At 43.3% G+C, this 144,179-nt stretch overlaps 3 protein-coding genes and 1 long non-coding RNA gene across 4 annotated transcripts in view; 1 reads left to right on the plus strand and 3 right to left on the minus strand.

The window, feature by feature from the left end:
- HDHD2 (haloacid dehalogenase like hydrolase domain containing 2) overlaps positions 1-4,536 on the minus strand; it is a 16,989-nt gene extending 12,453 nt beyond the window's left edge. The window contains exons 1-2 of the mRNA XM_060690758.2: positions 4,279-4,536; positions 1,943-2,044 (exon numbers count right to left, since the gene is read on the minus strand). Of these exons, the coding sequence (XP_060546741.2) occupies positions 1,943-2,043 (101 nt within the window). The 5' untranslated portion in view covers position 2,044; positions 4,279-4,536. The remainder of the gene's footprint in view (positions 1-1,942; positions 2,045-4,278) is intronic.
- A 3,395-nt stretch (positions 4,537-7,931) lies between these two features.
- On the minus strand, positions 7,932-16,089 carry IER3IP1 (immediate early response 3 interacting protein 1). Its single transcript, XM_034403864.3, has 3 exons — positions 15,930-16,089; positions 11,596-11,697; positions 7,932-8,167 (listed from the first exon to the last, which is right to left on the minus strand). Exons 1-3 carry the CDS (start codon positions 16,018-16,020, stop codon positions 8,112-8,114), a joined length of 249 nt encoding a protein of 82 aa, XP_034259755.1. The 5' UTR covers positions 16,021-16,089; the 3' UTR covers positions 7,932-8,111.
- On the plus strand, positions 12,903-57,122 carry LOC148115029 (uncharacterized). Its single transcript, XR_015732043.1, has 3 exons — positions 12,903-12,974; positions 47,418-47,561; positions 57,007-57,122. It is a non-coding gene; the product is annotated as an uncharacterized LOC148115029 (long non-coding RNA).
- Positions 38,361-81,151, minus strand: SKOR2 (SKI family transcriptional corepressor 2). The gene is made up of 8 exons (XM_034403906.3): positions 78,820-81,151; positions 69,052-69,115; positions 65,979-66,050; positions 53,766-53,831; positions 53,241-53,339; positions 45,865-45,932; positions 41,288-41,353; positions 38,361-39,166 (listed from the first exon to the last, which is right to left on the minus strand). Exons 1-7 carry the CDS (start codon positions 81,133-81,135, stop codon positions 41,291-41,293), a joined length of 2,748 nt encoding a protein of 915 aa, XP_034259797.2. The 5' UTR covers positions 81,136-81,151; the 3' UTR covers positions 38,361-39,166; positions 41,288-41,290.
- Between the last annotated feature and the right edge of the window lie 63,028 nt (positions 81,152-144,179).

Here is a 144,179-nt window from a genome sequence, read left to right on the forward strand (position 1 = left end):
TCTTGCCTTCTGGCAGCTCTTCGCATGCACGCACTAGGAACAGGCTCCTCCTGTTCCTCTGCCTCTCTGCTATCCGCCTCTGGAGCAGGGGTGAAATGCTCCCGGTTTGGACCGGATCGCTCGATCCGGTAGCGATGGAGACAGGTAGCAAAAATCCTTGCCCTCCCCCCCCCATGCCCAGCTGAGCTGCACAATCATCAGAGGCTTTTTTTTTACTTTTAAAAGCATTTTTTCTACAACCTCTTCGGACGAAAAAATGCTTTTAAAAGTTAAAAAAAAGCCTCTGATGATCGCGCGGCTCAGCTGGGATCGTCAAAGGCTTTTGAAAGCATTTTTTTACAACCTCTTCGCTGAAGAGGTTGTAGAAAAAATGGTTTAAAAAAAAAATTGGCCACGCCCACCCAGTCACATTACCCCCTCCACCAAGCCACGCCCACAGAACTGGTAGTAACAAATTTTAGATGTCACCACTGCTCTGGAGGCTCCAGAGTCCGCGCATCGCTCCCAGATGGCCCTGGCCCCATCTCTGCCTCTGACGCAGAGCCCTTGTCCGGGCCTTCCTCTGACACCAGGACTGGCCCATTGTCCCCCCCAGCCTCCTCACTGTCTGACTCTGCTGCCAGCTCCGCAGGGTGTTGGTGGACCACAACATTCTACCACAGGTAATCCTCGACGTACGACCACAAGGGAGCCCAAAATGTATGCTGCTAATAAATGAGACATTTGTCACCTGAGTTTGGCCCCGTTTTACGATCTCGCAAAAGATCGTATTGCGATCCCCTTTTGCAACCTTTGGACAGGCAAAATCAATGGGGACGCCAGATTCACTTAACAGCCATGTGATTAACTTTTTGATGGTGGTGATTCACTTAACAACGGTGGCAAGAAAGGTTGTAAAATGGGGCAAAACCTATTTAACCAATGTCTCGCATAAGAATAGAAATGTTGGGCTTAATTGTGTTTGTTAAGTCAAGAGCTACCTGTACTTACAATACAGGTGGTCCTTGACCAGGGGTGAAATGCTCCCGGTTCGGACCGGATCGCCCGATCCGGTAGCGATGGCGGCAGGTGGTTCGGAGAACTGGTAGCAAAAATCCCTGCACCCCCCACCCCATGCTCAGCTGAGCCGCACGATCAGAGGTTTTTTTTTTAACTTTTAAAAGCATTTTTTCTACAACTTCTTCCGATGAAAAAATGCTTTTAAAAGTAAAAAAAAAAAAAAAGCCTCTGATGAATCACGCGGCTCAGCTGGGATCATCAGAGGCTTTTCAAAGCATTTTTTTCTGCATCTCTTACCGAAGAGATGGTAAAAAAAATGCTTTGAAAAGTCTCTGACGATCCCAGCTGAGTTCCTGATCGGCAGAGAGGCTTTTCAAAGCATTAGAAAAAATGCTTTGAAAAGTTTTTTTTTAAAAAAAGTTGGCCACGCCCACCCAGTCACATTACCCCTCCCCCATCAAGCCATACCCATAGAACCGGTAGTAACAGATTTTACATTTCACCCCTGTCCTTGACTTACAACTGGTGGCTTAGTGTCAGTTTGAAGTTACGACCTACTTGAAAAAGGGGACTTACAACCCTTAGCCAAAGTTCCCATGATCATCTCCTTCCCACAGTGCCATGACTGCACCCAGGATGCTTGGCAACACACCCACATTATACGACCATTTGCAGCATAATACAGTCATGTGACTGTATTTTACAGTACAAAGGTTTTGCCAAAAACACTTATTTCCAATAGAAGAGAATATTTGTAGCTCAGGGTTGAACTGTGGGGTCCTCGGTGCTTTCTGAGCTTGGTTGGGTTTTTTGGCAGACGTTTTATTACCAAACTAGGTAACATCATCAGAAGCAAAAGTATCTTCTCAGCTAAGAAGTGGAATTTGCAAAATTGTCACTTTCCCGCCACATCCTTCATTGGAACTTGGAGGAAATAACTTGCTTTTTAAGAGCTTCCTGGGCTCCTGGCACAGCTGAGTCTTCTATATGAAGTGTACCGCTCAGATCCACCAAGACTGCTTTTATCACACGCCGAGCTGCCATCCTTCAAGCCAAGGAGAAGATGGAGGTGGTAGAAGGGAAGAAAAAGAGCATAAATGGTTAGGTAACACCAGACGATTAAAACAAGCAGGAGAAATTAAAAAATCCCCATCTCCCTGGTAAATGTCTATGGAGATTCTCAGTCATCTACGTTAGGGATGGCTAACATTTTTGCCGTCGCGTGCCAAAAGCGGGGGGAGAGCGGGGAGGACGCCCACGTGCATCCCCACACCCATAATTCAATGCACCCCGCCCCCGTGTATGTGCTGCGCCTCTTCCTGCACCCCCCTCCCCAGCTTTTAGCACAGAATGACCTGGTGGGCCCAGTAAGCCCGTTTTTCACCCTCCCCAGGCTCCAGAGGCTTTCTAGGAGCCTGAGGAGGGCGAAAATGGCCTTCCCCACCCACCCCAGAGGCCCTCCGGAGGCCGGAAACAGCCCATTTCCCAACTTCCGGTGGGACCGGAAGGCCCAAAAAACAGCTGGCCGGCGCATGCATGCGCGCTGGAACTGAGCTACGGCAACAATTGCATGCCCACTGATATGGCTCCGTGTGCCACCTGTGGCACCCGTGCCATTGGTTCGCCATCACGGATCTAGGTCATGGTTGTCCTGGAAAAAAGCACCTCTGGGACATCTCCCTGCTAAGTAAAAAAGAGGCGGGCAACGTATAAAAATATATCAATAATTGATCAATCGGAACCTTTTCCTCCAATCCCCCAAAACAAAACAAAAAATCATTTTCTGTTAAACAGAAAAAGTTACACACAAAACAAAATCTGGACATTGACATCATGTCCAGCTTTGGTTTCAGAGGATAATGAATTTTATAGTTTATAAATTCTCTTGCTACAATAGAAAGAAGCCGTAACTGTAGCCCTGTTACAGGATTCAACAGCAATTAAGATACCAGGGTTTTTTGGGGGGAAATGTGTGGATTTCAATTCCCAGAATCCACACATCTTAAAAGTGGGTCAGGTTGAAAAACAAGATTATATAAGGAAGAAGCAGGGTGTTCCGTTTGGTTGTGTGCAGCTCCAGGAAGGAGGGATGCAGGCAGCCGAAACTGGTGGAATGCAAAGCCAGAACAGGGACTCATACAGAGACAATTGTGGTTAAGTGGCAGGTGGCATTCCCTTTGGGCATTAGAAGCTACCCCTGTTCAGCAATTGATGCAGCAGGCACCAGACAGAAATGAGCCTGCTCCAAAAAAAGTTTGGAAGGAGCTATGGCAGGGGTGAAATCCAGCAGGTTCTGACAGGTTCTGGAGAACCGGTAGCGGACATTTTGAGCAGTTCGGAGAACCGGTAGCGGAATTTGGAGAACCGGCAAATACCACCCCTGGCTGGCCCCAGAGTGGGGTGGGAATGGAGATTTTGCAATATCCTTCCCACAGGAGTAGAGTGGAAATGGAGATTTTGCAGTATCCTGCCCCTGGAGTGGGGTGGGAATGTAGATTTTGCAATATTCTTCTCCCTGGAGTGGGGAGGGAATGGGGATTTTGCAGTATCCTTCCCCTGGAGTGGGAATGGAGATTTTGCAATATTCTTCCCCTGGAGTGGGGAGGGAATGGGGATTTTGCAATATCCTTCCCCTGGAGTGGAGTGGGAATGGAGATTTTGCAGTATCCTTCCCCTGGAGTGTGGTGGGAATGGAGATTTTGCAATATCCTTCCCCCTGGAGTGGGGAGGGAATGGGAATTTTGCAGTATCTTTCCCCTGGAGTGGGGAGGGAATGAAGATTTTGCAATATCCTTCCCCCTGGAGTGGGAAGGGAATGGGGATTTTGCAGTATCCTTCCCCTGGAGTGGGGAGGGAATGAAGATTTTGCAATATCCTTTCCCCTGGAGTGAGATGGGAATGGAGATTTTACAGTATCCTTCCCCTGGAGTGGAGTGGGAATGGGGATTTTGCAGTAAGGGAATGAAGATTTTGCAGTATCCTTCCCCTGCCACGCCCACCAAGCCACACCACACCACACCCACGCCCACAGAATAGGTAGTTAAAAAAAATTGGATTTCACCACTGAGCTATGGCAAGATCAGAGATGCCTGCAGAGGCACAACATGCACCCTCCCCACCGTTGCTTTCTCTGGTTTTACTGTTTTACCAACTTCACCATTACCCCCATTCAGCCTTACTACACACACACACCTCCCCCATTGAGGAAAGCAGCCCCACACTCCTTGCCAATGTCACAAGGGGAAGGAAAATCGCCCATAGAGCTCCTTCCTTCCGTACCTCCACACCCCAGACAGTCCCTCCTTGCTGCTCAGAAAAGCCCTGCAGAAGGAGCCCTTCGTGAGACCATACGGAGACTGGAGGCAACACTTCCCCCCTCTTTCACACCATTGGTACCGTCCCCGCCATTGGGGACGCCTCCGATTGGACTGTACTATTACGAGATGCAGGAGGAACGAGACAGCCTTCTCTCTCTCTATGACCCGTCATTGGGATTTGACGGAAGGTCCTGTCGCTTAAGGACCTTTAGACTCGTCTAAACAACTGCCTGTATGGGCCTTCGTTTCTTTTTTTTCCCTCGTCAGCAATCGAGATATAATTTTCCTAAATAGCACAAATAAATGTGTCCCTTAGTCGAGATGATAACACTTGCTTTTGTCTCCTGCTCGACGCTAACATTTTTGAACAGGCGGTTAGATAAACACCTTTGTGGTCCCTTTGATAGCTATAAGTTGGAATCTATTTTCTACTACAGTAAAAAAATACATTCCTGTTGAATTTCTGCCTATCTATAGGATCCTAGATCCCAAAGGAGATGGGATACAGGAACCTCTGATGTAAATCAGGGAATAGCAGCAGGTGCTGCTCCACTTTACAACGTTTTACCCCCAAACTCTAGGAATTCATTACTACTGTATTTCTTTAAGAGAACAACTAAAGATACTCTTGTTCACAAAAACAGCCTCTGGATTTGCTATTGTTATATTTTTTTCCTTTTATGGCAGTGGCAGGAAGACTTTTCCCCTTCTCTTGTAAACTGCTCTGAGCTCCTTGGGGAAGAAAAAGCAATGTAGAAACAGTAATTATGATACCAGATCAACATCCAAGTGCTGCTAAACCACGATTCCCTGCGGTCAGTCTGAGAATAATGGCAGAAAGAAGGAAAGAAACATAGCGTATTCTGGTCAGTCAGACTCCCAGTTTTTTTTGTTTTGTTTTTTTAATTTGATTTATATGCCGCCCTTCTCCGGAGACTCAGGGCGGCTTACAATGCGCTAAGCAATAGCCTTCATACTTTTGTATATTTATACAAAGTCAGCTTATTGCCCCCACAAACTGGGTCCTCAATTTACCCACCTTAGAAAGGATGGAAGGCTGAGTCGACCTTGTGCCTGGGGAGAATTGAACTCGCAGTAATTGCAGGCAGCTGAATGTTAATAACAGGCTATTAGTCCGCTGCACCACCAGGCTCTGTGTAATCTCAGTTTTGATGTGAGATTAACTTGGCCCTGAGAGACAAAACAGAGTCACTTTTCAGGGTAGCTTTTTAAAATAAAATTTGTATGGCTTAAAAAAAATAGTAACCCAAAAAGCAAAAACAAAACATATACATTATAAAAATATACAAGTACTTAAAAATAAATGAAAAAAATATGAAAGAATAAGATGCGGAGTATATGTTATTAGATTAGAACAATAAACACAGTCCTATAGGTAATTATCTGGTACAAACCAGGAGTGAAATCAAGCAGGTTCTGACAGGTTCTGGAGAACCGGTAGCAGAAATTTGGAGTAGTTTGGAGAACCAGCAAATACCACCTCTGGCTGGCCCCAGAATGAGGTGGGAATGGAGATTTTGCAATATCCTTCCTCCAGGAGTGGGGTGGGAATGGAGATTTTGCAGTATCCTTCCCCTGCCATACCCACCAAGCCACGCCCACCAAGCCACACCACGCCCACAGAACCAGTAGTAAAAAAATTCGGATTTCACCACTGGTACAAACATTATTCATGCGTGTGCTAGTAGAGTAGGATCCTCTTGTCAACCCTGAGCTACAAATATTCTCCTTTTATTATTACCCATGTGTAATATTTACATGACTATTTTTAATCTATAGTACTTTGAGTCCCATATTTCCCTATATTTATCCATACAAGGTCTACATCTCTACAGCAATCCATTCACAGGCAGCAAATACAATCAGGTTTTCCCATCTGTTGAGTGGAAGGGCTATAGATTTAGCTTTCCAATATAGCGATACGGTATCAATCTTTTAGCTATAATAGCAGCCTGGAGAATCTATTTATGTTGTCCAGTTATCAAATTCCATGTATTAGATAGGTAATTCAACACTTTTCAAGGTTTTTGTTCTTTTAAAGAGTGTTTGAAACTCTGCCAATGTAATTTCTATTTAGACGGGGCATTTCTAAACTGATAGAACTAATTTGTTGACAGTGCATTATCAAACTTCCCAAGACCAACTGTGCCGTGCCTTGCATCTTCCTTCCTAACGCTGCACTAAATTGAATTATTAACCCAACTTATCATGCTGTACATGAGCCTGCTAGGGTCTCTCCTGGAATTGACAAAAGTGTTGTGTGCAAATCCAGGGGTTGTGAGAAAGAACCCCTCAGAGTTCAAGGAATACACAGTGGTTGTAGGAAGAACTCGATTGAGAGGGAAGCTAGATAGTGGAACCCAGGAAGCCAAATTGGGATCCAGGCAAGACCAGTAGGATCCTTAAAGAGTCTATGAAAGATAGGCCTCAATTTACAACAGTTCATTTAGTGACCATTCAAAGTTACAAAGGCACTGAAAAATGTGACTTATGGCTGTTTTTCAGTTACAGGATGCTGCAAACTATTGTAAATGTGTGGAGAAGTTCTCAGTCATCCAGGTCATGGTTGTTTCAAAGGTGCTTTTTCAGGAGGCAACTGGACTTTGTTTTTTTTTATAGCCATTTTGCTTCTCATCCAAGAAGCTTCTTCAGCTCTGACAGTAGGGAATGGAAGGGCTGTCCTGTCAGAGCTGACAAAGCTTCTTGGATGAGAAGCGAAACGTCTTCAAAAGAAAAAGAACAATTAAGTCCAGTTGCCTCTTGAAAAAGCACCTTTGAAACATTGTAAATATTGCCAAGCACCCACAATTTAGTCAAAAGACCGCAAAGGGGACCAAACTATTGGAATTTCGGATCGCCATCACTTCTTACTTCCAATTCTGAGGTACGTAAAACGATCACTTGTCCAGTTATTTAGTTTCCCACTTTTTTTGCCTCAGTGGAAAGTCAGGTGGTGTCAGACGATACTTGGCTTTAATGGGAATTATCCAGAAGCCAATGACTGCATTTTACGATGGCTTTGCCAAATTACTTCCTTCCTTCTGGTTTTTGACAAAGCTGCCTCCTTAGTCAACCACTGGTTTGCTTAACCACTGCAACCTTTACTTAACCATCACCACAAAATAAGTTGTAAAATTGGGTTGGTCATATGACCATCCTGTTTTACAGCTGTCACAAAATACAACTGTAATGTGCAGACTTCATTATGGGCATATGTTTACGGCTACCTGTATGTACCCTGAACTCATGTGTTGACTCTGGGCTCTTCAGTGACTGAATTTTCAGCCCCAAGCTTAAAGGAATAGCAATAGCACTTAGACTTATTTACAGTGTTCTACAGCCCTCTCTAAGATGTTTACAAGAGTCAGCATATTGCCTCCAACAATTTTGGGTCGTCATTTGACTGACCTCGGAAGGATGGAAGGCTGAGTCAACCTTGAGCCTGGTGAGATTCGAACTGCCAAATTGCAGGTGGCCGGCAGTCAGCAGGAGGAGCCTGCAGTACTGCATTCTAACCACTGTGTCACTGCGGCTCATTGCGGGAATGTAAGAATAGCACCTTTGCCACAATACGTAGAGGGGAAGAAAAACTGGTTCAATTTAATTATTGGATTTAATGAAACGGAGTGCATATTAAGCAATACAATAAATATAAATGGCATTTTTATTGAGACAAAATATGCAGCTTCTTCAGCAGCTCAGATTGGATCCCACGTGCAAATCGGTCTGCAGTCTGTTCGCTTTAGACGCTATCCAGATTTTCTGAAGATGATTTCAACCAAATAATAACAACAGCACAATTGTCACTGTGTTCACTCCAATTAATGGCACTGGGGGAAAAAAAAAGGAAAAGAAAGAAAAGCGTCATTTCAAACAACAGCCTATTGTGTTAAACTCAAAAGAAAAGGGGGGGACACCCACAATTTCTCTTTCTCCATTCCTTTTGTGGTTTTGATAATTTTCCAGAAGACGACTTAATAGGACAAGAATGTCACTTTAATGAAACTGTCCACGACAAAGTTCGCTTTAAAAAAAAAATCTTTCTAAATTGCTTTTGACCCTGTGATCAGTGGTGGGATTCAAGTAATTTAACAACCGGTTCTCTGCCCTAATGATTTCTTCCAACCACCAGTTTTCCAAACTGCTCAGGAAGTTAACAACCGGTTCTCCCGAAGTGGTGCGAACTGGCTGAATCCCACCACTGCCTGTGATGCGGCAACCACTGTAAATACATGCTAGTTGCCAAGTGCCTGGATTTTAATCATCTCACTGTGAGGATGTTGCAACAGTCATAAATGTGAAGGTTGGTCATAAGTTACTTTTTCAGTGCTGTTTTAACTGTGAACAGTTGCTAAATGCATGATTGCTAAGTTGAGGATTACCTTTATGGCTTGTCTTCTGAAAATAAATTATCTGCATCTGTGTTTATATTCTTTCTTGCTTTTTAAATATACAGCACCCAGCTTAATGGGAGCTAAATCATGCAAACAACAAAAAATGCAACAGCTGCTAGAAGTACCAAGGATATTGGTTCAAGATTGAAGAATAGTTTTTCTATTTTGAAAAGTTTAGTGCCCAGCTACCGTATTTTTTTGGAGTATAAGACGCACCTTTTCCCCCCCTAAAAGAAGCTGAAAATTTGGGTGCGTTTTATACTCCGAATGTAGCTTTTTCTAAGTTTTTTTCCAGCCCTAACAAGGTGCTAACGAGTGAAGTGATCTCCCATGCTTTGCCTGCTTTTCTCATTGCTGCTTCCTCTCAGCTGTGTCTTAGCCGCTGTTTTTTATCCCCAAGCAGGGGATAAAAAAAACCAGCAAACTACCGTATTTTCCGGCGTATAAGGCGACTGGGCGTATAAGACGACCCCCGACTTTTCCTGTTAAAACATAGGATTTGGGCTATACTCGCTGTATAAGACTACCCCTCTTCCAACGCACACTAAATAAAAATTAAAAAACATCAACTGGCTTACCCACAATGTAAAAGCAGCTGTGCTAGATCCAAAATGGCCCCTGCAACAAGCAGGAGCCTCACACAGCCACAAAAAGCCCAAAAACCCAACTTTCACACTTTACACACACAAAATTCCACATACAGCTTTGTGAGATTTTGTGTGTTTGTGTAGTTAGAGTGAAACACTACAGAAACACACTAAATCTCAGAAAGCTGCACAAATTTTATTTTATTTTATTTTTATATGAAAGCTAAATTTAAAACTTCCTAAACTTTAAATGACTAGGTCTAAAAAAGAACAACTAAAAAAAACCCCAATTAACTATTTTTTTTAAAGCTTCCAAAGGGGAAAAAAACTTACCCAATAGAGCAGGGGTCTCCAACCTTGGCAACTTTAAGACTTGTAGACTTCAACTCCCAGAATTCCTCAGCCAGCTTTGCTTTGCTGGCTGAGGAATTCTGGGAGTTGAAGTCCACAACTCCCTGCCTGCTTGATTACAGGCTGGGAGTTGCTTGCTGATGGAATGGATTCAGGCAAGCAAAGCAAGGCAAGCATTGCGACTAGCAGCTAAGGTAAGCAAGCTGGAGGGGGAAAACTTTTTTTCTTTTACATGGCTCTGGCGATCCCAGCTGAGTTGCCTGATTAGCAGGCAACTCAGCTGGGATGGTCAGAGCCATTTAAGGCTCGTCAGAGCCTTTCGGGCTGGTCTGCCTGGTTACAAGAGAACAACCCCCGACTTTTGAGAAGATTTTCATGTGTTAAAAAGTTGTCTTATACACCGGAAAATACGGTAATGTGCTGAAGCTGACCAAACTAAGGATGCTAGCCAGATGAATACCTGGTAGGCAGATTTTCCTCACCCATTTTCCTCCCCAAAAACTAAGCTGCGTCTTATACTCCGGTGCGTCTTATACTCTGAAAAAATACGGTAAATGTCTATGGAGATTCTCGGTCATCCAAGTTGTGGTTGTCCCAAAGATGTTTCTTCAAGAAGCAACTGGACTTTTTTTTCCTTTCCTTGAAGACATTTCCCTTCTCATCCAAGAAGCTCCTTCAGTTCAGAACTGAGCTTCTTGGTTGAGAAGGGAAACGTCTTCAAGGAAAAACAAAGAAAGTCCAATTGCTTCTTGAAGAAGCATCTTTGGCTTTTGTGCAACATTATACTATTATCGTGGTATGTAGTAATATACACTGCATTATGATATCATGCACTTATCCATGCAAGACATGCTTTCTGAGTGGCAAAGCAAAAGCCGACTAAATACGTTATTATATTTACTGCATGCTGGAATAAGTCATTAAAATAGATTTGGCCATGAAGGATGTAATGGTAAGAGAATCTTTTACTCTTTGGAAAAAGGAGAGCTCTTAGACTAACATTTAAGAGATCTGAAAACAGGGAAGCAATGATGCTCCCCCAAATTTCTTCTAAAAAGCAGAGCTTATGAATAATAACATAAATCTTTGCTAATGACCTGCTCGGTTCTTCGGAATGGAGCAAGTCATTAGATGCAAGTTGTCATAAGATTAGATGCATTAGTGCAATCAAACATGCCATTAATGCATAGCAATGCGAAATTATCCTGGCAAATGTTAGTAGAGTATTAACATTTAGTTAATTGTAAGCCGCCCTGAGTCTCCGGAGAAGGACGGCATATAAATCAAATTTAAAAAAAAACAAAAACCGAATTATTTGGGGAAAGCCAGTTTGGTGTCTCTGTTAAAGTCGCTGGGCTAGAATTAGGAAGACTGTGAGTTCTAGTCCTGCCTTAGGTGTGAAGCCGAACAACCCCACCCCACCTCTCAGCCCAGGAAGAAAGCAAAGGCAGTTTCCAAAAAACATTACCAAGAAAGTTGCATGGATTTGTCCTGGCCCTTCCAAGGAGCCAAGACTGATTCAAAGAAGCAAAAAATGTTACAGCTAGTCCTCGACTTACAACCACAACTGAGCCCCCACATTTCTGCTGCTAAGTGAGATCGTTGTTAAGTGAGTTTTGCCCCCTCTTTCTTGCCACAGTTGTTAAGCGAATCTGGCTTCCAGATTGATTTGTGCTTGTTCAAAAGGTTGCAAAAGGTGATCATGTGACTCCAGGATATTGCAATCGTCATAAATATGAACCATTTGGCCAAACATCCCAATTTTGATCACGTGACCATGGGGATACTGAAAGGGTCATAAATCACTTTTTTCAGGGCTGTTGTAACTTCGAATCGTCACTGAACGAATGGCTGTAAGGCGAGGACCACCTGTACTTGGGAAGGAAATTAATTCCCAACTGTTTTGTACCAATATGTCAATCTTACCTCTCATAACCGTCCGTACAGATCGGATCAGATTCATTAATTGCCCTTTAATTCCAGGTTCTTCTCCAAATCCTCCGATACCCTGATCTGTTCCCCAGCCAACTGTATGGAGAAGTTTTGTTTTTGGTTAAAGCGAACGTCAGTGATACAAATCGATCATTTCTCTTAGAAGGAAAGGCCCGTTTCAAACCCAAACCTAATGAATAGAGAAATTCCTAATTCTTTCTTTAAATGTCAAAGAAATGAACAAAACGAACAGAAATGAACACATAAAATGAAGCAGAACATTCATAATGGCCAAAGAACAGAATTTCCAGGAATCAGAAAAGCAGCAGAAAATTAGTTCTTCATGGAAAACTGATCAGAGAAAATTAAAATACCAAATGATCCCATCATTATCGAGAAGCACCACTGTTTGAATCGGATAAATATCAGAAAGCTCTTAAATCTTGAATGCAGTAGAAGTAATTGCTAGAATACATTTGGCTTTATTTCAGAATTTTAGTGTTCTAAAGAATGCTAAGAGTTTAAAATTCTATACTAAAATACTATTTATTTAATAATAACACTTAACTCCCACAGCACTGTCTCATTTCTAATCTTTTCTCATCTTCTCAGATTTCCTACTATCTTCTCCTATTAGTTTCTTATGATTTATCAATTGTTATTTGTAATTTTATGATTAATGATTGTAACTATGATTATGACCTATGATCTATTACTTGCTGTTTTATGTACGCTGTGAGCTTATGCACTGGAGACAAATTCCTTGTGTGTTCAATCACACCTGGTCAATAAAGAATTCAATTCAGTTCAATTCTCTGTTCTATTCTATTCTATTCTATTCTATTCTCTCTTCTCCATTCTTCTGCATTCTATTCTATTCTCTATTCTCTTCTACATTGTTCTCTATTCTATTCTATTTTCTCTTTACTCTGTATTCTATCTTCTCTTCTACATTGTTCTCTATTCTATTCTATTCTATTCTATTCTATTCTAATTCCATTCCATTCCATTCCATTTTATTTTCTATTCTACTCTGTATTCTATTCTCCATTGTTCTCTACTCTACTCTATTCTGTATTCTCTTCTCTTCTTCTTCTCTTCTCTTTCACACCATTGTTCTGTATTCCATTCCATTCCATTCCACTCCATTCCACTCGTATTTTAGTATTCCTTCAGTAACAAAGGTGGAAAGATCAATAAAGGTTTCTTTATCAGGATAACCTTTTCATGGCTTGGTTCTTCTTGGAGAAGCCTCTGGACTTAAGTCACAGCCATCACCACCAGTCAACATGATCACATGGAATCCAGTTCTACCACATCTCTACAGCATCCGAGAAAATGGATGGGAATTGAGCTTGACTACAAACTTAAAGGTACAGGTAGTCCTGGACTTAAGATCGCAATTAAGCCCAACATTTCTGTTGCTAAGTAAGACATTTGTTAAGTGGGTTTTGCCCCATTTTACGACCTTTCTTGCCACATTTGTTAAGTGAATCACTGCAGTTTGTTTGTTTATTTATTTGTTTATTTATTTATTTATTTATTTATTTAATTTGTATACCGCCCTACTCCCGAAGGACTCAGGGCGGTGAACAGCCAGATAAAATACATATAATACAAATGTTAAAAAGCATTAAAATACAATTAAATAATTTGGCCCGGAAAACAAAATTTAAAACACCTCAAATTCTTAAGACAAATTTAAAATTTAAAATTTTTTAAAAGTTTAAAAGTTTAAAAGAGAGGTTAGGCCAGGCCAGCCTGCTGAAAAAGAAATGTTTTGATGGCACGGCGAAAAGCACGCAGGTCCGGGATCCTCCGTATCTCCGGGAGGAGCTCATTCCAGATGGCGGGTGCCCCCACAGAGAAGGCTCTCCCCCTGGAGGGTTGTTAAGTCGGCAACATAGTTGCTAAGTGAATCTGGCTTCCCCATTGATTTTGTTTGTCAGGAGGTCGGAAAAGGTGTTCCCATGATCCCAAGACAGAGAAACTGTCATAAATATGAATCAAGTGTCTGAATTTTGATCATGTGGCCATGGGGATGCTGCAATGGTCATAAGTATGAAAAACAGTTGTAAGTCACTTTTTTCAGTGTTGTTGTAACTTTGAACGGTCACTGTTATTAATTCGAGGGACTATGTGTTTGTGGGAACTAGCAAATACAAGTATTCCACGACTTACACATTCTTCATTTAGTTACAGCAAAGAAAGTGATTTACAGCTTGTCCTCCCAGAGTCATTACAGAACCCCAGTCACGTGGTCAAAATTTGGTGGCTTGGCAACCTGGAAATTCAGAGAGTGTAGGTGTAGTAGTTAGAGACAGTTACCAAACAGTTCAGCTGTTTGCACAAACATTCAGTTTGCACAACATTGTACCTTGTCGCAACAGAAGAGAATATTTGCAGCTCAGAGTGAAACTGTGACTCTTTGGTTGTTTTCTGGCAGTTGTTTCATTACCCTACTAGGAATCATCTTAAGTGCTAAGACTTCTTACATAATACAGGTATTTAGCTCTCAAAGAATAGAATAGAATAGAATAGAATAGAATAGAATAGAATAGAATAGAATAGAATAGAATAGAATAGAATAGAACAATGTAGAAGAGGAAATAGAATAGAATAGAATAGAATAGAATAGAATAGAGTGGAATGGAATGGAATGGAATGGAATGGAATGGAATGGAATGGAATGGAATAGAATAGAATAGAATAGAATAGAATAGAATAGAATAGAATAGAATAGAATAGAATAGAATAGAATAGAATAGAATAGAATAGAATTTTTATTGGCCAAGTGTGATTGGATACACAAGGAATTTGTCTTGGTGCATACGCTCTCTGAGTACATAAAAGAACAGATACATTCGTCAAGAATCATAAGGTACAACACTTAATGATAGTCATAGGGAACCAATAAGCAATCAGGAAACAATATCAATATAAATCGTAAGGATACAAGCAACAAAATTACAGTCATTCAGTCATAAGTGGAAGGAGATGGGTGGTGGGAACTATAGTAGTGCAGACTCAGTAAATAGTTTGACAGTGTTGAGGGAAAAGGATAACCATCTAGAGCAGTGGGTCTCAACCTTCCTAATGCCGCAACCCTTTAATACAGTTCCTCATGTGGTGGTGACCCCCAACCATAAAATTATTCCTAAAACCATTGAAAATATGTGTTTTCCGATGGTCTTAGGTGACCCCTGTGAAAGGGTCATTCGACCCCCAAAGGGGTCCCAACCCACAGGTTGAGAACCACTGATCTAGAGCCTGGCTAAATGGCTCAGACGCTAAGCTTGTCGATCGGCAGTTTGGTGGTTCGAATCCTTAGCATAGGTCTCCTGCATGAGCAGGAGGTTGGGCTGGATGACCTCCAAGTTCCCTTCCAACTCTTGTTACTGTTTGTTTATTATTCATTTACCCACATACAGTTGTTAAGTCAGTAACAAGGTTCAGTGAATCTGGCTTCCCTACCACCTTTGCTTGTCAGAATGTTGCAAAAGGAGGATCACATGACACCCCCCCAGAATCCCCATGGTCACATGATCCAAATTCAAGAGGCTTGGGCCACTGACTCATATTTACGACTGTTTTCAGTGATCCCCTTTTGCGACCTTCTGACCAGCCAAGTCAATGGGGGAGCCAGACTCACCTATACCAGTGGTGGGTTCCTCCCGGTTCAGTCCGGTTTGGCCGAGCCGGTAGCGGTGACGATATGACATCACCGAACCGGTTCTCCTCCCACCCACCCACGTTATTCTTACCTTTTATTTGGCCCCACCCCCAATCTATTGCTGCCTCCTGAGTCCCAGTTGATGACTAGAGGGAAAAAAACTGTTTAAACTCTTGGGGGGGGGGCTTCAAAGGGCCGTCCTACAGCTGATCAGTGTTAAAAGCAAACAAATAAGTCCGGTCGTAAGTGCGAGGACTGGTCGTAAGTGCGAGGACCTTCCAGAAACGACTGATCAGCTAGCCACGCCCACCTAGTCACATGACCTCCAAGCCACACCCACAAAATAAGCCACGCCCACAGAACCGGTAGTAAAAAAATTTAGAACCCACCCCTGACCTATACCAACCATGTGACTTAACTAAAAAAAAAATCCAATGATTCACTTAACAACGGCGACGAGAAAGGGTCGCAAAATGGAGCAAAAGACTCCCTTCATGCATGTCTCAGCAACATAAACTTGGGGGAGCTCCATCGTGGTCGTAACTCGAGGACTACCTGCATTTCCTCCATCAGCTTAAGCTCCCCCCCGCCCCCACCCAGAGATGGGGACCCCTCCCCTCCCCTCTCCTCCCAGGGGGCTTTGCGGCCGACTCACTCCTGCGGAGGAAGCGCTCCTCGTGCAGCACCGCGATGGCGTTGACGAAGAGCAGCGCGGCCTGCAGCAGCGAGTACACCGTGAACGCCATTCCGGCAGCGCCAGCGCCGCCGCCACCGGCTTAGGCTCTCTGCGCACGCGCGGGGTGCGCCCGGAACGTGGCGGGGGCGGGGCGGGCGGAACGTCACTGAACGGGGAGCGGGCGGCCCGTGGAAGCCACGCCCCCGCCCCATACGCGCCACAGAGAGGGCGGGGCCAACGGGGCGATGGACCATAACCTCGACCTTCCCTCGCTTCTCCAACCTGGCGCCCTCGGGCGACGATGGATTACAATAGCATTTAACACTTATATACCGCTTTGCAGCCGCCTCTAAGGGGTTTACACAGTCAGCATATTGTCGTCGTCGTCCTCAACAACCTGGGTCCTCATTTCTGACGCTTCTGGCGTACTAGGAGGACGCTAGGATGGGTGGAGGCTCGATTTCTACCTCATAAAAACGAGCGAAAAGGCTCGTGGGGGCAAGACTGTGGGGCGGGGGGCGTTAGGACGATTTTATTTTAGACGTTTTATCCTGTCTTTTGAAACTTTGGAATGCTAACCTTGAGGTAAAAAAACACCCAAAATTTCGCTGAAGGAGCTGCCCTGCAATATTATGGGTGGCCACCACGGGGCAGCAGCGCTGGGTTTCTAACTCTCTGAGCTGCCCCTGGTGGCCCCTGGGCGTGTTAGCAGCAGCAGCAGCCTTGCATGTTTGGTTAAAAGGCTCCCTTGCAGCATTAATGCATTTTATCCCACTTTCTGGATTTGCACAAGACAGCCAATCTTAAATGACTCCCAACAGCAGGATGATCTACCCCAAAAAACTTCTATTAACCTGTCCCAAAGGTGCTTTTTTTTCAAGAGACAATTGGACTTTTTTGTTTTTCTTTGAAGATGTTTTGCTTCTCCAATCAAAAAGCTTCTTTGGCTCTGGATGAGAAGCTTCTTTGGATGAGAAGTGAAACGTCTTCAAAGAAAAACCAGAAAGTCCAGCTGCCTCTTGAAAAAAAGCACCTTTGGGACAACCACGACCTGGATGACTGAGAATCTCCATAGACATTGAGCGATTCTACTAACCTGGTTTAGCATTTTATAGAAACATAGAAATGCTTCATTATGTGCCAAGAACTCATTGCTGAGTCTTGTTGACTGACTGGTGCAGATAGATTTTCTCCATCCCTCTTCACCTGGTCCTTCAGATCCTCTAATGATGCACCCATCACTTATGACAATCAACCCACCTTAGGTTGTCTTCTGCTCTTCCTTTCCACCTTTCCCAGCATCATGGACTTCTCAAAGGAAATCGGGTCCTTGTATTACATAGATTCTTCTCCATGATGATCTGTTTAGGTCTTCCAATCTATCTATCTATAAGCGGCCCATCATCTATAACCAAGTCCATCTGCCTTGTTGCTGGTCATCTTTTCTTTTCTTCCACTTTCACAGCAATATAGACCTCTCAAAGGGAGATGGGTCTTTGCATATTGATTGACAGATTACATATGGGCCATTTAAGTCAATGTCAGCTCCTGTAGGTCGCAGATTTTTTCCATGTTGACCTGCTCCTAACCTGGTCCTCAGTTCTTCCAAAGGTGCACCCATCACCATTATAATTGAGTTCATCCACCTTGTTCTGATTGTCCTTTTCTTCTTCCCCACCCCACCTTTCCCAGTGTTCTGGGCTCTTCAAAGGAAGTTGGGTCTTTGCATTGATTGACAGATTAGATATGTGCTATTTAAGTCAGTGTCATCTCCTATAGACCATCTAGATACATTTTCTCCATGACGATCTGTTCCTAACCTCGTCTTTCGGGTATTCCAAGGGTGTACCAGGGGTGAAATGCTCCTGGTTCGGACCAGATCACCCGATCCGGTAGCGATGGCGGTGGGTGGTTCAGAGAACCGGTAACAAAAATCCCTGCGCCCCCCCATGCCCAGCTGAGCCGCGCAATCATCAGAGGCTGTTTTTTTAACTTTTAAAAGCATTTTTTCTACAACCTCTTCGGCCAAAAAAATGCTTTTAAAAGTAAAAAAATAAGCCTCTGATGATTGCGTGGCTCAGCTGGGATCGTCAGAGGCTTTTCAAAGCATTTTTTTCTGCAACCCCTTCGGCCGAAGAGGTTGTAGGAAAAAAAATGCCTTTAAAAGCCTCTGGCGATCCCAGCTGACTTGCCTGATCGTCAGAGGCTTCTAAAAGCATTTTTTTCTGCAACCTCTTTAGCTGTAGAAAAAATGCTTTTAAAAGTAAAAAAAAAAAAAAAGTTGGCCAAGCCCACCCAGTCACATTACCCCCCCACAAGCCATGCCCACAGAACCGGTAGTAACAAATTTTAGATTTCACCCCTGGGGTGTACCCATCACCCCTCTTGTTGGTGGTTGTCCTCTGCTCTTGCCTTCTACCTTTCCTAATGTTATGGCAAGCTGGACTTTAACATCTTGTGTCCAAGTGGAATAATTTGAGCCTTGTCATTTCAGTCTTGAGTGAAAACTCTTATTTATATAATCTAGTTAAACACCCCAACCTAATGTTTAGTTTCTGATGTACAGTATGTATAATATATATATATATACACATATGTGTGTATGTGTATACACATATGCAAATGTGAGTATAGGCTCAGTGGCTAAGATGCTGAGCTTGTCGATTAAAAGGTCGGCAGTTGAGCGGTTCGAATCCCTAGTGCCACGTAACGGGGTGAGCTCCCGTTACTTGTCCCAGCTTCTGCCAACCTAGAAGTTCGAAAGCACGTAAAAAATGCAAGTAGAAAAATTTGGTGGGAAGATAACAGTGTTCCGTGCGCCTTTGGCGTTTAGTCATGCCGGCCACATGACCAGGGAGACGTCTTCGGACAGCGCTGGCTCTTCGGCTTTGAAACAGAAATGAGCACCGCCCCCTAGAGTCGGGAACGACTAGCACATATGTGCAAGGGGAACCTTTACCTTTACACATACACACATATACATATACACATATGCGTTACATATACACATGCTGGCTAGAAATATTCTAGGTTTGCATTGCCATCTGGGAATCCCAAAAGAGTTAGAAAAATGCCCTAGATTACAAGGTTGTCCTCAATTTAAAACCGTTTGTTTAGTGACTGTCCGAAGTTATAACAGCACCGAAAAAAGTGACTCATGACCATTTTTTACACTTAATGACCATTGCAGGATCCCCATGATCACGTGATCAAGATTCAGATGTTTGGCAACTGGTTCATATTTATGACAGTGTGCCGGGGTTATGTGATCCCTTTTTGCGACCTTCAGACCAGCAAAGTCTATTCGCTTAACAACCATGCTATGAACGTAAGAACTGCAGCGATTCACTTAACAACTGTGGCAAGCAAGGTTGTAAAACGGGACAAAACAAATTGCCTTTCTTTTGCAACAGAAATCTTGGACTCAGTTGTGATCATAAGTAAAGGGCTATCTATATGCCAGCTTAGCCTCAGTCGCAAATCTTTCCCCTGTTTAACTGATTGAAAATACAGAAACTATCAATAAAGCCCCAATAAGCTATTTTTATTTTTCAGAGATTCTGGGAAATCTATTTTATGGTGTAGCCTTAAAATAGAAAGCAAAATTATGCTTTAATTAGGGCTTGTGTATCCGTTGCTTTAATGCTTGGGTAGTTTTTAAATATTATTAATCCACTACATTTGCTTTAAGTAGCAGTACTATGATATTTAGCTGATTAATTTCATTACTGCCTCATTTTTATTTTGTTGGCATCGACCATCCTTTCCCTTAAAAGAGCCCAGAGCACAACCATTGAAGCACAGCATCTCTGTTCAACAATTAAAAACATCCAATTAAAAAGCGCAAGGAAAAAAGCACATATACCAAACAACTACTGGTGTAAATAGAGTTTGAAGTCGTAATTAAGAATCTCATCAGGTCCTAATTGTTATTTACCCCAAATGCAGGTGTCAAGATTAATAACTATTTCTAGGCTGAAACAATTATGTCTTGTGCTGTATCAACTCTGTGTGGCTTCTGGGCAGTTCTATAATATAGATAATAACAAAGCAAATCATAAAAGGAGCAGGGAGATATTATGCTGCTAACGATGCATAAAGATACATGTTCTTCTTCTCCTGTCTTGCATTTCGATTGGCGGGTGAGTTCTGATTGCTATCGTCGTGATTTTTATTTTGTAATGATCGCAGAATGTACGTATGCCTTAATTCTGAATGACGGGCAGGTTTTATTACTCAATCAAAGAAAAACGCCAACTGATATTACGCTGTTTGGAGAGGAAGATTTGTTTGACACTGCAAACAAAGCACAGCATTGAGATAGTGGAACATGGGTGTAAGTGCTCCTGCTAGAGTCCAGCTGTGTGGATTAACACAGTACAGATAGATTTATGGCCACAATTGAGCCCAGAATTTCTGTTGCAAAGCGAGAGTTGTTAAGTGAACCTAGCCCCATTTTACAACCCTTCTTTTCATGGTTATTAAGTGAATCACTGTAGTTGTTAAGTTAGTAACAGGGTTGTTAAGTGAATCTTGCTTCCCTATTGGCTTTGCAGACCTCCAAGATCCCTTCCAGCTTATTCTATTCTATTCTATTCTATTCTATTCTATTCTATTCTATTCTATTCTATTCTATTCTATTCTATTCTACTCTACTCTACTCTACTCTACTCTACTCTACTCTACTCTACTCTACTCTACTCTACTCTACTCTACTCTACTCTTTCCACATATGACTCCTTAATATGGATGGGACCTATTTGGGTTTGGCTAGTCTAGAGAAAAGAAGGACTAGGGGAGACATGATAGCAGTATTCCAGTATTGGAGAGGTTGCCACGAAGAAGAGGGGATCAACTTATTTTTCAAAGCACCTGAAGGCAGGACAAGAAACAATGGATGGAAACTAACAAAGGAGAGAAGCAACCTGGAATTAAGGAGAAACTACCTTCTATCGAGAACAATTAACCAGTGGAACAGCTTGCCTCCAGAAGTTGTAGGTCTTTCATCACTGGAGGTTTTTAAGAAGAGTTTGGACAGCCACTTGTCTGAAATGGTGTAGAGTCTCCTGCTTGAGCAAGGGGTTGGACTAGAAGACCTCCAAGGTCCCTTCCAGCTCTATTCTGAATGATTGATTGATTGGTTGATTGATTGATTGATTGATTGTAGACAACTGTAGATCCAAAAACTAATCCTCTCCCTGCACTTAAAAAAAAGAATCCCATTTGTGCCTGCAAGAATTTGGAAGAGGGTGATAACTGGGGAGAGGCAGATTTATGTGCTCAAGAGTTCCTGTTTCCTTTTTCCGGGATCATCAGCACAGAGACTTTCAGAAATTCAGTCTGAGAGCCGTAAAGGATGACAGAGCTGAGTTATATTTTGCTCCCCTCGATACCCATGTGTGAATTCCATTAGTGTAAATGGGATATAAATGTGTCTATCGCGAGGGTAAGATAGACTCGCCAGAAAAGATGAACAGGTATCTGATCTAGCTAGAATATGCAGCATTAGAACATAGTCTTTGCACGCTGAGGCCAGGGCGGGTGGGGAGGAAGAGAAATAGATAATTTTGTGCTTTGGAAGCAAGTTTACTAACACATTGGGTTTACTCCAGATGCTGCCTTTGGCTCAGATGATTATTCATTGTGATTCTGAAATGCGTTGTTTCAGCTCAAAATGAACAGAAATGAGATCTTTTGCAAATGCATTTAATACAGGGACTCCTAAACTTAACGTCTACAATTTCCAGATGCCAGAATTTCCATTGCTAAGCAAGGGATTCAGTGAGTCATGTCCAATTTAATGTCCTTGTTTTTTTTCATTTTTGCCAGTGCGCTTAAGCAAATTACGGCAGTTGTTAAGTGAGTGGCATGGTCGTTAAGCAAATTTGGTTTCCTGCATCGAACTTTGCTTGTCAGAAACTGGCAGAGAAGTTCGCAAATGGTATTCACGTGACTTCAGGATGCTGCAGACACATTGTAAATATGTGCCGGTTGCCAAGGGCCTGAATTTTCATCGCGTGAATGAGGGGTCCTTGGTACTCTCTGAGCTTGCTTGTTTTCTCGCAGATGTTTCATTACCCAAACTATTGACTTATTTATTTAGAAAAATTATATTGCATACGAGGTGACTCAAGGTGGCTTACGGGGACATAAAAACACAATATAAAAGAAATAAAAAGAAAAATAATACAAAGAAAAATAATCAAATAATAACCCTCGCACCATGGCGACAACACACATACATACTAGCCATTTAATGGGCTCCATCCCATTAAATGGGTACCCCAGGGCTGCTGGCAGAACCATGTCTTCAGGGCTTCCTGAAAAAGTGTTAAGAGTGGGGACCAGTCTAATTTCCAGAAGGATGATGTTCTGGAGGGATGGAGCCAGCGGTGGGATTCAGCCGGTTCTGTCTGGATCGCGCGAACCGGTGGTGGCGACTGCGGGAGGCTCCGCCCATCTGCCCAGATGTAATGTACGACTACTGCACATGTGCAGAAGGCCTTGTGCATGCGCAGAGGTGGCCCGTGCGCTCACATTTGCGAACCGGTAGGGAAGGTAAGTGAATTCTATCTCTCGATGGGGCCACCACGGAGAAGGCTCTTCTTCTGGGTCCTGCCAGATGTAATCTCCTTAGGGACGGGACCAGCAACATTCCTTGCCTCCTTGCTCTAGTGCCGTGATGGTGAATCTATGGCACGCATGCCACAGTTGGCACGTGGAGCCATATCGGTGGGCACGCGAGCATTGCCCTAGCTCAGCTCTGGCACGCATGTGCACACCAGCCAGCTGATTTTCGGGCCTTCCGGGCCCACCGGAAGTCGGGAAACAGGCTGTTTCCAGCCTCTGGAGGGCCTCCAGGGCAGGGGAGGGCCCGTTTTTTGCTCTCCCCAGGCTCCAGAGGCTTTCTAGGTCCCAGCGGAAATCAGCAAACAGAGGGCCTCCCGGGGGGGAGTGGGGAAGGCCGTTATCACCCTCCCCGGGCTCCAAGAAAGCCTCTGGAGCCTGGGGAGGGCGAAAAATGGGTCTACCGGGCCCACCGTGCCATCATGTGCTAAAAGTGGGGGAGCTCGGTGGGGTTGTGTGCACATGTGCAGGGGGATGGGGCGCATTGAATTATGGGTGTGGACACATGCGCGCATGACCCCCACATGCCCCCGACGTTTGGCACATGACGGCAAAAAGGTTAGCCATCCTAGAGTTTCCGGGTGTCCACTATTGAGCGGACAGTCCGCTTTTTTCACATTATGTTCACTATTTTTTTTCACAAAATAGTGGACATTTTTTTTATTCAAAAGCTTTATGATGAAATGGTACGTAATCTAAAGCTGTACAGTCTAAGAGAATAAGGATAGGAGAATCGCGTTTTGTCTTTTTTTTCATAAGTTAGAATGAAAGAGCCAGCTCCGAGTTTACTGAAACTGTTCCAGTATTGTGCATCAATTCCGGTATCAAATGCAAACGTTGAATGAATTTTCAGCGTCATGGGAAATTTGTGGACTGACAAACGTAACCGACTGCTTGTATCATCAGTTCGAAGTGAACTTTATATATTTTTTAATATTTCTCAACATTGTACTGAAATTAAAGAATTATTCCTTAAACACAAAGAATTGATCAAAACTGCGCAGTCAAATAAAAAACACACACGACAGCAAAGTAAAATGTAATTTAATATTTTACATATTATTATAATATATTTGATGTTTTGAATTTTAAGTAAAATTTTGAAGTGATTATTTTAATACGTGTTAAAATGTTTGTAAGAAAATATATAATTTAATTGTAATTTTTTTTTATTTTTTTACTACTTAATCCCACCCCCCCACCCCCCGCTTGTCCACTATTTTTTGGAAGCAGACCTGGCAACCCTAGCCATCACTGCTCTAGTGAGTTGGGCAGATGTGACCGGGAACTAGGTAACATAATCAATGCAAGTACTACGTTTCATTACCCAAATTTACCTAGTTTGGGTAATGAAACGTCTGCAAGAAAACCACCAAGCTCAGAGAGCACCTAGGACCCCTCATGTCAACCCTGAGCTACAAATATTTTCCTTTATTAGGATCACGTGAATCAGGGGATGCTGGAACAATCCTAAGTGCGAGGAGCACTTATTTCAGTGCCCTTGTAACTTTGAACAGTTGCTAAATGAATGTTTCTAACTACAGGTAATCCTTAATTTACAACAGTCATAAAGTGACTGTCTAAAGTAGGGGTGGGTTCCATTTACCTTCACTACCGGTTCGCAATGGGAGTGCGCGCACGCTGCTGCGCCTGCGTAGAGCATCCGTGATGATGTCCGACGGGTGGACAGAGCCTCATGCGCCGCTACTACTGATTTCAAGATCTGTAGCGAACCGGTAAGAACCCACCACTGGTCTAAAGTTACAACAGTGCTGAAAAAATCTGACTTATGATCGTTTTTCACTCTTACAACCGTTGCTGCATCTCCGTGGATATAGGATCAAAATTCAGACGCTTGGCAACTGACTCATATTTATGACAGTTGTGGTGTCCTGGGGTCACGCAATCCCCTTTTGCGACCTTCTGACAAGCAAAGTCAACGAGGAAGCCAGATTCACTCAACAACCTTGTGACTTAGCAACTGCAGTGATTCACTTAACAGTGGCCAGAAAGGTCGTAAAATGGGGTGAACTCACTTAACCCAGGTTCTGGATTCCCAAGAGAAATGTTAGGCTCAATTGTGGTCGTAAATCGAGGACTACCATATTTTCAGCAAGAAAATCAGCTTGGCCCGAAGGAGATTTTGCTTTTTTACTCGCAATCCTACCTTCATTTGTATGGGACCTATTGAAACATGTACTTAAGAATTGCACTGGCTTCTGATTCAGATGATTATATGATGTGTATATGATGTTTGGGGCAAAACCAAGTTTGTCCTTTGCTTGTGAGTCTCCTGAATGCATCCATTTAGCCAAGGGGGAAATGCTGGGGTGGGAAGGAGATCAGGGGAGGAAGTCCTTATTGATGCTACAGCTCCCCTCCGTTTCAGGGGTGTGTGAGCTGGCTTTGAACTCCTGGATTGCACTGTAAAAATCTGTAAAACCACAGACATCCAGTACAGTAATGTAATTTTTCCAAGTTTTTGTTTGCACTTAAAAAAATAAAGGAAATAGCTCGTTTAAGCATCCATGGAGAATCTCAGTCATCCAGGTCATGGTTGTCCCAAAGATGCTTTTTTCAAAAGACAACTGGACGTTCTGGTTTTTCTTTGAAGACGTTTCGCTTCTCATCCAGGAAGCTTCTTCAGCTCCATCCATCCATCCATCCATTTATATCGATTATCATCTATCTCTATCATATCCATCCATCCATCATCTATCTGTTCTATTTATCATCTTCCCATCGTTCCCACCACACATCTCCTTCCACTTATGACTGTATTACTGTAACTTTGTTGCTTGTATCCTTATGATTTATATTGATATTGTTCCTGATTGCTTATTTGTACTCTATGACTATCATTAAGTGTTGTACCTTATGATTCTTGATGAACGTATCTTTTCTTTTATGTACACTGAGAGCATATGCACCAAGACAAATTCCTTGTGTGTCCAATCACACTTGGCCAATAAAAAATTCTATTCTATCTATGTTATGTTTATCTATCCATCCGTCCATCCATCCGTTCTATTTATCATCTATCTGTTCTATTTATCATCTATGTCATGTTTATCTGTATCCATCCATCTATCCATCCATTATCTATCTATCTATCTATCTATCTATCTATCTATCTATCTATCTATCTATCTATCTATCTATCTATCTATCTATCTATCTCTCCTCTATCTCTTCATTATCTATCATTTCTCTCTCTCTCTCTCTCATCTATCACGCTTACCGCATCTCCATAAGATCATCCAGCTATCATCATGGTAGTGATAAACAGCCTGTTTTATTACCATTCTCTTAGCGGAATGATCCTTGGATGTCTTTGAATGACAACCTAAGTCCCTAATGTGGACATGAACTATTTTCCTATCTGCACATGGAAACCCACCTTTATCCATCTATTCATCTATTGTGTTATATTTACTTATTGGGGAAAAATAATGCATGCGGCAACAACATCCCCATAAACCATTACAGTGAATAATTTCAGAGGCTGATTCCTTTCTGAGCCCTCCTTAAAGCCACAGGATTTAAAGGCCTTTCTTTCCCGTAAATCCATCCCAAAGCATTTTGGTTTGACATTAGAGTGTTAATATAATGCCTTCCTTATGGCATTTATGCTGTGACCCTAGCTGCCCCTTATTCCAGATTATAAATGAGGTGTGGAATTACAGAGGTTGTGTCTCGATAACACACCTTTAATAAATATGTTAATCAACCATCTGCGACATCTTCCTCCCTTGGTGTCACAGAGTCAATGCTTTGTGTTATGTATGGGTCTCTTTGAATTCTTTTCTCTTTGAAGCAACATCTTTAAGTCAGAAGGGATTCACAGGAAAGAAGAGAAAATCCATTAGCCACAAGTTGTTTATACAAAGAAGCAGGAATTTGGAGGAAAAGCAGGAAGAAGATTCCACTGGGCATTGAATTAAAACTATATATTTGAAATTACTAAAGATTCCAGAAACAGCCTTAGTAGTAGCCCAGGATAGATACATAGAATAACAGAATAACAGAGTTGGAAGGGACCTTGGAGGTCTTCTAGTCCAACCCCCTCCTCAGGCAGGAAGCCCTATACCTTTTCAGACAAATGGTTGTCCAATCTCGTCTTGAAAACCTCAAGTGTTGGAGCACTGGTGGCAAGTCATTCCACTGATTAATTGTTCTCATTGTCAGGAATTTTTTCCTTATTTCTAGGTTGCTTCTCTCCTTGATTAGTTTCCATCCATTGCTTCTTGTCCTGCCTTCAAGTGCTTTGGAGAATAAGTTGACCCCCTCTTCTTTGTGGCAGCCCCTTAGATATATTGGAAGACTGCTATCATGGCATCCTACTTTTTTTCATTAACTAGACCATGGGTCTGCAACCTTAAACACTCAAAGAGCCATTTGGACCCATTTCCCCACAGAAAAGAAAACACCGGGAGCCACAAAACCCTTCCCGTGCCTGACTATTTCTTGAGCGGCCACAAAACTAGCATAGGTAGTTGAATTAAACATTCTGTTTTCTTCTGAAACTTTTCTTTTCTTGGATTTATCCATGGTTAGCCTACCTGGATTTGAAAAGCTCAATAAATTGTGTGCTGGCAGCTGTCGCACATTGGCGGTTGTGACGCATATTTTGAGTGACAGGGAGCTGCAGCAGAGGAGCGAAAGAGCCACAAGCGGCTCCAGAGCTGCAGGTTGCTGACCCCTGAACTAGACATACACAATTCCAGCAGCCGTTCTTTATATGTTTTAGCCTCTGGTCCCCTAATCATCTTCGTTGCTCTTCTCTGCACTCTTTCTAGAGTCTCAACATCTTTTTTATATTGTGGCAACCAAAACTGGATGCAATATTCCAAGTGTGGTCTTATTATTATGAAGTGGTACTAATACTACATGTGATTTGATTCTATGTCTTTGTTTATACAAGCAATGATTGTGTTAGCTTTTTTGACTGCTGCTACAGTACTGGCTCATATTCCACTAGGACTCCAATATCCCTCTTGCAGTTACTACAGTTGAGCCAGGTACCACCTATTCTAGATTATTTGTTGTTGTTAGTTGCGAAGTCGTGTCCGACCCATCGTGACCCCATGGACAACGTTCCTCCAGGCCTTCCTGTCCTCTACCATCCTCTGGAATCCATTTAAGCTCACACCGACTGCTTCAGTGACTCCATCCAGCCACCTCATTCTCTGCCATCCCTTTCTTCTTTTGCCCTCAATGATTCCCAGCATTGGGCTCTTCTCCAGGGAGTCCTTCCTTCTCATTAAGTGTCTTTCCTTCCTTCCTTCCATTCTATATTATATGATCACCCTAATTCATAAATTAATTTCTCAAGATAAGATCTCATGATCATATAACCGTTCAAATAGATCTACAGGTAGTCCTCAACTTATGACCACAATTAAACCCAAAATTTATGTGGCTAAGCAAGACAGTTGTTAAATGAATTTATCATTAAGTCTGCTTAATCCTACAATGGGAAACCCATTTGTAACTGTGGGCAAAATTACAAGTTTAAAAAAAAAATTCAAGAGACGATAATTGTAAATATTTCCATGCTTTTACCCCAAACTTCACATGCATTTCCACATAGTCGACAGGAGTTGAGCGTTTTCTTTTCCAACCATGTTGCTTGGACGATCAAATGCAAATAAAATAGCCCTCAATTTACGACCACAATTGAGCCCAATGTTTATGTTGCTCAGTGAGAAAATTGTTACGTGAGTTTTGCCCCATTTTACAGCCTTTCTTTTCACAGTTGTTAAGTGAATCACTGCCGTTGTTAAGTTAGTAACATGGTTGTTAAATGAATCTGGCTTCCTCATTGACTTTGCTTCTCACAGGGTCACAAAATGTGATCCCATAATCCCGGGACACTGCAAACCATCATAAATATGACTCAGGTGTGAAGCATCCAAATATAATTTGAAGTAAATTTGAAGTATTTGAAGTAAAATTCACATGACCATGGGAATACTGAAATGGTCATAAGTGTGAAAAATGGTCATAGGTCACTTTTTTCAGTGCCATTGTAACTTCGATTGGTCACTAAAAGCAAACTGTTGTAAGTCGAGGACTACCTGTAGACATATATGTCCATTATCCTCTGATGTTTGGTTTACAAAGGTATTCTGCTCCAAAATGAGAGCTGCATTTACTTGATTAAGAAGAACAACAGGTACAGATAGTCCTTGACTTACAACCAGGGGTGAAATCCAGCAGGTTCTGACAGATTCTAGAGAACCGGTAGCGGAAATTTTGAGCAGTTCAGAGAACTGGCAAATGCTACCTCTGGCTGGACCCAGAGTGGGGTGGGAATGGAGATTTTGCAATATCCTTCCCCCAGGAGTGGGGAGGGAGGGAATGTGGATTTTGCAGTATCGTTTCCTTGGAGTGGGGTGGGAATGGAGATTTTGCAGTATCCTTCCCCTGTCACGCCTACCAAGCCACACCACACCCACCAAGCCACGCCCACAGAACTGGTAGTAAAAAAAATTAGATTTCACCACTGCTTACAACCATTCGTTTAGTGACCATTCTAAGTTACAACAGCAATGAAAAGAAATGACATGACTGTTTTTTCACAGTTATAACTGTTGTAGCATCCCCATGGTCACATGAACAAAATTGAGACGCTCGGCAACTGGCTTGTACTTATGACGGTTTCAGTGTTCTGGTGTCACGTGATCATCTTTTGCAAGTGTCAGATGTAAATGCCTTATTCTCTAATGTGTAAATAATGTATATATGGGATATCAGGGGTTAACTTATTCTTTGTTTCTTAATGTATTCATAATTCACCATTCCCACTCTTGGCTCCACCCTTTGTATATATAAGGAGCCACCTTCGCCATTTTTCTTTGCTTCTATCTGTGAATATTCAGTGAATATAGAATGCCTACTATAATTAAAGAGAAATATATTTGAACCTCTAACTCTCATTATTATTATTGAGTCTGATCCTAAAAATATTGCAACAAACTGGTAGCAGAGGATGGTTAATTGACTCAATAAATAACTAAAAATGTCTAAGAAAGATAGGCCCAACACCAGGGCCTACAGCAAAGAAATAGAAACTGAACAAGAAATAATCAACGAATCCACAAACGCGATTTCGAGAGAATCCGAAGAATACACCACTGAAGAAGAAGAACTAATAAATGAAAATGATGACCAGGAGGAAATCGAAATAGAAAATAACGAACTCAGGTCAGAGATACTGAAGCTTTTAAAAAGCCAGAAGAATGATGAAAGCCTCATCGCGAACCTCCAAGAAATGCTGAAGAACAGCGGAGCAGCGAGAGAGAAAAACATCGCTAAAGAGAAACCCAAAGACCAAAAAACTGTGAGTGATATGACTACAGAGAAAGCCGTTATGAAAAAGAAAAGATGTGATCCCGCGCGAAATTTTGAATGGCAGCCATCTTGGTTTCAACAAGCCCCCAAAGTGAGCGAAGCAGAGCCAATCAAAATGCTCAGTTCAAAATTTCTGGCGCGAAAAACGTTATCAGACAACGAAAGTGAAAAGGAGGATTCAAACTCTTCGGAAGAGCCAGAATCAGAAAATGAAAACGACTTAACGAAATCCCAAGTAAAGTCAGCAATGAAGACGCTTTTTGCTGCATTCGGGCCAAAATTAAAAATTTCCAAAGCGCCAACGAAGAAGCAAGCGAACAAGCCGATACTTCAAGACCTGCACGCTCCCATCCTGACTTCGAGAACGACGACGCCCGAGCCCAGAGAGCCATGTCGATTCCGCCCTACACCGCAGACCGAAGCAAGTGCCAACGCACCCAAAAGAAAGAGAAGAACAGTCACTGCCATCAGAACTCCTAAGACCGAGCCAGAGACCGACTCGTCTGAAGAGGAACGGAGCGAGCGAGCTGCAATGGAGAGAACCTTCCACGACGACGTCAAAGAAGAAATGAACAACGCGCATGTGCGAAACTACGTAGACGGTCCGGAAAGACTTGAACTGGCCAGAGAACCGCGCAGACTCGTTGCGAGCATTCCCATGCCGTTTTGCAATTTCCTACACTTGCAAGACCACGGACTGCCTCAGGTTGTAAGTAATGGACAAAATAATGTGGGTAACTTACCCAGTGACTTCCCAAAACTTAGGGTTGATGGCATTAATTTACAAGAATGGTATCAACAGCTCCAGGTTGTCTTTATGAAAGAAAATTTACTATTTTTTATCACTAGTCCCCCAAGAAGACCTTGGACTTTAAAAATAGATTGTTTACACCATAAGGCATTTTTCTTAATAATATCTAGCGTGTCTCCTGCAATGTATCATAGCATCAAACCAAATCTAACTGTTTCAGAAATAATTCAATGCATGTTTAATTTGTTTCACAGCGATAGTGTAGCTACCACCACAAGGATGTCTAAGGACTTCTTTTCTTCCAGAGTAAAACCAGGGGTTTCCATAAGTGAGCATTTAATATCTTTAAACAAAATAAGAGCTGAGCTGCATTTGAGGGGGGAAGTGATTTCAGATCAAACAATGAAAAGTGTTATTATCAACTCACTTGATTCATCATGGGATAGTTTTATGTCACACTTAGACACCATCAATCTAGGATATTTGTCAATAGAAAGTCTGTCTAACAAATTGATAGCAGAAGACAATTCAAGAAAAAATCGTTATAGCAATCACACAGAACACAAACCTTTTAGGAAGGTAGCTTTCCAAGAAAAATATAATGAAACTTTTAAATGCCACAATTGTGGGTCCAGAGAACACAATAGAAGAGATTGCCCCAAAATTTCAAAGGAAAGACATAGGTCAGAATATAGGAATAAATACAATTATAGACAGTCTTCCACAGATAGACATAAATATAGAAGCCCACCAAATTACAGAGAAAGTAGAGGGGGCAGAGAAAATTCAAAAGAGAGAAAATCTGGTTCACTGAATGGACTAAATAAACAAGATAGCACCAAAACGCAACCAAATGAGAACAATAATTGGCTTATAGATTCTGGAGCAACTAATCACACCACTAATAACAAAAATATATTGTCTTCATTTACAGAAGATAAGTTTGTAATAAAGGTAGCTAATCAAGAAAAAGTTCAAGTATTAGGCAGAGGGAATGTGACCTTACCTGGTGTAGGAAAAATAGAGGGGGTATTGTTAATACCAGAAATACCTCATAACATACTAAGTGTCATAAAATTAAGCAGAGATTCTGACATCAATATAGTTTTCTCAAAGGGAAAGGCAACTTTAGAGAAGAATAAAACAAATGTAGGCACTGTGATGATTAAAGGAGGCCTACCCTATCTGATAACAAAAGAAAGATGGTTACATAACATTGATTCAAATATGGAAGATTGCATTGAGGCAGATGATGAAAATATTAGTAACAGTGACAATGATGAATGTAAAATATCTCATGATCACACAGATACACACAATGAGAAGAAACCAAAAATAGGTAAACCAATTCATGACGAGTGTGCTCATATCTTACATAGGAAGTTAGGACATGCAAGTTTTCCTGTAGTACAAAAAATGACTGAACACGCAGAAGGTGTCAAAATAAAAAATTGTGAAAATTATTTGGAATGCTCAGTATGTAAATCTACTAAATTAAAAACTAGTCCCAGGCCAAAAAAATCCACCAGATCAACTAACAAAATTTTTGACTTAGTACACATGGACTTAGTTGATCCATTAACTCCATCAATCACTTATAGAAAACGTTACTTCCTAACAATAGTAGACGATTACAGTCGCTATGGTTTTGTTTACACATTAAAACACAAGGATGAAACCTTTCAAAAATTTAAGGAATTTTACAAACGCATAGAAACACAACATAATATCAGAATAAAACAAATTATGACAGATAGGGGATGTGAATTCATGTCTAAGGAATTCTCCCAATGGTTAAAGGATAGAGGAATGCTACATTACACGTCTAGTCCATTTTCTGCGTTCCAAAACGGGATTGCAGAGAGAAAGAATTCCACATTACAAACCATGATTAGATGCACATTAGAGGATGCTGGTTTAGGCAAACAATTTTGGTCAGAAGCCCTACATTATTCAAATTACACTCAAAATAGAACCTGGTCCAGTATTGTGAATAAGACACCATATGAGGTGATGTATAATAGGAAACCAAAATTAGCACACATGCACATATTTGGGGTCACTGCAGACGTACACATACCCAAACAATTGAGGAGAAAGGGAGAAAACGTATCCAGAAGATTAAGATTTATGGGATATGAAACTGGCACCAAAGGGTACAGATTCATTGATAATAATAATAAATTTATAGTTTCCAGAACAGCTGTGTTCCATGAACAGGCCAACTGGTCTAAATTACATCTTAATGAAATATTTCCGAATAAATGCAAGAATACCAAATCTCGTGAAGAAGGGACGATAGAAAATCAAAATATTAACAAAAGTAAAAGCAAAACCAAAACATGGACAAATAGTCAACACAAAATAAAGACAGACACATTAACAAAAAAGGAAGCAAGATATTTGCATGACTATCATAGCAAACCAGAAAGAGCTATTAGGAACAACAGAAATCAAATACCAAATAAATACAAAGATTACATAATGCATATGGATGGTGAACAAATAACACCTAATACATATGAGGAAGTATTAAAACTACCTCGTGAAGAAAAAGAAAAATGGGAACTAGCTATGAAAAAAGAGATGGAGAGTTTGCAAGGATTAAATGTATTCACACCTGCGATTGCACCCAAAGATAAAACAATTATTGGTACCAGGTGGATTTATAAAATTAAGAATCTAGAAGGAGGCAATACCTTATACAAAGCTAGATTGGTTGCACAAGGTTATGCACAAAAATATCCGGAGGACTATACTGACACATACTCTCCCACAGTGAGAACAGAGAGTGTTAAAACAGCTCTAGTAGTAGCATCCACACTCAATCTTGATGTATTTCAATATGACATACAGACTGCGTACCTACACGCAAAACTAGATAAGGAAATATACGTAAGAGCACCTCACAGTCAATACACTAATAAAAATGAAATTTGGCTATTGAACAAGAGTTTATACGGATTAAAGCAATCTGGCAAAAGATGGTACGATTGCTTGGTAAAAGTACTTAAAACCATGGATTTCAACGCTACCACTGCTGATAACTGTTTCTTTGTCAAAAAGAGTGATGATCACGTTGAGTTTGTATTGATTTATGTAGATGATATTTTATATATAGGAAAACACAGAGAGAGAAGAGAAATTTTTGTAAACAAGTTAAATGAACATTTCTCGTTGAAATCTCTAGGTAAAGTAAACAAATACCTTGGTGTACAAATTAACAAAACTAGAAGGGGCTTCAAACTTACTCAAAAAGATAAGATTATTGAACTTCTAAACAAATGCAATTTAAACAATGCCAAACCCTGTGACACTCCTATGCAAACTGATTTCCTTAGAAATAATAATGAATCTTCCCCTGAATTCAAGGATAATACATTTTATAGATCAGTCATAGGTTCACTTCTTTATATATCTAATTGGACCAGGCCAGATATTGCATTACCACTCAATTTATTATCAAGGCACGTTAGTAAACCAACAATGTATCACTGGGAAGCTGTCAAAAGAATTTTAAGATATCTGAAAAGTACATTAGACTTTTGTCTAGTATTAGAGCCTAGTGATAATAAAGAACCAAGACTTACATGTTACGCAGATGCGGATTGGGCTGGAGATGCATCATGCAGAAAAAGTACTTCTGGTTATATTTTTATGTTAAATGACTGTCCAGTTTACTGGTACACTGGTAAACAAGAACTGGTAGCCACTTCAACCACAGAAGCGGAATATGTTTGTTTATCCAAAGCTGCAAATAACCTTGTATGGTTTAATGATTTAATTTCAGATGTTTGGAAAAAACCTGCTTTGCCTTTTGTCATGCATGAAGACAATAAAGCGGCCATTGAAATATCTAGATCCGATGCCATTGGACAAAGATCCAGGCATATAGATATAAAATTTAAGCATGTGAGACAATTGTCCCAAGATGGATTTATCAAAGCAGTGCATTGTGATACCTCTGAACAATTAGCTGACATATTGACGAAGCCTTTACCTTCTAAACAGCACAAATACTTAACTTCTAAATTGTATGTCTTATATTGTCCTGAATCTGAATGTAATTGGTGTTGTATAGCGAACCGGCATTTAGAGGGGGATTTGTCAGATGTAAATGCCTTATTCTCTAATGTGTAAATAATGTATATATGGGATATCAGGGGTTAACTTATTCTTTGTTTCTTAATGTATTCATAATTCACCACTCCCACTCTTGGCTCCACCCTTTGTATATATAAGGAGCCACCTTCGCCATTTTTCTTTGCTTCTATCTGTGAATATTCAGTGAATATAGAATGCCTACTATAATTAAAGAGAAATATATTTGAACCTCTAACTCTCATTATTATTATTGAGTCTGATCCTAAAAATATTGCAACAGCAAGCAAATTCCATGGGAAACCCAGATTCACTTTACAACCATCTTACTAGCTTATCAACCGAAGTGATTCAGTTAACAACTGTGGCAAGAAAAGTCACAAAATGGGGCAAGACCTCCTTAACAACTGTCTCGCTTAGCAACGGAAGGTTTGGGCTCAATTGTGACGATAACTCAAGGACTACCTACAGTGCATCCTCAAATATTTGAATTTAGTCTGTCCGGCTAAGTAACTCTTGTCAACTGAACTGGACAGATTTGGGTCTCAAGAGGTGGTTCTGGAGCACATTCATAGATCCAGTGAAACAAAAGAGATTTAGCATTCTTTCAAAGGTTACCACCAAATTTTTAATGTGCCAAAGGAGTATAATTATTAAGTACCTCAGAGAAGCATCTTGTTAATTGTATTTAATTAATTTGATTTGATGTAAATTAAATCAAACTTATCACACTTGATTTTTGCAATAACTTGGCTCATTATTTTTTTGTCCTATCTGCCAGAGAGCAGCAATTTCTAGACTTAAAAAACATACACATGTCCAAAACCCTCTGCGCATCCCGTTTTTGCGAAAATAGGCCCCTTTTTAGCAAAAACAGGATGCACAGAGGGTTTGGGAGGCCTGCAGAGTGCTCCTGGGGGCTGGGGAGGGCAAAAACTGTTTTTTCCCCTTGTTTTCCTCTTCAAAATCTTGATGTGTGTTATACTCCCGTGCCTTATAGTCCAAAAAATACGGTACCTGAAAACATTGTAATATCCTTGATTTCCACAGAACTGGAGGAAATGTAGATTCACCTTGAACATAGCTTGCTACTGCAGTCCCTTGAGGAAACGATTAGAATTAGATTGTTTTCCATTAAATCAGGATGCATCCCGTATTGTCTCTTGGGTGGTACTTCATATTCCCTAATTGTATTAAGTATTCTCTCCTTGGATATCCCAAAGGTGCTTTTCAAAAGGCAAATAGACTTTCTTGGATTTTATTTTATTTTATTTTTTTGCCTTGCAAACGTTTTGCTGCTCATCCAAGAAGCTTATTCCGTTCTGAAGAAATGAGAGAACTGAAGAAGCTTCTTGGATGAGAAGCGAAACGTCTTCAAGGGCGGAAAAAAGAAAGTAAGTCCAGTTGCCTTTTGAAAAACAGCTTTGGGACAAGCATGGCCAGGATGATTGAGAATCTTCATAGACATTTTTCCTTCTTGAATGTTTTAGGAAAAGAGGGAGGGAGGGAGAGAGGGAGAGAGATTAATTGTTCTCACTGTCAGGAAATTTCTTCTTAGTTCTAGGTTGCTTCTCTCCTTGATTCGTTTCCATCCGTTGCTTCTTGCCCTGCCCTCAGGTGCTTTGGAGAATCGCTTGTCTCCCCTAGTCCTTCTTTTCATTAGACTAGATATACCCAATTCCTGCAACTATTCTTCATATGTTTTATCCTCCAGGCCCCTCATCATCTTTGCTGCTCTTCTCTGCACTCTTTCTAGAGTCACAACAACATCTTTTTTATATGGTGGTGACCAAAACTGGATGCAATATTCAATATTAAGTGTGGTTTTACGAAAGGAATTATAAAGTGATACTCTGAGTCCTCAGATGCTTTTTAAAAGCAAATGTTTTGTGTTAGTCTTCAGATCAGCTCCATTGACAAGTATTAACAATAGAAGCAATATTTATATATGTCAGGTTTCGATGTCATCTCAAATAAATTGCACTCCCAAACAATTAATCTTTGCTGAAATATTCCATTTATTGAGTACGACAGATCTGGCCCCGACTTCGTCGTAGCCGATACTAACCCTCTGACCCCCAAACTCTTCCCTTTCCATTCCCCAATTCTCATCTTCTCATTGGCCATCTTCCAAGTCAGTCTCCCCAGCTTCTGACCTCACCCCACAGGAATGTTCCCCCCTCCCATCCCATCTCCTAGGGGATATTATCTACAGAGAAAATAAGTAGGTGAAAAGTCAAGCCTCGTCTTTTTATGGCAGCATCAGAATGCTGACAATGTAAATATCCCTGGATCCCAAATGAACTCCAAAAGTGTAAGGGAAAGGGCACCACCGAGTGTGGCAATTGATGAAATAATCTGAAAGATCCTTCACGGCGCTGAAGGAACACCTTTGTTGTGATGGCACATGCTGATGGAGCAGAGGTGGAATTCACTTACCTTCCCTAACAGTTCACAAATGTGACCGCACGCACGCACTCGCTCGCTTTGCTCACACACCATTTGGCATTGTAGGAAGTTAGCACCCATCCCATTCCTGGGAAAATGAGATATTTTAGGAAATATCAAAAGGGTAGAATATTTCCCTTAAAAGGGAGGCAGAAATTCAGCCCCCCACCTTTGTCAATGGGCCATTAAGGCCTGAGCCAGTCCATTCTACATAACAAAGGTCTACCTGCTTCAGGTAGAGCCATAGTAGGAATTGCCCAAAGCCCTTTCATGACATCATCATCGTGACCAGCGTGTGTGAAAAATGGTCAGGTCACTTTTTTTCAGTGTTGTTATAACTTTGGGTGGTCACTAAATGAACTGTTGCCAGTCCAGAACGACCTGTGTTCAGTTCAAAGATCAGCCAGTTAACTGAATCACCAAAATTAGGACAGAATTAAATTCCCATATTGGTAACGTATTCAGTATTGTAATGTTGGAAGAAACCTCCTTCTAGGTTCTGCTCCAAGTGGGGAAAACAGACACTGGAAACATGGAGACTGCTTGGAAAGATGGTTTAATGGTGGACAGGATCACATGGCTTGAGTTCCTGAACAGAAAAGGGGCAGATACAGTAAATCCTTGGGTTTTTATGCCCTCTCTGGCTCTGCATTTCTTGGGGCCCCGAAAGAGTATCCTGATTGGTTGTCAGACTCCCCGGAGGTGGGGGCCTTGCTGTCTGATGGTCACATGTGCTTCCCAGGTCACATGTGGTGAGTTTCTGCTGCTATTGTGTAGAGGGCTAATCCTATCTTTGTTGGATCTTTGGCAATTCCTACTATGGCTCTGCCTGAAGGAGGCAGATCTTTGTTATGTAGACGAGACTGGCCCAGGCCTTAATGGCCCATTGACAAAGGGTGGGGGCAGGAAGATGGGAGCTGCTTCAAAACATGCTTATCCCAGGGAAATATAATATTCTGCCTTTTTCATATTTCCCAAAATATTTCACTCCTCTAGAAAAGGGGTGGGTGCTAACTTCCTACAGTAACCAATAGAATTTCCCCCAGTTGTGACACACAGGAAGGTAAGAAGTTCATCAAACAAGGCAGGAACTGAAGTGCGAGAAAAGAACAAGCCGTCCCCTCATATAATTTTCAGTTTTTATTATAGACTTTGTTTTAATCGACATGAATGTTAAAGAAACTACAACAGAGTTAAATATCTTTGTTTGGTTTTGTTTTTTTTAGTCTGAGTGGTTATAATTTTTTTTTTTAATTACACTCAATCGTACATTGTAAAATATTTCCGGAAGGATTATCATCTTCATTTGTACAGCAAGCAAAGTATCAGGGGAAAACTTGGAAAAGGAAGAGAGAAGTTGTGAGCGCTCTTGTGTAATGCAGTCTCCTTCCAGAAAGAGCCGGATATGGCTAATGCATTTCCATCAATATGTCCAGGGATGACTCTTCCCCCATGTTCGTTTAGACCTCATTCTGTAGAAGGATCGTTCTGCCGAAGGAGAAGAGCTAACATCCCAAATGTGTTTCATAGCATTGGAATCGGAAGCACCATGAGATCCTATGCCCGTGGGTCAGTCTGGATGGCCACAGCCTTTCCACAGTTCCTATCACATTCCAGAGTCCTTCTAAAAATCACCGAACCAACCTTTGGTACCATCAAAAAAATTTTTAAAAAATCCAAAATGTCTTTCCAGTTGTTGTTGTTTTTTTTAAAATTTCCCTTTTGGTTCTTAAATTAATAAATGGCTGCTACTTTCTAATGTCTATGGTTGTCCATAAAGCTTTGAGTCGAGGCCATTTGTCATTAGAAGAGCCATTTTTATTTCTTCCGTATTGTTTTTCTGAAATGCCCAGAGTCCTTCCATTTTCAGTCTTTAGATACATCCAAACTCAGAGTGATGAGTAGTATCTTACAAGAGGGTCTTGTGGTCCTGCTAGAAAGACAGAGAAAAAGGAAACATCAGAAAGGTTTGAGCCCACTGAATGGATCTCACTATACAGCTAAAGTCCAGCTAGGTTAGCCAAGTATTCTCTCTTCCAGTGTTGGAAGAGATCTTGAAGGCCTTCTAATTTAACCCATGCTCAAGAAGGAGACTCTATGCCATGCTGGACAAATAGCTGTCCAATCTCTTCTCGAACACCTGTAGTGATGGAGCATCCACAACTTCTGAAGCAAGATGTTCCATTAATTAAATGTTCCCACGGTCAGGAAATTTATCCTTAGTTCTAGCTTGATTCTCTCCTTGATTAGTTTCCATCCATTGCTTCTTGTTCTGCCTTCGGGTGCTATGAAAAACAGGTTGACCCCTCTTCTTTGTGACAGCCGTTCATAGATTGGGAGACTGCTATCATGTTACCCCTAGAATGTGGTACTGCAGGCTACTTTTGCTGCCTCCTGGCTGCTTGCAGTTCGGCGGTTTGATTTTCATCGGCTCAAGGTTGACTTAGCCTTCCATCCTTCCAAGGTCAGTAAAATGAAGACCCAGATTGATGGGGCCAATATGCTGACTCTGTAAACCACTTAGAGAGGGCTGTAAAGCACTGTGAAGTGGTATATAAATCTAGATACTACTACTACTACTACTACTACTACAACTATTACTACTACTACTACTACTACTACTACTATCTTTATCCATTAAATATGAAACTCAGTCAACTGAACATTCAAAAATGCATCACAAATACCATTGACTGGTGCTAATGGTTGATACGGGTTGCTGCCAGCGTCCTAGGTATCAACCAAGTACCTTCTTAAGATGTTCCAAGTAGTGCAGTTTTTTGCAGTTCCCCTGGTATTATTGCAGAAAGCTGCAATTTGCTGATGTATTTTATAAAATTCTTGGACATGGTACCAAGTGCCCCGATGACAATGGGTATCACTGTTACATGTTTTATTCATTAATAAATTATTATTATTATTATTATTATTATTATTATTATTATTATTATTATTATTATTATTATTATTATTATTATTATTATCTTATATCTAATCTTTGTTGCTATTCTCTGCATTCTTTCTAGAGTCTCAAACATATTTTTTATATGGTGGTGACCAAAACTGGATGCAGTATTCCAAGTGGGATGATACACTAATATCAAGATAGTATTTAGACATGAGGCCACCAGAAGATCCCGTGGCCATAGATTGGGGGGGGCTTAAGCAAAACTTGAGAAGGAGCAATGGCAACCTAATTCCATATTATAGCAATGAAAGATTCATGGATACGTCCAAGGTACATCATCAAGAGTCAAGTCTGACCTGATAAAATCTTTGTTTGGTCCGGCTAGTGCAGGGCTTTTTAAAAAAAAATCTCCAGGGACAGGATAGTGAGTGAATGGCTTTCTTTGCTATTTGTTCTCAGCATTTCTGAGTCAGCAAAACAGAAAGTGACTGCAGGTCAAATTCAAATGTTTCTGGAGAGATTGAGGGCTGAAAATCGCAGCATTGTGACAGTGCCTTTAATTTCAGCTCTCGGGCAGAAGAGCGATGGGCTTCATCGTGATTGTTCAGCAGTGCCACTCAAAACAGTGAATTTATTCACCTAATTCCTCACTGTCCTAAACTGCAAGCAATAAGAGGGAAATACAGTCGTGTCAACATCTGAAGCAACTTTTTTTTTCTTGACTCTGCTTAAAACAAATCTTGCAGTATATCAATGAAGACATACTTCAACAGTCAGGCCAAAAGTATTTTTAAAAGGTTAAATCATGGCAACTGGACCAAAATTTGTTAATCTGAGAAGTTTCATTACTCAGCCAAGTTAACTTCACCAGTCAAAATAAAAAAATTAGGTAGAGAGTCAAATAACCAACTGCACAGGGTTCTCCCCAAAATGTATTTCAGTTTTACAACCACAATTGAGCCCAAAATTTTGGTTGCTCAGTGAGACATTTGTTAAGTGAGTTTTGCCTCATTTTACGACCTTTCTTGACACAACTGTTAAATGAATTGCGAAATTCATATCATCAGAGAAGGACATATAGCAAAAACGTAATAGCCACACTGGTAGAAAATATTTGGGGCCCACCCGCTATTCGTGTAAGCTTACCTTTTAGCTTTTGCTAAGATGTGTGCCAAGTTTTTCTTTCCTGATCAAGCTTGCTGCATAGGGGATCTGAAAGAAAACAGAGAAATATCTCACTCAACAGCAATGAGTTAGTGAAGAAAGAAGAGATATCAAAGAAGGCACCTTAAAACCCAAAAATCTAAAAATCCTGGTAGGAATGCAATCGTATCTATTAGGAAGACCATAAGATGGATGTAGATAAGAATAAGGTGTACATATTTCACTTGAAATAAGTAAATATATAATAGAACAAAAGGGATGCTCCGGTAGAAAATGATCCTCTATTGAAGTAAAAACTGCAGGGGGCAAAATGCCATTGAATGCCTGGGTTACAATATTGTACTATGACTATGGGGTCAGCAACTTTACACCCTGTGGACTTCAACTCCGAGAATTCCTGACCCAGTCATGTTGAGTACCATGAATTCTGGGAGTTGAAGTCCACAAGGCGTAAAGGAGCCATAGATGCTCAACCCTGTAGTATAATATAGTACTTCAATCAAGTTTTAATTTTTAGATGATTTTGAAGGGTATCAAGAACCTTTTCACACCAACATGTTTCATCTCCCCACCCTCACAAATCAGGTTAAAGATGACTTATACTTCTCTTTTCATCTGCCAGTCTCAAAGTTCAGATAACACACACTACCAGTTTCTCCACCTCAGTGAGTTTAAGGAGTGTGGACTTTAACTCCCAGAATTCCCCAGCCAGCCAGCTGGCTGGGGAATTCTGGGAGTTGAAGTCCATATCTGGGAGTTGAAATCCACATCATAAAAGCTACAAATACCATCCCACTCCACACTTCTTCTTTTTCTCCCTGTGCCATATCCATCATCGGACATTGGCGATCATTATTGGTGATCCTATTTTTATCAACAGCTGCACAAAAAAGTGCTGCTGAGTTTTGTCCAAACCAGTCCCTTAGATTTTGAAGCCATGATGTTCTTCTTCTGCCTGGACCTTGTTTGCCTTCAATTTTGCCCTGGAGGATTAAGTGAAGCATGCCATATTTTTTCGGGTGTCACATCACATGTTTTAAATATTCTAACTTTCACTTTTTAATTGTTTTGATGATTTCCCTTGGCTTTCCCAGGCAGCTTATCACCTCCTCATTTCTAATTTTGTCAACACATTTTATTCGTAACCCAGTTTATAGGTAACCCACTCCACACACACCACAGCAATTAAATCTAGGCTGCATGTCTCTGTATCGCCACTAGATGGCAGCAGCGCATCTGAGTTCCCAATTTTTGTTGCCCTCTACTGTAACATTTGGATTTCTGCAGCCGCCTTGTGATACGTTCTGCTAGCTCCGAGAGGAAATAAAATAAATTGCAATCACTCTTCCACCTTTTTACAACCAACTGACTTTGTCCTTACAATCTGCCTAACTGGTTTAATGAGGGGGTTAATGTGCTGGGAGAACCCTGATAGGATCAGCTGGCCCAATCAATTAATTCTCAGGATGTTGTTGCACTCAGCCCCAAACAGGCTCAGTCATGCACGGGGGTTAAGCTAACTTAACCAGTGGGAATGTTGCAGAGATGGCCGGGTTCTGTGCATGACTCTCTTCATTGAAAAAGCAAATATATGCGCAATGACTACAAAGGGTCATTGCACAAAGCACCGTTCCAACACGGCAACCCTTTGTTGGGAGAATAAAAACATGACAAGCCCCATCTGTGCTTGCTTGAACTCCTAGGGATACAGCAACCTACGCAGGCAGGAATAAAACACAATGCTCTCTTAGTGGAGATGGCGAAGGCCTAACGTACAGCAGTGGGCAAGAAGACTTTCTGTTGACGTGCTTTCTCACAATCTGTGCTCACATCATTATTTGCAGCCCCAGCTCACAGGTGCTGGCTCTCTGTTGGCAAGGGAAGAGCAGTCAAGGAGAAAGGCCCTGTGACCCATTTCCCATTCATCTACAAAAGGTCAATGTTTTGGGATATCAATGAGCCTTGTAGTACAGTGGTCTAAGGCACCCTGTTATTAAGCTGATTATTAAGACCAGCTGCCTGCAATTACTGCAGGTTCGAATCTCGCCAAGGCTCAAGGTTGACTCAGCCTTCCATCCTTTCTAAGGTAGGTAAATTGAGGACCCAGTTTGTGGGGGCAATAAACTGACTTTGTATAAATATACAAAAGGATGAAGGCTATTGCTGAGCACATTGTAAGCCGCCCTGAGTCTCCGGAGAAGGGCGGCATATAAATCAAATTAAAATTAAAAAAAAAAAAAAATGAGAGCCAGTTTAGTCTAGTGATTAGTGCACCAAGCTAGAAACTAGAAGACTGGGAGTTCTAGTCCCATTTGGCAGGAAAACTGGCAGGGTGACTTTGGGCCAATCATCAGGAGACAGTGACTACTAGTCCCGCCTTAGGCACGAAACTTGGCAAGGTGACTTTGAGCCCATCATCAGGAGATGGTGAGTTCTAGACCCATTTTAGGCATGAAAGTTGGCAAGGTAATTTTGGGCCAATCACCAAGAGACAGTGAGTTCTAGTCCCACTTTAGGCATGAAAGTTGGCAAGTGACTTTGAGCCAATCATCAGGAGATAGTGAGTACTAGTTCCGCCTTAGGCACGAAACTTGGCAAGGTGACTTTGGGCCAATTATCAGGAGATGGTGAGTTCTAGTCCCACCATAGGCACGAAACTTGGCAAGGTGACTTTGGGCCAATCACCAGGAGACAGTGAGTTCTAGTCCCACCCTAGGCATGAAAACCATCTGGCTGACTTTGGGCCAGTCACTCTCTCTCTCAGCCAACCCACCTCATAGGGGTGTTATTGCTGTGGGGAAAATAGGAGGAGGAAAGAGTAGTCTGTATGTTTGCCGCCTTGAGTTATTTATAAAATAATAAATAAATCATAAAAATCAAATAAATAAATAAAACCAAGGAGGTCAATCCACCAGAAACAACAAGATTCTTTACAAACCCACCAATGGAGAAAAACTGAAAAAGATCCCTCCTGATTGAGGTTTATTGTAACTGCAGGTACTAATGGCTTTCCCTGCTGAGCTGCTGGGTGTGTGTGTGTCTGTGTGTGTGTTTGTGTGTGTGTGTGTATGTGTGTGCAGTAATAAAAGAAAGCAGCAGAGGGCACTGGGAGACTGGGTTGCCTTAAAAAGCCTATTCTAATTTGAAACCCTTCCATCACCTTGGCAAGAAAAGTACATGGATGTGTGAGTGTGCAATCAAGCTCCTCTTAAAGGCAATTTTGTCTTGTTAGGTTTTTGTGGGCATTCATAGAACGCCACAGAAACTGAAGAAAGTTGGTGGGGCAGGAGGCAGGGGTGCTATTCAGCAGGTTCTGGAGAACCGGTAGCAGAAATTTTGAGTAGTTCGGAGAACCAGCAAATACCACCTCTGGCTGGCCCCAAAGTGGGGTGGGAGTGGAGATTTTGCAATATCCTCCCCCCAGGAGTGGGGAGGGAATGGGGATTTTGCAGTATCCTTCCCCTGGAGTGGGGTGGGAATGGAGATTTTGCAGTATCCTTCCCCTGCCACGCCCATCAAGCCATGCCCACAGAACCAGTAGTAAACAAAATTGGATTCCACCACTGGCAGGAGGCATCTCCCATGGCTGGCCAAACGGATCTACTTCTCATATGTTTGATGACTAAGAAAAAGCCCAGCTGATTTCTGGATTTTTGATAGTAAGCTGGCCAAACCATCAGCCGAGCTCTTCTTGGGAGTAACATTTATTTATCTTGGATTTTTTAAAAAAATCCCACCATGATTATTTTTATAGGTAACTCAGGGTGGCGAACATACCTAATACTCCTTCCTTCTCCTATTTTGTCCACAACAACAACAACCCTGTGAGGTGGGCTGGGCTGAGAGAGAGAAGGACCGGCCCAAAGTCACCCAGCCAGCTTTCATGCCTAAGGTGGGACTAGAACTCACTGTCTCCAGGTTTTTAGCCTGCTGCTTTAATCACTAGACTGAACTAGCTCTACCTTGATTCATGAAAGGAAGAGCGATGGAATGTTTGACTAGTTTCCAGGATTTTCGGGCAGTTTCTGCAAAAAAATCTCCATAGGAATGAATGGACTTGCTTTGTGATTGCCATGTTCGCTTTACGACTGCCTCATTTGCTTAATGACCACCACAAAAAAAAGGTCATAAAATTGGATTGGTTAAGTGAGTCACCATGACATAAGATGGAAATTGTGGACCTCATTAAGGTCATAGGTTGAGGGCTAAATATAGTGGTTACAGCACCAAGATAGCTCCCAGCATTGGGAGACAGTGAGTTCTAGTCCCACTTTATGCATGAAGCCAGCTGGATGACTTTAGGCCAATCCCTCTTTCCCTAAAAAGCAGGCAATGGCAAACTACTTCTGACAAGATGGACAAGAAAAATTGCAGGCAGTTGCGGAGAGTCAAGACTGTCTCAAAGACAGAAAATAATTAAAGAAGCCCTAATGCTCTGCATGAAAAGAAAATCCCAAACTCCTTTGTCCCAGCCAAGGCAAATATTCATAGACATCTGTGCTAAGCTATCAGATGAGTGCATTTTTAATCCAAAGCCACTCAGCAGAGGAGAATCTTACAATTTGTAATTGTTGAACCATTTCTTCTCTGTAGGCCAACTCCCGCTTCATCTGATCTTGAAAATTATCTGTGCAAAAAGGGGGAAAAAAGGACAAAAAAAGAGAAAAAGTACATGAATAATTTTCTTGTTAGACACTGCTAATTCAATTTCCCCCCCTAAAAGCCGCAGTTTGTTATTCTCTGGTAATTTTGTACTGGAAAAAAAATTGGTTACTGAAAAAAAAGAGCAGACCTGGATGTGCAGAGTTGTTAGATCATAGGAAGTCTGTTAAATGAAATGAAGTATTTAAGCAATTATCCTCAGTCTGTATACAGATGGTCCTCAGTTAATGACGGTAATTGGGAGTGGAATTTCTATCACTAAAGAAGTATGGCTATAAAGCGTGATGTCACATGACTGCATTGCTTAGCAGTGGCAATCCAAGCTCTCCCCATTACCATTATTAAGCGAGAATCATGGTTCCTTAAACAAAGGCCCTCCTTGCAACTTTCTGCCAGCTTCTAATGAGCAAAGTCACTGGGGAAGCCGGCAGGAAGTTGTAAGTCACATGGGGTTCACAAGATGATCCACAGGGAGTTAAGTAACTGCTGCTGGGAAGATGCACAGGTGGCTGCAGATGCATGGTGAGCGAGTTTGGGCCTGGGGTAGTTGTTACCATGTGGGGGAGACTTACTTGAGTGACTTGAAACATTCCCTGCTGGCTTCCCCATTGATTTTGCTTGTCGGAAGTGGGAAGATAGATCGCAAATGCCAATCACAAGATCAAGGGAAGCTGCAGTGCAACCATTGTTAAGTGCCAATAATGTGGATCGTGATCATGTGAACACAGGGGTGCTGCAATGGTTGCACATTTGCGGACCAGTTGTAAGTCTCACTTGTTCAGCACCATTGCAATTTTGAATGGGCGCTGAAGGAGTAAGCGAGGACTACCTGTTTTATATTCGCAGTATTGTACTGTCAGTTGGGAGTAACAGGAATTATAATTCCATCTCTCAGAGACATCACATGTAAAGCTACCAAATGTGGGCTTCAAAATTAAAGTTGATTATGATATATCACTTCTAGCTGTGTTCTGGTAGTTATCCAGATGTTTGCAGCTGATTTGGTAGCCTAACATTTTCTAAAATCTGCTTTTCATGGATCTTACATTATAAATACAATTTGATAATCCCATATCAACCCAGAATTTTCTCTCAAGCATAAACAGCCAGGCTCAAACCGTCCCAAAGGTGCTTTTCCAAAAGGCAACTTCACTTTGTTTTTCCTTGAAGATGTTTCGCTTCTCATCCAAGAGGCTTCCTTCAGTTCTGAAGAACAGTTCTGAAGAACTGAAGAAGCTTCTTGGATGAGAAGCAAAATGTCTTCAAGGAAAAACAAAGTCCCAGATGCTTTTTGGAAAAGCACCTTTAGGACAACCATGACTGAGAATCTCAGACATTTAGCCAGGCGCAAATTATCCTACTTTGTACACATTATATGAAGGCCTAGTTATCTAATGTACACATTATATGAAGGCCTAGTTATTCTTCTTCCTTCCACCTTTCCTAGCAGGAGAGCCTTCTCAAGAGGAAGTGAATGAACTCAATTACAGAGGTGATGAACGCACCATTGGAAGACTTGAAGGAATAGGTTTTAAGGATAAATCTTTATGGAGACGAACTATCTATGTGATTGCTAGAAGTCGGCGCCCTGATGGTACGTACAGGTAGTCCTTGAGATACACCCAATTGTTTAATGACCGTTCACAGTTACAAAAAGTGACTTATGACCAGTTTTCACACTTATGACTGTTGCAACAGCCTCACAGTTATCTCATCAAAATGTGGGTGTTTGGAAATCACCATGCATTTATGTCAGGGAATCGCGCAGCAGGTATCCAAATGAAGTTAGAGACTTGTAGTTTTATATAAAGAAATATATTTTATATCAAACTACCCTGCTTCCCCGAAAATAAGACATCCCCTGATAATAAGCCCAATTGGGGTTTTGAGTGCATGTGCTAAAATAAGCCCCCCCTGAAAATAAACCGTCCCTGAAAATATTTAAACACTCAGGTAAGACGGCAAGAGGAGCCCCATCTTAGCTCCACCCGTCCCAAAATAATAAGACCTCCCTGAAAAGAAGGCCAAGTGCTTATTTCGGGGTTAAAAAAAAATGTAAGACAGGGTCTTATTTTTGGGGAAACGTGGTAGATAGTCAGGCAAACAGGAGTGTCATGAGGTAAATCTCAGAGCCCACAGAGGACACAGAAGAAAAAGGCGGGAAAAAAGGGAACCTCCCCCTCCACATCCATAGCAACCAATCACAGTGCGGATTGCCTCACGCAGGAGCCAGCCCTCTCCAGTCAATCAACTGTAACTGTGTGTTCTGGCTCATTGTACAAGACCACAGCTCCAGCTACTAAATTTTAAAATCTTAACAATTTACAATGGTTATATAGCATCCCGGGGTTTTGGGATTGTCGTTTGCAACCTTCCTAGGGAGCTTCTGACAAGCAAAGTCAAATGGGGGGAAGCCAGATTTGCTTAACGACCACTCGATTCACTTAACAACTGCAGTGATTCACTTAACAATCATGGCAAAAAAAAAGGTGTAAAATCAGGCCTGCCTCATTTAATAACCTCTGTGCTTAGCAAAGTAACTTCTTTTTTTTAAAATATATAAATTGATTGTTCTGTCATAGAGAATAAAATACAGAACAAACCAACCAAATGAAGCAAAACAAAAACATACATCCAACCCTAACAACAACAAAAATAGTGTACAAAAAAGAAGGAAAAAATGGTCAATTAAATTTAACATCTAAATATGTAGGATCCACCTTGGCTGAGTGCTGAAAGAAGAGAAAAAGCAATAAATTCTCCTCCTATTTTACATATATATTACATATATTTCTTCCCATTTTACATCTATCTATCTGTCTGTCTGTCTGTCTGTCTGTCTGTCTGTCTATCTATCTATCTATCTATCTATGATCTATCTATCTATCTATGATCACTCTATCTACTATCTATCTATCATCTATCTATCTATCTATCTATCTATCTATCTATGATCAATCTATCTATGATCATTCTATGATCTATCAATGATCTCTCTCTCTCTATCATCTATCATCTATCTATATGATCGATCTATCTATGATTGATCTATCTATGATCTATCTATCTATCTATCTATGATCGATCTATCATCTATCTATCTATGTATCTATCTATGATCAAACTGTGATTGATCTATTTATGATCGATCTATCTATGACCTATATCTATCTATCTATCTATCTATCTATCTATCTATCTATCTATCTATCATCTATCTATGAACTATCTATCTATCTATCCATCCATCCATCCATCCATCCATCCATCCATCCATCCATCCATCCATCCATCTATCTATCTATCTATCTATCTATCTATCTATCTATCTATCTATCTATCTAAATCTAAAAATGAATTATGAATTCCCGGGATGAACTCAACAGGCTGAGGTGTTTTGGTCATGTAGAGAGAATTAAGGTTGAATTGTACCACCGTTACATGAAGGAAGAGTGAAAGAGTTGAGAGGGAGAGGGAGAAAAATCACACTAAGATGAGGTTGAGGAGATCCTCAGAAACGGAAAAATGAGAACATTAAAGGACAAAATGCCACGCATGAAGTGGTAGATCAGGGGTGTCCAACTTTAAGCCAACTTAAAGGCTTGTGAACTTCAACTCCCAGAATTCCCCAGCCAGCCATGTTGGCTGGGGAATTCTGGTTGCTGAAGTCCACAAGCCTTTAAATTACCAAGGCTGGACCATCCCTATGATAGATGAATCTAGAGCCAGGATGATTTGCAAGAATACCGTGTTTCCCCAAAAATAAGACCCTGTCTTATATTTTTTTTGAACCCTGAAATAAGCGCTTGGACTTATTGCCATGTGCTCAAAATCCTGATTGGGCTTATTATCAGGGGATGTCTTATTTTGGGAAACAGGGTAGATAGCTACCGAGAAATACAATGAATGCTCTTGTCTGGGTGTGTGTGTGTGTGTGTGCGTGAAAAAAGTTTTATTTTCTGTTTCATGTCTTATCTTTCTTTGACTTTTTCTTCTTTTCTGCACTATGCATCACATTCCTTTCCCTGGAAGGAGACCGTATGATGGGCATGTATGTGTATACAACCATCTCTATAAAGTTCCTGATATACTGTGGTCAAAGTGGTTAATATGCATTACTCGTCCTAACCTTTACAACAACCTTATGTATCTTGCCTTTTTTTTAAAAAAATGTCTCTTTGGGTTGACCTGTGTGATGCACTGTCTCTTTAAGTCTCTTGACTCAGCAAATGGGAGCCTATAAATTAGTTCCTTGGCTTTTTTTCAGATGATCCAGTGTCCTCTGCTTTCTTTGTGTCCTTGGGTTTCTGATAATAAATGTTTCCTCCCTCGACAACAATGAAAAAGCTTTGGGAGGTGTTTTGTATCTTCCAGATTAACCAGTGGGAGATCCTGGTTGGATTTCTCTTACCTTGGCAGAGATTGAGCACCGTGACTTTGTGACAATGGGGTGGGCAACAGAGCTTGGGAGCTAGGGAGAAGATGCTTCTAATCAACAACAAAACAAGAACATGGAAGAGAAACTCTTCCAAAAATATGTTGAGACTCTGGAAAGAGTGCAGAGAAGAGCAACAAAAATGATGAGGGGACTGGAGGCTAAAACATATGAAGAACGGTTGCAGGAACTGGGTATGTCTAGTTTAATGAAAAGAAGGACTAGGGAAGACATGATAGCAGTGTTCCAATATCTCAGGGGCTGCCACAAAGAAGAGGGAGTCAAGCTATTCTCCAAAGCACCTGAGGGCAGGACAAGAAATAACGAATGGAAACTCATCAAGGAAAGAAGCAACCTGGAATTAAGGAGAAATTTCCTGACAGTGAGAACAACTAATCAGTGGAACAACTTGCCTCCAGAAGTTGTGGGTGCTCCAACACTGAAGGTTTTAAAAAGAGGTTGGACAGCCATTTGTCTGAAATGGTATAGGGCCGTGATGGAGAACCTATGGCACGCGTGTCACAGGTGGCATGCAGAGCCATATTGGTGGGCACACAAGAGTTGCCCTAGCTCAGCTCCAGCATGCTTGCATGCACTGGCCAGCTGATTTTTGGGCCTTCTGGGCCCAACGGAAGTCGGCAAACAGGCTGTTTCCAGCCTACGGAGGGCCTCCGGGGAGGTGGGGAAGGCTGTTTTTGCCCTCCCAAGGCTCCTAGAAAGCCTCTGGAGCCTGGGGAGGGCATAAAATGGGCCTACTGGGCCCACCGTGCCATCACATGCCAAAAGCGAGGGGAACATGGGGGGGGGGGGTCGCACATGCATGCGTGGGGGGGGCAGGGCACATAGAATTATGGGTGTGGGTATGCACGCGCGCAACCAGCCCGCACTCCCCCAGATTTGGCACACGATGTTAAAAAGGTTAGCCATCGCTGGTATAGGGCTTCCTGCTTTAGCAGGGGGTTAGACTAGAGGATCTCCAAGGTCCCTTCCAACTCTGTTATTCTTGGCTGGAGGTTCCGGTAATATCAAATAGGATGTTTTAATACTCTGAACAACCTACTTTCCTAAGGGATTATGGTTTGTCACACAGTCAGCTAGAGGTTTAGACCAGATCTGGCATTTTTATCTACCTATCGAATCCTCCCCAAGAATCTGAGACAGGAAAATATGTATATTTGATGGTATTAAAGGTATTGTTGGAGGATGTAAGCTGTTCCAAGTAAAACTGCCTTTTAAAATTGACCAATGATGATTTTTTTCAATGCCAATGTTGTTCAAGTGCTGTTCCAGGTGTTTTGGGATGGCACCCAAGGCACCTATCGCTATTGGTACTATCTTTGCTTTCTTTTGCCCCAGTTGTTCTACTTCTATTTGCAGATCTTTGTATTTTGATTTTCTCCAGTTCACATTCACTACCATATTATTATCACTGTTATTATAGGGATAGCGTGTTTGAGTATATCCCTTTTTGAAATAATACAAACATTTTAAAGTTCAATTCATTCAGAATAGAGCTGGAAGGGACCTTGGAGGTCTTCTAGTCCAACCCCCTGCTCAGGCAGGAGACTCTACACCATTTCAGACAAGTGGCTATTCAATCTCTTCTTTAAAACCTCCCATGATGAAGCACCCACAACTGCTGAAGGGAAGCTCTTCCACTGGTTAATTGTTCTCATTGTTCGGAAGTTTCTCCTTACTTCCAGGTTGCTTCTCTCCTCGATTAGTTTCCATCCATTGTTTCTTGCCTTTCCTTCTGGTGCTTTAGAAATGTTCTGTCTCCATCCCCCCCCACACACAAACAGCCAGCCGGGGGTTAAAGAAGTACTCGGCACACACAAGGTTCGTTATCAGGAACTTGGCAGCAATACAATAACCGTCTGCCAAGTGCTTTACTACAAGAAGAGGGAGTGTTCCTCCACCAGATAACACCAACGAATACACACAGTTTTCAAAACAGTCCAGCTCAAACATGAAACCTTCAGCTGATTAGGTGTTGTACAAAGTGACTAGCCAGAAGTTAGCTTTGTCCGTCACAGAGTCTAAATGGCCACCACACTCTCTTATATAGCCTGTGGGGTGTGGTCCAGTGACTCAGCTTAATCCCTGGCACGCCTCCTCATCTGCTGCAAACGTTTATCTCGCCTTCGTTGGCGTGGATCCAGGAACGACTTATCACCCTCATCGCTGTCATCGGAAACACCTGGCTCCTGGTCAATTTCCTCTCCCTCGGCAGACACCTGAGGCATTGCCAGAGAGGAGGGGCCTGGAGAGGGAGGCCTGGCCGGCTCCTCTCCTTCATGTTCGGAGCCTTCTCCCTCCGATAAGATGGGCTCGGGGGTCGGAGCCACAACAAGAAAATAAATTGACCCCTTCTTCTTTGTGGCAGCCCCTCAAATACTGCAACACTGCTATCATGTCACCTCTAGTCCTTCTTTTCTCTAGACTAGCCATACCCAATTCATGCAACCGTTCTTCCTATATTTTAGCCTCCAAGGCCTTTATAATCATCTTAGTTGCCCTTCTCTTCACTTCTTCCAAACATCTCAACATCTTTTTTTGTAATGTGGTGACCAAAACTGGATGTAGTATTCCAGGTGCTGCCTTACTAAGGTTTTTATAAAGCAGGACTAGTACTTCACGTGATTTCACATGATTTGTGCCAATACTCCTAGAAATGTGACCTGCGGTACTCAAAATGGTTAGTTTAGATCTATGTCTGATGATCTAAGATCTATATCTGATCATCCCTTTATTGGTCACGTTGGCTGGGGGAGTTTTGGATGTTGCAGTTCAGTGCATTATCTCAAGTTAAACGAATTAAAAGAGATAAAACCTTACTGAAAACTGGGAATGACGTGGTTCCTTTGAGCACTTGGAATTCCTGTTCAAGCCTCCTGCGCCAATCGATCTGTTCAAACAAGACCTTCTGAAGCTCTTCTAAACCAAAGAGGAAAAAGAAAAAAAAATTTTTTTTTGTGAGCATACGGACTCTTAAGACCGAACGTTCACAATTACAAAAGGAAAAAAATATTTTTGGCAGTTTAAGGGTGGCTGCAGCATGCCGTGAGCAGCTTTGGATAGATTTTGTGCAGAAATCCATGAATACAAATCAATGCAATATATTATTTTAAAGTATTATAGCCCAGTGTCGTGTATTGATTGATACATATGCATTAATCTCAATTATAGCCACACAAAAGGTCCATATATTATTCATATGTTGCTTGTCAAGCTTAAAATATGGTTGGGAGTAAAAAACATATATTACCCTTAATTGTCTTGATATTCCGCTAAAACAAAAGTCAGCCTCTAGTAAGAGATTTGCATCTATTTATCTTTATAAAACCCCCCCACCTTTTTTACCTTTTCCCATGTTTTCCATGTCCTTTTTCAGAGAATGGGGTGCGCTGGGTTCTTGGATGGGATCACCTGAATGAAAAGAGAATTATTACTATAAAGGAAATATTGAGTCTGTCATTTGCACCTCTATAAATGTTTGGCTTGGCACAGCAACCAAATAGGACAGACATCGACTTTTAACGGAGCATTAGAACTGCAGAAAAAAACACAATTGCAAACAGCTGCCTTCCATTGAGGATCTGTACACGACATGAACCAGAAAAAGGGCTGAGAAAATATCTACAGACGCCTCATATCTTGGACATAAACTGTTTCAACTTCTCCCCTCAGGATGCTGCTATAGGGCATTGCATGCCAAAACAATTAGACCCAAAGATCGTTTTTTCCCCTCTCGTGCCATCACTCTGCTAAATACTGTACCTAATTCCCACAGCATTGTCTTAGACCTAAAGTTATTTACCCATGTAGTAGGCTGTATTGCTATTATCCTTCTTATCTTCTCAACTTTCCTACTACCTTCTCCTATTGGTATCTTATGATTTATCACTTGTTGTATCTTAAGATCATGTAGCTATGACCTGTTTGTGTGTACACTAAGAGCTTGTGTACCAGAGACAAATTCCTTGTATCTCCAATCACTCTTGGCCAATAAAGAATTCTATTCTATTCTATTCTATTCTATTCTATTCTATTCTATTCTATTCTATTCTATTCTATTCTATTCTATTCTATTCTATTCTATTCTATTCTATTCTATTCCATTCCATCCCATCCCATCCCATCCCATCCCATCCCAATCCCATCCCATCCCATCCTTATTGATTTGCACCATCCACCAGGCTACGTTTGATCAAGTAAAGTGTTTACGGTAGTGTCCTTGGAAAGAGTTCAAAGCAATTAAGACAGTGGCTAAATTTTGATCATGTAATTGTGACCATCAGCTTAAATTTTCTGACCTTTTTCTCCCAATCTATCATATTGCATCGTTGCGAAATAGCAAAACATGCTGAGAAATGTTCCTGTTTAAGCCAACTCTGTATGACTCCAGAGAGCAACATGTCAATCATGCCTTTTTTTTTGCAGAATCCACCTTAAGTGACAAAGATATCCACAGGGGGATTTCAAAATGACCACGATGGCAGCAAGGATAGGCAAATGATTTGCACCCTCCAAAGAGAAACCAAAATATTCTTCGGTGAAATCTCAGGAAAAAAAATCAACAAGAAATATAACAATTTAATGAAATCTACGCTTGTAGCAACAAAAATAAATTTTGCTGAACCTCAGAAGAAAGATTCTATTAATATCGGACGGGAAGCCTAAAGTTGAAGAACAGACAACAACACAAAAACTAACAGTATGACTGCATGATAGAAATTTTAACTTAAAATGTAAGCAAGAATGGTTTACTCTTCATACAATAACATCACACAGCAGGGCAAATACAATCCCAATCAAAGTTCTAATGGTTAGGCTTAAATGTCTAAAATAGGGCAAATTAGTAGTTTGGCAAATTATGTTAGAAACCGAATAATTCCTTTTCTTTTTTCCTTTGTAGCTATTTTGGGTATTTTAATTTTTGCTAAATATAATTTACTGAACTATTTTTCCCATTTTATTAAGAGATCATAGATAGGTACGTATAGATAGATAGATGATAGATAGATAGATAGATAGATAGATAGATAGATAGATAGATAGATGATAGATAGATAGATAGATGATAGATGATAGCAGTGGTGAAATCCAATTTTTTACTACTGGTTCTGTGGGCGTGGCTTGGTGGGCATGGTGTGGCTTGGTGGGCATGGCAGGGGAAGGATACTGCAAAATCTCCATTCCCACCCCACTGCAGGGGAAGGATACTGCAAAATCCCCTCCCCACTCCTGGGGGAAGGATATTGCAAAATCTCCATTCCCACCCCACTCTGGTGCCAGCCAGAGATGGTATTTGCAGGTTCTCTGAATTGCTCAAAATTTCCGCTACTGGTTCTCCAAAAGCTGTCAGAACCTGCTGGATTTCACCCCTGATAGATAGATAGATAGATAGATAGATAGATAGATAGATAGATAGATAGATAGATAGATAGCTTGATAGATATCTGTCTGATCTATTTCTCTCATTTCTTTGTCACTGTCTGTCTGTCTGTCTGTCTCTCTATCTATCTCTACCTCTATCATCTCTCTCCTATCATCCATCCATCCGTCCGTCTGTTCATCCATCTGTCTATTATGCAATAGAGACTTTATTCTAAACAATCAGCTCAAGACTGAAACCTAGTCTGATATAATCTGCAGCAGTTTCTTCTTTCTAACATTATAATATTGTATCCTATTGGATACACGACAGATAGTCCTTAACGTATGACCACAATTGCAACCAGAATTTCTGTTGCTCAGCAAAATGGTTGTTAAATGAGTTGTGGCCAATTTCACATCTTTTTGCCAAGGTTCTTATGCAAATCCCTGCAGTTATTAAGTGAATAATGTGGTCATTAAACGTATCTGGCTTCCCCCATTGACTTTGCTGATCGGATGTTGGCTGGGAAGACCACAAATTGCAATAATTTATCCTGGTTTGCTGTAACCGTTGTAAATACTTGCCAGTTGCCCAGCAGCCAAATTTTGAGGGATGCTGGGATGGTCATAAGGATGAGGACTGGTTCTATACCTTTTTTCAGTGCTGTTGTAACGTTGAATAATCACTGAATGAATGGTTGTAAGTCAAGGACTTCTGGTAGATGTAAGCAGACTGTTTAATACCATACCATATGCTACTATTAATGCTAGAGTCTTTTTTAATTAATTAAATTAGTGGATTAATCCATTAGAGCCTGAATAACTGAGGAAAGTCAATGTTAGTTACTGTTGCTGTGAGTCATAAACATATTTTAGCTCATCAAGAGAAGCTATCTCTAATGTGTTACTAATATAAACAAAAGGAAATGATCAACAATTACTCTGTATTGCTCTCTCTCTCTCTTTTAATAACATATGTCTGTTCTGTTTATTAAATTCTAAAATTATCTTACGTTTCCATCACTTCATGGTACGAAATGGCACTCCTCTTGAAGTTTGGTAACATACTGTATATTTAAATATAATTGATGGAGTAATTAAAAGGAAGATGCTTAATCAACTGGAAGTTGTTAATGGATTGGCAGCTCATATTTCAATGAATACGAAAGATATGAAATTTCCTTCCTGTCTCCCAGAGCCTCAATTAACATCTTCTTTCTTTCAGGTGGAAAATTTACACAAGGGGTTAGAAGAACCACATGTCAAAGGATAACTGTGGAGAAAAATACGACTATCTAATTTTTGAAGCAGCAAGGAACTGTCTATCACACCAAACAATAATCGGTCCGAGGTACCTTCTCCAAAAATTTGCCTTTGGTTGAATGTAAAGTTACTTCTCCACATGCAGCCATTTGTTCAGGGACCGTTCAAAGTTATAATGGCACTGAAAAAGGTGTCTTACGACCATTTTCCCACTTATGACCGTTGCAGCATCCCTATGGTCATGTCATAAAAGCCATTAGCAAGTGGCTCATATATATGACGATTGCAGTGTCCCAGGGTTATGTGTTCACCTTTTGTGACCTTCTGACAAGTCAAAAGATTCACTCAACTGTCAACAACTGTCAACAACTTAACAACTATCCTAAAAGTGCAATGATTCATTTAACAATGGTGCCAAGAAAGGTTGTAAAATGGGACAAAACTCACTTATCAACTATCTTCCTTAGCAACATAAATTTTGAGCTCAATTGTGGTTATAAGTTGAGGACATATACCTGTATTGTAGTCTAATATAAATACTGTGTTGTTATGGCTACTACCAGACGTTCTCAACCAGGTCCTACCAGTCCAGGGACCAGTGTTTCTCAATCTTGGCAACTTTAAGACGGGTAGACTTCAACTCCCAGAATTCCACAGCCAGCCATGGAATTCTGGGAGTTAAAGTCCACCCGTCTGAAAGTTGCCAAAGTTAAGAAAGACTGAGTGGAACTGATTCCAAATTCCAATTATCCCTTGGTGGTGATAGCTAGGAATTCTGGGACCTGCAGCCGTAAGAAATCCAGTGCTTGCTCCTAGGAATAGAAAAATTAATGGTGAAAAAGGGAGGGAATGTCATAAAGAAATACATTTACTTAGTGTTATTTAAGATATGTAGAAGGTCGGAGGACCATAGCTATAGTGCTTACTATAATGTTGCAAAAGGCTGAAAAATTCAGTGTCCCTTCCTAAGTCATAAAGTACATACTATCTGTTTTCCACTCCATTTATGTGGAGTCTATTGTCATGTGAGCTCATACTGTACCGGTATTAGATACGTAAAGCAACATTTAAGATGCTGAATTCTACCAAATCAGTTTTATTAGTCACACAATTCCTAATGTTGCATATTCCATGTTTCTTCAGTCTTATGGTCTCCGGAAATATTGGGACTGCCAGTTTTTCAAGCCAACATGACTAAAAACTAGGAATAGCAATAGCACTTATTTATTTATTATTTATTTATTTATTGGTTCGATTTATATACTGCTCTTCTCCAGAGACTCAGGGTGGCTTACAATGCATTAAGCAATAGCCTTCATACTTTTTGTATATACCTGCTTAGTAGGGCTTTCGCCCCCGCCCCCGCAGCGGTGTTCTTTTTTTATACAAAGTCAGCTTATTGCCCCCAGAAACCAGGTCCTCATTTTACCTACCTCGGAAGGATGGAAGGCTGAGTCAACCTTGAGCCTGGTGAGATTTGAACTTGCAGTAATTGCAGGCAGCTGGTGCTACTTAACAGCACTTTAGTCTGCTGCGCTACCACTTAGACTTATATATCGCTTTACAGTGCTTTACAGGCCTCTCTAAGCGGGTTTTACAGAGTCAGCATATTGCCCCCAACAATTTGGGTCCTCATTTTACCTACCTCAGAAAGATGGGAGGCCTGGTGGGATTTGAATTGCCAAATTGCAGGCAGCCGGCAGTCAGCAGAAGTAGCCTGCAGTACTGCACTCTAACCACTGCGCCACCGAGGTTCCAATAAGGATTTAAAATCTGAGCCGCAAAAAGATACACAACCACTAGGTGGCAGCAAATAATTACAGTAAGGGTCTTGTATATTTGGGCTGCCATCTAGCAGCCATAAGATACTTGCAGCCCAGATCGGATAGCCCTGTAGTGAGAGTGTTCAGGTGATACAAGTAGTTGAGTCCAACATTTCTGTTGCTAAGCAAGACAGTTGTTAAGTGAGCTTTTCCCCATTTTACAACCTTTCTTGCCACAATAGTTAAGTGAATCACTGTTGTTAAGTTAGCAACATGGTTATTAAGTGAATCTGGCTTCCTCATTGAATTTGCTTGTCAGAAGGTCTCAAAAGGTGATCACTGCAACTGTCATAAATATGAGTCAGTTGCCAAGGACCTGAATTTTGATCACATGACCAGGGGGATGCCGCAACGGTTATAAGTGTGAAAAATGGTCAAGTCACTCTTTTCAGCACTGTTGTAACTTTGGTTATTAAATGAACTGTTGTGTAAGTCAAGGGCTACTTGTATTGAGTTGGGATGACCAGCAATAGAGATCCACAGCCTCACTTAAAAGTCCTTTAATCGTCTTACTTGATTCCCTTCTAACTGGATATGCCATAAATTGAACCGGGATCTTCTGTGCGCAAAGGGATTCTACTCTTGAACGTCTAACAGAACTTCAGATTCATACTTCCTGAACAGCATATCTCCCCCAGTTCTATCTGGCAAATCACATCTCAGACCGAGAAAGCCTTAGAAATCAGATAGTAAACCATCAGGCTATTTCAAACAATGCCTAGTACTGTATATAGCCAGGACTACAGTACCACATAGGGACACGGTGGCTCAGTGGCTAAGGTACTGAGCTTGTCGATCGAAAGGTCGGCAGTTCAGCGGTTCGAATCCCTAGCGCCACGTAACGGGGTGAGCTCTCGTTATTTGTCCCAGCTTTTGCCAACATAGCAGTTTGAAAGCACATAAAAAAATGCAAGTAGAAAAATAGGGACCACCTTTGGTGGGAAAGTAACAGCGTTACTTTGGCGTTTAGTCATGCTGGCCACATGACCATGGAGACGTCTTCGGACAGCGCTGGATCCTCAGCTTAGAAACAGAGATGAGCACTGCCCCCTAGAGTCGGGAACGACTAGCACATATGTGCGAGGGGAACCTTTACCTTTACCTTTCAGTACCAGATTTGGACTACAAGATCACACATGACCACAAGATGGCAGCAAAGGGCCTCTTCAGAATCCCATTGCTGCCATCTACTGGCTATTTTCAAGTTTTATAATCCAAATATGGTATTCATAAAACAGTGATAGTGATATGCAAGATACTTATAAAACCCAAGAAGTATTGTTCTGCTTTGAACAATTCAGTCTTAAATTTGACAAAAATAGGCAACAAAGAATAGGAAGGAAGCAGTAGTATTACACGGAAGAATTGTTGCATTCATTTAGTAAGCTTAACCAAGCCATGTAAAAGCCTAGCAGAAATATCCACGCAATGTAAGTTTGCTTAAAATTCTGTGCAAACCCAGATTGTTTGATTTAACACGAGAAACCAGAATATGGGTCAACTGAGAAACCAGGCTAAGTATATTATGTAAAGTATATTAAGTATATTATTCTAAACTTCCAGTTTAGAAAGCTGAGGACAAAGGAATTAATAGAGCAAAAGGTTTCAATATTTGGGTAAGGAAGACGCTAGAAGACAGTTTGAAACAATTAATCACAACTTGGGGCCTTCGCAATAATTTGGAGCGAAACTTCCCAGTCTTCTAAACCAACATAGGTAGGCCTCAACTTACAACCATTTATTTAGTCACTGTTTGAAGTTAAAACAGCACCGAAAAAAGTGGAAGGAGGGATGCTTGGGGGAAAGCAAAAGTAACTTCTGTATCTTCCTGAGACGCTGCTTCAAGATCATCCAGCTGGGAAAAGAAGGCAGCTGCATACCAACCATTTGAAGTGTCTGTTCTGAAAATATTTTGCTTGAACCTGATTGGTCATAGGGAGATCAGCAATGGGGGGCAGTTAAGGGAGGGAAAAGTTGAATTTAAAGATTTTGGCACGCGATTCTCAGTTCTGGCTATGCTTTACTGCAATACATTTGACTTTTAATAAAGTTATACCTTTCTCAATAAATGGAGCCAAGGATTGTTTTTGTTTAGAGGTTTAAGTGCAGGCAACTATCTGTACAGCCAAATCAGTTAGCTAATACTAGGAACTGCTGTTTCAACACATCTGGAAGATACCAACCTAGAGAAGTTTGGTTTAGGAGATAATGGAGATGGTACAGAAAGAAACCACTGTGCCTTAGGAGTGAAATGGAAGGAGAAATAGTTTGATACACCATACTGGGGGCATCTGAGAATCAAAGTGTTACTAGACATTCAGAAAGTTAACAATATTGGTGTAAAATAATTTTACATCTGAGATGAACCTCCTGGGCAGGTCAAGGGGTTTTCTAGTCCCTTGGCCAGCAAGATGATTTGGGAAAGTCTATGGGTATGTTATCTTTTGCAGAGGCGGGTAATTGATTTCGCTTCTCAGAATGTTGTAAAAGGTGATCACATGACCCCGCGACACTGCAACCGTCATAAATATGAGCCAATTGCCAAACGCCCAAATTTTGATCATATATCACAGGAATGCCGCAACAGTCGTAAGTGTGAAAAAATGGTCATAAGTCACTTTTTTCAGTGCTGTTGTAGCTTTGAACTATCACTGGATTAATTATTGTAAGTTGAGGGCTACTATATGTCTCCTTCTATATTCCCCTTGAACGTTGCTGTTATTATTTATTATTACTTAGTACATTTATTATGCTGTGCATCTCAGTGGTGAAATCCAATTTTTTTTACTACTGGTTCTGTGGGCGTGGTTTGGTAGGCGTGGCTTGGTGGGTGTGGATGGGGAAGAATACTGCAAAATCCCCATTCCCTCCCCACTCCAGGGGGAAGAATATTGCAAAATCCCCATTCCCTCCCCATTGCTGGGGGAAGGATATTGCAAAATTCTCCATTCCCACCCCACTCCAGGGAAAAGATACTGCAAAATCCCCATTCCCTCCCCACTGCTGGGGGAAGGATATTGCAAAATCCCCATTCCCTCCCCAGTCCTGGGGGAAGGATATTGCAAAATTCTCCATTCCCACCCCACTCCAGGGGGAAGGATATTGCAAAATCCCCATTCCCTCCCCATTGCTGGGGGAAGGCTATTGCAAAATTCTCCATTCCCACCCCACTCCAGGGAAAAGATACTGCAAAATCCCCATTCCCTCCCCACTCCAGGGGGAAGGATATTGCAAAATCTCCATTCCCACCCCACTCTGGGGCCAGCCAGACGTGGTATTTGCCGGTTCTCCGAAGTGCTTAAAATTTCCGCTACTGGTTCTCCGAAGTGCTCAAAATTTCCGCTACCGGTTCTGCAGAACCTGTCAGAACCTGCTGGATTTCACCCCTGGTCCATCTCACAGTTTGAGGCAACTCTGGGCAACTCACCTCTATGGCACTTTGGTTTTGCAACTCACAATGGATTTTAGCTTATGAGAGTTCATCATGTCATCATAAATGCAGTAGTTGCTCATGTGCTACCAGACTATTTACAAGCTAACATTACTGTCTTGCGGAGAACAGGAATGAGATAACAGGCAGAACGTGCATTCAATCTCCAAAAAACAAATGACCATTTCAGTCTATGATGGCTGCACAAAATATGATTTGGGATGCCTATGGAGATTCTCAGTCACCCAGGTTATAGTTGTCTCAAAAGTGCTTTTCTTCTTCAATGTATTTTATTTATTTATTTATTTATTGGTTCGATTTATATGCCGCCCTTCTCTGGAGACTCAGGGCAGCTTACAATGCGTTAAGCAATAGCCGTCAGACTTTTGTATATACCTGCTTAGTAGGGCTTTCGGCCCCCCCTAAGCGGTGTTCTTTTTTATACAAAGTCAGTTTATTGTCCCCACAATGCAGGTCCTCATTTTACCCTCCTCGGAAGGATGGAAGGCTGAGTCAACCTTGAGCCTGGTGAGATTCGAACTTGCAGTAATTGCAAGGCAGCTGGTGCTACTTAACAGCACTTTAGTCTGCTGCGCCACCAAGGCTCTTTAGGATGAAGAATGAACCAATATGGAAACTAAAAGATAATATGTGTGATAAGAACGGTTAAAAGAGATTGTACGTTTATATATGTTTTATGAGAAATAAAAATAAAAAGCGTTTATTAAAAAGAAAAAGGCAACTAGTCCGTTTTTTTTTTTTACTTTGAGGAAGAAGAAGAAAATGTTTCGCAGATGAACCGATGAAGCTTCTTGGATGAGAAGTGAAACGTTTTCTTCTTCTTCTACCTCAACGGGTGGGGAAAAAAGCAGAAGAAAAAAAAGTGCCTTTGAAATAAAATGGGATGATGATTTTTTAGTTTTTTTAGCTTTTTAGCTTTTTATTTGTCAATGGGTTTTAATTCGAATTGTTTTAAATTTGGGCCAAAGTATGTAATTCTTTTAATAATTTTAAATTTTGTATTGGTATGTGTTTTAGTTCTGGCTGTGCACCGCCCTGAGTCCACTAGGAGAAGGGCGGTATACAAATTGAATAAAATAAATAAAATGATTAGACAAACAGAAAAAGAGAGAGAGAGAATATGTTATGACTCCCTAAGCTTTTTCTTTTCTTTTTCTTTTCTTTTCTTTTTTATTTTTTTTAATTTGATTTATATGCCACCCTTCTCCGGAGACTCAGGGCGGCTTACAATGCGTTAAGCAATAGCCTTCATACTTTTGTATATTTATACAAAGTCAGCTTATTGCCCCCACAAACTGGGTCCTCAATTTACCTACCTTAGAAAGGATGGAAGGCTGAGTCAACCTTGAGCCTTGGAGAGATTCGAACCAGCAGAAATTGCAGGCAACTAAGCTTTTGAAAGCATCAGTTGTGTCTCTTGAAGTAGTCCCTGGTCCTGAAAAGCTTACTACCCTCTAAGTAGAATTAAAGATTTTTGCAAACTCTCAGATATATTTCGGTATGACTCGATGTAACTGATTTCAGATAAATAGGGCAGACAGATAGATGATAAATATCCCGAACCGTGTTTCTGATTTCAATAAAGGAAAATATTCATAGCCCAGGGTTGAAGCATGGAGTCCTTGGTGCTCTCTGAGCTTGGTTTCCTTCTTGCAGACGTCTCATCACCCAAAATAGGTAATGTCATCAGTGCTAGTCTAGTTTGGCCAATGAAAGGTCTGCGAGAAAACAACCAAGCTCAGAAAGCATCAAGAACCCCTTGTTTCTGATTTTTACTCAGTCTTTAGCTTATCATAACATGCCACACGAGAAATTAAGCAACACCTCCAATCAACTTAATAATTCCCTCCCTTAATATTTTGATACTTAATATTTTTGTATCTTATGATTTATCACTTTGTTGCTTGTATGTACACTGAGAGCTTCTGTACCGGAGACAAATTCCATTCACATTGGACAATCACATTTGGCCAATAAACAGTATTCTTTTCTTTTCTTTTCTTTTCTTTTCTTTTCTTTTCTTTTCTTTTCTTTTCTTTTCCTATTCTATTCTATTCTATTCTATTCTATTCTATTCTATTCTATTCTATTCTATTCTATTCTATTCTATTCTATTCTATTCTATTCTATTCTATCCTATCCTATCCTATCCTATCCTATCCTATCCTATCCTATCCTATTCTATTCCAAGAGTCCCTTGGGAGTTGGGCAGCATAGAAATGTGATAAATTAAATTAAATTAAATTAAATTAAATTAAATTAAATTAAATTATTCTCTTCTCTTCTCTTCTCTTCTCTTCTCTTCTCTTCTCTTCTCTTCTCCTCTCCTCTCCTCTCCTCTCCTCTACCCTACCCTACCCTACCCTACCCTACCCTACCCTACCCCATCCCATCCCATGCCATCCCATCCCATTCTCCCTCACCCCATTCTAATGTTGATTTCTCTTCTGATCATCCTTTCACTTTATTTAAAAGTCTATTGTTTCCTCTTTCCCTTTCTTCTTTCAGACTTTTTTTTTTTAAATTAAAAAAAAATCAGGAGAAACCTTTCCAACAAGGCACTCCTTGGCCAGCCAAACCCAGGTTTCTACAGAGGCTGGAGAAAGGTTTGTTTGGTGTTTTTAATTCCGAGTTTGCAAATGTTTCCCTCCTGCTTTTACGCCCAAGATTTGAGACCCAATTTTTGAAACTGCTTTCCATTCTATCCCATCTCTCTCTCTCTCCCTCTCTCTTTCTCTCCCTCTCTCTCTCTCTCTCTCTCTCTCTCTGGCTTGCTTTCTCTGTCTCATTTGACAGGCAAATTTGCAGACGTAGCCCGAGGATAACAACCTCGTTTGACAGTCAATTAACCGTGAATAGTCAAAGCCGAGACAGTTTGCATTACATAAATGGAAAATTACATTCCCTCCCCACCCCCCCTTCCCGTCTTTTCTGTCTCCCCTGAAACAAAACCTCTCTTTCCTTATAACCCTCCCCGGCAATACCCAACTTAGTATCAAAACTTCTAATCACGTTTTTTCCCCCCCTTCTTCTCTCCCTCCCTCCCTCCCCTCCCCTCCCCAAAACCCTTGGAGACATTTAGCAATCAGTAAAAGGTGGTTCCATTTAATTTGTATAATGTAATTTTTGTCAATGTATTATACATTTTGTGTAGAGATCATTATCACGGAGATAATATAAATGTTGCCTTAGATCTCATAAAACACCTTTAATGTCTCTCTGACAGATATTAAAAGCAATAAGCTGTGATCCTTTTTAATGGAAGGTTTCAAAGAGAACATTTCAATTATTGTCATTTTATGCTGTTTTTTTTCTCCCCCACTTCCCAGCCTGCTCCATTGTGTAACCTGATATATTTCCGGAAATTTCTTGCTAAAATATGACCCGCAATTAATATTCTTATTGCTATTAACATGGCACCAGCCCTGCTTATTTGTATTTTCCCCTTAGTTATTCCATCTATTAAGAGTTGTTCTATTTTTATTTTGGGGGGAGGGAAAAAAAATTAAACCCTACCAAATATTCAGTCGTTTGATTAAGAATTTTCAAGAGGAGCTTCTGTGCCTGCCAAGTAGGGAACAGACATACACAGTAGAAATCAGTAAGCTTACTTTGAAGTAAAGACGTCGAGGGGAGCTCTGGATTTGATTCAACACTCACCTGCTATATTTCTCCAGAAGTCTCCTGGATGTTCACCGTCTGAGATGAAAAAACTGTGCTCCTTGTTCTTATCTAAACACAAAGAAAACGAGGAGCAAAAATTAAATGCAGGCATTCCCTGACTTACAACAATTCCCCTACTGTTCAAAGTTACGACGACACTGAAAGAAGTGACTTATGATCATTTTTCAGCATCCCCCATGGTCACGTGATTTACACTCGGATGCTTGACCATTGATTCACATTTATGACGGTTGCAGTGTCCCGGGGCGGGTCACGTGATCCCCCTTTTGTGACCTTTTTGACAAGCTAAATCAATGGGGAAACCAGATTCACTTAACAACTGTGGCAAAGAAAAGTCGTAACGTGGGGCAAAACTCAAATTTCTCACTAGGCATCATAAATTATGGGCTCAATTATGGTCGTAACTTGAGGATTACTTGTATTGCCCAAAACAGAGGAATCTCCTTAACATTTCTATTGAAATTGGAAGAAGAGGTATTGAGAATGAGTGAGGTGTTATACAGGTAGTCCTTGATTTACAACAGTTCATTTAGTGACCATTCGAAGTTACAGCGGCACCAAAAACAGCGACTTATGACCATTTTCCACACTTACGACTGTTGCAGCATCCCCGTGGTCACATCATCAAAATTCAGATGCTTGGCCACTGGCTCGTATTTATGACGGTTGCAGTGTCCTGGGGTCATATTGTCTCTTTGGCGATTTTCTGACAAGCAAAGTCAATAGGGAAGCCAAATTCATTTAATACCTGTGTTGGTAACTTAACCCCTGCAGTGATTCACTTAACAACTGTGACAACAAACGTCATAAAATGGGGCAAAACTCGCTTAAAAACGGTCTTGCCTAGCAAGAGAAATTTTGGGCTCGATTGTCGTCGGAAGTCGAAAACTACCTGTATTACGTTAAGGTAAAGGTAAAGGTTCCCCTCGCACATATGTGCTAGTCGTTCCCGACTCTAGGGGGCGGTGCTCATCTCCGTTTCAAAGCCAAAGAGCCAGCGCTGTCCGAAGACGTCTCCGTGGTCATGTGGCTGGCATGACTCAACGCCAAAGGCGCACGGAACGCTGTTCCCTTCCCACCAAAGGTGGTCCCTATTTTTCTACTTGCATTTTTTTTACCTGCTTTCGAACTGCTAGGTTGGCAGAAGCTGGGACAAGTCACCCCGTTACGCGGCGCTAGGGATTCGAACCGCTGAACTGCCCATCTTTTGATTGACAAGCTCAGCGCCTTAGCCACTGAGCCACCACGTCCCTTCTTATTATCAATTATTTTATTATCAATGATCAAAGTACTACATTGCTGATGTCTTATTCTTCACATGCTAACCATGTTCGTACGACACCCTTACTCAGATCAGTCAGAAATCTCGGGGTTATATGGACACAGCAAGGATAAACAGGGTTATCCTCAAGAGCAGAATCAGGAAAGTCAAGATGGCGGCTGCGATGGTACAATCACAGCACTGCTACAGTCATCATCTTGGGTGCGGAAGATGTGGGTAAGTCCATCACTTGAGGAGCACTCACAACAAGCCCTCACTGGAGGAACATCCAACTCAAGAAGAAACTGGACAACCATTTGTCCAGAACGGTATAGGGCAGTGGTCACCAACCTTTTTATCGCCGCGGCCCGCTGAGCGCGCGCAGGGGTGGGGGCACGGCCCAGGAGCTTTTGCGCACGGCCCATTGCGCACGGCCCAGGAGCCTTTGCGCTGCAGCATTCATGTCCCCCGGCCGCTGTGCAGCCCGGTGCCAGGTACTCCACGGCCCGGCACCGGTCCGCGGACCGGGGGTTGGGGACCACTGGTATAGGGTCTCCTGCTTGATCAGCGAGTTGGACTAGAACAGGGGTCTCCAACCTTAGCAACTTTAAGCCTGGCGGACTTTAACTCCCAGAAGCTGGCTGGGGAATTCTAGGAGTTGAAGTCCGCCAGGCTTAAAGTTGCCAAGGTTGGAGACCTCTGGACTAGAAGATCTCCCAGGATCCTTTCCATCCCTGCTTTTTCTGTATTTTGTATCTTGTAAACATATGCTACACAGGTAGTCCTCGATTTACAACAGTTCATTTAGTGATGGTTCCAAGTTACGGCACTGAAAAAAAGTGACTTATGACTGTTTTCCACACTTACGACCCTTGCCCCATGACCCCATGGCCACCTGATCAAAATTCAGATGCTTGGCCACTGGTTCATATTTATGACGGTCGCAATGTCCCGGCGTCAGGTGATCCCCTTTTGCGGCCTTCGGACAAGCAAAGTCAAGGAGGAAGCTGGATAGTCACTTAACAACCATGTGACTATAAAAAAAATGCAATGATTCACTTAACAACTGTGGCAAGAAAAGTCGTAAAATGGGGCAAAACTCACTTAACAAATATTTCACTGAGCAACATAATTCTTGGGTTCCAAATGTGGTCGTAAACTCAAGGACTACCTGTATACAACTGACTTAGAAAGCACCACAAACGAAGATCGTTTGGCCAGCGAGCGGCTCATATCGCACGAACCCAGACAATGGGTTAATTCCGTGATCTTGGTTAGGCATCTTGTGAAGGCAACTATTATGATGCTGAATTTCTCCTCCTCTTGCTCTCTTTCTCTCTCATTTTCTCATTAAATATAAATTAGATCAAGACAGCACAGCTCTATTTATCTATAAAAGAGATAAAGAGAGAAGCTAGCTATCAATAAAAAAAAGAGATGGAGAGAACACATTTATCTGGCTGTAAGAAATAAATGTTAAAAGACGGATACAAATGGAGAAATATGTCTCTTCTCTTAATATCCTTCATCCCCATCCCATCTACACACACATACAGTATACACAAACACACACAAACACAAACACACACAAACACAAACACACACAAACACAAACACATGTTGTTTGAGGTTCAGAATCTTGATACTGAGGTTTTTCAGGAACTACACGGATGGACCAAAACAGTTTTGGGAGGGGTCTATTTTAGGGGATGCAAGTCCATTTTGTTCCCTCCTGACTTCACCCCAGGGTGGAAACACAATCAATAGGAATCCGTTGCGTTGCCTTGCCTGAGAAATTATCTTCCTTGGAAGAAGAGAGACTGATGGGGTGGGCTTCCTTGCTTTTCGGAATCTGCCAGCATGGAAAGAAATAAACAACAAGCAAAAATTAGAAGGAAGGAAGGAAGAAAGGAAGAAAGGAAAGTAGGTAGGAAGGAAGCAAGTCTCCCACCCGTAATTCAGTTGATGAACAATTAGTAATAGTGAAAAAACATTAGTGGTGGGTGGATGTGAGAGAGGGCGAGAGAATAACACATCCAGGCTAAATCTCGGCTCAAGAATTGTGCTTGCTTTCATTGGGAGATAAGAGTCATTTCTTAGCATCAACTAGGATTTGTTTATCTATTTATTTATTTTAGAAAATTTATAAGTTACAAGTCAACATATACTCAATTTGTAATCTAGTTTACAAATCAACAGCTACGAAGGGTGACAATGGATTGGATCCTGATTGTGGTTTTGAGCTGAATATATAAATCTCACTAATGTGAGCTGAATCTGAACTGAGCTGAATCTGAACTGATCACTAATCTGAACTGAAAAAGATCAACTTCAGAGATTCTAACCGCCCCCCCCCTTCCCCCAAAATACTAGGTTTTGTGTTGTAATGGGGTTTGAGAATGACTTTGGGAAACTGTCTATAGAGATTCTCAGCCATTCAGGTCATAGTTGTCCCAAAGGTGCTTTTTCAAGAAGCAACTGGACGGACAATCTGGTTTTTCTTTGAAGACGTTTTGCTTCTCCTTCAAGAAGCTCTGAAGCTTCAAGAGCTGAAAACAAAAGTCGCCTCTTTGAAAAAGCACCTTTGGGGACTTGGGAAACTGTGGAAGAGGGGAAGGTACAGGGATAATCAGAGAAGGGAAGACACAGCTCACAACTGCATAACAGGCAGAGAAAGAGATTCAGAAAGGATTCTGAAATTATCAGTCTGCAAAGGAAATGGCAGAAGATTTGTACTTTCAGCCTTACAAGATTCTGTTAATGTAGCCTTACAATACAATAGAATTACGGAAGTTCACCTGGTCATGTTTCTGCCTACTCTACCTGATGATCCTTAAGGTGGTCCGCCAACCTCCAGATCACCACCAGATGGCAGCAAAGAGATGGCCGTTGTTTGCCTTTGCTGGCACCCAGTGGTTGTGTGGATCTCTGCAGACCAAGTCTGGTAAACCGACATAAATATTGGCCCTGCTGAATGCAGAAATGCTGAGAACTGTCCTTCAAAAGAGGGGAAGGTCATTGCGTTTTAGAAGACTCACCCCAGTAGGGGAAATCTGAGGTTCCTTAGAGATTGCTCAGGTCTATCTTCTGCTGTGGCCAGAGTTGATGGAGGAGTGTGACCTCCATTTGGAGAAAGTTGCAAATTCTCTTGGATTTGAGGGTCCTGGTTAATCAACCTAGCTGCATTGCCAAAGGATTCTTTGTAGGATTTGGGTAGCAGATTTGTGGGGGGATGAATTGCAGTAGAGTTCATATGTCAAACCTATGTTTTCTTCATAGCAGTGCACATACAGGTAATTTTTCTAGCAGCTGTATAGAAATAACCTGCCTTTCTTTCTTCCAAGTTACAGGTAGTCTTTGTTTAGTGACCATAATGGTGACTGGCAACTCAGTAATTAAGTAAAGCATTCGCTAAGTGAAACAGCCACTGTGCTTCTGATCTTCGTTCGGCTTTCCTTTCCTTTACAGACCTGTGAACGTCGTAAAGGTAAGAATTGGTTGCGAAGTTCCTTTTTCATCAACCCTCGTAACTGCAAATAGTCACTAAGTGAGGATAACTATACTTTTTCAACTTCTCCATCTAGTTTTCCTCCCTGAGTTGCCCTGGTGCTCTTCCATCTAAGACGTTTTTATTTCATCAAGCCGGCCTAGCCTAAATGGTTTTTAATTGGGATTTTAAATTTTATGGATTTGGGGTTTTAAATTGGGTAGCCAGTGATTTAATTCTTTTTAATTGTCTTAACTTTTGCATTTGTGTGTTTTTTAATTTTGGCTGTTCACCTCCCTTCTGGGAGAAGGGCGGTATACAAATTAAATTAATAAAATAAATAAATAAATAAAAGTCCAATCCATATCTCACGCTACTTAGCTTTTTTGAAATCTGACAATCCAGATGTTGACACTTTCGGTCGATTATATAAGGTTATTTTGGGCAATCTAGAAGTAGACAGTTGGCTCCAGACGTAACTAAAGGAGACCCACTGAAATCAATGGTATTTAAGGCTTTACTTAAAATGATGGCTTAGATCCAGTCCAGTATTGGTGGTGTGATGGTAATTTGGTGTGATTTACCAGGCACTAAATATTGTTGCAGAACATAACCTGCCCCACCCTTGGTGCCCATCAGATTCTGGTCCATATAGTTTGTTCCCCTAAGCCAGGGATGTCCAATCTTGTCAACTTCAAGACTTGTGGACTTCAACTCCCAGAATTCCCCAGCCAACATGGCTGGCTGAGGAATTCTGGGAGTTGAAGTCCACAGGTCTTAAAAGTTGACAAGGTTAGAATTTCAACCCTAGGTTTATTTGAGTAAGAACAACGCAACACAAAGTATCTCCCGCTAACTTTTTTTTTTTTTTTTACTTTAATTTATATGCCGCCCTTCTCTGGAGACTCAGGGCGGCTTACAACGCATTAAGCAATAGCCTTTTCATCCTTTTGTATATTTATACAAAGTCAGTTTATTGCCCCCACAATCTGGGTCCTCATTTCACCTACCTTTGAAAGGATGGAAGGCTGAGTCAACCTTGAGCCTTGGAGAGATTTGAACTTGCAGTAATTGCAAGCAGCAGGTGTTAATAACAGTGGGCTTTATTTGCAGAAATTACTCTGGGTGTCTTGTGAGCGTCCAGTCTTAGCATGACAAGCATATTGTGAGGAGGCAAGTCTCTCGCAGCAGCCATTTTGTGAATGTGCCCGCTACATCTTACACAAATTGCCAGTGTACCAATTCAAAAGAGGGGCTTATGTCCTGCATCTGAAGCTTATTGGGAAGATAAGTAGGGTTTATCTATTGGGAAGCAAGTCAGGAGTAAGTCAATGTTTCTCAATCTTAGTCACTTTAAGAGATGTGGACTTCATCCCCCAGAATTCCTAAGGTCCACACCAGGGGTGGGTTCTAAATTTTTTTACTACCGGTTCTGTGGGCGTGGCTTATTTTGTGGGTGTGGCTTGGAGGTCATGTGACTAGGTGGGCGTGGCTAGCTGGTCAGAGTCATTTCTGGAAGGTCCTCGCACTTACGATCCGACTCATTTGTTTGCTTTTAACACTGATCAGCTGTAGGACGGCCCTTTGAAGCCCTGCGGCAAGAGTTTAAATAGTTTTTTTCCCTCTAGTCATCAGCTGGGACTCAGGAGGCAGCAATAGATTGGGGGTGGGACCAAATAAAAGGTAAGAATAATGTGGGTGGGGGGGTGGGCAGGTGGGGGGGAGAACCGGTTCGGTGACATCATATCATCACCGCTACCGGCTCGGCCGAACCGGACCGAACTGGGAGGAACCCACCACTGGTCCACACATCTTAAAATGCCCAATTGGAGAAACATTGTATTAAGTGAACAATCAGATTCATAACTAAAAGATACAGATCCGAGGAAGGGGATCGAGTTTCTTTCCCTGTTTTATCTGCAGGAAAGTTTACCTGGTGTCCTCTCTATGTTTTAGCTTAGGACTTTGATAGTCCTTCCCTTGGACACTATTATTTCTTGAGCATTATGGGAGCTGCAGTCCAGAACATGAGGAAGACACCGGTGAGACTCTCTGTGTGGTACCCCTGATGGAAAAATAGGTGGTGTTTTTAATAGTCAAAGATCTACTGCAGAAAACATCTTAAAAGAGCTTCATTCAAAGCTTGTCCATCTCAATACACTGAACCAGAGGAGCCAAAATGGGTCTTTTTAGAACATAGAATAATAGGGTTTGAGGGGACCTTGGAGATCTTCTAGTCCAACCCGCTTACTCAAGAAAGAGACCCTGTTCCAATCTGGACAAATGGCTTTTTCAAAAGACATTCCTCTGAATTCAGTGGGAACAGCACTGAAGGTCCAGTTTTGTACCCCTCTTTTGGGAACGGCTTAGGGCCGTGATGGCGAATCTATGGTACGCGTGCCCAAAGTAGCATGTGAAGCCATGTTGCCTGGTGCATGCGTGCCTTTGCCTGTTTGTCTTCCGGGTTTCTGGCATGCATGAATGTGCGATGATCAGCTGACCTTTACACGCGTGGCAGTGCCGAAAAGCGGTGTGCTCATGCTTGCCAGCCAGCTGATTGTTGGGTGCGCATGCTCGCCAGAACCCAGAAGTTCAGCTTTTCTGGAACACGATCCCTTCGCATCTGTGGCAGTGCCGAAAACCAGCCTGTGCATGCAAACTGGCCAGCTGATTGTCGGGCGCACATGCGCGCTAGAACCCGGAAGTTCAGCTTTTCTGGAGTGCGGCCCTGATGAGCCTGCGCGCGACATTTCCACGTGACCTTTTCAGCACTCGGTGCCAAAAAGGTTTGCCATCACTGGCTTAGCGGGATAAGACCTTACCTAGCAAGGAATGCCCCCTTAGAAATCCCTGCCATTGTAGTACAACAGTCACAAATTGGGTGGCCTGGTCCTTGCTTTTACAAAGGCAAGGTGAATTTTCTCTGGTTTAACAGAGAAGAACTGGACCAATCCAAGACATTTAGAAGTGGAAAGAAAATCACCGGCACCTGAATCTTATAGCCATTTTCATTAATATTAACATTAACAATCCTCCTGCTATTACAGCCCTTCTTCCTCATCCAGAATGCTACATCATGGGACAGAGAGTCCCAAGGACCAATTTCTCAAGGTGGCTCTTTTTCTCCCCTGACATCTTAAATCTTCCATTTAGCATCCTTGGAAGATTTGAAATCTTAATATTTATTTTTATATTTATTAATATTAAGAGGGAGGAAACATGAATTTCTCGACAATGGATTGTAAAGATTTGCGTGGCTTCTAACTAATACCTCTCTTCAAATCAGAATTATCGTCTTTATAACACAGCTATTCCAATCTTCTAAATTCCCTGCCCCACCCCCCGAATCTGTTCTAGCACCCCAATACCCTTTGCTGATCCTTTGGCGGGATCTTCCTGATTCTAATGCAGGGATCTCCAAACTTGGCAACTTTAAGACTTTTGGACCAACTCCCAGAATTCCACAGGCCGGAATTCTGGGAATTGAAGTCCGCACGTCTTAAAGTTAAGGGGCCTGGTGGCTCAGCAGACTGATAGCATTGTGATTAACACCAGCTGTCTGCAATTACTGTGAGTTCGAATCTCACCAGGCTCAAGGTTGACTCAGCCTTCCATCCTTTCTAAGGTAGGTAAATTGAGGACCCAGTTTGTGGGGGCAATAAGCTGACTTTGTATAAAAAATATACAAAAATATGAAGGCTATTGCTTAATGCATTGTAAGCCACCCTGAATCTCCGGAGAAGGGCGGCATATAAATCAAATTAAAAAAAAAAAAGTTGCCAAATTTGGAGAGTCCTGTTCTCATGCAATCAAATTTTTGTGGTTGTTAGTTCACAAAAAGGAAGATTGTAGGCCTTCTCAAGGAGGTTTGCCCTGCAGATGAATTAGGATACACACTCACATATTTGGGGTAGTCTGGGACTTCATCCCTAGGATAACTGGAGAGGAAACTATAATTGTTTTGATTTTTCTTCCATATTGTGAAATTATGATCTTTATGATTATTAACCCTGCAAGCCTGAAACAGTGAACTCTAGGTCTAAAAATCAATGGGAATGATTGCCAACTAAGCTAAAGAGAAAAGAGTATATATTTGCAGGAAAACTATAAAGCTCATTTTTAGATTGTGCTGGCTTAGAGTATCGTTCTGGTTTGATGCAATTTTTCAGCAATGGGATTCATACTTCTTGACTTTAGGATATCAGCAGAAAAGCTACATTAATTTCCTACTATTACCTCCAGGGTTTATCTTACTTTCTACAGATGTCCAGGGAAACAAAAATATGCTTATTTGCAGGGTGCGGCTGCCAACAACTTGAATCTCTTTATCATATTCATATGAACATGTGAATGTTTTTAAAATGTTATTTATTTTAGGTTCTATTTAATTGGGCCAAACTATGTTATAATAATAATTTTAATTAGCAATTTTATGATGTTTGTGTATCTATATTTTTCTTGACTGTATACTGCCTTGAGTCCTACGGGAGAAAGGCGGTATAGAAATATAATAAATAAATAAATAAATAAATAAATAAATAAATAAATAAATAAATAAATAAATAAATAAATAAATAAATATTCTGCAGACATCCGCACCTGACTTGTGATCACTTTCAAGATCTGGCACAATTATGCAGATTTTAGCTCTGTTTGGAGAGCTAAGCAGGACTGAGCCTGATTAGCACTGGATGGAAAACTATCAAGACATCGCAAGATGTCTGCCTGAGCAGTTAAATTCCAGAGAAAACAATAGTAAAACCACCTCTATATTACTATGGGGTCCTTGGTGCATCACCTTGGTGATGATTGTTTTCTTGCAGACATTTCATTACCCAATTAAGTAACATCATCAGTGCTAGTGAGTGTGGGGTTTGCTCAGCATTTTTGGCAGAACTAACTACAGGCAAGCCTCAATTTACAACAGTTCATTTAGTGACCGTTCGAAGTTACAATGGCCCTGAGACAAGTGACCTATGACCATTTTTCAGACTTATGTCCATTGCAGCATCCTCATGGTTATGTGATTTACATTCGGATGCTTGACAACTGGTTCATATTTAGGCATATATATATTTATTGAGGTATTTATTGGAGTCTTGGTGGTGCAGTGGACTAAAGTGCTGTTAAATAGCACTTAGCTGCCAGCAGCCTGCAATTACTGAGAGTTCAATTCTCACCAGGCTCAAGGTTGACTCAGCCTTCCATCCTTCCGAGGTAGGTAAAATGAGGACCCGGTTTGTGGGGGCAATAAGCTGACTTTGTATAAAATAGAACATTGCTTGGGGGGGGGGGCAAAAGCCTTACTAAGCAGGTATATACAAAAGTATGAAGGCTATTGCTTAACGCATTGTAAGCCGCCCTGAGTCTCCGGAGAAGGGCGGCATATAAATCAAACCAATAAATAAATAAATAAACAATAAATAAATAAATTCTGGGGTCCTATGATCCTTTTGAAGGTAAGCTTTTTTTGCAAACAAACTCAATGGGAAAGCCAGATTCACTTAACAGCGGTGTTACTAATCTAACAACTGCAGTGATTCGTGTCACAAATGTGGCAAGAAAAGCCGTAAAGTGGGGCAAAACTCCCTTAACAAATTTCTCACTTGGCAACATAAATGTTGGGGGGGTCAATTGTGGTCGTAAGTCGAGGACTACCTGTACTGCAAGAGCAAGCTACCTTGCATACAAACAAGGAGCAAACCCACACTCACTTAGCACTGATGATGTTACCTACTCTGGTAATGAAACATCTGCAAGAAATAACCAAACTCTGCACCATGTTCAACCGTGAGATACAACCGGTGGTAGGATTCAAGTAATTTAACAACCGGTTCTCTGCCATAATGATTTCTTCCAACAACCAGTTTGCCAAACTGCTCAGAAAGTTAACAACCGGTTCTCCCGAAGTGGTGCGAACCGGCTGAATCCCACCACTGGATACAACTATTCTTGTCTATGTTGCTTCCAAGAAAACAACGTCAATCTATCCATGGGGACCCCAGGAATCGGGTTTCACTCCTAACCAGCTTTACTACTTAAATGTATTTTCGACTGGGGGGGCTAACGCTAAAAGGACTCTTCGTTGTGCCAGTTTTGAAGGTCAGGGAAATTAAAACAAGAACCTTCAAATGGTAACCCGTGTAAGTTTCTTTGTGGATTACACACTTGGCTTGGATTTCCCCCCCCCCCACATTTAGTCTTGTAGGTTTGACAGGGGTGGGGGGAACAGCTTTTCAGTGACTTCGGGAAAAAAATGACATGATTTGGAAAGGAAGGCAGCATTTTGCAGGCAACAGAAGTAAAATGATTACAGGTAGTCCTCAGCTTACAATTTGTTTAGTGACTGAGTGCAGAGAAGAGCAACAAAGATGATTAGGGGACCGGAGGCTAAAACATATGAAGAACGGTTGCAGGAACTGGGTATGTCTCGTTTAATGAAAAGAAGGACTAGGGGAGACATGATAGCAGTGTTCCTATATCTCAGGGGCTGCCCCAAAGAAGAGGGAGTCAAGCTCTTCTCCAAAGCACCTGAGGGCAAGACAAGAAGCAATGGGTGGAAACTAATCAAGGAGAGAAGCAACCTAGAACTAAGGAGAAATTTCCTGACAGTTAGAACAATTGATCAGTGGAACAACTTGCCTCCAGAAATTGTAAATTCTCCAACACTGGAAGTTTTTAAGAAGATGTTGAATAACCATTTGTCTGAAGTGGTGTAGGGTTTCCTGCCTAAGCAGGGGGTTGGACTAGAAGACCTCCAAGGTCCCTTCCAACTCTGTTATTCTATTCTATTCTATTCTATTCTATTCTATTCTATTCTATTCTATTCTATTCTATTCTATTCTATTCTATTCTATTCTATTCTATTCTATTCTATTCTATTCACTGTTCAACGGTACAAGGGAATTGAAAAAAAAGTAATTTATGACTGTTTTTTGAGCAGCATCTCTGTGGTCACATGATCAAATTTGGGATGCTGGGCAATGGGCTCACTTAGCAGCTGTTTCACTTAGCAGCAGAAATGTTGGATTCAACAGTGTTTATAAGTGTAGGACTACCTGTATTAGGAGAAAAAGAAAACCCAATAATTTAAGAACACCAGTCTGGATTTAAATGATTACCTTAACAACTGGGTTACTAACTTATCAATTTAAGGGAGTCACTTAACAACGGTGGCAATAAAGGTCGTAAAATGGGGCAAAACCCACTTCAGAAATGTCTCATTTAACAACAGAAATTTGGGGCTCAATTGTGGTCCTAAGCCAAGGACTACCTGAACTTGGAAACTACTTCTGGATTTTGTGCTCGAGGCGAAGGGGGAAACAAATGAAACTTTGATTTGGGGTTTTGCCAATTTTGGCTTTGTTGTTGTAGAAATGGCTAGTTTATATTATTACACTCTATGTAATATGACTAATAAATATGACTAATATGACTAATAAAATAATATGACTAATACGACTAATAAAATAATAAAATACACAACCGTAAAAAGTTAAGGTTTGATGTTATGATCTTATTCTATCGACCACATTAAAAGGAGTTGGAAGTCAATGCTTTTTTTCCCTTTGTTCTTCCCTCTTGCTCTACACTTTTCCCCTCCTTTATCTTCCTATTGTTTTCTTCTGTATTTTGTATTGTTTTGTATTTTGTATTTATATTATACTTTGATAAAAATTTTGAACACACACACAAAAAATACTCCACAGGGAAATGAGCTCTGGTGGCTCAGCAGACTAAAGCACTGTTATTAACATCCACTTACATCTGCCGCCAGCAATTACTGCAAGTTCAAATCTCACCAGGCTCAAGGTTGACTCAGCCTTCCGTCCTTTCTAAAGTAGGTAAAATGAGGACCCGGATTGTGGGGGCAATAAGCTGACTTTGTATAAATATACAAAAGGATGAAGGCTATTGCTTAACGCATTGTAAGCCGCCCTGAGTCTCCGGAGAAAGGCGGCATATAAATCAAATTAAAAAAAAAATAAAAATTCCCAGCTCACAGCAACCCCCTCCCCTCTCCCATCTCCCCCATAGCAACACTTGCAGATTTCAGGGCGGCTATTTACATCTTTGTAGGGCGTCGTTGGGATCTCCTGGGCTGTGTGGAGGGTGGGGCTGCCGGGCCCTTTGGGGAGGCAGGGGGGCGCAGAAGGAGGGAGCGGTGGCGGCGGCAGCTGTTCAGCCTCGGGGACAGCCGGGCTCTCCTGGCCAGGGAAGGGCCCCGTCGGGGCAGCGCTGGAAGAGTTCGATCTCTCCCGGCAGCCCGCTTTGTCCGTCAGTCCCCGGCTTTGCTGGAAGTGGCCGGCCTCCCCTCCTTCTCCTTCCTCCCCCCTCCGCTCTTCCTCCTCTTCCTCCTCCTCCTCCTCTTCCTCGCCGGGCTGCCGATGGCTCTCCACGTCCACCTCCGGCTCTTCCTCTTCTTCTTCCCCCTCTTCCTCTTCTTCCTCCTCGCTGCTGTCCTCGCTGGGGAAGCTGCAACTGGTCCCGCCGGGGGAGAGAAGCCGGGGTCCGGCCGGCTGGAGGGCAGGCTCGCGATCCGTTGGCAGGAGCAGGAGCGGCGGAGGTGGCGGCGAGGAAGGCCGGCCCGACGGCTGATGGTGTTGGTGGAGCTTGGCCAGGCTCTCCGAGTCCTCCTTGCCGCCCACCGGACGGAAAGCGCTGGAGTGGTGGTAGGCAGAGCCCCCCTTGGGCCGCGCTTGGCCGTCCAGCAAGTGGGCAGCGGGCACCGCGCCCTCGGAGGTGGGGGACCCGCCGCCTTCGCCGCCGCCTTCGAAAGCGCGGGGCTCCCGGCTGCTGCCCCCGCCCGCAGCCCCGCTAGCTTGGGGGGCAGCGGCGGGAGGAGCCCCCAACCCTGCGGCCGCTCCTTCGGCGCTGGGCTCGGCGGCCAGGTCCAGGAAAGCTTGGCGGAGCAGGCTGGAGCTCTCCCCGCCCAGAGCCGAGCAGCCCGGCGGTTGAGGAGGGGGCGGCGGGGGCTGCAGGTAAGTGGGCAGCCCTGGAAGCGCCCCCGGCGCCCGGGGAGGCCAAAACATACAGAAAGGCGGATAGAAAGCGGCCGCCGCCGCCGCCGCCGCATCTTTGCGACTCCCGGGCCAAAAGAGACCGGAGAGACCCGCTCCGGCCGACGGGGCTCCCGACGCCGTTTTGGGAGCCCCCGATCCGCTTTGACCCCCGACGCCCAGCCCGTCGCTTTCTTCCTTTTTGTGGCAGAGGCTGAAAGCGGCGGCGGCGGCGGCCGGGAAGCCGTAAGGGTGCGGGAAAAGCCCCCCGCAGGCGGGGAACTTCTGCAGGACGCCCCCGAAGGAGGCTCCCTTGCTGGGCACCGGGATGACCGGGTAGTTCCGCGGGGCTTTGCCGTGCGCCATAGCCGCGGCCGCCGCAGCCGCCGCCGCCACCGCTTCTTGGAGCTCGCTGTCGTCGTCGAAGCGGGGCCGCTTCTGGGTCAGGTCCGGCGGCGGGGGAGGCGGCGGGGGTCCGGCTAAGAGGTGCGGGCTGAGCAAGCCGCCTCCGCCGCTTCCCAAGCCCACCCCGCCGGTCTTAACCGAAGCCAGAGGGTGGCAAGAAGGCGGCGGCGGCGGCTGCAGCGGCTGCGGCGGCCGCGGGTGGCTCGACGGCGCGGCCGAGGCAGGCAAGGCTCGCTTGCGGCTGCCCCCGTTGAACATGGCCTTGACGTCTTCCCAGGCGAAGACCAGCTCGTCCTGCGGGCTTTTGTCGGTCAGCTTGAGGTGGCGGCGCCAGGAGTTGAAGTTGGCGGCGTCGGGCTGCAGGTACTTGGCGTCGGGGGTCCGGTGGGAGTGGAAGATGAACTTGTTGGGCGAGAAGTAGAGGCTGCAGTAGCTGCACTTGATGCATTTGGCCCGGGAGCTGTTGTAACGCGCGGGGATGAAGCTGCCCCGACAGCCCCAGGCGCACTCGTGGGACACGTCGAAGGCGAAGTTATCCGGGAGCTTCGGCGGCCGGTTCTCGCCCAGGAACGACTTGCAGAGCCGCTCGGCCTCCCGCTTGGTGATCATCCCGCAGCGGCGCGAGGAGATGGGCATGGCCCCGGCCCTGCGCAGGATCTCCAGCTGGACGGGCGTGCACTGCACGCAGGTGATGCCCAGGGCCACCCGACGGTTGTGGATCTCGTTGTAGCTGAAGTTCTTGAGCAGCGTGTTGGAGATCTGAGCCAGGCACAGGCGCTCCTGCCCGTCGATCACCAGCGAGACGATGGGGATGCCGTACAGGATCACTTGGCCCACCTGGTTGGGCTTCATGGCGCCCGCCGAGGGGACCGAGGAGCCGCGAGAGGCCGGAGCGGGCTGGGTCAGCGGTTCTGGGGGGAAGGCGTTGGACGGGACGGTCAGAAGCAGCTCGGTGGGGGCCGGCAAAGGACTGCTGGCCATCGTCGTGGCCCCTTTGGGGTTCCTTTGCTGAGAGCTGGGGAGAGACAGAGAGAGAGAGAGAAAGAAAGGGCTGCATGAGGACTAGCGCCATTGAAAGGCTGACTTCTGTTCATTAGCGGCTCCCTAAATCTGCCTTTCTGAGCAACAGCCCAGTCATGTGTATCAAGCCTGGTGGTGCAGTGGTCTAAACTACTGTTAAAGGAGTTTTTAGCTGCCAGCTGCCTGCAATTACTGCGAGTTCAATTCTCACCAGGCTCAAGATTGACTCAGCCTTCCATCCTTCCGAGGTAGGTAAAATGAGGACCCAGATTGTGGGGGCAATAAGCTGACTTTGTATAAAAAAGAACACCGCTTAAGGAGGGGGGGTGCGAAAGCCCTACTAAGCAGGTATATACAAAAGTATGAAGGCTATTGCTTAATGCATTGTAAGCCACCCTGAGTCTCCGGAGAAGGGCGGCATATAAATCAAACTAATAAATAAACTAATAAATAAATTAACTGCTGGCTCCTGGATTAGCATGAAAGAAACCCCAGATCCTTTTATCGATAAATAATGAATCAGTGGTGAAATCCAAATTTTTTACTACGGGTTCTCTGGGAGTGGCTTGGTGTGCATGGTGAGGCTTGGTGGGCGTGGCTTGGTGGGTGTGGTAGGGGAAAAATACTGCAAAATCCCCATTCCCTCTCCACTCCAGGGGAAGGATACTGCAAAATCTCCATTCCCACCCCACTCCTGGGGGAAGGATACTGCAAAATCTCCATTCCCACCCCACTCTAGGGGAAGGATACTGCAAAATCCCCATTCCCTCCCCACTCCAGGGGAAGGATACTGCAAAATCCCCATTCCCTCCCCACTCCTGGGGGAAGGATACTGCAAAATCCCCATTCCCTCCCCACTCCAGGGGAAGGATACTGCAAAATCCCCATTCCCACCCCACTCCAGGGGAAGGATACTACAAAATCCCCATTCCCTCCCCACTCCAGGGGAAGTATACTGCAAAATCCCCATTCCCTCCCCACTCCAGGGGAAGGATACTGCAAAATCTCCATTCCCTCCCCACTCCAGGGGAAGGATACTGCGAAATCTCCATTCCCTCCCCACTCCAGGGGAAGGATACTACAAAATCCGCATTCCCTCTCCACTCCAGGGGAAGGATACTGCAAAATCTCCATTCCCACCCCACTCCAGGGGAAGGATACTGCAAAATCTCCATTCCCACCCCACTCCAGGGGAAGGATACTGCAAAATCCCCATTCCCTCCCCACTCTGGGGCCAGCCAGAGGTGGTATTTGCCGGTTCTCCGAACTACTCCAAATTTCCGCTACCGGTTCTCCAGAACCTGTCAGAACCTGCTTGATTTCACCCCTGACATGGACCCTTTTTGGTCTCTCTGTCACAGCCTCTGCAACCTTGTCATGACAAAGACGAAATCGGAGAACTGAATGCCTTCCTTGAAGTTCTGGATGAGAGGCTGGAGAGAGAACTGACAAACTAGAAAAACAACCCACTCAACAGACATCAATAGACTGCTCTATTAACTAGGAGACAAAATTTTCATTTACTGGTGGCCCATCATGGTACAGGCTACCAGCCTCAAAGACCTTCCAACCAGCTCTTTTCCATTAAAAAAAAATGGTCCTACTGCGTTAAAACTGGACTGGGCCTCTTAGGACATCATCCTGTTTATTCAGAAGTAACTACCAAGGGTGCTTTTTTCAAGAGACAACTGGACTTTCAGGGATTGTTTGTTTTTTTTGAAGACATTTCGCTTCTCATCCAAGAAGCTTCTTCAGCTCTGACTGGATGGTGGGGCATCCAGTCAGAGCTGAAGAAGCTTCTTGGATGAGAAGCAGAATGTCTTAAAAAAAAAAAACAATCCCAGAAAATCCAGTCGCCTCTTGAAAAAAGCACTTTTGGGACAACTATGACCTGGATGACTGAGAATCTCCATAGATAACTGCTTGGGTAAATCTAACTGGCGTTATTCACTTGGATATGTTGTACATCTGTAGAGGCACACATTTGTTCATATTATCGCTTTTTATGTAATATTTCCGACCTCTGAGTATTTTGCTGTGCACTGAAGACCCTGTTGTTCCGCCAGGCTGGGCTATCAACATAATAATTTTAAATTGGAGTATTTTAAATTTCTGGGGTTTTAAATTGAGCCGAACTTATTTAATAATTTTAAATTTTTAATTGATGTTTGTCTTGTGTTTTTAAATAGGCTGTACACCGCTCTGAGTCCTTTGGGAGAAGGGCGGTATAGAAATAAAATTATACTAAAATTATTATACTTTTACAGGTAGTCCTCCACTTATGACCACAATTTAGAACCGGATTTTCCATTGCAATTGTTAAGTGATTTACACCTGATTTTACCACCTCCCCCCCCAACCCGGTCGTAAAGAGACTCACTGCAATTAGATGAATATGTGGTTGTTGAATGATGTTCTGCCCCAGCTACGGACCCCAAAGAACGCAGCACACACAAACTCTATACAAAGCTTATTTTACTCAAATAACTCAGTCTTTATCAACCAAAGGCTGTTAATAAACTGTCTTAACAGCCTACCAGAATTCTGAGATAAGGTAATCACAGTCTTACTAGAGTTGGCAGAAAGCCCAGAAACAATTTTGTAGAGAATCCAGATGCGAAGGAGAGTGAATTAAAGTTGTTCCCTACAACTTGCTGCAATCGGCATTCTTCCTTAAATAGGCTAAGGGAGTGGCCAATTAGCCCCAAGCCTTACTCTTGAGGAGACCTCCTCCTGAAGAGCCACTCCTGCCTTTTGGCACCTCTGCACGCCCGTGCATTGAGAAGCGGCTCCTCCTCTTCGTCCTCTTCACTTAAAGGAGCTTCTGGAGGTTCTGAAGGCCCTGGCTGAATCCCCGCCTCTGGCACCACATCTTCTCCAGCCTCCTCACTGTCCGACTTGAGCGCCAGCTGAACAGGCTGCTGGCTCAGCACCACACCAGCCTCCTCATTGTCGGAATCAGCTACAATCTGCACAGGCTGCTGACAGGCCACAACAAATGAATCCAGGGTCCCACATTGCCAGAAGCTGTCTGGGATGGTCACCAATGATAATTGTGAGACCCCAGGATGCTGCAATAGTCATAAATACGTCCAGGTTGCCACGGGCTTGAATCTTGATCACATGACCATAGCTTGCTGCGATGGGTTGTTAAGTGGAGGACAAAGCTGTAAGTCACTTTTCTTCAGAGCCATTGTAACTTTGAATGGTGGCTAAATGAAGGATTGTCAGTGGAAGAGCACCTGTAATCAAGACTAGTCTGCAAATGGAGTCCTGGCAACTGGAGTTATTTTCTTGTTGGTTTGAGATGGTTCGCTGTCCATATACAGTAGTGGCCAAAATTGTGGAAACCTTTTGGGAAAACTGTATTTTTGAGGTTTGATGGCTAATAACACCACTTTTTTTTTTTGGAGTTTGAACGTAATCCTACTCCACTGCTGGAATGGCCTGGGAATAGCCTAGACCTTAACCCAATTGAAAATCTATGGAGCCGACTAAAGAAACCTGTTAGTCAGAAGCAACCCAGCAATAAAACCCAGTTAATAGAAGCCATCATTCAATCTTGGTTTCACATGATAACAGCTGCAGAACTAAAAGACTTGGTTCACTCCATGGGAAGACATTGTAAGGCCGTCATTCATGCTAAAGGTTACCCAAAGAAGTATTAACTGACATGGGGATCATTTTTGTATATATCGTTTGTTCTATGGGGATCATTTTTGTATATCTCGTTTTTTTTCTACGTGTTTCACTTTTCTTTTTTATCCTGTAACTGCTATTCTAAGAGCAAATCCTTCATAAAAGTGATTGCATTACATTCTTGATTCAATTATCTTTCCATTGATATATCATTTTATGGTACTACTACTTCAAAAAAAAAAAGGTGGTGTTATTAGCTAGTTTGAGAAAATGCACTTTTCCCAAAAGGTTCCCACAATTTTGGCCACTACTGTAAGCAGCTTCTTCAGTCTTTGTGTGGGCAGCATCACATCTCAAACCAGCCCCCCCCCAAATAAGTCCAGATGCCAGGACTCAATTTCCAGATATATCCTCTCCTTAAGAGAAAAACGAATGTCGTGCACCAAATGTATTAACCCCCACACCAAACTGGCTCTTACATTATTGTAGACTAAAAAATAAATAAATCCCTCCTCTATTCTAATTCACCAATTTGCTTAGAGAAGGGTAGGGGGCAGTCAGGAGTCAAAATTACTTTTTTGACCTCCCTATCCCGCTTGGTGGGTGTCCCTGGCCTGGAATATTTCAGGGAAATTCTAATTCTTCAACATCTTAGGGACTCTTATGCATACATCCAGATTGGGCATTATGAAAAGAATTGGCCAGTTGTGCAACTAAAGGCAATAATACGCATCTGATGAAGGGAGCTATCAATGGGGATTCTCAGTCTTCCAGGTCATGGTTGTCCCAAAGGTCCTTCTTCAAAAGACAGCTGGACTTTGTTTTGGCTTGAAGACGTTCCGCTTCTCATCCAAGAAGCTTCTTCAGGTCTTCAGAAGACGCTTCTTGGATGAGAAGGAAAACGTCTTCAAGGCAAAATAAAGTCCGGCTGACTTTTTAAAGAAGCACCTTTGGGACAATGAAGGGAACCGCAGCCGATAAAAGCTTTTGCCTTTTAATAGCAATAGCACTTTTTAAAAAAAATTTGATTTATATGCCGCCCTTCTCTGGAGACTCAGGGTGGCTTACAGTGCGTTAAGCAATAGCCTTCATCCTTTTGTATATTTATACAAAGTTAGCTTATTGCCCCCACAAACTGGGTCCTCAATTTACCTACCTTAGAAAGGATGGAAGGCTGAGTCAACCTTGAGCCTGGCGAGATTCGATCTTACTTTAATTGCAGACAGCTGGTGTTAAATTACAGTGCTTCTGTCTGTTGAGCTAAACCGGGCTCCTCCAGGCACTTAAGACTTATATATCATTTCATAGTGCTTTACAGCCCTCTCTAAGCGGTTTACAACATCAGTATATTGCCTCCAACGATCTGGGTCCTCATTTTACCGACTTCCGAAGGATGGAAGGCTGAGTCAACCTTAAGCTGGTCAGGATCGAACTGCTGGCAGTCAGTAGAATTAGCCTGCAATACTGCATTCTAACCACTGCGTCACCATGGCGCCAACCATTTAACTAAAATGGTTGGCCAGAACCGTTATTTTGGCCACTGTAGGCTAACTTTACTTTACTTTACTTTACTTTTATTTGATTTATATACCGCCCTACTCCCGAAGGACTCAGAGCGGTGAACAGCCAACAATAAAATACATACATACATACAAAATTTAAAAAGCAGAAATAAAATCGAATTAAATAGTTTGGCCCAGACAGATTAAAAAAAACCCCCAATCAATTTAAAACAAATTAAACTTTGAATATTAAAAATATTAAAAAATATTAAAATTTTTTATAATAACAGGACTCTTCTTTTGGAAGCTCCTACAGGTAGTCCTTGACTTATGACCACAACTGAGCCCCTAATGTTTGTTGCTAAGCAAGATGGTTGTAAAGTGAGTTTTGCCCCATTTTGCTTTATTGCCAGAGTTGTTAAATGAATCACTCCAGTTGTTAAGTTAGTAACATGGCTGTTAAATGAATCTGGTTTCTCCATTGATTTTTCCTTATCAGCGGGTTACAAAAAGATGATCCCATGATCCTGGGACCCTGCAATATCATAAAAACATGCCAGTGGCCAAGAATCCAAATTTTGATCACATGACCATGGAGATGCTGCAATGATTGTAAGTGGGGAAAAATGGCCATAAATCACTTTTTCAGGGGCATTATAACTTCAAGCAGTCACTAAGTGAACGGCATCAAGTTGACAGCCTCCCTGGCTTCTCAGTTAACAATAACAAAGTTACAAGGGACCTTGGAGGTCTTCTAGTCCAACCCCCTGCTCAAGCAGGAAACCCTTTCTGACAAATGGCTGTCCAATCTCTTTAAAAAAAACCAAACTTCAGTATTGGAGCATCCACAACTTCTGGTGGCAAATTGTTCCATTGATTAATTGTAATTGTTCTGTCTGAAAATTCCTCCTTAGTTCTAGGTTGCTTCTCTCCTTGATTAGTTTCCATCCATTGTTCCTTGTCCTGCCTTCAAGTGCTTTGGAGAATAGGCTGACCCCCTCAAATATTGGAACACTGCTATTATGTCACCCCTAGTCCTTCTTTGTCGAAGCCTCGTTCCCCCCTCCCCCTGGGGAAAACTGTAATTAATTAGAGGTGAATGGATCTTGTTTTCCATGGTGTATACTTTCAAAGAAAGAAAACCCGAAGTATATATTCTAAGAAACATTTTATTATAAAAGTAAAAAAAACTAGCTAACTACATTTTACAGGACAAAGGAAAAGAAATCAAGAAGTTAGAAAAGAAAGAACGTAGACATGCGCAGTAGTCCAATGTCTCACCGTAAATCTCAGAATGGAAGCTCAGCTGGCAAACACTTAACGCATTGACATTCTTTTCATTAAACTAGACAAGGCCAATTCCTGCAACTGTTCTTCACATGTCTTAGCCTTTAGTCCCCTAATCATTTTTGTTGCTCTTCTCTGCACTTTTTCTAGAGTCTCAACATCGTAACCATTTAAATTAAATTATAAGCGAGGTTTCCAATTGGGAGCTCATTCTCAGAGGCCCTTTTCAGTTTGGGTATGCTGGGCAGCAAGGAAGTTTCTGAAAAAATGGAGCAAGGTCTCCCAAAACACCAACCAGCTGCCTCTTCTCCCACCATAAGAAAAGTGTTAAAAGTGTTTGTTTGTTTGTTTGTTTTATTAAATTTATATAGCGCCCTACTCCCGAAGGACTCAGGGCGGTGAACAGGCACAAAATAAAATACATAAATACAAAAGTTAGAAACATAATTAAAAGTGCCCTGAAAATAAAGTAGAAAAACAGAAGCCTCTTTTGCAATGTTAAAACAGCTTTGGAAAGAGATTGTCTGGCAGAAATTGCACAAGGGAACAGCATTAGCATGGCTAACCAGGATGCATACTAACAACCAAGCAAGCAAACCAGGAGGCGTACATGCATAAAAACATCCCTCTTTTTGAAAATTAGCAACAGGAATTTAACCAAAAATGAATTAGCAAGAGGCCTTAACCAAAGCTTCACCCCACTCCACCACACCCCAAAATCAGTGGGCATTCCCCCCACTATCTCAGTTCTCCACGAACTTGTTAAGGGACTTTCTTAACAGCTTAGTGATTAAGATTCAGTACAGCCACGAGTCTAGAGAATGTCAGTTTGATGGGAAGGCAGATTGAAATCCAAGTTAGTCATTCTTGATTGGAAGCTGGGAAAGTGTCTTCTACTTTAATTAAGTACTGTCAAATGTGACAGCTACTGGTTCCCCAATTCTTTGAAGTTTTCTAATCAAGTATCTTTTTTTTCCTCCCCACTGAAGACTGTGGAATTAAAGTTAGCCTAGCAGGCTGTTCCAATGGGGGAAATATTCCCCTTGCTTTGAATACTGCCATAAGCAAATCTCCCATAATCGTTACTGTCCTGGATCAGACCAATGTAGGTAATCCTCGATTTACGACCACAGTTGAGGCCAAAATTTCTGTTGCTAAGTGAAACAGTCATTAAAAGAGTTTTGCCCCCTGTTTTCAACCTTTCTTGCCACGGTTGTTAAGTGAATCATTATAGTTGTTAAGTTAGTAACACGAATGTTCAGTGAATCTGTCGTCCTTCATGGACTTTGCTTGTCAGAAGGCTGCAAAAGGTCCTGGGACACTGCAGCCATCAGGGGTGAAATCCAGCAGGTTCTGACAGGTTCTGGAGAACCGGTAGCAGAAATTTTGAGCAGTTTGGAGAACTGGCAAATACCACTTCTGGCTGGCCCCAGAGTGGGGTGGGTATGGAGATTTTGCAATATCCTTCCCCCAGGAGTGGGGAGGGAATGGGGATTTTGCAGTATCTTTTCCCTGGAGTGGGGTGGGAATGGAGATTTTGCAATATCCTATCCCCAGGAGTGGGGAGGGAATGGGGATTTTGCAATATCCTTCCCCCAGAAGTGGGGAGGGAATGGGGATTTTGCAATATCCTTCCCTCAGAAGTGGGGAGGGAATGGGGATTTTGCAGTATCTTTTCCCTGGAGTGGGGTGGGAATAGAGATTTTGCAATATCCTTCCCCCAGGAGTGGAGTGGGAATGGGGATTTTGCAATATCCTTCCCCCAGGAATGGGGAGGGAATAGAGATTTTGTACTATCCTTCCCCTGCCACACCCACCAAGCCACACCCACCAAACCACACCAACCCCACCAAGCCACGCCCACAGAACCGGTAGAAAAAAAAATGGATTTTACCACTGGCAGCCGTCATAAATATGAGCCAGTTGCCAACCATCTAAATGTTGATCCCATGACTATGGGGATGCTGCGATGGTTGTAATGTGAAAAACTGGTCATAAGACCCCCCACAGTTCAACTCTGAGCTACAAATATTCTCTTCCATCAGATTGCAATTTTGAGTAACCTTTGAGGCTCAAGGAAGTTGCTTTGTTGACTCCTTACGCTTGGAACACCCCCGTTCTGTACCTTAACAAGTGATGGGAAGGGAAGTGTGCAACAGCTCTTTGTTAATATAAAAGAAGAAGGATGTAGAAGAGGACCAACATTAGCTTAGAGAAGGTCTCTCTATGTTTTGCTGAAATACAACTTCTCTCTTTTGATGTACTCTGTCCAAGGTTCTGAATACAGCATCTATCTACCACAGTGGTTCTCAACCTTCCTAATACCATGACCCTTTGATACAGTTCCTCATGTTGTGGTTACCCCCAACCATAAAATTATTCCTAAAACCATTGAAAATATGTGTTTTCCAATGGTCTTAGGCGACCCCTGTGAAAGGGTCGTTCGACCCCCAAAGGGGTCCCGACCCACAGGTTGAGAACCACTGATCTACCACCTTTGCTGGTTGACTATTAAAGATGATGACTAGCTCAAATTCAACATCAAATAAGGATTTATACATTGGACCTAAGCTTAATGCTCTTATTGCTACACCTGACTGGCTTGATATGTCTGATAGGAGATATTAGATATTCAATCAAATTGGTTCATACAAATTATTGTATTTTATTCAGATTAGATTTTTGTCCTGCCTTTATTACTTTATAAATAATAGTGAACGTATCCAAATACATCTTCCTCCTCCCATTTTCCCCAGAACAACAACCCTGTGAGGTGGGCAGGATTGAGAGAGAGGAACTGGCCCAAAAATCACCCAGCTGGTTTCCGTATCTAAGGCAGGATTACAACTCAACATTTCCTGGTGATTGGCCCAAAGTCACCCATCCAACTTTTGTGCCTAAGGTGGGACTAGAAATCACAGTCTCCTAGTGATTGGTCCAAAGTCACCAGTTTGGCTTTATGCCTAAAGTGGGACTAGAACTCACAGTCTCTTAAGTTTTAGGCCAAAACCTTAACCACTACACCAAACAGGCTGTTAATTTTCAGGAAACTGACAGTTGATACTTTGAATGCATGAATGAGATGTTGCCAGCCAAGCTCATCAAAATTCATATCTGTGCAAATGTAACACCATTCACATCCTATTCCCAAATTTGGCACTTCCAAGACATCAATTGTTGAGCCAACAGCAGTAAAGAAACATGCTTGAGGCTGATTCGATAGAGAACTCCCCACTCAGTAGTGGAACCGAATTCATGTTCACACATGACGGGTCAAGTGCTTGAATTTGCTATCATTTATGCTAACTGGGAACTCAGCTGCCTTGAGTTCTCATGTAGCCAAAAGATTCTGTTTGTTCAGAGAAAACTATACAGTAGTGGCCATAATTGTGGAAACCTTTTGGGAAAAGTGTATTTTCTAAAACTAGCTAATAACACCACTTTTTTGGGGGGAGTAGTACCATAAAATTATATATCAATGGAAAGATAATTGAATCAAGAATGTAATGCAATAACTTTTATGAAGGATTTGCTATTAGAATAGCAGTTACAGGATAAAGAAGAAAAATGAAACACGTAGAAAAAAATGAGATATACAAAAATGATCACCATAGAAAAAAACGATATATACAAAAATTATCCTCATGTCAGTTAATACTTAGTTGGGTAACCTTTAGCATGAATGACGGCCTTACAATGTCTTCCCATGGAGTGAACCAAGTCTTTTAGTTCTGCAGGTGTTATCATGTGAAACCAAGATTGAATGATGGCTTCTATGAACTGGGTTTTATTGCTGGGTCGCTTCTGACTAACAGGTTTCTTTACTTGGTTCCATAGATTTTCCATTGGGTGAAGGTCTGGGCTATTCCCAGGCCATTCCAGCAGTGGAATAGGATTATCTTGAAACTCCAAAAAAAAGTGGTGTTATTAAGCCATCAAACCTCAAAAATACACTTTCCCAAAAAAGTTTCCACAATTTTGGCCACTACTGGGGGAAAATTTAAGGAAATGATTCATGTGCTTCTGCGTGCCACTGGTTAAAAAAGAGAAGAAAAAGAATGAAACGGAATACAGATAATCCTCGACTTATAACAGTTCATCCAGTAACTGCTTGAAGTTACAATGGCAGAGGGAAAAAAGATTTACGGCCATTTTTCAGACTTATGACCGTTGCAGCATCCTCATGGTCATGTGATCAAAATCCGGATGCTTGGCAACTGACTCATCTTTATGACGGTTGCAGTGTCCTGGGATCACGTGATCCCTTTTTGTGATCTTCTGATCAGCAAAATCAATGGGGAAGCCAGATTCACTTAATGACATTCACTTAGCGTTACCAACTTAACAACTGCAGTGATTTACTTAACAACTGTGGCAAGAAGGAAAGAGTCTTGGTAGTACAGGGGTTTAAGGCACCCTGTTATTAAGCTGGTTATTAAGACCAGCTGCCTGCAATTATTGCAGGGTTCGAATCTCGCCAAGGCTCAAGGTTGACTCAGCCTTCCATCCTTTCTAAGGTAGGTGAAATGAGGACCCAGTTTGTGGGGGCAATAAGCTGACTTTGTATAAATATACAAAAGGATGAAGGCTATTGCTGAGCACATTGTAAGCCGCCCTGAGTCTTTGGAGAAGGGCGGCATATAAATCAAAATTAAAAAAAAAAAAAGACATGGAGCAAAATTCACTTAATAACTGTCTTGCTTGGCAACAGAAATTTTGGGCTCAGTTGTGGTCATAAGTCAAGGACTACCTGTATACATAAAAGAACATTGCTTCTCTGGCTTACATTCCATTAGCTTTCATCCAATGCCAGCTATGTGTAGCCAATATCCCTCACCAGGGCACCAATTAAACATTTATGTCTCAAAATGTGAAGTCAAATGCCTTTTCACTCAAAGAAGCCCCCTATTTCCCCCTGTGATCCCTTCATTGAAAAAGCACAAGTGTTTCTTAATAAATCCAAGACTAGGAATCATTTGGGGTACAACCAGAACATTTCTATTTTCCCAAATATTCATCACACCAGCAAAAACCCCTTTCGGTTCCTCTGTCTTTGCAATTCTTCTGAGAATCCCTTATTCTTCCCTGATGTGAATGTAAAAAAAAGCAGGTATTTCTCCAGGAATATATCCCCCAATTAGAATTCTGTATGTGCACAGTTGCAATCAACAAACAAACAAACAACTCACATTTATTATAATGTTCCTGAATTCTACATGGCAGGAATACCTGCTTCCAATGTCATTTCCCACCAAAATATCTAATCCTTAAGGTGCTTGCCTAGAAACCAGGGGACAGTGAGTTCTAGTCCCACTTTAGGCATGAAAGCCAGCTGGGTGATTTTGGGCCCATCACCTGGAGATGGTGAGTTCTAGTCCCACCTTAGGCATGAAAGCCAGCTGGGTGACTTTGGACCAGTCCTTCTCTCTCAGCTGGATCTGAGGTATGTTTGCCACCTTGAGATCAAATCATAAAGATGTAATAAACAAATGAGTTGTCGAAGTCCTGGCAGTGTGTTAAAAGAGTCAGTTTGTCAGGTTTTCAGGCTGTCTTCAAATAAATTGCATCGCAAACAAAGTCTTTTATAAAACAAACTTTCATTTTATTTAGCACGGCAACTTTTACACTGACTCCATGCAGCCAGCACTGACGTGCTGCCCCAAAACCCCTCCTCTTCCTTCCCCCACTCCTCTGCATTCATTGGCCATCTTCCCAATCCCTATCTACTGCTCCAATTCAAAAAATTCCCCCCTCCCATCCATCTCCTAGGGGACATTATCTCCAGAGGAAATTAGGTGAAAGGCAACCGTCCCATTGCAGACACCTGCATTCTCCTTCTTATGTCAGCACTAGGATAAATGCATCTTGATGTGCTGACATAGTTTTTGTTATGGGGGATATAGAATGTTTGGGTCTAGAGCCACCATTTAAAATCTTAGGTTATTTGTGTCAACAAAAGCACTTCACTTGTTGAAATCTCAGGAGCTAAGGAAAACCAAAGAAGCTGTATGGCCTACCTAGTAGTTAAAGGCACTGAGCTGAAAAACAAGAGGCCATGAGTTCTAATTCTGCCTTAGGGACAACACCAGTTGGATAGCCAGTCCCCCTCTCTCAGGCCATCAAAGAAGGCTAGGATGAACCTCTTCCGAAAAACATTTCCAAGAAAAATGCAGGGACTAATCCAGGCAGTCAGCAGGAGCCAAAACTAGCTCAAAGGAAAATAAAATAAAATAAAATAAAATAAAATAAAATAAAATAAAATAAAATAAAATAAAATAAAATAAAATAAAATAAAATAAAATAAAATAAAATAAAATAAAATAAAATAAAATAAAATAAAATAAAATAAAATAAAATAAAATAAAATAAAATGAAATGAAATGACAGAAAGATGGAAGTCTGTTCTACGCTCCCTTTTCCCCCCTCCCACGACAAACTGAAACAACCAATCACAGCCAGTTATGCTCATTATTGTAGTTAATATGGCCCACTGACTTCAGATTTTCATAAATAGGCAATGGCTGGAGCAGAGAGACCCATCAAGCTACCTACCAATCCAACAGAGTCAGCCTTAAAGAATATATTTTTCCACTGCTTGCTGCACATGAAATTATAGAATGGCTCATAATATCAATTCAGTGTTTCTTAATCTTGGCAACTTGAAGATAAGAAGGAGGAAAGAGAGAGAGGAAGGAGAGAGGAAAGGAAGAAAGGAAAGGAGAGAGAGAGAGAAGGAAGGAAAAAGAAAGAGAGAAAGAAAGAAAGAAAGAAAGAAAGAAAGAGAAGAAGGAAGTTAAGGAAGGAAGGAAGAGAGAAAGAAGAGAAGAAAAAAGAGGAAAGAAAAAGAAATAAGGAAAGAAAGAGAAAGAAAGGAAAGAAGGAAGGAGGGAGGTAGGGAGTAAAGGAAGGGAGAAAGAGAAGTAAGAGAAAAAAGAGGAAAGAAAGAAGAAGGAAGAAAGAGGAAGGAGGAAGTAAAGGAAGGAAGGGAGAAAGAGAGAAGGAAGAGAAGAAAGAAAAAGAGGAAAGAAAGAAAGAGAAAGAAGGGGAGAAAGAGAAAGAAAGAAAGAAAAAAGAAAGAAAGAGGAAGGAGGGAGTAAAGGAAGGAAGGGAGAAAGAGAAGGAAGAGAAGGAAGAGAAAAAAGAGGAAAGAAAAAGAAAAAGAAAGAAAGAAAAAGATCCTTAATTCAAGCCTATTAGACAGAAAGGTTAACACTGTGGGAATTTCAATATAATTTCAAAGGGGGAACATCTTCAGAATTAAATCAAACCACAGTTCAGTATCTCACAAAATCTGATACATCAGCTTGAAGCAAAAAGCTATTTTTTCTCTCTAATAAATCAGTGAACAAATACAGTCAAGCCAAAGAGGCATTTCAAGGCCTACTGCATTTTCTTATGGGAATTATGCTGTTGTTGTTTTGTAAAGATCCCAGTCCAGAAACGAACAGAACTAGACTGATGGAGGTAAGAAGAAGGAGAGGTGGGGGGGGACCTCTGCAAATTCAATTAAACATCTCAACTCACTGCTCCGGTGGCTGAGAAAATTGAAATAGGAAAGTTAACCTGTCATTCAAAGGGAAAAGGAATTATGTAAGACATCAAAAAAGGAAGGGAGGAAAGAAGAAAGGGAGGGAGGATAGGAAGGGAAGAAGTAAGAAAGAAAGAAAGGGAGGGAGGAAGAAAGGAAGGAAGGAAGGGAAGGGAGGAAGGAAGAAAGGGAGGGAGGGAGGAAGGAAGGAAAGGAAGGAAAGGAAGGGAGGAAGGAAAAAAGGGAGGGAGGAAGGGAAGGAAAGAAGAAAGGGAGGGAGGAAGGAAGGAAGAAAAGGAAGGGAGGGAGGAAGGAAGAAATAAAGAAAGGGAGGGAGGAAGAAAGAAAGGAAGGAAGGGAAGGGAGGAAGGAAGAAAGGGAGGGAGGGAGGAAGGAAGGAAAGGAAGGAAAGGAAGGGAGGAAGGAAAGGGAGGGAGGAAGGAAGAAAGGAAAGGAGGGAGGGAGGAAGGAAGAAAGAAAGGAAGGGAGGGAGGAAGGAAGAAAGAAAGGGAGGGAGGGAGGAAGAAAGGAAGGAAGGACGGGAAGGGAGGAAGGGAGGAAGGAAGAAAGGGAGGGAGGAAGGGAGGAGGGAAGGAAAGGAAGGAAAGGAAGGGAGAGAGGAAGAAAGGGAGGGAGGAAGGGGAGGAAAGAAGAAAGGGAGGGAGGAAGGGAGGAGGGAAGAAAGGGAGGGAGGGAGGAGGGATTGAAAGGAAGGAAAGGAAGGAAAGGGAGGGAGGAAGGAAGAAAGGGAGGGAGGAAGGGAAGGGAGGGAGGAAGGGAGGGAGGGAGGAAGGAGCCAGCAAGCAAAGGAGGAAAAGAAAAGGCAAAGAAAAAACAGAATGGGACTTATTTTTCAAATGGAATGTATTGTATCGATATTCCTTGGGTGTCTAATCACAGCTGGCCAATTAAAGTATTCAATTCAATTCCATTAGAAAAGAAGTCTTTTTGGAAGAAAAGGAAAAAAAAAAACCCTTAGTTTATTGGCCTAGAGTAGACTGTGCCAATTTAAATAGAGAGAGGCCTGCGCTTTCTACTCCCTGCAATGCTCCTTCTGCCTCCATCTCCCTTTATTCGCAAAAGCTCAGCTCCTCTTAGCTTCCCTGCATGAATTCTGGGAGAAATTCTATTGTATCTTAGATTCTCACAGAAAAAGGAGAATAAGCTGTCCCGTCTTCTGGGCCCCTTATTAGGCAGGATGTCCTAGATTTCATAGATTAGATTCAGGAGCCAGTTTTCGCTCCTGAATCTATTCTTCCACAAGGCATTCATTTCTCTCTCTCTCTCTCCCCCCCCTCTCTCTCCTCTCCTTTCCTCTCCTCTCCCTCCCTGTCCTTTCCTCTCTCCTCTTTCTCTCATTCTCTCCCTCCCTCCTTCTCTCTCCCTCTCTCATTCTCTCTCTCCTCTCCCTCCCTCCCTCTCTTATTCTCTCTTCTCCCTCCCTCCCCTCCCCTCTCCTTCCTCTGTCCCCCCTCTCTCTCTTCTCTCCTCTCCTCTCCCTCCTTCTTTCCTCTCCTCTCTTCTCTCTCTCTCTCTCTCATTCTCTCCCGCTCTCCTTCTCTCTTTCTCTCCTTCTCTCTCTCCTCTGCTCTCCTCTGCTCTGCTCTCCTCTCCCTCTCTCTCCTCTCCCTCCTTCTCTCCTTTCCTCTCTCCTCTTTCTCTCATTCTCTCCCTCCCTCCTTCTCTCTCCCTCTCTCATTCTCTCTCTCCTCTCCCTCCCTCCCTCTCTTATCCTCTCACTTTCTTCTCCCTCCCTCCCCTCCCCTCTCCCTCCTCTGTCCCCCCTCTCTTCTCTCCTCTCCTCCCTCCTTCTTTCCTCTCCTCTCTCCTCTCTCTCTCTCATTCTCTCCCGCCCTCCTTCTCTTTCTCTCTCTCATTCTCTCTCTTCTCCCTCCCTCCCTCCTCTCCTCCATCCCCATTCTTTCACAAGGCACACATTTCTTTCTCTCCCTCCCTCTCCCCTCCCCACCCCCGCTTCTCTCTCTCATTCTCTCTCCTCCCTCTGTGTTTCTGTCTTCCTGGGTGTGAACCTTTCAAAGTCCGAGGCCCGGCCATTTCCTTCCCACCACAGCTAAAGGCCCAAGGACTCAGGTGTGGAATGGACTCTTAAGTCTGAGCGTAGAAATCCAAGGTGGTGTCCCTGCTTTGGAAGAGCTGATCAGGGTTCCCGGGTAGTTATTTATTTATTATTTATTAATTTAATTTATACACCGCCCTTCTCCCAAAGGGACTCGGGGTGGTGAACAGCCAAAATTAAAATACATACAATACAAAAGTTAAGATAATTAAAAGAGATTAAATCAATCGGCCTCCCGGTTTAAAACCCCAAGTCTATAAAATTTAAAAATCCCATTAAAAATCATTTAGGCTAGTTATGATTGTCCGAATGGCATCCCAAGGTCTCATCAAGGGACAACTTCCAGTACAGGATGGAGACACAGAGCATCCTGGGCTGCCCATTCGGTTCTGCAGATGAAGCAGTCCGTAATTCTACCACTTGATTCCAAGTTCATTGTGTGTGTGTGTGTGTGTGTGTGTGAATGCAGGACTGCATTCACACACTCACAAAACCCTCTCACTTCAGCTACATAAAACCCACAATTCTGCTGCACCCTTCAGACCAGTTTCTCTTACATTGCAGGATCCAGGACTGGAAGGCTGCAAAAAATAAAATAAAATAAAACAAAATCGAGGCATTTGGCTAGCTGCTTAATTTCTGGATCTCAGAATCTCTGATAAACTGAAGACCACAAAGTATCATAAAGGTGTGTGTATGTTGTGAGGATAAACGATTCCTCTGGAAACAGACTTGCCAAGAAAATAAACCTATCTTATGTGAGCTCTTGAATTTTCCTTTCTTTTTGTGAAATACCTATTTTTCCCCTCCTTCAGCCATCCCATCAAAGAAAGCAACTAAAACAGGAACGTTTTCCAGTTTACTCAGTAAGCATTACATTAACCGACCCCCTCCACAGATTATATATTAAAGTATATATTATAATATATAAAGGTATATATTATATACCTTTTAAAAAGGGGTGCCTTTTTATCTCAGTGGGCCAAAACTCCAAAAGAAATGTGAAGAAAGTATTTGGATAAGAACTCTAAAACAGCCAGAGTTTAATTCTAGGGAATTTCGGGACATTGGTCACAGATTATTTATTACTTTATAACTGAACTATTAATTACTATTTACTCAATAAATCATTCTTGCAACTAATCCAATCCCCAGCAATGGACTGGCTTGAGATTTCCACCTTGACTTTTTTCCAGAAAAGAACACCAATACACAAACACAAGCTAAGCACCGAAATTGAAGGAGAAGACAGAATAACGTGGCAGGGACAGAGACCCACAAGAATCAGGCACGCTAGTGTGTAATTCTACCGATTCTAACACACACAACAAGGCAGACGACACCATTGTATCACTGTTTGCGACTAAACAACAATAATAACCTTTCAGGATTCAGACAAATATATTAAAAAACCGGATTACTCCGCAGCTCGGTTCCACAAATACTTAAACCTAACATCCGGTCGGGTTGCATCAGCCAGCCAAGATAAGATTCTTACTTATTTAATGAATGCTTATTTGTCAATAAATATCTTCCTCCGGTTGGTAGCGGTGGGGAAAGGGACCAGGTTGCCTTTTCGCCACACCAGATTACAATCCATTTGATTTGAGGATGTTTTAAACTGGGCGAGAGGCATTTCTCTCCAAGTGCCAAAGACGCAGCTCAGGGTTTTTTTTTTTTGGTGAGTGGGGGAATCTTAGCTTTGGCGCTGCCTTCTTTTTAAATCCTGGTTTCATTTTGCTTGCTTTTTAATTTAGACGTTCTGCAACCGACCCGTCTGGGCATAAATCAGCCTGAGTGGCGAAGCAGACTAATGCTACTGTTAAAGGTAGTATTTAGCTTCCAGCTGCCTGCAATTACTGCAGGTTCGAATCTCTCCAAGGCTCAAGGTTGACTCAGCCTTCCATCCTTTCTAAGGTAGGTAAAATGAGGACCCGGTTTGTGGGGGCCATAAGCTGACTTTGTATAAAATATACAAAAGTATGAAGGCTATTGCTTAACGCCTTGTAAGCCGCCCTGAGTCTCCGGAGAAGGGCGGCATATAAATAAATAAATAAATAAAAAATGGAAACCTTGGGAAATTTTGCATTGAGCCGACGGACTAGGTCTGCTGATTTAGGCGGCTCAGCGGCAGCGGATCCTGGATTCCAGCTAGCCTGCGCCCTAGATTTTGAATCCCCTAGGATTCAAAAAAAGAGAAATTGGAGGAAGGGAACTCAAAGCCGTCGTTGAGGGATGCTAGATCGGGGGACGGATGCAGAAGGGAATTCCGCAGCTGGGGGATGATGGACCGACCTTTTTTCTCATCCTGACGTGTCATGACCCAAACTAGGTAACATCATGCACTGCTAGGGACTCGCACTGATGGTGTGTTACCTAGTTTGGGTAAGGAAACGGTCCAAGAAAACAAGCAAGCTCAGAGAGCAACCAACCCTGAGCTACAAATATTCTCCTTTCTTGGTACTTTTCTCTTCCTTCCAGCCCCGTCGGATTGCGGGCAAAGAAGGGTGGGTGGGAATATTCCCCCACCCCCCGTCAAGTCTCAGTCGGAGGGTGCTGGGTCGAAAGGCGCTCGGATCATCCCTTTCCTCTCATCTCCATCGCTCCGGAGCACCAGTTTTCCCCCAAACTCACCTGCCTTCGAAGGCTCGGCACCAAAACAGGGGCAAAAATTTAAATTCTCACCCAGAGAAATACACCTCTCCTCCCCTCAACCTTCCTGCGGTGTGGCGGGTTTGCCCACCGCCCCATCCCAGTTCTGAGAAGCGACCCCCCTCCCGCCACCGCCGCCGCGCAGGAACCCTCCGATGGTTTTTCCAGCGGAATCGGAGAATTCTGCTGGGTTGCTCGTTGGGAAGGGAAGCCCCTTGGACTCAATGGGACGCACCCCCCCCCAGAAAGTGAAGGGAGGAAAGACGGGGAACCCGAAGCCCGGCGCTGTTTTGGAGGGTTTGGGTGGAGGGAAATTCATGGAGAAGGAAGGAGGAGGAGGAGGAGGAGGAGGAGAAGGAGGAGGAGAAGAAGAAGGAGAAGGAGAAGGAGAAGAAGAAGAAGGAGAAGGAGGAGGAGAAGGAGGAAGAGGAGGAGAAGGAGGAGGAGAAGGAGGAAGAGGAGAAGAAGGAGAAGGAGAAGGAGAAGGAGGAGGAGAAGAAGAAGAAGAAGGAGAAGGAGAAGGAGAAGGAGAAGAAGGAGAAGGAGAAGGAGGAGGAGGAGGAGGAGGAGGAGGAGGAGGAGGAGGAGGAGAAGAAGAAGAAGAAGAAGAAGAAGAAGAAGAAGAAGAAGAAGGAGGAGGAGGAGGAGGAGGAGGAGGAGGAGGAGGAGGAGGAGGAGGAGGAGGAGGAGGAGGAGGAGGAGGCTTGCGAGGGAGGAGGGAAAGGGGAAGAGGACCGGATTAGAAAAGCGGTGGTTGTACTAGACAAACCGTTTGTCCCCTTCCAGGATTCACTCCGCTTTCCCGGTACCAGTTTTCCCAACTGTTCTCCTGTCCCTTCTAGAATAAACACGGCTTCTCAAGGACGAAGCGGCATCGAATCCAGGTTTGTCGTCAATCCAGATTAGGCGGCTAGTCCGGATCCCTGGAAGGAGAGCTGCCGCCAAACCCGGGCTTGAAAAATCGCATCTTTGGAATGGACCATCCATCCTTTCACCCTGTCCGCCTTCGACGATAAACTTCCTCTAGAGGTGGAAGCTCCACTGAGCTCCAGCTCAACGAACCCCCTGAGCAGTTCTTCGGCCTGGGCTGAGAAAGGTCTCTCCCCCAAACCCCCCCAGACCCCAAGGACGGGCGGAACTCCGATTTTACCTGCTAAGTCCGGTTGCTGCTCGCGGAGGCGTCCGCCAGTCTCCGAGGAGGACGCATCCGGAGCGCTTTGGAGCGCCAGCCCGCTCGCTGGATCTTTGGGCGCAACTGGCGGCGCAGGCTTGGATCCCGAGCCCAGGCAGCAGCAACAGCAGCAGAAGAAGAAGCGGCCTCCTACGTTTGGCAGCCGGGGGAAGCGGGCTAGCACCGCGCCCGCCCGCCGCCTTGCTTGCGCCGGGAGGAGTCGGAATCTCCACGCTCTGCGCCTCTCTCTCTCTCTCTCTCTCTCTCTCTCTCTCTCTCTCTCTCTGCCTCTGAGGCGGACCGAAAGGACGACACCCAGTGGCCACGGTGACGTCACCGACCCCCCCTCCCCCCATCGCTGCTTCCTGCGAGAAGGAAGAGAAACCTCACCGAACCCAAAAGAAGGGATCCATCCAGGATAAGGGCTGGGGAAGGAGTGGGTGGGCTTCAGGGCGAGTTGCGTCTCCCAGAGGGCTAACACTTGGGGGCTTGTCGAAGTAGGGCTGGCCTGGTTTGTTTCTCGGAACTGCATTCACACAAGGCGCTGAACTCGGGGTTGTTGGTTTTTTTTTATATGATTTATATGCCGCCCTTCTCCGGAGACTCAGGGCGGCTTACAATGCGTTAAGCAATAGCCTTCATCCTTTTGTATATTTATACAAAGTCAGTTTATTGCCCCCACAAACTGGGTCCTCATTTTACCTACCTTAGAAAGGATGGAAGGCTGAGTCAACCTTGAGCCTGGTGAGATTCGATCTTACTTTAATTGCAGACAGCTGGTGTTAAATTACAGAGCTCTGTCTGTTGAGCTATCCAGGCTCCTATCAATTAAGCCATTGGTGGATGGGGAACTAACCCCAAAGCCTGGCCAAGCCAAGGCAGCCTAAAACTCACCAAGAGTAACTCTTACTCTTATGGTGCGAAACTAACCAGCTTAAGGTTTCTGTGACCCGGAGATGCGTGTTGGACGGAGGTATAATAAACTGCCTTTCTCTCTCGCTCTCCGGTTCCTTCGCCCCTCCCCCACCCTTCCAGTTGGCAAGATAGTCATGGGTTGTACATTAAAAGGAGCTGGAAAAAATCTAGTGGCGAATATAATTAGTATCTTTATCACATAGCGATATACTCGTCACTTCCCGTCTGGACTACTGCAGTGGTCTCTACATGGGGCTCCCCTTGGGGTGCACCCGGAGGCTCCAGCTGGTCCAGAATGCGGCTGCGCGGGGGATTATGGGAGCGACGGGGCACTCCCATGGGACACCTCTCCTGCGCGAGCTGCACTGGCTTCCTGTGGTCTTCCGGGTGCGCTTCAAGGTGTTGGTGACCACCTTTAAAGCGCTCCATGGCTTAGGGCCGGGGTATTTACGAGACCGCCTTCTGACACCAATAGCCTCCCACCAGCCAGTACGCTTGCACAGAGAGGGCCTCCTCAGGGTGCCGTCGGCCAGACAATGTCGGCTGGCGACCCCCAGGGGGAGAGCCTTCTCTGTGGCGGCACCTGCCCTCTGGAACAACCTACCCCCAGAGATACCCACGATACCAGACCTCCGGACTTTTCGTCGGGCCCTGAAAACACACTTATTCCATCTAGCCGGGCTGGCTTGATCCCATCCTCTCGGTTTTAATTTGAAATTGGTTTTAACCAGGGTTGTTTTAAATGGATAGCCAAAATTATTTAATGTTTTCTAAATTGCTTTTAAATTTTATATGTTATGTTTTACCATGGCTGTTCACCACCCTGAGTCCGGTTGGAGAAGAGCGGTATGCAAATTAAATAAAATAAATAAATAAATAAATAAATAAATAAATAAATAAATAAATAAATAAATAAATAAATAAATAAATAAATATGCATGCGGTACAATGCACACAGCTAACTGTTTTCCCGAGGTCTATTTTATTTTAGTATTTAGAATGACTTCGTTTCTGCCGCCACGTTTATCCTTATTTCAACCGATTACTTATCGAACTGCAAGTATCCAGGTTCACGGATTTTGTTGGGTTACACAATCTCATCGCTTGAACCCCTGGCTCTGCCGGGTTGGGAAAGCTGATTTTACATTTTAAGTTGCCTAGAAAGGTGCCCAGCCGGATCCTTTCTCGATCTAGTAAAGCCACCTTCAAGACGCCTGGTTGTTGGCATTTCTGGGTGGTCTCCAGGGGTGAAATTCAAAATGTTTCCCTGCCGGTTCTGTGGGGCGTGGCTTGGTGGGCGTGGCAGGTGAAGGATATTGCAAAATCCCCATTCCCACCCCACTCTGTGGCCAGCCAGAGTCCAAAACATACAAGAGAGCATTAAAGTGGAATAGGTTGGCTTACCGATTGTGATGGGCAAAAGTCACACAATTCTGGATGACACCACTGGTGAAATTCAATTTTTTTTTTACTACAGGTTCTGTGGGCGTGGCTTGATGGGCGTGGCTTGGTGGACGTGGCAGGGGAAGGATACTGCAAAATCACCATTCCCACCCCCCACTCCTGGGGGAAAGATACTGCAAAATCTCCATTCCCACCCCACTCTGGGGCCACAGCCAGGAGTGGTATTTGCCGGTTCTCTGAACTGCTCAAAATTTCCGCTACCGGTTCTCCAGAACCTGTCAGAACCTGCTGGATTTCACCCCTGGTGGTCTCCCATCTGAGAATACACCGGTGGGGGGGGGAGATGCTTCTCAATGGTGCTAACTTGTAAGATAGGTGGACTTCAACTCCCAGAATTCCCCAAAGGCAGCATAGAATTCCAGGCATTTGAAGCCCACCTAGTTTATATTCCCCAAGGTTGAGAAATGCTGTACCAGGGTCATTTCTCCTTAGTTTTTTTGGGAATTTAAACCAGCAGCAGCTGTTCACTTGAACAGTATCTGAATATTCTGACCAATGGATTCATTTTTCAAAACAATCGGTCATTAAGAGCCTTGATAGTACAGTGGTCTAAGCACCCTGTTATTAACACAGCTGCCTGCAATTTACTGCAGGTTCAAATCTCACCAGGCTCAAGGTTGACTCAGCCTTCCATCCTTTCTAAGGTAGGTGAAATGAGGACCCAGATTGTGGGGCAATAAGCTGACTTTGTATAAATATACAAAAGGATGAAGGCTATTGCTTAACGCATTGTAAGCTGCCCTGAGTCTCTGGAGAAGGGCGGCATATAAATCAAATTAAAAAAAAAAAGAGCCCAGTGCTTTTTAAACCCAGAAATAGTGACCTGCATGTACAAATCTGTGACTTTTTCGAAACCTCAGTGCTTTGCCTTCCAAGAAAACTGCCCGGCTCAAGAGTTCCTTTCAAAGAAAACGGCGCCCGAAGCTTGATTTCCCCGAGAGAAATCGCAGACACTGAATCCAGAAGAAGGTTTACTCAGGAGGAAATAGGCCCACGGGCAGGTTTACTTCCAGCCTCCAGTAGAGCCAAGATTCACAAGTAAATAGGGATACTGTGTGAGCCCAGCACTCCACGATTCCCAAAGGTAAGGCGTGGAATATTATAAAAGAGCCTTGGTAGTGCAGCAGACTAAGTGCTGTTAAGTAACACCAGCTGCCTGCAATTACTGCAAGTTCGAATCTCACCAGGCTCAAGGTTGACTCAGCCTTCCATCCTTCCGAGGTAGGTAAAATGAGGATCCGGATTGGGGGAGGGGGCAATAAACTGACTTTGTATTAAAAAAACACCGCTTGGGGGGGGGCAAAAGCCCTACTAAGCAGGTATATACAAAAGTATGAAGGCTATTGCTTAACACATTGTAAGCCCCCCTGAGTCACCGGAGAAGGGCGGCATATAAATTGAACCAATAAATAAATAGGTATTTCATTTCTGCTTCCGCGAAAATAAGAATAAGTCTGGAATTAGGAACACGAGAGGAACAGTTCACGGCATGTGAATTGGTATCCTTCGGTACTGTTGGACCAGCCCTGGTAGCTTGTAACCACTTGTAACAGAGTTGGAAGGGACCTTGGAGGTCATCTAGTCTGACCCCCTGCTCACGCCGGAGACCTGTAGTAGGGATTCGAACCGACCGACCTTTCTGATCGACAAGCTCAGTGTCCTAGTCACTGAGCCACTTAGTGAGGCCGAGGCTGATAGGTGCCCGGGATATATAAAGTGCACAGAGTCACTACTCCTTAATTACAACGGATGAGGAAATGAAGGCGAGAGCATTTGCAGACTGATCGGCAAGTATTGGGAAGTTAAGTGTGCAGGACGTCCCATAGGTGCTTTTCCAGAAGGCAAGACTGGACTGTCTTTTGTTTTTCCTTGAAGACGTTTCGCTTCTCATCCGAGAAGCTTCTTCAGTTCGGACTGAACCAAAGTCAGAGCTGAAGAAGCTTCTCGGATGGGGAAGCGAAACGTCTTCAAGGAAAAAACGAAGACAGTTCAGTCTGCCTTCTGGAAAAAGCACCTTTGGGACAAACATGACCTTGGATGCCTGAATCTCCATAGGCAAAGTGTGCAGGAAAATTCAATCCTTGTTCCCTGATCAAAACTTGGGCAGGATGGTCTCTCTTCCGAATTCTCCACCAAATCCCCAAACTGGTGGTTCCACCCAACATAAAGAACCCTAAAAGCCAATTTCACAAAACACGTGGATGTATTCTGGCAAGAAGCCACAACAACATGTTCGCAAGACACCCTGAATCACGTGCATGATCCAACCCGGGTTTTATCCTGGTTTAGCACATCGTGTGAATGCCCCGACCCTTGCAAGCGATTCCCTGGCGCACCTGAGCATATGCAAGGCCTCCGGCTTATCCTGTGTGAGGGAGGCATATTGAGCCAGCTGGAATTAAAGTAACCTTGCGCTGGAAAAAGAAAGAAAGAAAAGAAAATATTTTTTAAATCGACCAGATCTCACCCACCACAGCCAAGGACTGAGCGGGTCTGATTCCCGACTTAATCGCCCCCCTCCCTTTTTAATTCATGTATTCTTTATTAACGCAAAAGAAGATCTTGGGAGGCGCGGGGAAACCTTTTGGATCGGGCGCAACTTTTATCAGACGTCTGCAAATGGCCACTTACAGACTTTTAGAGGCACCGAGCATTGCCAATCCCCGCGGAGCATCATAAATCAAAAACGTGGCGGTATTTTCAGCGGAGAAATAAACCCTCCTCGCCAAAGAAAAGAGGACCCTGTAATTTACCCCCGCGGCCTCTCTGACTTTTGCACCCACCACCGTGGCCTAGGCTGGGGATCTTGGGATCTGATTTCCGCGGTCCTGCTTCTAAGCTGCCCATCCCGATTGGGACGTCTTTCTGAGAAATCCCTTATTTCCTCTTATCCGATCTGAAACAGCCTTCAGTTTCCTCGGGGGTTGCTAGTGGAGCATGGGAGATGTAGTCCTCCGTCTCTGGAGGAACTCGGGTGGGCAAGGCTGCTTTAAATAAAGGAGTCTTTGGCCGGCGCGAAAGTCCCGCGGAAATCGGCGCGCCGAAAAAGCCCCCCTCCCCGTGGAACCTTTTCACGAGGGGAAGGGTGCGTGGGAAAATGAGTCCCGAGTCCCGACCCTGGAGAGAGCAGCTGGCTTTCCTTTGAAGTGAACGTAGCTAAAGTCGGACTGGGATCAAGTGAGTGTTCCCTGAAATCTAACCTTTACACACAACCCGCGTAATTCGCTCTTCCCATTCGCACGAAGCCAAATTGCCACGGCCAGGTGGATCCGCGCTGCAGAAGAAAAATAGCCACCCCGCTCATCCCACCCACCCACCCACCCCTGATCACTTGTAATCTGGTAGATCTTGAACAGATCTCCTCAGCCCTACTTATTGCGCGAACACCCCCCACCGGTTTAGCGCTCGCTCTCTTCCAAACCGAGCGCAGACGAAGGGAGTTGTTACACAGACTGACTAACTTCCGATCTGGACATTGGCTTTCGCACAGATGCCTAAAGTAATCCTAGTTGATTCAATCAACGCGGAGGGTTACGCTTGAGGTCCATGCTCTCCTACCAACGATTAGGAGCCTGCTGGTGCAGTGGACTAAACTACTGTTAAAGTAGTGTTTAGCTGCCAGCTGCCTGCAATTATTGCGAGTTCAATTCTCACCAGGCTCAAGGTTGACTCAGCCTTCCATCCTTCCCAGGTAGGTAAAATGAGGACCCGGATTGTGGGGGCAATAAGCTGACTTTGTATAAAATAGAACACCGCTTAGTGGGGGCCAAAAAGCCCTACTAAGCAGGTATATACAAAAGTATGAAGGCTATTGCTTAACGCATTGTAAGCCGCCCTGAGTCTCCGGAGAAGGGCGGCATATAAATCAAACTAATAATAATAATAATAAAAAAAATATTTAACCGCAGAATCTAAAGCGCGGTCGATGGCTGAACTGGAGCCTGGGCAGGTCCTCACAATCATTTACAAGCCGGGATAGTACGTCTGAAGCCGCGAAGTGCACGAATGTCACTCCCATTCGCTGGGGGACAGGGAGCCCTTTCCCCCCCCCACCCCAAGGGAACGTGGGGAAGGGCTGGGCGCGAACAAGCGAGTCACAGCCCGCAGTACTTGAGGTTCACGAGACTGCGGCACTTCAGTCAAGTGTCGACTGGATTCACAGATTCAGACGACACTTGTAACCCGCGGGATTAGTCCCTCCGACAGCACGCCAGTTTCCCACTTTATTGAAAGTAGTAGTTTTTTTCTCAAGAGGATTGATTCTATCAGGAGTAATATTAAAGAGACGGAATGCCGGATTCTTAAAAAAGAACTTTCGGATTTCGATTGAAACAAAACCTTAAACGGCTTGTGAAATGCCCCTAAATGTGTACTTCGCTTTTAAAAATAAGTTTCGAAAGAATGGGTTGACCTCTTTTGTCTTAAGACTTTGCTGCCACCAAATCCCGGAGCTCCATTTACAAGACACGTGTACAATTTCCGATATTTAACCGGATCGGGGCTTATTCGGCTATCCCCCCTGTTCTGAGTTACCAAGAGGGGCCCAAACCATAAACCGGCGGCAGGATCTTGATTCCCAAACCCATACTAAATTAAAGCACGGGTTGGTTGGATTGCGAGTTAGTGTGTCGTGTGAATGTAGCCAGTATTAAGAGAGAGAGAGAAAAAGTATCCTGCTACTGAAATGCTAACCCAGTCTGTTGGGACTTTCTCCGGGAGAATCATTGTCTACGTCTTAACTCTTCTGTAGGCGGGGGAAAAAATATTATTTTTAAGCAGTTCATCCCGCAGGACGTGTCGGGTCGAAGGGACCCAGGAAGCGTCCAGACAACAAGCGTGGCCCAGTCAGCAGGAGCACGCATGCTTAATGGTTGCATTCTCACAACAAGCTAAGTTGGGTTCGTGCCTAACTTTGAATACTTTTTAAAATAGTATTTTAGGGCGATTTCACCCTTTTGTCACAAAGAGAGAGTCAAGGCTGTCGTGGGAAAGCGACTTTTTCCCTTGCCGCCTGGTGACTCCCCGGATTTTCGCAGCCCAGATCTGGCTACCCTAAACTGGGACCTTCCTTCTCCAATGCCGCCGGGTAATGAGTGCAAATCCAGCTAATTTAGGAAGCGCTGCGGTGCCCGACGGCCGAGGCACCTTTGGGCACGATGGAAGCCGGATCGCGCGAAGCCGAAAGGAGCACCAAGCCGTCTCGTCTCTTCAGGCCGATGTAGGCCGGGCTTCCTCCTGCCAGCTCCGGAGGAAACCGGGGAGAAGCCGCGTTTGAGGAAAAACGAGGCTGCTTGGGCGCTTGGCACAGCTCCGGCTTAACTGGGACTTGAATCTCCGTCGCTGCGGCCAACTTTTTTTTTAAAAAAAAGCATTTAGCAGCCAGTTTGGGGCTATTAATTGGTTACAGGCTTCAATTCCTTTCGGCTTCCCGCGATCCGCTTCCATCGTGCCCAAAGGTAGCGCAAGAGCCCTGGTAGCGCAGCAGACTAAAGCACTGTTATTAACATCTGCTGCTTGCAATTACTGCAAGTTCAAATCTCACCAGGCTCAAGGTTGACTCAGCCTTCCATCCTTTCAAAGGTAGGTAAAATGAGGACCCAGATTGTGGGGAAATAAGCTGACTTTGTATAAATATATATAAAAGTATGAAGGCTATTGCTTAACGCATTGTAAGCCGCCCTGAGTCTTCGGAGAAGGGCGGCATATAAATCAAATTTTTTAAAAAATCCTTCTTGATTCTCCTTAGTCCCAGGGATCCGATAGATCGATGGCTAACGGAATCTCTCCTCTCGCCTCCCTCCCGTTAAACCGAGGAACCGCTGAACGAGAAATGCGCTGTTTCATTTTCATCTTGCTCGCCGAGATGTTGTCACCGGCGCTTCCAGCCAGGCGGACACGCGGCTTTCGCAGAACGGTGCTCCTTTTTTTTTTTTTTTTGGTCTCCCGGTTTAATTGATTTAAATTGCTTTTATCTACCCGCGGAGGAAGAAAGGGGGAAAAAATCCGCTTCAGTTCGACGTTTGCTTGAGTTGTTAAAAGGCAGGTGGGGGAGAGAAGCGGGTTCAAGAGGTGGCTGGCTCTTTTGTGGTTCGAGAAGGGAGCCCACCCGACTGCGAGGACTTACCGAGCTGGGATAGGACCAAGAAGGGGCCAGAATTGAGTTCCCACTTGTCCCGTAGCTATTTCGGGAGTTTTTCAGCCTAGCCCAGCCTACTTCAGATGATTTGTGGTGATGATAAAAAAAAAAAAAAAAGGAGCGGCAGGGAAGGATCACCTCGTGGTCCCCTCTCTGTGTTGTCAGGAAATCATTGCAAGGGAAGATATAAATAAACTGCAATAAAGGGAACCTTTTAGCTGAGCTTGTCTCGGTGTCGGTGCGGTTGTCTTGGGAGCAATATGGACATGGTTTGCTTTTACCACTTTCTGGGGGGGGGGAAGGGGGTGGCTTACTTCCCCTGGGGCTCTTGGTGGTCTCCCATCCAAGTAATAAGCAGCCTGATTCTGCTCAGCATCTGAACAAAGGAAAGAAACGTGTGGGAAAAAATAGATCTACAAATACAAAATAAAAGCTGCATCTTTTTCCTCCTGTCTTTTGGAGGTGGGCAGGGTCAGCCCAGTTCAACTCTCTGACCAATCCCCTCAGACTCAAATTGACCCCTCGCTGCCCCAGACCAAGCCCCCCCCCTTGCAGTCCAGTCTAAGGGAAAAAAAAAACAGGAGCCCCATCACCTGCTCACAATGCAGCTCAAGAGGAGAGAATTGCAACATAGTAACAAGGTGAGAAACCCCAACATTCCATCCTCAATGAAGGACACGCCCCCCATTGTCTCAACATTCCATCTCCTTTACCCAATGGGCTTGCCCAGCTCTGCTCCCCTCCTGGAAGGGGGCATTTTTGCCTAAGAACAGAACTAAGGCCAGATCCATTGACAAGATCCTGCCTAGCTTCCCCAAATTGACTGGCCAATCAGATTTCCTAGGATTTCCCACTTTGGAGCCCCTTAGCATCCTATAAGAATATTTGCTTTCCCATTGTTCTAGGTTTTTTTTTTTGTAAACGCAGGCACCCAACGATCTTCCAATAAATATATTGCTTGGTATTTCTGAATTTAAAACAATGTCGTCCAGTAGTTCCAAGGGAGAGAGCCTTCTCTGTGGGGGCACCTACTCTTTGGAACAAAATACCCCCTGGAATACGAATAATCCCAGATCTTCGCACTTTCCCACGTGCCCTAAAGACCTGTCTGTTTCAACAAGCAGGGCTAGCATAAACATCTAAATTCTATGCCAAGGTCTTAGCAGATACACTAAGTTGACTCAATTTATTATTTATTGTTTTATAAAAAAAAATAAAAATTATTATATGTATATGAAATCTTATTCTGTTCACCGCCCTGAGTCCTTCGGGAGAAGGGCGGTATAGAAATTCAATAAATAATAATAATAATTTTCCATGAGGAAGTGTATCAGCATTCACCTATGGCACGAATGCATGCTGGAAAGGGAGCCCGCATGGTTATGATAAAATATGATCAAATTATATGATGTGATAAAATGATGATGGGCTCCACTACGAGCCCAAAAGAAGGACAAAGCTTTGGTCTCAGTGACCGACTCAGATTGGATCTTGCAACATTATCCTTGAAGATATATTTATTTACCTTCGTTCGTATGATAAAAGTGGTAGCTGTGATCGAAGTGGTAGCTGTGTCGGTATGATCAAAGCTCAGTTTTGTTTTTACATCTTTCACACTAGTGTTCTATATAAATATTGGGTGGAGCACATTCTAGGAAGGGGGAGTGAGACAAGAGACAGCATAGGCCATTGACACAAAAGGAGAGATTGGATAGCCACTTCGTACAATCTTCCAGTTTATAACTCTTAGAATGAGAGAACAGGTAGTCCTCAAGTTATGACCAAAATTGAGCCCAACATTTCTGTTGCTAAGTGAGACAGTTAAGTTACTTTTGTCCCATATTATGACCTTTCTTGCCACAGTTGTTAAATGAATCAATGCAGTTGTTTAGTCACACGGTTGTTAAGTGAGTCTGGCTTTCCCATTGATTTTGCTTGTCAGAAGGTCGCAAAAGAGGATCACATGACCCCGGGACACTGAGACCGTCATAAGTATGAATCAGTTGTCAAAATGTCTGAATTTGGATCACGTGACCATGAGGATGCCACTTATGACCAAATGTGAAAAACAGTCATAAGTCACTTTTTAAAGTGCCGTTGTTACTTCAGTCACTCAATGAACTGTTATAAGTGAAGGACTACTTGTAGTAAGGGTTAAGTCTGGCAAGATTCTGTCTGCTGCATGTAAGTAAATACAGAACTGAACTCCGGCTGATTTGTTCTAGTTATTCTTGGGCTGACACAATCCTACCGAGTTCATTTAGTTCAACCTGTTCTACAGGTTGTGTTCGCAAAACATTTTTGCTTGGATTTGTAAGAAATTGCACAATCACCATCCTGGGGCTGCAATGGCAAAGGCGCACGGAACGCTGTTACCTTCCCACCAAAAGTGGTCCCTATTTTTCTACTTGCATTTTTTACATGCTTTCAAACTGCTAGGTTGGCAGAAGCTGGGACGAGTAACGGGAGCTTACCCCATTATGCGGCACTAGGGATTCGAACCGCTGAACTGCTGATCTTTCGATTGACAAGCTCGGCGTCTTAGCCACTGAGCCACCCCATCCCTTAGATGGTTTAAAAGGCTTGCGTAAATGCAGGACCTGGGTTCATTTAGGAAAGGATCGCCTTATCAGTGAGATGGGTAGCAAATAAACTTAATAAATAAAATACAAGTGTGTACATCTTCCTTAGCAAGGGATGGCCAATCTAGCTTGATTGAGAAGTAAGTTTCTTTGAAGCTCAGTTCCATTAGATCAAGGGTCTGCAACCTTAAACACTCAAAGAGCCATTTGGACCCGTTTCCCACAGAAAAGAAAACACCGGGAGCCACAAAACCTGGGTGGGTGTGGCCAACTCGATGTCACTCACTTCCACCAGTCACATGACTCCCCCCTAGCCATGCCTACCCAGCCGGTCATTAGGGAAGAGAACCAGTTGTTAAAAAACACTGGGAACCACAAAATTCTTTTGACCTTTCTCTCTCTCCCCTCCCCCACATTTCTCCCTCTCTCTCTGTATCTCTTTATGTCTCTCTCTCTCTCTCCCCCTCTCTCTGTATCTCTCTCTCTCTGCCCTGGCCACTTCTCCATCCCCTGCCATCGCCCTTACCTTCTCAGGCCAGGTGAGGAGTGACTGGTAGGGGAGGGCAAGGGGTGGGGATCACCCAACAGGAAGCCACAGCAAAGGACCCAAAGAGCCACATGTGGCTCTGGAGCCACAGTTTGCTGACTCTTGCACTAGATTCAGTCCCAACCTGAGCAATATTTAGATCTATGGACTTCAATTCCCAGAATTCCCCAGCCAGCCTTGCTGGCTGGGGAATTCTGGGAGTTGAAGTCCACACAATTGGACAAGTACCACAAGTGGACAAGCCCACACAAGTCTACCATTTTAAAGTTGCTCAGGTTGAGAAACACTACGGTAGACTGAAGATCGTGTTACAACTGCTATCAAGTAATGCATGTCACAATCAGCTCACAACGTGTCACAACCAGCTCACAATATTCTCCTCGGCTATGGACATTGGGAGCTAAAGTAACAACGGACAGGCTCATCCGCCAGGAGGGAATGAATCAACTACGCCATGATGTCAACATCCATATGTGCAATGTGGCGAAAATGAGTATTGTGCACACCAGTTTAGCTTCCTCCAATTTTTTTCAAAAGCAGCCTCCCCAAACTGATGTGCTTCCAGAAATTTTTGTAGTCTAATTTCCACCCCTTTCAATTATCTGGGCAATGCTGTGTGTGTGTAATTGATATAAATTATAATCTATCTCATGAAATCCAATTCAGAAAGGTTAAAAAGGTCTTTAATTTAATAGCTGGAACCGTAAAGGGTACAAATGGGCCAGAAGACATAGTTGTAGTTGATTGGTTGGAGAATGCGGGCTCCTGCATGAGGATTGGTTGCTGGGCGTAAAGGGGGAGTTTCCCTTTTTTCCCGCCTTTTTCTTCCATGTGCTTCTTCTGTGATTTAACCTGATGGTTTACCTCACGATGTAGGGATGTGCCTGACTGGCTTGCTTGCTCTAAATATAAATGTAAAATCTATTTATTTATATAAAAGTACAAGTTTGTATCAGCCTCCATTTGGACACTGGTTGCACAATTCCCTGACAAGAAGAATAGAATAGAATAGAATAGAATAGAATAGAATAGAATAGAATAGAATAGAGAATAGAGAATAGAGAATAGAGAATAGAGAATAGAGAATAGAGAACAAAGAATAGAGAATAGAATAAATAAATAGAATAGAAAATAGAATAGAATAGAAAATAGAATAGAAAACAGAATAAATAAATAGAATAGAAAATAGAATAGAATAGAAAATAGAATAGAATAGAGAATAGAATGGAATAGAAAATAGAATAGAAAATAGAATAGAATAAAATAGCATAGCATAGAATAGAATAGAAAATAGATTAGAAAATAGAATAGAATAGAATAGAGAATAGAATAAAATAGAAAATAGAATAGAATAGAGAATAGAATAAAATAGAATAGAATAGAATAGAATAGAATATAGAATAGAAAGAATAGAATAGAATATAGAATATAGAATATAGAATAGAATAGAATAGAATAGAATAGAATAGAATAGAATAGAATAGAATAGAATAAACAGAGTTGGAAGGGACCTTGGAGGTCTTCTAGTCCAACCCCCTGCTTAGGCAGGAAACCCTCTACGTTTTATTTCTGAAAATTACAGCAGAGAGAAGATGATTAGACTCCTCCACAAGCCAATGTTTGCATAGCTATGATTTGTCAAATGAAATTGAACAACCTGGAATCCAGGGATGTCTGTAGGACACACACACACACACACATAAATCAAGATGGCAGCCATAGGATGGTGGCTGGTATGATCAAAATCCCACCCATTTTATATACATATATGTGTGTGTGTGTGTGTGTGTGTGTGTGTTGGATAGGTGGCAACTTCCCACTTCAATTCTACCACGTAGATGCAATTTTTTTGCTTTTTTGATGACACCCTGTGGACCCTTCTACCTGCCTGTGTACAACATCGCCATTGTGCTTCGCGAATCCAATTTGAACTAAAACGAGACCATGACAACCAACCACAGGGGTTTTGGATCTGAGTTTCCAGATATCTACTTTAATCCAGGATCTCATCATTTGGGACGCTGCTGATGTATTGGGGCCATTAGGGATGATGGAATTGTAGGTTAGCACACCTGGAGAATTCCCCAGGTCAGAAGAGATCCTCACTTGCCCTACAAAGTTATTGTGAGGCCAAGAAAGAAGAAAGAAAGAAAAAATAAATAGAAGAATTTTGGAGAAATAAGAAGACATAGCCCTTGACCTGGAGACCCTTACCAAAATGAGACATATTTTTTTTGGATCTCTCTCCAGCTTCCCTTACTAGCATGATCAATGGTCAAAGATTAGAATTATTAGAATTCTTTATTGGCCAAGTGTGATTAGACACGCAAGGAATTTGTCTCTGGTGCATCAACTCTCAATGTGCATACAACAATAAGATGAGTTGGAAGTTGCAGTTAGTAACACATTGAGACTCATAAGTTGACCTTTCCTATCAGCATTCCCTAAACTGCCCCCATAAAGTTCAAGGCTTAGAATTCAATCTGGTATGGCCTTAGTGGTTGCAGTCCTGATATATGCTTGTATATTATACAGGTAGTCCTCGACTTATGACCACAATTGAACCCAACATGTCCATTGTTAAGCAAGACAGTTGATGTGAATTTTGGCCCATTTTACGACCTTCCTTTCTTGCCAAAATTGTTAAGCGAACCACTGCGGTTGTTAAATCAGTAACACGGGCAACTGGCTTCCCTGTTGTCTTTGCTTGTCAGAAGGCTGCAGAAGGTTGTGATCACATGAACATGGGACATTTCTCCTCTGTCATCAATACACGCCAGGTGCCAAGCGGCCGAATTTTGATCACATGACCATGGGGATGCCGCGACAGTAGTGTCAAAACGGGTCAGAAGTCCCTTTTTTCAATGCCGTTGTAAATTCAAATGGTCCCTAAATGAATGGTTGTACATAAAGGACTACTTATGTTCAGTTGGGACTGGTTGCCAAGGGGTTATCTAAGGGGTTGCCACAAAAAAGAGGGAGGCCAATCTATTCTCCAAAGCCATTTTTAATCATGTATTTACCACTCCTTGCATCTCCTTCTTTCCTGCTTCCCTCTTCTTCCTTCCTTCCTCCCTTCCTCCCTCCCTCTTTCCCTTCCTTCCACTCTCCTCCCACTCTCCTTCCCTCCCTCCCGTCCATCCTCTCTCCTCCAACTCTCCCTCCCTCCATCCCACCCTCTCTCCTCCCACTCTCCCTCTCTTCCTCCCTTCCTTCCTTCCACTCTCCTCCCACTCTCCCTCCCTCCCTCCCTCTCTCCTCCCACTCTCCCTCCCTCCCTTCCTCCCGTCCATCCTCTCTCCTCCAACTCTCCCTCCCTCCATCCCACCCTCTCTCCTCCCACTCTCCCTCTCTCCCTCCCTCCCTTCCTTCCACTCTCCTCCCACTCTCCCTCCCTCCCTCCCTTCCTCCCGTCCATCCTCTCTCCTCCCACTCTCCCTCCCTCCCTCCCTTCCTCTCTCCTCCCACTCTCCCTCCCTCCCTCCCTCCCTCCCTCCCTTCCTTCCTTCCATAAGACTAGAGGTGGCATGATAGTATTCCAGTATTTGAGGGGCTGCCACAAAGAAGAGGGTGTCAACTTATTTTCCAAAGCACCTGATGGCAGGACAAGAAACAATGGATGGAAACTAATCAAGGAGAGAAGCAACCTGGAATTAAGGAGAAACTTCCTGACAGCGAGGACAATTAACCAGTGGAACAGCTTGCCTCAAGAAGTTGTAGGTGCTCCAATACTGGAAGTTTTTAAAAGGAGATTGGACAGCCACTTGTCTGAACTGGTATAGGCTTTCCCACCTGAGCGGGGGGTTGGACTAGAAGACCTCCACGATCCCTTCCAATTCTGTTATACTGTTGTTATTCTCCTAAGACCACTCTAGAAAAAAATGCTACATGAAAGCCACAACTTGTGTTAAAGCCTATGCTTGCATGCTATTGATAGGTTGCCGTTTAATTCCTAGCATTTCCAGCAGGCAAGGCCAGGCTAAGCAAAAGCTTTGATTTGACATGAACTTCTACCAGCATTAGCAAAACTGAGCTAGAACTTTCTCATTAAAAACCAGCTTCCTATGAAAATCCTTTGTGGAAGATTATATTGGATTTAGAGGCCTTTCCAAATTCTCTTGCTTGTAACAGTGGATCTCCAAGTGCAACCTTTTTTTCAACAGTGTTTCGTACACACATTCATTCTTCTCTTTTTGCTTTGCATTCATTAATCTGCAGAAGCTGCCTTGCTAACTGACAAGTCAACAAATGTTCCACTGGATCTATAGGGGGGAAAAAAAAATTCCTGGGAACCCCATACGAAAATGAGGACTGTCACTCAACTGAAAAAAAAAAATCTAGGTTGATAAATGCAGGTTATCAGAATTGATTGAGCAGTCAATTAACCAATTATAACAGCACATGTTTGCACTGGAAAACAAACAAATCTATGCCTTGTTTTCAGAAGAGGCAGCTAAGCGCAAAAACAGACTCCGAAAAAAACATTTTTTTCTCCCATTAGGATGGGAATAGCTCTCTCAGAGGAGCGCTTGCCATTTCTTCTTTTGTAAGTACTTCAGGACCCAATTTTGAAAGCCAATTAAGATGTTAAATTGATTAAAATAATACCCACTTAATCAGCCCAAACCACGTAACCTTAATTAAACAGGATTGGGGAAGGAGAAGGTCATTTGAGGACTACGTGATTGAACTGCAGAACTTTAGTTGACCACTGGGGAGCAGCAAAGACCTAGAGTTTTCTAGGCCTCTGTGCTGCCATCTGAAGGTCATTCAGGCAGTCCTCCCTTTATGACTACAATGGGGAGCAGAATTTCTGTTGCCAAGGAAGGTGGTTGTTAAATGAATCATGCGTGATTTTACTATCTTTTGCCACCGTTCTTAAGTGAATCACTGAAGTTGTTAAGGGAATCATATGGTTCAGCGGTCACCAACTGGTGGTCCGTGGACTATTGGTGGTCCATGAGAAAATTTTGGTGGTCTGCAGAACAATTATTTGCATTTTTTATATTGCGTTAAATCAGGAGTCCTCAAACTACGGCCCCTGGGCCGGATACGTGCAATGAAAGCTTGTGATGCTGCAGAGAGTCTTTCCCTTTGGGGTCTTTTTGTGTGGGTCGGAGGGGGGCAGAAATTCCAATTTGGAGTCTGCTTAAGGCTCCTGGTGTGGGGCTTTGGGCTAAGGCTAGAGGGAAGTGCTGTTGGTGGCCTTATTCCAGTGGGACTATATCATGGCCTGGTACTGGCTGACCATCACAGCCCACTGAGCCTCCAGGCACCGGTACCTGGCCTTGCACTCCCTCAGCTCTTCCCTCTGCTTGGAAAGCCTATGCTCCTAGTCCTGAGTGAGGTGCTTCTGCTGAGCCTCCTTCTCGGCCAGATCCAATTTGAACTGAGCTGTTTTGCCAACTCTTTCTCCTGGTGGCTGCTTAGCTCCAACAACTGCTTCCTGTTGGGGGCCTAAGGAGCCCCGGTGGGGAGGGGAGGAGTGGCTGGGAGGGGAGGGTCGAGTAGAGGCCGGCGAGGTGCCCCTCAACAAGAGTGACATCGAGTTGGCCACGCCCACACCCACCACATGACCACTTAGCCGGTCATTAGGCAGATCATATTAGTGGTCCATGGGATTTAAAATTATGAACATAGTGGTCCCTGAGGTCCAAAAGGTTGGTGACCCCTGATATGGTTGTTTAGTGAATCCAGATATGCCCATTGACTTCGCTTGTCAGAAGCCATCTGGGAAGGTCACAAATGATGATCAAAAACCCCGGGATGCTGCACCCACCATAAATACATGCTGGTGATTGCCTAGCACCCAAATTTTGATCATGTGACTGTTGGGATGCTGTGAAGGTTGTGGCGCGAGGACCATTTGTAAGTCACTTTTTTCCCAGTGCCGTTGTATCTTCAAGTGGTCACTAAATGAATGGTTGTAAATTGAGGACTACCTGTCACAAATGTGCAATCCAGGTTATCCCTCTATTTGAAGCTGCTCTCAGGTGAGATGGGAGAAGGGAGAGGCACTATTTTCATAGCAGAACTGAGAATACTTGCTTTTTTTTTTTTTTTTTGAGTTGGGGATCACATAAAAATAATATCATGGAGTCATGGCAGAAGGATGTTTGCTATGGCATATTGTGCCAGGATGCAAGAGTAAAAAGGACTAAAGATTTGACGCAATGAAACAATATCGAAATAGTGGATAATCTGGACGAGGAGACCCTGCGGATTTTATTCTGTGACTCATTGCTCATCTCCTTTTCAAGGCCACTGAGAGCCAGTGCTGTCCGAAGACATTTCCGTGGTCATGTGACCGGCATGACATCATGGAGCACTGCTACTTTCCCACCAAAGTGGTACCTATTTATCTACTCAAATTTGCATGCTTTCAAACTGCTAGGTTGCCAGGAGCTGCAGCGAGGACAGGAGCTCACCCCATTGCGTGGTGCTCGGGTCTCGAACCTGGGTTGCTGGCTTTCCAGCCGACAAGCCCAACATCTTAAATGCTGAGCGACTGCGCCGCCTTGGATAACCTCACACCACATCACATAAGGCTGTCCGATCTGGACTGCAAAACTCCAGATGACCACTAGATGGCAGCAAGGAGAGGTTTCTGAACGTCTTTGTTGCTGTCAGGATGTTTATAAACCAGGTCTGACAGTCCTACTGCAAGCATCTGGACTCTTTTGACTCAGAAGGAGGACTTCAGCAAACAACAGGATCCTAATTAACAATCCTTTAAATTGAATTATCCCCAAAAATCCCAAGCCCTCAGAAATACCTCATTAAAATGCCATAGCAATTGTAACTTAATTGCCATTTAGGTGACCAGTGTAAATTACTTTATACGGGGCTTCCTTTGGAGCTTAAAAAAAATGTGGCAATCCAATTGTTGGTTGGAAACCTTCACTAGGGTAGAGTAAAAATGATCCTATGATGAATGCATTAGTTACCAGTAGACTATGGATTCAGTTCAAAGTGCTGGTCATTTATATACCACTGAAACTCTTCTCTCCATTTGTAACCTTCAATTAGCCCCAAACAGTCCATCATAGCACGAAAGTGTCAGGTTTCGAGGTCGTCTCAAATAAATTGCATTTCAAACAACGTCTTTGATGAAAAACTCCCATTTATTAAGCACGACATTCTAACTCCGACTCCATTGCAGCCAACACTGACTTCCAGACCCAAAACCCTCCCTTTCCGTCCCCCACTCCTCTGCACTCATTGGCCATCTTCCAAGTCACTCTACTCCTAATCTACTGCTCCAGCTCAAAGGAATTTCCCCCCTCCCATCCCATCTCCTAGGGGATATAAGTAGGTGAAAAGTCAAACGTCCCTTTCCAGACGCCTCCGCTTCTCCTTCTTATGTCAGCACTAGAGTAAATGCAGCTTGAAGTGCTGACAGAAAGTTTTTGAATCAAGGGTACCTCAAATCCATACAAAACTCGGGACCCATTTTTCCCCCATATAATTTAAATTTCAAGGATCTTCACATCAGTTGAATCGCAAACTTGTGGTCACTGCAAGATTGTCACAGTCACATGACCATGGCTTCTAATGCTCTCCCTGCCAGCTTCTCAACACAAAGTCAATAGGGAAGCCATCAAGATGCCAAAAGGCATTCCTGCACCCATCCATGGTCATTCTGTTTATCAGTTTAAGTAAGGAAATATATCTGCAAGGATGACCCAATGAGTCATGGGTTGTCTAGCTATCTTTAAGACCCTCTATAGCCCCTGCTATAGGTAATCCTCAATTTGCAACCATTCGTTCACTGACTGTTCATAGTTACAAGGGAAAAAAGAAAGGCAAGAAATGTCACAAAACGGCACAAAAACACTCACAACTGTCTTGTTTAGCAATGTGTCAGGTTTCGAGGCCGTCTCAAATAAATTGCATTTCAAACAAAGTCTTTGAAGGAAAACTCCTATTTATTAAGCACGACATTCTAAATCCCGACTCCATCGAAGCCAACACTGACTTCCAGACCCAAAACCCTCCCTTTCCGTTCCCCACTCCCCTGCACTCATTGGCCATCTTCCAAGTCATTCTACCCCTAATCTACTGCTCCAGCTCAAAGGAATTTCCCCCCTCCCATCCCATCAACCTAGGGGATATTATCTCCAGGGAAAATAAGTAGGTGAAAAGTCAAACATCCCTTTCCAGACGCCTCCACTTCTCCTTCTTATGTCAGCACTAGAGTAAATGCAGCTTGAAGTGCTGACAACATGGACATTTTGGGTTCAACTGTGGTCATAAGTTGAGGACTACCCGCTATGGTGGAATACATCCAACAACATCTTGCCAGAATAGAATCTGTCCATCTGGTCAGAACATCTAGTGAGCAAGAGTTGACAATCCTTCCTCCTTCTAACTGTCTAGTTTGGTTCTGCAACCCAACAAGACAGAAACAGACTTCAGAGGATAATTAGAACTGCAGAAAAAACAATGGCTACCAACCTGCCTTCCATTGAGGACCTGTATACTGCACGAGTCAAAAAGAGGGCTGTGAAAATATTTACAGACCCCTCGCATCCTGGACATAAACTGTTTCAACTCCTACCCTCAAAACGACGCTATAGAGCACTGCACACCAAGACAACTAGACACAAGAACAGTTTTTCCCCCATGCCATCACTCTGCTAAACAAATAATTCCCTCAACACTGTCAAACTATTCACTAAGTCTGCACTACTATTAATCTTCTCATCGTTCCTATCACCCATGTCTTCCCACTTATGACTGTATGACTGTAACTTTGTTGCTTGTATCCTTACGATTTATATTGATTGTTTCCTAGTATGATTTGATTGTTTATTTGTTCCCTACGACTATCATGAAGTGTTGTACCTTATGATTCTTGACAAATGTATCTTGTCTTTTTATGTACACTGAGAGCCTATGCACCAAAGACAAATTCCTTGTGTGTCCAATCACACTTGGCCAATAAAGAATTCTATTTTCTATCTATCTATCTATAACAATGAAAGTAATGTCACAGAATTGTTCTCTGGTACATGCATCATGGCATCTCTCTCTCTTTCTCTGTTATACACACGGAACTGAGTTTGAGGTGTGACAATAAAACATTCCCCCACCGCTTTCATCATTTTGATGAAAAGTGAGATTTTTGTGGATACCCGTCAAGATACCAGTCTACATTTTCAGAACCGCAAAGCTTTGACTACCAGTCATCCCCACCATTTTGACTTTTTTGACCTTCCTTAAGGTTGCACCTGAATGGATGGGAGGAAGCAGCCCACGTCCATGATATTCTTATTTTAGGGAATAACTTGTCACCCGATGTTTGGATCGTTCTCATTCCCTGTCTTGGACAGTGATAAAATCCCTATCTTTTCATCTTTCGTTGCCTTTAATAGTTAGTCCTTCTGTCTTTGAGCACTTTTAGCTTTGGATACTGTTGTGGTAAGTTCTACTTATCTTTACTACCGGTTCGCAACGGGACCGCATGCGCAGAAGCGTTCTGATGACGTCGGGCTCAGTGGGTGGAGCTTCCCGCCAGTTTTACTACCGGTTCTATAGAACCAGTATAAACTGGGGGCAACTCACCACTGGGTAATTCCTATCCCATTAATCCTGTTGTGTCATGGATGTCTACAAAGAGGTCAAAAGAGTCAAGACAGCAAGCAGAACTGTGTGATCAAAGGTTTGCCTTTGTTAAACGACGTCATAGGCCTGGGCTGCCATCTTGACTTTTCTGACCCTAACCTCCCACCAGACTCCCTCCCAATACTGTTTCTTGCGATACATTACGGTGGTACATTGAGGCATTTAATTGAGCAGGATCTAATCAAGCGAGAAGATCAATAAATAACACACCTTCTCTTCAATATCAGAAGTTTAAAAACGAAAAGGGAAAGGGACCAGTGAAAAGTAGTGCTACCTGAGAAATGTCGGCTCTTTAAAATGGCTTATTCTTTTTCTCAGTCCAGTTTGCCTCTTTTACTGGAATAAAAAAGAGACCGGCTATAAGGAGAAGTATGGGGGAGGAACAACCTTCATTTCCCCCACCTCTATAGTTCTTCTATCTAATGCCAAGCTTGGGACAGAGCTGCAAATGAGGAAAGTTAAATCTAAGCTTAAAGGTAAAGATTCCCCTCGCACATATGTGCCAGTCGTTCCTGACTTTAGGGGGCGGTGCTCATCTCCGTTTCAAAGCCGAAGAGCCAGCGCTGTCTGAAGACATCTCCGTGGTCATGTGGCCGGCATGACTCAATGGCAAAGGCGCACGGAACGCTGTTACCTTCCCACCAAAGGTGGTCCCTATTTTTCTATTTGCATTTTTTATGTGCTTTTGAACTGTTAGGTTGGCAGAAGCTGGGACAAGTAACGTGAGCTCACCCCATTACGCAACACTAGGGATTTGAACCACTGAACTGCTGACCTTTCGATTGACAAGCTCAGCATCTTAGCCACTGAGCCACCGCGCCCCTCAATCTAAGCTTAGTCACCCAAATAAGCATGTGATGGGAGTCTCTTTGAAGTAAGGTTAAGATAAATTGAATTATCCCCCAAAATCCCTCCCATCCCATCTCCTAGGGCAGTGGTTCTCAACCTGTGGGTCGCGACCCCTTTGGGGGTCGAATGACCCTTTCACAGGGGTTGCCTAAGACCATCGGAAGACACATATTTTCAATGGTTTTAACAATAATTTTATGGTTGGGGGTCACCACAACATGAGGAACTGTATTAAAGGGTCGCGGCATTAGGAAGGTTGAGAACCACTGAGATAGGGGATCCTTTTTTTCCTTCCCCCCCCCAAACTTGACAACTTGAAGATGTCTGGGCTTCAACTCCCAGAATTCCCCAGCATCGCAGTGGTCAAATCCAAATTCAAGATAATGTGGTTTTCCACATTTTTTTTAAAATAAAAAGCCTGAGTGAATACATCTGATGTACCAAAGCAAAAATGGAAACAGACCTCCCCGAAACTGAAAACAGGACAATAATTTCAAATGACACCATTTTGATTGCCAAGGGCATCAGTTGGAACCCTCACAGCCAACTTTGCATCACTCCCCTTCTCATAACAACTGAAAAAGTGTCAATCAAAAGTGTGATAGCTTATACAAAGTTGAGTTCTATTGTATAACTTTTTTTCCTCCATTGAAGTGAGCCGTGCTAAAGGCTGGATGTAAAATTCTGGTACGGAATCATAAAATTCACGCATGCATGGATCCATCCATCCCATTTATTTAAGAAAATGTATATGGCCGCCCAACTCACCCGGAGTAACTCTGGGTGACTTACAAAAATAACAATCCCGATACAAACCCCAATCAATCTTCGTTCCCCTCCCCTCAGTGACAACAATCAAACCAACCATTTGATAGGCTCCGTATCACTCTGAGCAGAGGTGGGGCTGCTGGGGGTTTGCAAGGGTTTGGGAGAACCTCTAGCTAAGTTTCTGTGAAGTTCGGAGAACCCCCAAATCCCACTCCTGGCTGGTCCCGTCCACCCTTCCTCTCCCCTCCCAGGAGTCCCCATGAGGCCCATTTTGGATGGAGGTAAGTGCAGGGCGAGTGCGGAGGCTCAGGGAGGGTGAAAAACAGGCCTATCAGAAGTTCGGGAAGGCTGAAAACAGGCCTCCAGAGGGCCTCTGGAGCCTGGGGAGGCTTTTTCCGCCCTCCCAGAGGCTTGAGGAAAACCTCCGGAGCCTGGGGAGGGCCAAAACGCCCCCCCCCGTGGTCCAGGAGGCAGACTAGGCCACGCCCACCATGGCCACGCCCACCCAGCAACCGGGCAGAGAACCCCTTGCTAAAATTCAGTTGACTCTGCGGTCCCCTGGAAAAACCAAGGCCTTTCAAAAAGCTGTCAAGATGGGGTCCAATCTTATTTCTGCTGGGATAATGCGCCATAGATAGGGAGCCATCACAGAGAAGGCCCTCCTTGGTCCCACCAGATGGGCCTCTTTAAGAAAGCAGACCCATAATATCCCCAGCCTTTCCACTCTGCTGGGCCAGGTAGATATAAGTAGGATATAATGGCTATATCATCCATTCATCCATCCATCCATCCATCCATCCATCCATCCATCCATCCATCCATCCATCCAATTTCTTGGCTGCACAACTCTCAAAGTGAGCATTGTTTAACTGTAATGCTTGGGTATCCTATTAATGATCCTTTCTGACCAATTGCTTGGCCTCAAGTCACTAAGCAGGATGCAACCTGGTTAGTTCCTGGATAAGAGACTATGAGAAATTCCAGGAGCTATAGCTCATACGGAGAAGTTGAGGATATTTCCTGGATGAAAAGGTCTGACAAGCCACTTCCAAACTACATGAAGCCTGTCCCCCAGAACCTGAAACTGACCTTGAAGGAGACTTTACTGCTTTAAGGGGGGGGGGGAAACAGGGTTTCTAACCGCCACACTCATTTTCTGGAAGAGGATTAAGCGAAGGCCACCCAGATTTTGAAATGAAATAGTTCAACTTAAGGATAAATGAGATTCTTTCTTTTGTAGCCTGCAATCATTTGGACCAAATCATGATTTGGTCCAGGAAAAAAAAAAAAGGGACACCAGCAAAATTCGAATTGTCAACGGAGACTTGCTATGACCTTCGTCAAGTAGTTCCAAGTTCTAACATTCTGCTTGGAAGAACATTAAAATGAAGACTGCTTTTCTCAGTCCCTTCACACACGGGTATTGTAGATACTCAAGAGAAGATGGTGCTGGACATTATGTGGTAAGGTATTGTTTGTTCTACCACCATTTTAAAACAAGATATGCAAAGCCATACAAACTGATCTAAAAGCCAACATATAGCTGGTGGGGGGGAGAGAGATCTCCAAAAAGAGCAAGCTACACAACGAATCTGGTTCTGAGTTAAGAGTAGAGAAAGGAGGGAGTAATGAAGTCAGTTCACTAGAACTTGATAGAAAACCAACTGGGGCCCCTGGCTGCCATAACAAATCAGAAAGGATGGTAGAGGTAGCCCTCAACTTACGACCACTAATTGAGGCCAAAATTTCTGTTGCTAAGCAAGATATTTGTTAAGTGAATTTTGCCCCATTTTGCAACTTTTCTTGCCGCAGTTGTTAAACGAATCACTGCAGCTACTGTGTTTCCCCGAAAATAAGACCTTGCCTTATATTTTTTTGAACCCCGAAATAAATGCTTGGCCTTATTTTCAGGGAGGTCTTATTATTTTGGGGCGCGTGGAGCAAGAGGAGGCTCCTCTTGCCGTCTTACCTGATTTCCAGCTCTGTCTCCCTAACCTTAACCAGAGGAAATGGTGGGGACCAGCTGCACAAGCGTTTAAATATTTTCAGGGAGGGCTTATTTTCAGGGAGACTTATTTTAACGTATGCGCTCAAAAGTCCGATTGGGCTTATTATCAGGGGATGTCTTATTTTCGGGGAAACACGGTATTAATTGAGAAACATAGTTGTTAAGTGCATCTGGCTTCTGCATTGCTTATCGGAATATCGCAAAGTTATCACATGACCTCAGGATACTGCACCCATCTTAAATTAAAGAGCCTTGGTAGTACAGTGGTCTAAAGCACCCTGTTATTAAGACCAGCTGCCTGCAATTACTGCAGGTTCGAATCTCGCCAGGCTCAAGGTTGACTCAGCCTTCCATCCTTTCTAAGGTAGGTAAATTGAGGACCCAGTTGTGGGGGCAATAAGCTGACTTTGTATAAATATACAAAAGGATGAAGGCTATTGCTTAGCGCATTGTAAGCCGCCCTGAGTCTCCGGAGAAGGGCGGCATACAAATCGAATTAAAAAAAAAAAAATTTGAGCGAGTTGCCAAGCATCTGAATTTTGATCATGCTGCAATAGTCGTAAGTGTGAAAAAACGGTCCAAAGTCACTTTTTTTCAGTGCTGAAACTTCAAATGATCATAAAATGAACTGTTGTAAGTTGACTACCAGTATTGAATAAGTGAGACATGCTAGAACAGAGGTCTTCAAACTTGGCAGCTTTAAGATTTGTGGACTTCAACGCCCAGCATAGCTGGCTGGAGAATTCTGGGTGTTGAAGTCCACAAGTCTTAAAGCTGCCAAGTTTGAAGACCTCTGTGCTAGAATGATAAAGATGCTTGAATTTCTCAGTGGATTGAAGCCATGGTCAAAGACGAGACTCGTGTGTGCCTTGGAATGCCAGCCCCAATCCTAGAAATCCAATCCCTTTTAGATTAACAAGAAGCAACAGCACTGACTTGGGTATATTTAAGGCACAGCCGCAAGAGAAAATGGCAGAGAAATGAGAATTGTTGGGTCACTGGAGAAGGAACAAGGCTGCAAAGCAAAAATTCTGCAATGCATTAAAAACAGCAGAGAGAAAAGCTGGATTTATTATAGAGGTCTTGCTCTGAACAACACACCTGTAACGATTTGGGAAAGTGCTTCTTCTTTTTTTTTCTATGCTAGAAAACGCCTTTTAAAAATATATGTGAGTTTTTGGAACAATATTTTGCCATGTTGGAATCAGCTAGCCTCGGTCTTGCTATGCTAATATTATATACGGTATATATAAAATATAAAAGGTATAATAGAGCAGTGGTGAGTTGCTTCCGGTTCTGTCCGGTTCTTTAGAACCGGTAGTAAAAGTGGCAAGAGGTTCTGTCCACCTGCCTGGACATCATAAGTGACGATCTATGCATGTGCAGAAGTGCGCACACTCCTGTTGCAAACCAGTAGTAAAGGTAAGTAGAACCCACCCCGTAATAAAGATGTTGAGACCAGGGGTGGGTTCTAAATTTTTTTTACTACCGGTTCTGTGGGCGTGGCTTATTTTGTGGGCGTGGTTTGATGGTCATGTGACAATTCTTTAGGATTTAGCAGAGGTACTGGTCTACCAGGCTTTTACCTGCTTGCAGAGCTGTACTGGTCTACCCATTTGTTTTTGGAGGCACTGTCTACTCATTTGTTTTTGGAGGCACCGGTCTACTCATTTGTTTTTGGAGGCACTGGTCTACTCATTTGTTTTTGGAGGCACTGGTCTACCCATTTGTTTTCCGAGCGCACTGGTCTACCACCACATTGCCTTTTAACACTGATCAGCTGTAGGGTGGCCCTTTGAAGCCCCCCGGCAAGAATTTAAACAGTTTTTTTCCCTCTAGCCGATCAGCTGGGACTTGGGAGGCAGCGAATAGATTGGGGGTGGGGCCAAATAAAAGGTAAGAATAACGCGGGAGGGGGGGCAGGAGGGCTCAGCTCCCGAACAAACAGAACCGGTTTGGTGACGTCATATCATCACCGCTACCAGCTTGGCCGAACCGGGAGGAACCCACCACTGGTTGAGACTCTGGAAAGAGTGTAGAGAAGAGCAACAAAGATGATTAAGGGATTGGAGGATAAAACATATGACGAACGGTTGCCGGAATCGGGTATGTCTAGTTTAATAAAAAGAAGGATTAATAAAAAAGAACGTGATAGCAGTGTTCCAATATTTGATGTATTGCCACAAGGAAGAGGAGGTCAATCTATTCTCCAAAGCACCTAAAGGTAGGACAAGAAGCAATGAATGGAAATGTATCAAGGAGAGAACCAGCCAAAAACAAAGGGAAATTTCCTAAGAGTGAGAACAATTAATCAGTGGAATGGCTTCTGTCCAGAAATTGTGGGTGATCCAACACTGGAAGTTTTTAAGAAGAAATCGGACAACCGTTTGTCTGAAATGGTATCGGGTTTCTTGCTTGAGCAGGGGGTTGGACTAGAAGACCTCAAGGTCCCTTGGAGCTCTGTTATTCTGTTATTTTTAATCTCGGCAATTTTAAGACGTGTGGACTTCAATTCCCAGAATTCTCCAGCCAGCAATGCTGACTGGGGAATTCTGGGAGTTGAAGTCCACACATCATCAAGCCTGAGAAACATTGCCTCAAGCAACGAGTGAATAAATCAGAGGCTTAATATAATATTCTCCCCCGAGGTGCTCGGTTTTCAAATGCAATCTTGCTTTTGGAAAATACTTCCCGGGTTGAAGTGAGGAGTTTGAGCACTATGTAATCCAGGCTCACCACCTGAAGTCAGGCAGGTGAAATGCTGGGCAGGGCAAGGGAATTAAAGGGAAATCACGAAATCACGAATCACGAAAAAGGGAGCCAATTTGCCTCCCCTTATTCTACCTATGTCCCAGTTTTAGACAGACACACAAAGGGCATCTTCGTGCAGGATGCTGAATCGGGAGCTGTGAAAGTTAGTGGCATTCACTCAAAAGACCAGATTTGGTTAACAATAACCTTGGGACTCAGTGGCTAAGATGCTGAGCTTGTCGATCGAAAGATAGACAGTTCAGCAGTTCAAATCCCTAGTGCCGCGTAACGGAGTGAGCTCCCGTGACTTGTCCAGCTTCTGCCAACCTAGCAGTTTGAAAGCACATAAAAAACGCAAGTAGAAAAATAAGGACCACCTTTGGTGGGAAGGTAACAGCGTTCCGTGCGCCTTTGGTGTTGAGTCATGCCGGCCACATGACCACGGAGATGTCTTCGGACAGTGCTGGCTCTTCGGCTTTGAAACGGAGATGAGCACTGCCCCCTAGAGCCGGGAACGACTAGCACATATGTGCAAGGGGAACCTTTACCTTTACCTTAACCTTGGTTAATTTTTTTCGTGGCTCATGGTATATAGTGCAAATGGTGCCTTCCCCGGTTCTAGTCCCCTTGTGGAATTATACTTCTGATGGGCCCTAGGCAAGTGCTTGGCTGGGGATTATGAGAGATGTAATCCATCATCTTTCTCTTACAACGAGAGAGGCTGCCACATTGTCACAGCGCAATTTTTTGGGACGCAGGAATGGCTCCCTTTTTATCTTGCACCAACAATATTCTCAGGTGCTGAGAATCTCAGGGACAGAGGAAGTGAAACTTGGTGTGTGCGTGAGTCCATCAGTATGTGTGTATCTAGCAGGGTAGGGGTTGGGGGTTGGGGGCTCTGCTGTTGTCAGAAGAGCTGCACATTTTTGTGTAAGGCTGCCCTAAGGTTTAAAACCCAGTATGGGAGGTTCTTCTAAGACAGGGCTCGGCAACCTTAAACACTCGAAGAGCCATTTGGACCCACAGAAAAGAAAACACCGGGAGCCACAAAACCCTTCTGGCATCTAAAACGAAGATAACACTGCATATATCATTTTTTAAAAAAACTTTATGCTATGTATAAAAAAACTATAGTGTGCTGCCTTTATGAAATCAATGACCTGCTACAGAGAAAACGCATTTTTATTTCTGCATGCAACAAAAGCATTTTGAACTCCAAAAAAAAAAAAAAAGTTGCGTCGAAAAGCTCAATAAATCACGTGCTGGCGGGTGTCGCGCATTGGCGGTTGTGATGCATATTTTGAGCGACAGGGAGCCACAGCAGAGGGGTGAAAGAGCTACACGCAGCTCCAGAGCTGCGGGTTGCTGACTCCTGTTCTAAGTATATCAGATTGCTCAGATCTTTGCTGCTGGAGCCAAAGGGGGCTTTCATAGGTGGCTTACCCCACTTGCAACCAGTTGCACGGAATTACACCAACCAGCTTAAAAAAGACACAAACACCCCGTTTATTCTACCAAATGGGGAGGGTCTACTGATGGTGCCCCCTTTAAATCCCAATAGGCTAGAGTGAATCTCCCTCCCTACCTTCCTCCCTCCCCTCCCGTTCCATCACTGGGCGGGAATCTTTCAGAACTGATTCTGTCCAAGTGTGGATGCCCCTTTGATGGGATTCAGATACGGCGTGACATGATAGCAGTGTTCCAATATCTGAGGGGCTGCCACAAAGAAGGGGGGGGGTGTCAACCTATTCTCCAAAGCACCTGAAGGCAGGACAAGAAGAAATGGGTGGAAACCAAGGGTGAAATGTAAAATTTGTTACTACCGGTTCTGTGGGCGTGGCTTGTGCGGGGGGGGGGGGGATGTGACTGGGTGGACGTGGCCAACTTTTTTTTTTTTTAACTTTTCAAAGCATTTTTTCTAATGCTTTGAAAAGCCTCCGGTGACCAGGCTACTCAGCTGGGATCATCAGAGACTTTTCAAAGCATTTTTTTTACCACCTTTTCGGCCAAGAAGTTGCAGAAAAAAATGCTTTGAAAAGCCTCTGACGATCCCAGCTGAGCCACGTGATCATCAGAGGCTTTTTTTTTTTTTTTTACTTTTAAAAGCATTTTTTTGTCGGAAGAGGTTGTAGAAATGGGGGTGGGGGCACTCCCAAGAATGAGTGATTGAGCCTTATCTCCCAGAAAGGATGTTACAAGAAGAAGATGCTCCTCACAATGACCCCCCGTGAGATAGGCTAAAGGGCAGAGCCTCCGTCAACAGAAAGCAATCCTATGAGCTTCATCACTGAAGAGGCGTTTGATTGGGTTTCTCCACAATCCGACTTTGGTTAAAGGGACTCCGTCAAAATTTATCCAAGAAGGAACCACGCATGATTTACTCTTAACATGTAAAATTGAGCTATGAGGTTCATCTAACAGAATAACAGAGTTGGAAGGGACCTTGGAGGTCTTCTAATCCAGCTCCATGCTCAGGCACGAAATCCTACACCACTTCAGACAAATGGTTATCCAACCTCTTCTTAAAAACTTCCAGTGTTGGAGCATTCACAACTTCTGGAGGCAAGTTGTGCCACTGATGAATTGTTCTCACTGTCAGGAAATTTCTCCTTAGTTCTAAGTTGCTTCTCTCCTTGATTAGTTTCCACCCATTGTTTCCTGTCTTGCCTTCTGGTGCTTTGGAGAATAGGCTGTCCTCCTCTTTCTTGTGGCAACCCCCTCAAATATTGAAACACTGGTATCATGTCACCCCTAGTCTGTCTTCCGAATGAGGCCAGCTTCTTGGTCTAGCTATTTATGTAATAATAGATTAGATAGGTGGGATCCAAATGCAACGTTCAGTCTAAATATCTGGCTGATTGTGCGACTAACCACAATAATAATTATTCTGGATTGTGACTGTGTCAACATAATTAAGCATAAACCGTTACTCGGTTAATACATGCTGGGGTTGGGAAAATGCACTGAATATCTTTAATAGAGTCAACCACCAAAACAAACAAACAAACAAACAAACCATAGTAAGGTTAGTCCTAAACTAGCATGTAACACGAGCCCAGATGCTCTACCTGACACGGTTAAGCAACCTGCTTTATTAAGAGTATTAAATCAGGAAAGAAATACAACCTAAAGAGGGGGGAATAAAAATGAGCAAGATGTAGGCAAAAAGCCACTGGATGTCCCTTGGCTTCAGGGACAGAGAGAGGCCATCAAAATACTTCAAAAGTGTTTCTCTTTGCTCCGGTGTTCATTTAACTTTTTTTTTTTAAAAGTAGATTCGGAATATAGGATGGGATGGTAGGGGCTCTATTCCTTCCTTGGCAACCGCGCCTGCTCTTTCCAGCTCGCCAAGTGAGAGACCCCCTCTCCCAATTCGGAGGGTGATTATTTGAATGTGAAAAGGAGCGCGCGGGGTCCCATCTGGAAGAGGAGGCCACTCAATTAGAGGGCGCAGCACTTCAGGGGGCCTCTCCTTTCTCCTGGTCTCCCCTGCCCGACCCCCTCCCCGCGCCCCCCAATCTCCCAGGCTCTCCCCCCCCAATCCCCTTCTAGGCAAAACGAAACAAAACCGAGAGAGAGGGAGGGAGAGAGGGAGGGCGGGGCGGGGAGAGGGACAGAGAGAGAGACACACACCCAGAGAAAGACAGAGACACAGAGACACGCGCACACACAGAGACAGAGAGAGACGCAGATAAAGAGACAGAGAGAGACAGAGACAGAGAGACACACACAGAGAGAGAGACAGACAGACAGAAAGAGAGAGACAGACAAAGAGAGAGACAGAGACAGAGACAAGAGAGAGAGACAAAGAGACACAGAGACAGAGACAGACAGACAGACACAGAGAGAGAGAGAGAGAGAGGGAGAGAGAGAGAGAGACAGACAGAGGGAGACAGGGAGAGAGAGACAGACAGACACAGAGAGAGAGACAGAGAGAGACACAGATAGAGAGACAGAGAGAGACAGACACACACACACACACACACACACACACAGAGGGACAAAAAGAGAGAGACAGACAGAGAGAGACAGAGAGACAGAGACAGAGACAAGAGAGAGAGACAGAGAGACAGAGAGACAGAGACAGAGACAGATAGGCAGAGAGAGAGAGAGAGAGAGAGAGAGAGAGAGAGAGAGAGAGACCGCGCGTTTAAAAGGAGCGTCGGAAGAGAAGGCGAACCCGGGAGCTAGGCGGAAAACTCCGCGCCCATCCGCCGCTAGGGCGAGCAAACGGAAAGGGCTCTTCTCTCGCTGCCTCTGGGCGCAACGCAAGGCAACGCCACGCCTCGATGGGCGCCAAGGGATGGCAGATTGGCAGTACTGGAAGGGCCCTGGGAGGTCTTCTAGACCAGTCCCTCCGCCTGCTCAGGCAGGAAACCCTACCCCATTTCAGAGGACAAAGGAGGACAGCGCCAGTTTCTGTGTTCTCCAGAAAAAGAGTCAGAGGCGCGGAGATCTGGGGCTGGGTAGCTTTGGGCTGAGACAGAGGTGTGTGTGTGTGTGTGTGTGTGTGTGTTCCATTCCCCCCTCCCTCCCTCCCTCCCTCCGCCAAATGACCCAAGGCATCTTGTACCTAAGGGCCCAGCTCTTTTCTGCAAGGCTAGGCACTCCAGGAAGGAGAGACATAAAGGCAATCACGGCAGTGCCAAAGACGCAGCTGGGGCTCTCCCTGGGAATTGAGGCGGGCCCGTCCCGCCGGGGGGGGGGAGATGGGGGGGGGGGGAAGCGACAGCCGCCGAAGCTTTTCTTGGCCGCTTTCGTTCCCGCAACAACATTCGCCTTTCATTTCCCCGTTTGAGTCTATAGTATATAGACAGAGGAGCGGAGGGGAAAGGGGAGGGAGGGGAGATGCTGGGGAAGGACGGCTGGGCCATCGCCACTCCGCCTGCCCTACCCTCTTCCCCACCCCCTCCCAAAAAAATGGGAAAAGAAGAAGAAAATAATACAACCCATTGCAGGTGGCAGGAACGGATTCCCAACGTTTTCAAGGACTCGTGTGGGTCAAATCCATATTTTTTTTAAATTTTTTTTTGCCAGAGTCGCTTTGGATAGGAAGATGGGCGGCATAGGGGAGAAAGAGAGAGATGTTAGGTAGATGATAGAGATAGAGAGAGGGGGGGAATATATGATAGATATAGATATAGATATATAGATATAGATATAGAAATAGAAATAGAAATGGATGATAGATGATAGATAAATAGATGATATAGATAGATAGATATAGAAATAGATAGACGATAGATAGATAGATAGATAGATAGATAGATATAGATGATAGACAGATGACAGATATAGATGATAGATAGATGAAAGATGATTGATAGATATATAGATGATAGATATTAGAGATAGAGAAGATAGAGATGATAAATATATAGATGATAGATTATCTATCTATCTAATCTATCATCTATATATCTATTATCTAGATAGATAGATAGATAGATAGATAGATAGATAGATAGATAGATCTAGATGATAGACAGATGACAGATATAGATAATAGATGATTGATATAGAAATAGAAATAGAAATAGATGATAGATTTTAGATATAGAGAAGACAGAGATGATAGATAGAATTATAGATAAGTAGAGATATATACCTGATAGATGATGATATAGATAAATAGGTGATACAGATAGATAGGTGATAACTATTGGAGTGGGAATTCAAGGAGAATTCAGTTTCCACGAATGCCACGGGTTCCAGGAAAGGGCCTTTTCAAGATTTTGAGTGGGGAAGAATATTCTTTAGAACCCCGTGCCCCTCCTCACTTCATGTGACAGCCCATGTTTTTTTTCTTTAAAAAAAAATTAAATAGATAAAAAAAACAAGGGGGGGGGGAACACATGAAATTACTGTAACGACTTCGGAAATTATATTCTAATGGCTTTGGTTTCCTGCCTTGGCTCAGAGTCGTCTCTTCGCTACAAATTTCAGAAATAAACACCGCTGGGGGGGGGGGGCAAAAAGCCCTACTAAGCAGGTATATACAAAAGTATGAAGGCTATTGCTTAAAAGCATTGTAAACCGCCCTGAGTCTCCGGAAAAGGGCGGCATATAAATCGAACCAATAAATATAATTGGATAAACCCGGTTTAGAGCTGCGGTGGTTGTGTGGATTCAGCCATTAAGGAGGACCTTTAAACTTGAGAAATTGGGGGGGGGGCGTTGAAAGGGGGAGGGGAAAGCGTGGATTGGATTTAAATTTTTCTCACTGCTGTTTAAGGCTGCTGCTTTAAGCTGCTTGCCAATCCCAGCAGAGGAGGAAGTCTGGTAGACCGTAAACTATTTTGGATCCTAATTTAAGAATATATAGTTCTCTGATTCGTTCAAAGTCACCCTAGATTGAGTTTAAACGGATCCGGGATTCTGCTGCGCTTCAACCAAAGAAAAGGGTCGGAAGAGGTTTCCCTTAGAATTAGAAGCAATTGCCACTTTCTGCATGGCGTTAGTCCTTAGTAAGGCTGCAACGAACTTTCGGGCCAAAATTTATATATATATTTAAATGTTTTAATATTTGTATTCTATGTTTTTTTTTTATCTTGGCTGTACACTGCCCTGAGTCCTCAGGGAGAAGGGCGGTATATAAATTGGAAATTAAATTAAATTAAATTAAACGAAGGCGAACACAAGGGGACGGATCCCCAAATAGACTGCGGCTGCATAGGTTTGCATTCTGCGGAGAAAGGAAGACCCAAAGCCTCAAACTCCGTTTCTGAGCATCCCCACCTTATTAAGGGGGGAGTAGGCTTCCTTGATATGAGCTGGCTTTGGTGCCAAATCTATTTAAATCCGAAAGGCCTTCGGAAAATGTTAGCCCGTTTTAATAGCGACCAAAAAAAATTAGTCTTTTAAATCTTAGATTACAGAGGTTTTCAAACTTGGCAGCTTTAAGACTTGTGGACTTCAACTCCCAGAATTCTCCAGCCAGCTATGCTGGCTGGAGAATTCTGGGAGTTGAAGTCCAAAAGTTTTAAAGCTGCCAAGTTTGAAAACCTCTGTCCTAGAATGAAATTAAAAGAGCCAGTTTGGTCTAGTCTAGCGGTCTAAAGCAGCCAGGCTAGAAAGGGAGAGACCGAGGTGAGTTCAAGTCCTGCCTTAGCCGTGAAAAGCCAGATGGGTGGCTTTGGGTCGATCACCAGGAGACTGTGAGTTCTAGTCCCACTTTAGGCATAAAAGAGCCTTGGTGGTACAGTGGTCTAAGGCACCCTGTTATTAAGCTGGTTATTAAGACCAGCTGCCTGCAATTACTGCAGGTTCGAATCTCGCCAAGGCTCAAGGTTGACTCAGCCTTCCATCTTTTCTAAGGTAGGTAAATTGAGGACCCAGTTTGTGGGGGCAATAAGCTGACTTTGTATAAATATACAAAAGAATGAAGGCTATTGCTTAGCGCATTGTAAGCCGCCCTGAGTCTCCGGAGAAGGGCGGCATATAAATCAAATTAAAAAAAAAAAGCCAGATTGGGTGATCTTGGGCGAGTCACTCTCCCTCACAGGGTTGTTGTTGTTGTTGTTGTTGGGAAAGTAGGAGGAAGGTGTATTGGATATGTTTGCCATCTTGAGTTATTTGTAAAAAGAATAAAGGTAAAGGTTCCCCTCGCACATCTGTGCTAGTCGTTCCTGACTCTAGGGGGCGGTGCTCATCTCCGTTTCAAAGCCGAAGAGCCAGCGCTGTCCGAAGACGTCTCTGTGGTCATGTGGCTGGCATGACTCAACGCCAAAGGCGCACGGAAGGCTGTTCCCTGCCCACCAAAGGTGGTCCCTATTTTTCTACTTGCATTTTTTTTAACGTGCTTTCGAACTGCTAGGTTGGCAGAAGCTGGGACAAGTCACGGGAGCTCACCCCGTTATACGGCACTAGGGATTTCAACCTCTGAACTGCCAACCTTTCGATCGACAAGCTCAGCGTCTTAGCCACCGAGCCGCCGCCTCCCATAAAAATAATAAAAGTGAGATATAAACAAAGTACAAAGAGGCAAAGACCCCCTCCCAGTTGAGCTCAAATTCTTGATAACTGCACCGAGAAAGGGTTTGTCACTGCCACATTCCTGCTGGGCTGTTTCGTTGGCTTCTCCCCTTTAATTTACAACTTTAGGATTTCCTGGTGGTCCCCAATCCAATGATCAAAGAAGGTCTGGTTTATCTTTTTTTTTCTTTTTTTCAAGATTGACCAAGGTCTCCTAAATGCCCTTTTCCCTTTGCTTGGCATAGGCTGGCATCCGTTTAAGGGAAGGAGAAGTGTTGGGTGGGGGGGGGCGGCATTAGTCTTCCTTCTGAGTAAAGATGTAGAGAAATGGGGGCCAGGCAGGGGTCCTTGTAAAACTAACCAGCCGAACCCTGCCGTCTCTCTCTCTCTCTCTCTCTTTCTCTCTCTCTCCATCTCCCCCCTCCCCTCCTCCTTCCCATCTCCCTCCCTGCCTCAGCCACACCGAGATAACAAGACAATCTGACCACCTACTGGTTTATGGTTGCTTCGCTCCTACTATTACAATCAAGAGAATACTTTATTTACTGTTAACATTCACTTAAAGCGGAATGTTAATGACACTTCGGAATCCGCCAAAGAGGGGTTTCCCGGTCGTGGCTGGCGGTTCCTCTCCGTAACCTCCTCCCCCCCTCTCCCCACTTCCCCACCCCCCACCCGCCTTTCCTCTTTCCTCGGTTTCAGAAGGATTTTCACGGAGGGGGAGACTTCGAAATGGAATAGTGTGGGAGGGGGATACTAGGTGGCGAGGGGACTGGCTCTCCGGAGAGTTAAGGAAGGAAGGAAGGAAGGAAGGAAGGAAGGAAGGAAGGAAGGAAGGAAGGAAGGAAGGAAGGAGGCCTCCTTGGTTATCGTATTCCGTATTGGGTTTTATATAGTGTTTTTATCCTTTTAATGTTGCGGGGCCGCCCAGAGTTACCCTGTGGTACGGTGGGTGGGTGGGTGGGTGGGGGGCTACCAATAAATTTGTCCACTAGGAGGAGGGCGGTATACAAATTTAAATAAAATAAATAAATAAATAAATAAATAAATTTAATAAATATATATTTTAACCAAAGGCAAAACAGGGCGTTCGCACAAGACGCTGGTCCCAGATTTGCTTTAACTCCCGTTCCCTTGGGTTCTCACACAGTAGGCAACGCTGGTTTGTGAATCCAAGGTGTCATCGGAATATACCCTTTCCCTCCCAATCCGGGAAGTGTTTTAGATTTTGAGTGGGTCTCAAACAAAGGAGAGAAAAAGAGAAAAAAAAAAGAGAAGACCCGTGAAATGAAGAAACACACACACCTACATACCCGTTGCTCTTCTTTCCTTTAAAAAAAAAATTCTTCCTCTATTAATATTTAGGCAAATGGAACATGAAAACATGTTTTACAGGGTTGGGGTATTTTTTGTTTGTTTTGACAAGGAGGAATTGCAACCAGCTCGAGGTAGGCAGCTACAACCATATAAATAGACAACATCCTGTGTGGTTGGCTTCCCCCCCCCCCCCCCGCCGCTGTAGTTTATTTAAGGAAGATTTATTCTTATTTATTTTTTTTTAAAAAAAGGAGTGGGGGGGCTTCCGCTCTATTTTCTGCAGAACCGAACGAGGAAAGGGAGAAAAGACCCGTCTTAATTAGAAGCTATGGCGTTGTTATTTACTATTATTATCTTCCATTCAATTCCCACGTGGGGAGAATATGTATGTATGTATGTAAGTATAAAAAAAGAAGCAGACATACTGCGAACTCCGGAACTTAAGATTTTAAAATCTTACAATTTTTAAAAACTTTAAAATTTTAAAATCTTAAGTTCCGGAGTTCGCAGTATGGCTGCTTCTTTTTTTTTTTACTAATGTACCTGGAACTCGTATTTTTAGAATAGTGTGTATGTATGTATGTATGTATGTATGTATGTATGTATGTATGTATGTATGTATGTATAGCTCGAGTTGAACTGTTGGGTTTAGGGAGAACATTCATATTGCTCAGAGACCACCCAACGGGTCCGGACTTTTTACTAACCTTTACCAAACGCAATTCTATCCCCTTTTGTTAACCGAGAGACACACCCAAGTCTCTGATGACATCCGTGGTCCTCGCAGGGGCCTCGGGGCAGAGCCTTGTCTAGGGGGAAAATAAAATAAAATAAAATAATAAAAATAAACTGCACCCCGAGTCTGGTACACAGTCACGAACCTTCAGAGAACACCCCCATCCCCCCCGAAATCTTCAGAATCGACTCTAACGGGCGAACGGGACTCCCGTCCCGGATCTCAAAGGCGCGATGAGAAAGGCGGTCGAGTTTAGGGAATTAGACTGTAATTCTGCCTAATAGCTCCGACGCCTCCGTAATGAGATTTCTCCGGCTTTCCTTAGGTCCCCCCCCCCACCTCCCCACCCCGCTTGGGACTAAAAGAGTTCGAATCCCTCCCCCCCATCCCGTCACCTTTCTGTTTCTCCTGATCCTCCGGATTTCAATTTTTTGGGGGTGGGTTTTTTGGGCTTTTTGTAAACGGGCGGCAGGAGTTCCACCCCAAGGTCGAGCTTTTTACAGGAGCCAATAAAAAGATCGATTTTGTCGCAGGAGCATTTGCTTCGAGGACCGATTTCAATGCCTGCGGGGACGACCTCCGTCGAAGGAGGAGGGTTTTCCTTCGGGAGGAATCGACCAAGCGATTTGAACCGAGACCCTCCCACGGCTAACGCAAGCCGCGGTTGGATCCCTTGGCGATCCAACCATCAACCGACCAACGAGGCCGGCGGCGGTGCAGTCTCGCCCCCCTCGCCCCCCGAGTCACGGAAAGGGTCTTGATTCCTCTCCTCGCCCCCCGTTTGGCCTCTTCCCTATTCTCGGCCTGAAGGAAGATCGAACTTCAAACGCGGTTAAACCGAAGGTTGCAGGAACCCCTTCGACTTCCAAAGGGTTTCCTTCCGTTGAATACGAGGAGTTTTACTCCTTAAGCGTAACTCAGAAGGAAGAGAGAGAGAGCGAGCTTCTGTATGTAGTGAGATTTACTCGAAGCACACGGTGTGGGTTGCAGCCTTTCCCGGACGGTGGATCGGGCCCTCCCTCGTCTTTTTCCTTCAAACAACAACAACAATTGGAAACGGCTTGTCAGGACCGACATCCGCAGACACCAAGCGGGATGTGTTAGTTACGAATCAGTTCCCGTAGCTTAAGCGGTCTCTGCGTCAATCCTTAGCTGTAGGCGTTTAAAATATTGAGGGCAGTTAATTACCACCCCCGCCCACTTCGCTGGAGAAATCAGATCAGGTTCATCCCAGGAAGTTAGGAAAAAGAGAAAAGAAAGAGGAGAGGACAGAGGAGAGAGAAAATAAGAGAGGAGAGAGAGAGGAGAGAGAGAAAAGAAGAGGAAGAGGAAGGGAAGAGAGAAAAAGGGAAGAGAGGAAGGGAAGACAGAAAAAGAGAAGAGTGAAAGAGGAGAGAGAAAGGAGAGGAGAGGAGAGAAGAGAAGAGAAAAGGAAGAGAAAGGAAAGAGAGGAAGGGAAGAGGAAGGGAAGAGAGAAAAAGAGAAGAGAGGAAGGGAAGACAGAAAAAGAGAAGAGTGAAAGAGGAGAGAGAAAGGAGAGAAGAGAAGACAAGAGAAGAGAAGAGAAGAGAAGAGAAGAGAAGAGAAGAGGGCAGGACAATCTAGTCTGCTCAACAGGATGGATTATGAAGTACATAAACTCGAAGTAAAAGGGCCGGAATATGATTGAAGTCAAGCAATGCAAGAGAGGTGCTCGGGGATGGAATTTTAATTAGATTTTTAAAATAATAACTTATGGCAAGAAAGGATGTCATCTTTTAAGCAAAGGAAGGAAAAAAAAACCCACTCAGAGAAATGTATCAACTAAATAGGTAGGATGGCTCAACGCACATAATTTAAGGTATAGAAAGATTTCCAGCCCAAGCTAGCCATCCAAGAGAGAAACGCCTGTTGCCCACTTCTTCTACTTCTCCGTTGACACGTTTTTCATCAGCAGCTTCTTGGAAAGTTATTTCTGGAAGCTGTTTCAGGATGCGACTTGGAAGGATGGAGGGAAAGTGTGGTTGTTAAGGGATGGAGAAAAAAAGGAGAGGAAATGGCCTCCTATCGTGTCCCGTCCCCCCCCCGTCCCCCCCGTTTCGCCCCCCCTCCCCCGCCAAAGAGAGAACTAGTCTGGTTGCTGAGATTCTAACCGTAAATAGAATTCTAGGGTCCTCAGTGCTGGCTTACAACAGATCAGATCTTTCAAGGACTAGAATATATACCTGGGTTCACACAACATATGAAACCTGTGTTAACAAAACAGCAACTGCTGCGTTCCCATAATGGTTAATGCTTAAACAAATAAACTCCCCAGGGTGGTTTGGTTCACATGTCATGCGAAGAGAAAGCGAGAGTTGAACTCCTATAATCCTCTGGATCATAAATTACCCAGCCACCTTTTCGGATGGGTTCCTGCCTTTGTTGCTGCAGGTTAAATTCCAGCATTCCATCTTCCTCCATCTTACCAGGACACTTGCCTAAACTTAAGAACCCCTTTTAATTTTTTTTATTCAAAAATAAATGCTTGATTCACACGAAATTTAGATCTCAGGGATTGCATGATCTCTGTAGATGACGTACCCTAATGATAATATGGTCTTTTCTGAAAGTTTTATGGGAAAGGTAGTGATATTTCTGTTTACTCAGTAGTAGTGAAGATAGGCACTGTTCTTCCTTGATGCCCTTATCCTTTGCCCTCCCAGTGGCCAATTAATGTGCAAGGTCTTGTCTTCCTGGTAGTTTTTTTTTTTTTTTTGCACCATTATGACGTGGTATCCAGGAAACGGGACAGAAAAAGTCCTTTTTTCGAGGAGCGTAATTAAGACAATGTGGAAAGGTGGAATGTGAAGGTTTGAACATGGGGAAACTCCTCTGTGCCCAGATTTTCAATTACTTCCACTCTTAATGATGCTTAATGATTAATGCCCAGGAATCAAGTGATGTAAACTTGCATGAAACTGTTATTTTTTATTTACGGTATCTATCTATCTATCTATCTATCTATCTATCTATCTATCTATCTATCTATCTATTTATTTATTTATTATATTTCTATGCCACCTTTCTCCCGTAGGACTCAAGGCGGTGTACAGTCAAGAAAAATATAGATACACAAACATCATAAAATTGCTAATTAAAATTATTATTATAACATAATAATAATAATAATTTCTCTCTTTGGGGAAAAAAAAACCCATCCCTGTTTTACCAAATCAAGAGAAGAAATAACTTAGCCAGATAGAACAGCATACCCATGAAGGAAAAGGCGCTCAAGCAATTCCATCATTTTGAGTTTTTTTTTTAATCTCCTATATTGTATTGTCCACATACACTCTCTAAATAGAGATAGATAGATAGATACATGATAAATAATTAGATAGATACATGATAGATAGATAGATAGATAGATAGATAGATAGATAGATAGAAAGATAGATAGATATAGAGATGCTGATGTTTTATTCAAAGCTAAATTTGTCTATCAGTGATCGCATGACCTCTGTAGATGCCATACCCTAAATAAAAATAAATTTCGAGTTTAACTTGTTTAAATCAAATACTTCCCTCCGTCTAGCCTAGAGATATAAGAGTTATATACAAAAACTTGTTTTGCTCGGAGGAGGGGGGGTGTCTTTGCTGCTGGCAGCGGTCCTTGCACAGGGGACCATGCTGATTTCAAGCTATGCAAATTAGAGATCTCCCCGCAGCTGAAATAAGACGTTTAGGATTTCGGGTATTGTGAGATGAAGGTTATCGGGCAGCTAAGAAAGGCGATCTGTGGGAAAGGATGCTGAAAAGAGGCGACTGGTCGCGGCGCGATTCTACTACTTAAACCTTCGCCAGGCAACTTTGGTGGTGCTGAACGGACAGCGCCTTCCGCGCCACCGCCGGCTCTCCCCACCCGCTTCGCCCTTCTCGAAGTCTTTTAGGAATCGAACTCTCTCACTCGATCCAATTTTAATAAAAGAAACAAAAAATATATAAATAAAATCTCACGACGTCGGAAGCCTTTTGTCGAACGGGAGAAGGGAAGAGAGGGCAAACAGAAGCGAACGTATGAATTCGTGGAAAAGGGAGAGACAATTCTCATTCAATTTTCCCTCCAGGGTTTAAATTCATACCGGGGGGGGGAGGGGGGGCTCAGATTATGCATAAGGGCTATTTCTTCTCCACGGAGTAGATTGCTCCAGCCTTTGGGTGGTTATGATTCTGAACCATGCATTGCTTTCCCCAAGGAGAAGTCAAAGGAGCTGCTTCCGTTCTTAAACTTCAAAATAGATACTTTGCTCCGAAACCCCGGAGGAATACTTGGGCTATTTCCACTGGCTGTTCACAGACATTAATTATTTGGGAAATGATTTCCTTAAATTAAATTAAATTAAATTAAAAAAAAAATGTCCTGCCACCACAGCTCGAGTTTTGAGCTAATCCAACTTTTTCAAAAATGCACTTGGAAATCAAAACCTAAATGCAGATTACTGGACTTCCTATTATGTGGCCTTCTGCACTAGTTTCTCCACAGAGGTCAGTCGGTCCATATTATCCAGTTGCAACATTAAAAAGGAAAACTAAAAACCTTCTATTTGAGGGAAGAAAGCTGATTTGAAAATAAAAAGGAAACGCAGGGGGGAAGAAGCGGTAACACCGAATAAACATCGCGGATGCAGTTTTATTGTCGAGTGACATCGGAGTCCTGTAATCAAAGATTAATTGTCTTAATCAAATAGATCCACCCTCAGCAAATTAAGATGGTGCCAGCAACAAATTATAGGACGATTATAATAGCGTGAAGTTAGTAGGGACGATTGGTTGGTGCGATGAGTTGGGGGAGGTGGTGGGAGAGGAAGAGAAGATGGAAAGAAAAAGGAAGCAACAGAAGATCGAGGAAGGAAGGAAGGAAGCAAAGGGAAGGGAAGGGAAGGGAGGGAGGGAAAGGAAGGAAGAGGAAGGAAGGAAGGGAGGAAAAGAAAGAAGGAAAAGGAAGGAAGGAAAAGGAAGAAAGAAAGGGAAGGGAGGAAGAGAAAGGAAGGAAGAGGAAGGAAGGAAGGGAAGGAAGGGAGGAAAAGAAAGAAGGAAAAGGAAGGAAAAGGAAGAAAGAAAGGGAAGGGAGGAAGGGAAAGGAAGGAAGGATAGGAAAGAAGGAAGGAAAAGGAAGGAAGGAAAAGGAAGGATAGAAGGGTGGAAGAGAGGGAGGAAGAAGAAAGAAAGAAAGAAAGAAAGAAAGAAAGAAAGAAAGAAAGAAAGAAAGAAAGAAAGAAAGAAAGAAAGAAGCCCCAGGTACTTCTCCAAAGAGGCGAAGGAGACCCGAACAAGAATTCCGCAAACGGCACCCTCACCCCATCTGAGTGCCTCCCCCCCCCCGACATCCAGGGCTCCTGTTGGCCTCTGGACGGATTGAAAGCGTCAGGGAAGAGGAGTCGGGGGCAACGGGCACCTGCCCCCTCGCAGCCCCCGGGACCTGGCACGGGGGTGGCTGGGTGGGTGGGAGAAGGC

This window comes from Pantherophis guttatus, chromosome 2 (genome assembly GCF_059756535.1).
Source record: "Pantherophis guttatus breed Tessera chromosome 2, ASM5975653v1, whole genome shotgun sequence".
Taxonomy (NCBI): domain Eukaryota; kingdom Metazoa; phylum Chordata; class Lepidosauria; order Squamata; family Colubridae; genus Pantherophis; species Pantherophis guttatus.

Coding starts and splice junctions, on each gene's coding strand:
- SKOR2 (XM_034403906.3), bottom strand. CDS start 81,135: ATGGCCAGCAGTCCTTTGCCGGCCCCCACCGAGCTGCTTCTGACCGTC. Junction 53,832..65,978: donor CTTCTGGAGAAATATAGCAG/GTGAGTGTTGAA, acceptor CTTTTCATTCAG/GTGATCCCATCCAAGAACCC. Junction 41,354..45,864: donor TGGTTCAACAATTACAAATT/GTAAGATTCTCC, acceptor GTTTTCTTTCAG/ATCCCCTATGCAGCAAGCTT.
- IER3IP1 (XM_034403864.3), bottom strand. CDS start 16,020: ATGGCGTTCACGGTGTACTCGCTGCTGCAGGCCGCGCTGCTCTTCGTC. Junction 11,698..15,929: donor GGAGCGCTTCCTCCGCAGGA/GTGAGTCGGCCG, acceptor TTCTCCATACAG/TTGGCTGGGGAACAGATCAG. Junction 8,168..11,595: donor TGTACGGACGGTTATGAGAG/GTAAGATTGACA, acceptor TTTTTCCCCCAG/TGCCATTAATTGGAGTGAAC.